The following is a 143,122-nucleotide window of genomic DNA, read 5'->3' on the forward strand; positions in this document are numbered from 1 at the left end:
TCCATTTGTATTTACTGGCAACTAAGTCTCAGTAGGCTCGGTGGAATTTACTGCCTTGTAAGTGTGCAAAGGACAGCAAGCTTAATTATTTTTTAAGTCAACTGGTCAGGTTAATTGGCAGCAAGTAAAAGTGGGCAGTGGAAGAATGTACCTCCTGGGGAAAGCAGAGGCCTGTTACAAGCAGTACCCAAGAACGTTCCAGATGGCTTCCTATTTGCACAAAGACAGGGATTTATTTATTTATTTATTTTGAAAAATGTCATCCAGGAGGGCTTTCAAGTTAAGTGTGCTCACAGGATAATTTCCTTTTCCTTTCTGGATTCATGAGCTGGGATTGGGAGGTGGGCATTTCTGTAAACCACCAGGCAGTGATCCCACTAAAGGGGCTGGTGATGGGGAAAGGTAAGATCCACAGACAGGCTCAAGGGAGCTTCCTTTAAGATAAATGTAAAATCGCATTGCAAGATAGCATCGGATTCAAAGATGTTTAGCTATGAACCAGGATATATCTGTATACCTCTTATAAGATATAGGTAGCCGCAAGGAAATGTGATGTGGTCTGAAACACTGGGATGGGGGGGAGCCACCCCATCACCCCCACTCTAAAACAACACCCCTGAAAGGAGGCAGCTGCCATGCTAAATTATGAGGGACACAGGCATACATTGAATTACCAGTCCACTTATAGACAGGGGAGGAGACTGGGGGAACCCCTCTTCATTGGGAGAGGAAAGAACCTGATCATATAACTATGTCTGTCTATATAGCCAACTTTTGGGGAGACTTAAAGGTATTGGTGGGGAAGCCTTATATACTATACATTCACTTATCCACTGTAGAACTGTCACTTTCCTCCAAGAGTTTCCCCCGGTTGACTTCTGCCAAAATGAGAGATCCAATCACTATCCCATTACAGCCTCTCGGCATTCAGAGTTGGTGGCAAGCAGTACACCTACCTCATCTCTCCAGCGGAGTGTGCTGCGAGGGCCGGATCCAGTGAGCCCCAAAGGCACAGCAAATTCCTGTCCTTTCTGCTGTCACTCCTACCGGTCCGTTAATCTAGAGCCCCTTGCTAGGTCTTCAGCTCTGGGGTCCCTGCACTCCCCAACACGTTCCCATCCATTCTGGAAGAAGCAAAAAAAGCCAACCAAAAAACCCCCTTTCTTTTCCCCCAGTTTGTGCATTCAGAGCTGGTGGGGGAGATGGAGAGAGCCAGGCGGCAGCCTTCCAATCCTGTTCTGGGAGAAGAAGGTCACCCGTTAATCTGTCTCAATGACACGCAGAATTACCTCAAGATGATTTAATCAGAGAGGCCTGGGCAAGGAGGAGAGATGCTGGCTGGGAGACTCCAGGCCCCACAGGGTTAATCTCTTGGAGACTGAGGCACATGGTGGGTCCATGTTGCCCCCTGCCCCCCTCCCCATATCCACATCTGCCGGCATCTGCTCTAAACTTCCAAGCTCTTCCATGTGTTGTGTGGGGCAGACTGAAATGCTAACCGTCAACTAGAATGAGAAAATGATGATAATTTAAAGGAGAGATTAAGACACAATTCCTGACCTAAGTGGGGAAAGGTGTCTGGATTTCTGCTCCTCCCGAGAACCAGGACAGAACCTGTCTACCACAACGGCCCGAGTTTCGCTTTCCGCACCTAGAAAAAGGCCTGAATGACACCTACCAAGAGGAGAGATTAAGAGTCTATATTTACGCCTGCTTATGAAGGAGCTAGGAGATGTGCTCATGGAGAAGGCAAGTGGACAAGAAAGGAGAGGGCCGGCTGAGAGAAGACATTCAGTGGTGGCCCTCGCAACGAGTTGGGTGCTGAATGCCTGAGGAATGGTGCTAGGAGACACTGAGTCCCCACCTAGTTTGGGCATGGGGCAGATTTGGAAATGGGAAAAAGCGTCATGGGCTCCACAGAATAGCTACTTCACAGGACACAAAATGAGCGATGCTCAGAACCAGCCCATCCAAAAGACAGGTGAAACATCTGCACCTCTCTTCCCTCCTCCAAGAAACCAAACCAAACCAAACCAAACCACAGGCCAGAAAGCAAGCAACAGCTCCCCACCCCAAATAGGCAAAACACCCTCTCAAAATCCCAACATTCCTCAAACAAAAGGAAAAGCAGGCAACTCGCCCTCAAACAAACCAGAGCAGGGAAAGCACCCCCCAAATAGAGGCTAAAGCATTCTGGGGAAGAGGAAGTAAGAGGTCAGGAGAAATGAACTAAGTTTTCCAGTCAGATCAGCATCCCCTCCACCCTGGGTAAAAGAATTAATTTCCAAAACATCAGCTATAAAAATTAAAATTTGGGACGGGTGCCAGGATCTTGACTGGTGATAATGTATCATGATATATTGATATATCACAGTGTTTTGCTGGTGATATATCACAATGTTGAAATCCAGATACCACCCAGCCCTATTACTCAGTCACCCAAAAGTCTTGGGCCATAACTGCCTAGATTGGGTCTGCCATAGCCAGGATTCGTCCGTCAAAAATGGCGTCTGGGCATAATTATCGAGTATTGGTTATAAATGTCCAGGAAAACCCAGGTGTATGGCAGACCATATGGGAAGGTGTTTTTTTAAGCGAATTTCCCAAAAATTACCGGTAGCTAAAAGAACTTCATTTTTGTGTGGAGATTTTGCACAAAAAGCTCAACAACTTTGCCACAAAACAAAAGTTCAACTTCTGTGTCCGGATTTACACTTTTTGTAATATGGCAACCCTAGATATTTTGCAAGAGTAAAGTAATGGGGGGGGGGGGAGGCAGTCAACTCTATCAGCATCTCATAGAAGGGGAATAAATACCCTGGAAGTGGGGTGGGGCACCTTCCTTTTTGGTCAATATGATTGGTCAATAGGATGTCAGAACAACAAGGAGCTGTGCATCACAAAATCAGTGGATTTCCTGTAGGAATTACCTTTTTATAAATATTTTTTATGTTTTTCAATTTTATACATGTCAATAATTTTACAATCGTTTTAACATTCCGAAACTCAACTTCCTTCCCCCTCTTTCTGCAGTTCCTTAAATTTATTTTTTTATATTTTCTGCATATTCCAAATTAACTTAACCATTTATTCATCTACTTTAAATGTATACTCTTATAAAACTGCAGGTTATTACAATAATCCTGCCAATGTTCTTATCTGTTTACAGTTTGTTTGTAAATATTCAATAAACCATTTCCATTCTTTTATAAAAAGTTCTTATTTTTCCAGTAAGTTTCGCCCTTACTATTCCTACAGGAATTATCACCCTCAGAATAAAACTTGCCTGGTAGACTGAAAACAATCCCATTCCTCATGAAAAGTCTTTGAGAGGGTGCCATTTGCCCAGTGTAAACTCTGTGGCTAGAGAAAGGGACTCCCTTTCACTGCACCGGGACAGAAAAATTCTCAACCCAGCTCTGAGGCCGTGATGGTACTAAGTGAATCGTAAATCGCTTTGTGGTTTATGAAATATTCTAAGTCCAGAGACAGGGAGAGGATAAAAGCCAGGAAAATCTGCAGACTACATTTAAACCTGTCTCCAGCCACACAGGGAGGAGGGCGGGTTAAAAATAGCAATGGTTAACCTGTTGGTTATAAATAACTACTTAGCCAGTGTTGTAAACGGCTCGAGGATTATTAATACATATGGAAGGTTTTAATCACTTAGTTGCTTACTGCCAGAGTTTAGGTAAACGATGTCTAGAGGCATCTACTTCAACTGCAATTTGCATTTGTGGTTTCAGGGATAAATGCAGTCTCCCTCTTTTCCTAATCTGCATGCACGGCACATGTATTGATGCAAGGAGAGGGTCATGGAGGTCCTCAAACCAGGACCCACCATGCTGACAATAAATAGATCAATGGTACTTAAAAAAAATTCGCTTTTGTGTATCCGATTCAGTATGTTTCTGGGTGCAATTCAAAGTATTGGCATTCATCCCTCTGAGGTCTTGCATTATGTCACTCTCCTCTTCTGAAATTATTCTATATTTATTTATACCCTGTCTTTCCCCCAACAGGGAGTCCAAGTGGCTTAAAGATAAAAATAAGAACAGACAAAACATTTTTTAAAAAAATCAATAATTTAATACAATGATGGCAGTGGACAAAGATGTAACTTTTGAATAGATGTTTTTGGTAACAAAAAAAGGGGGGGGAATGAAACACACAGAAACAATTAAAACATTGCAATAAAAACAGGATGGCACCAAGCCCTTTCATTAAAAGCAGTCAGTTCCACAAAGCCTGTTGGGACAAGAAAGTCTTCACCTGCCATCAGAAGGACGACAAGGAGGGAGTCAATCAAACTTCTCTAGGGTGCGAGTTCCAGAGTCTGGGAGCAGACTTTGCTAGTTTCATTCTCAAGAGACAATGGAGTGCATCTCTGGGTGTGAAGTTAAACCGCTACGTTAGCAGCACCCAGGTGACCTCCCTGTGGTGCAAGCCTAGGCAGTGTGTATGGAGGTCCTACCCAGATGAAAAGGCACACACACCCTGGCCTCCAAAATAATAATAATAATAATAATAATAATAATAATAATAATAATAATTTATTTATACTCTACCCATCCGCTTGGGTTTCCCCAGCCACTCTGGGTGGCTTCCAACAAAATATTAAAATACAATAGTGCGTCAAACATTAAAAGCTTCCCTAGTCTGGTAGTTGTTTTTCTCTTTGACATTTTGTTGGGAGGGCATTCCACAGGGCGGGTGCCACTACTGAGAAGGCCCTCTGTCTGGCTCCCTGTAACCTCACTTCTCACAGGGTGGGAACAGCCAGAAGGCCCTCGGAGCTGAACCTCAGTGTCCAGGCTGAACGATGGGGGTGGAGACGCTCCTTCAGGTATACTGGACAGAGGCCGTTTAGGCCTTTAAAGGTCAGCACCAACTGTGCTTGAAAATGTACTGGGAGCCAATGTGGGTCTTTCAGGACCAGTGTTATATGGTCCTGGCGGCCGCTCCCAGTCACCAGTCTAGCTGCTGCATTCTGGATTAGTTGTAGTTTCTGGGTCACCTTCAAAGGTAGCCCCACATAGAGAGTGTTACATTAGTCCAAGCGGGAGATAACCAGAGCATGCACCACTCTGGCTAGACAGTACACGGGCAGGTAGGGTCTCAGCCTGCGTACCAGATGGAGCTGGTAGACAGCTGCCCTGGACACAGAATTGACCTGCGCCTCCATGAACAGCTGTGAGTCCAAAATGATCTGCTAAGTGCCTACCCTGTTATTCTTTTGGTGTTTGGCATACTTTGCAATGGCTGTTTTAAGCAAAATGAATTTTATCTTGTTTCAAAACTAGAACAGTATGTCCCCTTTGAAGATGCATCTTGGCATAAAATTGATGAAGCAGTGTTCTTTTAAGTTAGCCTTCCACACCTACTGGTCTCCAGGTGTTCGGACTACCATTCCAGTCAGCCCCAGTCAGCACAGCACAACCACAGGGAATCCTATCTGGATGTTTTACCGGTAAAACAGACTTTGCAGTCTATTGCATCTTTAGGTCTCAATTCAGTAAAATTTTTGTTCCTGTGAATTTCTTAAGAACCACTTCTAAATTCATGAGAGTGTGTATATGTTGCAATGGGAGAGGAGCTCTGCGGTAGATTTCACTGGAATTGCTAGCTGATCACTCCAGCTGTATACTTTGCTTAAAATAACTAACACCTCTGCAGCAACCCCAACACGAGTGTTTCTGTCTTGTAACTAGGGGGAAACAAGAAAGCTTGTGGGGAAAGGCAAGGCCTGTCACCTGAAATAATACGTAATAATTTATTTATTTGCCACCCATGTGACTGGGTTCCCCCAGCCACTCTGGGCAGCTTCCAAAAAATTAAAACATCATAATAAAAAATGGCAATAGTTTGATTAGTGAAAAGCAGATTTATAGAAAGACCTCTACCTCAGAGTCAGTAGGTAACCTCATCCTAGAATCATAGAATTGTAGAGTTGGAAAGGAACCGAGAGGCTAATCAAATCCACCCCCCCCTTGCTTAACAAAGAAGGATGTTCCTACATCATCATCATCATAATTTATTATTTATACCCCGCCCATCTGGCTGGGTTTCCCCAGCCACTCTGGGCGGCTTCCAACTGAATATTAAAAACAGTACAGCATCAAACATTAAAAACTTCCCTAAACAGGGCCGCCTTCAGTTGTCTTCTAAAAGTAAAATAGTTGCTTATTGCCTTGACATCTGCTGGGAGGGCGTTCCACAGGGCGGGTGCCACTATCGAGAAGGCCCTCTGTCTGGTTCCCTGTAACCTCACTTCTCACAATGAGGGAACCGCCAGAAGGCCCTTGGTGCTGGATCTCAGTGTCCAGGCTGAATGATGGGGGTGGAGACGCTCCTTCGGGTATACTGGGCTGAGACCGTTTAGGGCTTTAAAGGTCAGTACCAACACTTTGAATTGTGCTCGGAAACGTACTGGGAGCCAGTGTAGATCTCTCAGGACCGGTGTTATGTGGTCCCGGCGGCCACTCCCAGTCACTAGTCTAGCTGCCGCATTCTGGATTAATTGCAGTTTCCGGGTCATCTTCAAAGGTAGCCCCACGTAGAGCGCATTGCAGTAGTCCAAGTGGGAGGTAACCAGAGCATGCACCACTCTGGCAAGACAGTCTGCAGGCAGGTAGGGTCTCAGCCTGCGTACCAGATGGAGCTGGTAGACATCTGCTCTGGACACAGAATTAACTTTTGCCTCCATGGACAGCTGTGAGTCCAAAATGACTCCCAGGCTGCACACCTGGTCCTTCAGGGGCACAGGGACCCCATTCAGGACCAGGGAGTCCTCCACACCTGCCCGCCTCCTGTCCCCCAAAACAGTACTTCTGTCTTGTCAGGATTCAACCTCATGTTTAGATGTTCCCTATTCTTGTTACGTACATACACATCTTAGGGCTGAGTTCTGAAGATACAGCACACGTTTCAGTGCTAAGTCCAGGCCAAAGTGAAGTTTTTGGAAGATGTGGAAATTTATCAGCACGGACTGCTTGTACTTTCCTATATACGACTACAGGAGCGAGGGTAATTCTAGCTCAGGTCTGGAAACAAGAGTTAATTCCATCAGTAGAAGACTGGAGAAGGAAAATGGTGGAATATATGGAAATTGCAAAACTAACATCGAGAATAAGACAGCAAGGAAGCGAGGTATACATGAAAAAATGGGGAAAATTGATAGCATATATAAGATAGTTGAAACAAAATAACATATTAAATAAGAAATTACTCACAGAAGGAAACAAACCCACAACAACAAATTAGAAATCTTTATTGGACATACAAATAGAAAATACAAGTACAATGTATAGTAAATTTTTTAAAAAACCACACACATATATATATTTATATATATACAAAAAGAGGATTAAACAAGAAAATATAAGTACAAAAAGAAAGAGGATGAAGGTTTAAAAACGATATGAAGAATGTTGAAAATAGACTGAAACCATAAGGAATGTTATACCGCGCAACCAAACGCATGAATATAAAAACAGCAGAAGAAAGTAGTGTGGAAGTCGATCATCGGAAATTTTTGTAACTTTAGGTTTGAACTTTAAGAGTTGTTGTTATTATTACTATACTAAGTTGAATTTTTATTGAGAATTATAGAGAATTTGTAAAGATAATGAATGTAATGAGCCCAAATGTTTGATAACGGAATATGTGGTATGCGAAAACTAATAAAAATTAATTTAAAAAATAATAATAAAGTAGGCAGACGAGTAAGAAGAGACAGGTCAAATCCACACGATAAATCTCAATGCTAGACAAATCCACACGTGGAAAAACAGATGGGGAAATCATGTAGGGTGGCTGAATGCACCAAGGACATTTGGAGGCTGGAATGTGCTTGCTTAGGGTAGCCTTCCCCAGCCTTGGAGGGCTCTGTCTATATTAAGGAAAAGCTCCCATCAACCCCAGCAAGCACCTCATGCAGTCCAAGACATGTAAAGGACCTGGCTGTGGAAGGCTGGTTTAGGAGATGAGTTGACCGATTATTGGATTGCGGTTTTGTCAGCATTTGGCTAATAGCATGCAGAAGAACTGATATTGCAACCCAGGAAGCAAAATTATTCTATATTTAGTTCCCTCCTCATTAAAAAAAAGTTAGCAGTTTATAAACTTAAAAAGAGTTCACTGTGTGCGTACACAGTCCCACACAGAAGCAGGGAAGGTTGCACTTGATTGCTCCCACCTTGAACGGACTGTTTCCAACATCCTTTCCATTTATTAACTAGTGCACAGGCCCCAAGAAGCTACTTGAAAAGACAGGTGGCATTATGTGCATTATACCGATTGCAAAAGTTCTCCAGCAAGCGACCTCCGTAAGCTGCTCCTTGAGCAAACTGGGCCTGTCACCTCTGACCCCTGAATGGACTCTTGGATCCTTAAGTATAATCACAATCTATACACAGCTGTTTTCTCTGAGCTTTGTGTATTTACTCAGTATCTGGAGAATGGCCAGGTTTTGGGGGGAAATCTGAGAAATCATGAATACTCCACCCTCTGCAATGGGGAAAAGAGGCTCAAGTACTACTCAAGAGAACCTTTCAAAGCGCATTTTAAAGAAACATTTCCTCAGCCCAAGGGCTTGTTGGTAGATGTTGGTCTTCTACCGTTGCCAGCTATGGTTTGGAACTTCTCACGGGACAGAGAGACACTGGTTTGTTTCCTTCTTCCTCCCCCATTATCCAGATCAACTCATCTCCCATCCATGTTTCCCCTTTCCTTCTACAGTCACCTCCCTCCTTTCCTAGCCAGAGCTTCTGGATATTGAAGCATTTGGTGTAACAGAGACCATCAGTTCCAGCTAACTTGAAGAGGCGAGCAAAATATGAGTTAAGTCCCCCCCCCCCCCCGGGCTAATTGGTGAAAAGATAAACATGCTCGGCCCATAATATGGTAATTCTGCAGAGGCGGTACTGCACAAAGTGTTTCTGAACCCAGAAGGGTGTGTGGAAATGAACACCTGCATAGTGGGATTTCATGCTACAGGAAGCTAGACAAACTGCAAAGCTTACAGTTATCTTTGTGCCACGTTTCGGTGAATCTGTTTGAAGAAGTTGCTCCATCAGCCTCATCTGTGCTTCTTCGCATGCTGAAAAGGAACTTGGTCGATTGCATCGATTCAATTAACGTTGACATTTCTGCCTTGCACATGAATTAAGTTGAATTAGGATTTGTTTTTTGTTTTGTTTTTCAGATAAAGGCAAAACCAACCAGATGTGAAAAGCTTGGCCACACCTTGGAATGAGTGGTATTCTCTTCAGCTCCTCCTCCACTGTTCTTTTAAAAAAACTAGCACCAATTCAGATGGGCTCCATTGAAACCTAGAGCATATTGATGACACCGTAGCTCTATCGGAACTTCTGCTGCAAGAATCAAGCTCATCTGGAATAGAGAACATTCAAAGGCAGTTTTGTATGCCAGTCGGGAGTCCAGTCCAAATATGGCTTGGCACTGCAGTACTATAGGCCAATTGGGGGGATTAATTATCTCGCTCTTCGGCTGGGCCTCCTCTTGTGTTACAACTTTCATACCTTTTTGGAAGAACCTCAACTTGGAATTGAACGAATTGGAGACCTGGAACACAGGACTTTGGCATGCCTGCGTCATTCAAGATGAAAACATAATGGAGTGCAAAAGCTATGGCTCTCTCTTAACCCTCCCTTTGGAGTTCAGAATCTCTAGGATTGTAATGGTTCTCTCAAATGGACTGGGATTCCTTGCCCTCTCTATTTCTATTTTGGGGTTGAACTGTCTGAAGATAAGGGAACAAAACCTTGGACTGAAAAAACGCCTCGGAATCGCCGGAGGAATTCTCTTCTGCATTTCTGGAATGGCAACCCTCGTGCCAGTCTCCTGGGTTGCCTACAACATAGTGCGAGAATTCTGGGATGAAACTGTGCCAGAGATTGTCCCAAGGTGGGAATTTGGTGAAGCATTATTCTTGGGCTGGTTTGCTGGGTTTTTCCTCATACTAGGTGGGTTTCTTCTGATCTGCTCAGCTTGTTTCCTACAAACCCAAACAAAGTCCAAGCAGTTTGCTGTCCACCGTAAGCCAGAGGTGCGAAAGGACCCCAGGTTACAAAGTCATCATCAGTACTTGCCACCTAAAAATGCAGACCTTGTAATCTGAGCTGCCTACTAAAGTCTCTTTAAAGGTTTCATGAGAACAATTTGAGATGGCCAGAATGGCTTATAACTGACTGGCTGGAAACTGGGTTATTGTCTAGGATCCTTCCAAGCATTCTTTATGGAGCACTTTTTGCCTGAAAAATATGCTTGGGAAAGCAAACATTCTGTACTTACATGTGTCATACCATGTTGTGCGGCATTTTCAGTGGCAACAGGGATACCCATCTCAATGACTGCAATGTGGGAACTTAAACATGAATGCATAGAAATAAATTGTTTTCCTTCAAAATTTACTAGAGTATTATTAATATATTAAGATGGGGACAGGGGGAATGGATACAGGATTAGAATCCCCGTTCTTTCCTGTCCAAGACTAATTTTTCCTCCAAACAATCAGGAAAGTGGCCGTTTAATGACCTACCCCTTCACTGGAAAGAATTTTTGTCAAGGAGACTGGCTGTAGTTATGATATCCAATGTCAATAGCAAGCTATCAAGTTTTATTCAACAGGCATTGTCAGACCTTTTAAGGAGTACTTAATTGCAGTGTAAAAAAAAAATATTGAACCGTTTGTTTGCTTTTCACATGCATCAGAAATCTCTGTCTTTTGAGACAATACAGTAATAGGGTTTCAGGGGAAATGGCTAAATGGACACTTCTCAAACAGAAGCATGAAGCATAGGGAAAAATACCTTACGAATTACAGTCTCATTATTGGTGGTGTCTGGTCTGCTTAGAAGCCCACCCCAGCTCAATGGGTCTTACTCCATTGCAAGTAGGCAAAGGCTTGCAACCTAGGATCCATATGGTAGGTGTTGAATGAAGATGATCTCTTTACTGTTCAACCTACCTGTGCACTGAAGCAGGTAGCAGGTGAGATGAGTACATTGAGCACAGCAGTTGTTTTGACAGAAGCTCCTTTAATTGCCCTGCTCTCTTTTGAGTCTGGAAACCTTAAAGAGAAACCAGCAGACCCTTTGCTTGGAAATTAAACAAAGGGTCTGCTGGTTTCTCTTTAAGGTTTCCAGACTCAAAAGAGAGCGGGGCAATTAAAGGCACAGAAGTCCTGTCCTCTGTTGAGTCTGGCAACCCTACTGGCAACACCCAAATCTAAAATGTCAAAAGTAAAGGCAAGCAACGTTTTCCCCAGGAGCCTTACACCTATGTAATAATAGGGGCCCAGCCTATGTGCACAGCAGTCCACCCCAAACTAACCAGTCAGTGTTTTAGATTAACCAAGGATCAGCATCACAGGCTAAATAATGAGGCACAACACCACTGGAAGTGGTGGAGCAATTAATCTTAGCACCAAGGCAAGTAGGATGCAGACTAAGTCATGTTAAATGGCTATTCCAGTGGTGATCTTTGCAAAAATTCTCCAACAGCAAACACTCCCAGTGTTCAAACACAGTTGAGAAAAGGAGAAAGATAAAGTCTAGACCATGGGTAGGCAAACTAAGGCCCGGGGCCCGGATCCGGCCCAATCACCTAAATCTGGCCTGCAGACGGTCTGGGAATCTGTGTGCTTTTACATGAGTAGAATGTGTCCTTTAATTTAAAATGCATCTCAGGGTAATTTGTGGGGCATAGGAATTCATTCTCCCTCCCCCCACCCCAAAATATAGTCCAGCTCCCCACAAGGTCTGAGGGACAGTGGACCGGGCCCCTGCTGAAAAAGTTTGCTGACCCCTGGTCTAGACACTCAAAAGAAACAAAGCAATCCACTAGAAATTTAAATAGGGTAAAATTCTTTATTGCACATTTAATTAAAACAGAAAAAGGCTTATCAAATATGTATTTCCATTTACATCCCGATTGCCAATGTATTCCAGTAAAACAAAGATTGCTTTAAAATATTGGCAGTAGACTTTGCCAGTTAAGCTGTATCTTTTTAGAAAGGTTTATTATTCCTGACTTCAGAGCCCTTGTCACTGCCAATACTAGCCTGGTAATGAAAATTCAGTGATTGGTAATAAAAGAGATATGCTTTGGGAGGTCAGAGAAAGCAGTTTCCTTATGGGTTTTGTTTTGCATCTCTATTCTTGTCCTGGAATGACTTCTGCAATTCTGTAGCAACTGTAAAATATTGCCACCATCACCATTTCTCCTGATGGCATCAACTGTGTTTTGAGTTGCCAACACACACAAATGCAGTGTGCATGAATGCCTGTATTTTGTACAACCCAGGCTACCAGGTTCTTCTGTTACCGCCACATCAGGAGATACCTGATGGGAAGGGCCTCAATTGATAGGCTCCCATTTTACACGAAAAAGGTGAATGTGAATTATTGCTCTTAAAATTACCTACGACTGTCTGGCTTATTCCCTGAATCAGTCCTGCTTTGATGTCGCTGAGGTCCAGTTTAAACAGGCTCCAGGTTACATGCTCCCCATTGTGCTTTAAATGCACCCCCTTGTGTTGGCTCAGTCATATGTAGTGACAGCACAACAGCTATCAGCACTGATAACATACTGCTGGCATTAGGACACATGAATAGCCCAACATATGTGGCAAGTGCATTCAAAATATAACAGAGTGTGCATGGAATGCTCACAATGAGCATATCAAACCACTGCATACTCCATAAGAATTGAGCACAACAGAAGTATATATGTACAATATGCTGTGTTTAAAATTTCCGTTTAAAAAAATAAAAGTCTTCCTACCGTGTTCTTGTAGGAAGCCAAGGCAAACGCAGTTATAGGCAACGTAAAACAGTGAAACCTCAAGATATGTTCTGACTTAGTGCCTGCCCATGTCATGTCCCATTTAGCCCTTTTCTAAGCACAGTTTTGGTTAGGTCTGAATGTGGATTGTCTCAACGTAGCATCTCTCTTCCTTGCTCCATTCCAAAAGGTGGTCGGCAGCTGGATGCCACACGCTGGTGGGCACGTGGTCTCCAGAGCTTAATACAGTACAGTCGGCAGTTTTTATTTGACAGTGACAGTCGAGGCCCCGTGAATGGATTCCATGACAGCTGCAAATCGGCTGCAGAGATCGTAGGGAGAATTGGGGCGGATCTTGGGCGGTTCTTTCAGAACGATGCCCTCGGAGGAACCATCTAGCAGGCGGGGTAGGAATTCACTCAGTTTTAGTTGCAGGTCCTCTGTAAGACAAGAAGAGCCTAATAACAACAACCACCCAATAGCAACAAATCTATGCTTTGACATCTTGAAGAAACTAAGATTGTGAAATGTAAGAAGATGCAGAAAAACTCTGGAATGCAGAACCACTGCATCTGTACGTAAATCTGGAAGTTCCCTCAATCATATCCCCCTTCTCCCACTCCTTCAAAGCAACATAATGGCACTTACAAGTTAAAATAGGGCTCTTATTGCCAACTTCACCAAGCACTTCCCATAAACACTGGTGAAGACAGTGTTGCAGACATCACGGATGTCTACAAACCCAACTTGCAAACACTTACAACAGCACCTCATTCTCAGTGCACAGTAAGAGATACCTTTTAAGTTGTACCCAATTCACAACCACCTGCATTTTACAAGGTGGTACTGGTGAGATAAGCCACTTGTCTAAAAGGAAGTATTTCTCACCGCAAGCAACTACCTGCAAGTCTGAATTACCTCTTCATTGCAGATGTGAAAAAGCTTTTGCACAAGTTCATGAAAGCAGAACACATGAAAACTCAACTGCAGAAACCAGAGCTATTGTCTATTTTGAAACAGTATTTTAGGACCAATACTTCTTCCTGACACCCCCTGCTGGCTGAAGCGAACAAAGTTTAACCAATTTATTAAAATCTAGCAAAGAAAAATGCACAATAGATTAACTTCCAGGCCATGTGTGCTTATTTTAATTCACAATATGTTTAACAACAACAACAACAACAACAACAACAACAACAACAACAATATCCTCTCACATAGTTGCCTCTTCCTACTCCATTCTGCCCCCTGCCCCCGGAATCTCTGGGGTAAAGACTGTCATGCCACGTGAACATTTAAAAATAAGTTTTCTGATCAGTGTGTACCTCTGATCACAGGATGTGCCAGGTACAGATGCAACATGTACAAGAAATTTCTGGCAACAACAAAACATTTTCTATCATTCCTCACGCCAGGAGAATGCTGCTGGGTGTACACAGCAAGCTGCTATAACTGGAATGCCCCATACAAGTATGACTGTTGAGAGGCAGGTGTTACTTCTACTTGCGAACAAGAGGGGAAATGAAAGAATCAAATCCCATATTTTGAACACAAAGATCTAGTAATTCAAGAAGGCAGTCTCTCAAGTAAACTTTAGATGCTGTAGCCCACCAGATGCTGTTGAACTCCAACTCCCATCAACCTCAGCCAGCATGGCCAATGGCCAGATGATAGGAGCTGTAGTCCACCCGACATCTGGAGGGACACGTTTGCCACCTTGGCTTTAGGGCTAAGCAAAATGCAAATGTTGTGGCTTATCTTAATTGTGCTAGGGCATTTTTCTGACAGTCTTTAGAAAAACAGTCAAAAGGTACACAAAGACTAGCAATACTAGGCGAGAGATAGGATGATAGCGGTACAGAGTAAGAGGTCCAGGACCCCCTTCTTACCATTCATGTCCTTTCCCAGGTAAGCACACCAACGATTTCTCATGATCTCAACAGCATCCAGGTCATCCTTTGAGGTATCATTGTTGATGATGAGGTGCATGCAGGGTATGATCAGCTCGTTCAAGATGTTCACACCTTCATCCACACTCAACTCATTGCTACTTTCAAAGAGAGCTGCTGCAGCATCGTTCAACTTCTGTGGCAAAGCAATATGAGAAACACATTTATGGGTCTTTGGCAACAGCTCAGCCTGGTGTGTGTCACTTTCCGCAATGCTTCCTGTGGCAAGTTTTAGAGTGCAGCTGAACATTTAGGGGTTTTTATTTGCTTATTTTTACATTGACATGGCAAAAAAGAGCCCAAACATCTGCCAGATATTCCCCTCCCTGCAAAGTGCCCCAACCTGAGAGAGGTTTTCACTAATCCATTCAGGAACCAAGAGATAGAGCACACTATAAAGGTAAAGGACCCCATGGCTGTTAAGTCCAGTCAAAGGCAACTATGGGGTTGCGGTGCTCATTTCACTTTCAGGCCGAGGGAGCCAGCATTTGTCCACAGTCAGCGTTCCGGGTCATGTGACCAGCAGGACTAAACTGCTTCTGGTGCAACAGAACACCGTGATGGAAACCAGAATGCACAGAAACGCTGTTTACCTTCCCGCCACAGCGGTACCTATTTAGCTAATTGCACTGGTGTGCTTTCAAACTGCTAGGTTGGCAGGAGCTGGGACAGAGCAACGGGAGCTCACCCTGTTGCAGGAATTCGAACTGTTGACCATTTCATCGGCAAGCCCAAGAGGCTCAGTGGTTTAGACTACAGTGCCACCCGCGTCCCTTAGCATACTATAAAGTGAATACGTGAAGGGGTGGAGAAAGCAGCACCCATATAAGAGGTGGGAGGGGAGAAGGGGTTAATACCAACCAAGAGACATTTCCTTCTGTACAGAGCAATTAAAGATGCATTGGCGCCTCTGTTGGCTCCCTTCCTCCGCAAGGTCAGATTGCTCTGATAGGCATACACCAGATAGGTCAGAGCTTCATAGTACCTTATAAGAACAGGAAAGAGGGTGAGAGTTGCAATCTTCGGAATTAAAACAGGTTGTGGAAGCAAACATTTACTGCAAAATACAGCAGCCATTCATAGTTCTTATACTTGCTTGGGACACATGGCTATACTCAGTGTTTGTTTTTTCTGGGGGGTACCCTGGGGTAACGCATACCCGTAAACATTTTGTGAATCTAATGGAAGAAACTAATTTTTAAATTTTTTTTTAGTTTCTTCTCTAGCATGGTGAATTGTCAGTTCTGTTGAATAACATGGTGAACCGCCAGTTCCGCTACTACCCCCCGATGGCAGCCTCAATTCCTGTCACTGTGTTTCTTGAGTCTCAGAAGGAAGCGAGCGTTTTAATGCGTGAAGTAGGAGTTGGAATCTAGCAGAGGAATCGGGAAGATATTAGTGCGTACAACCTCATGCCAATGTGGAAGTTACTGTGAGCTGTGTAATATGAGGTAATGCATGTTCTTTGTACTTTTGTCCATTTACTGTATTTATTTTCTCCTGATCTGAACTATAAAATGGTGATTTTCTTAAGTCAAAGTGAGAGTACCCCTAAAAATGATGGGCTACACCCATCTGCTAACTACTTCCCTGTGTTCAGAAAATAAGCCCTGCTGGAATACAAATAACTGGGAAGGGATGCTTTGCTTAAATGAGCTAGGAACATTTCCCCAGTGTAGCCCATGCACCACTCTGTAGGAGGACAGCTGCCTAGTAAGAGCTGGCCCACAAACTAGCACATTTACCAAAATTCACAGGAACACAACTGTACCCTGTTCAGAAGTTCCTGCTCTCCCCTCAGTGCATGAGGAATTACCACAAGCATTCTAGCACCACCCTTCTTCACCATCCTTATGTATAAACTATGGACACTCATGTATCCATTAGAAGAAGGCTTGTCCGAGTTTGCAGACAAAATGAAACCTTTTGAGCCAAAGTGTTTATGAAAAGATACAGATGCAGAAGTGGCAACATCATGTATTTTAATATTTTGCTGGAAGCCGCCCGGGGATGGGCGGGGTATAAATAATAAATTATGATTATGATTATGATTATAAACAGTGGAAAAGTAGTACTTCCCCACTCAAGTCATCCCTAATTTCTACTTGCTATGATGCACCACCACAGACTTCAACCTTCTGTAATGGGTCTAAGAATACATCTACCAATCCTCAGCTACCCTCCAAATCTTCACCACAACCTTTGTGTGTGGAAGCAATTTACACAAACTTACTGTTTATTCTGATACAGTTCCAAGCCTGTTAAGAGGTAAATAGATACTTTGCGAAACAAACTGTAGTCTTCGTGCCATTTCTGTGCCAGAAAAAGAAAATGGTCACAATCCATTACTGGTTCAGTAAGTCCCACTTTATTCACACCTGGCTTTTCTCACATTGCTCCTTTTCTCTTGTTGCTTTTGGGTATTTTTCCTTCTATAAGATGCTCCCATGTATAAGACTCCCCCCTATTTTTTGGGACTCAACTTCAAGAAAACGAGGGGAGATGGCTCAAAGTTGTTGAGCTTCTCCCCCCCCCCCATGCAGCTGTGGGTAGGAAATACTCCCTAGATTGTTTCCCGCGTGCAGCGGCATCAGGGGAAGTTGTGCTCCTGCCAACCGGCAGGCGGGCGGGTGCGCCACTTCTCCCCCCCCCCATGCCACTATCTGTGTGTAGGACGACCCGTTTTTGCACATGATTTTTGAGTCAAAAAACCTTGTCTAATACACGAAAAAAATACGGTAATCACCATCATCATTTTATTTGTATGCCGCCTTTCCACAGTTAAAACAACGCTCAAGGCGGCTTACAATATGAAAAGATTTACAGTTACAAACATAGCAAAATAATCATGAAAGTAAATAAAACACATCAAGACTACATAACCAAACTGAACAATTTCCGTATAAAAATACTTCCCCCAAAATACCCCAGTCCTTGCTGGGCAGCAGCAGCAGCAGTGCTTATGAAGCCTGTCAGGCCCTGCCCTAGGCCAGGTGGAGAGAGGCAGGAATCATAGCCCACTTACTAATTACAAGATGCCTATTATGCACTTCACCCTCATTTTGGGTATATGCAGTAAGGCTGTGCGCTGGATTCAGATGAATCCTGAAGTGAATGTGAAGCAGGATCTCTACAAGACAGCAAAGGGAGCGCTTGAAACACTCTGTAGTGTCTCAGCAAGCCAGACGTTTAAAAAATGCTGTAGACACGTTTCTACTAAAAATGGATGAACAGAATGCTGCTAAATTTACCATAATATCTAAATGGGATTTTTTTTTTGGGGGGGGGAGGATAGGGCACTCTTATTTCTGCTACTGTTTATGTGTGGAATGAAACAGATTTTATCCAGGATACGGGACAGGGCTAGAGGAAATATAGACATCTCAGGCAGAGCAAGTAACCCTCAAAACACAACTCTGAAGAAACTAAGTGATCACCATTTATCTGAAGGAAACCGATTATACGTTTTTGGTCACAAGAGTAGCGTTTGCTCACCTAACAATTAGGCTGCAGCTTTGACACAAATATATAAACCAGACCTAAAACTTTAGGGCTAAGGCTCCTTACCTTATACTCTTCCATGTCCACCTCATCAGGACCAATCTCTTTCAACTTAGCTCGAGCTACCTTCATAATGCTAATTGATCTGTTCACAGAAAGGAGGAGAAAGCTTAGTGAAGTGACACCCAAAAGTCAAGAGAATGTCAACTGACACATCTCTTAGATTTAGCTTGTTTTGATATTACATCTATATATTTCAGAGGTGCAAGCAGCGCTGACTTGCTGAGAGCTGCCTTCTTGGCCCACTGAGGGGGAAATGCAAGTTAGAAACGGAGAACTAAAACAGAACAATAAAAATCTCTTTAACCATCTAATACTGATCAGTACTACCAAAGTCACTGAACACCATTCCTACCAAACAAAGCCCCCATATAGCACTTTCAAAGCAATTCTGTGTCCTTCCTTTATTCATTACAGCTTACATGTTCTGAACAAACCTTTCATCATAGCTGAGGTTTTTGTCTGCAAACTGCTCCAGAAGAGTCCGTTCCACCACTTGCTTTGGCGCATTGTTCTGCAGGAAGTAAACTAGGACGTGCTGAAGCCGGGGGTCATTTTGTGGTGTTGGAGTCTCTGTTGACAGCGAGTACAGCCTGGAGTATTCTTCATGGAATGCCTAATAAAGCCAAGAATTGGAACAATATCAGTCTGACAATTATGAATCCACAATGCAAGCAATTCCTAGACTTTGAGGGACATTCTTATCAATAAGCTGCTCGTGACCAACTTAAGCTGGATGTGCTGAAATTAAAGTCCTATGAAACCAAGCAACTGCAAGGTCTTCCTTGCTCTGCAGATGACCGTCATGAGGCCTTGCTCCAACCATGTCAAAGTATCTGCTTGGAACTAGTATGCAAAAGCTAGTGACATATGATCTAGTGCAGCAATACCGAGGATTTTATTTAGCGCACAACTCCAACAACAACAGGAACAAACTGATCTCTATAATTGTTGTGATCTTTTCTGTGAACCGCCCTGAGACCTCCAGGTATAAGACGGTATATAAACTCAATAAACATTAATAAATAATAATAATAATAATAATAATAATAATAATAATATAATGCAAGTTTTGCTTCTGACGGCAGTTGGCACTTTGGGCTGTTTCCGGAAGGCTGCAGGGCTACTAAGAAAATTACCAGCGCGTTGGCCTTCACCAATCATTCAGAGGATTTCCTGAAAGATGGGCAATTTCCACCTATCCACTTTGAGACAGCAAGATTTCTTGAGATGTCCAGAACCTGAGCTAGAAACATGAGTCTACATTTGGAGACTTCTACAGCTGAGAAACAGGCTCAATGAATACCAGACAAAAGATTTCTTAACAATATACATACATGCATCGTTTTATTTATATGCTGCCTTTTCAAGGTTAAAGCCACTCAAGGTGGCTTACAACATGTAAACCCCCCCCCCCCGCATAATTACAAATGTAACAAAAGTAGTCATAAACAATAAATAAAACATCAAAAAGTACAACCAAATTAAACAATTTGCACATAAATCATAAGATCTAAAATAAATACACAAAAATAGTATCAATAAAAGCAGTAATCCCTGCCCCACCCTAACCCCTAACAATACCCCTAAGCAGGGGAAAAAGCAGAATAGGATAAATGGTTATCTCTAGGTTCTAAGTTTTCTAATGACAGGGAGAAGCCCTCCTTATGTAGAGGAAGGATGAATGAATGAAAATCAGGATGCCACCCTCTCCAGGACTAGAAAGAAGCTTCACAAGCCAGTCCATTGCTTCCCTTGGTCATGAGAAGTCCACACCTTGCAATAGATATATCCAATATATATATCCAATAGCAGTAGCGGAGGGAACTGCACTTTGGGGTGCAGCCAATAAACTTCTACTCAGAGTGAAAAGTTTATGCTTTAAGAGCATCAGCAATCTTGTTATCTCAGTGGAGGATAGATATTAAAAAGACTCCTGGGAGGAGACATTTCAAAAATCAGTGAAGACCTGCTTCCTCAAAGTGGATGGGGGAGCAAATAACTTCACAGGATATCAACCTCTCGTGACAGAACAAATCTCTGCAATCAAGACATCGCAGGGCAGAAAAATGAAGTAGGGAACAGCCACGTGGCATCCATAGCCAATGTTTCATTGCATTTCTCCACTGCCAAAAGGCACATGTGTACAATAGTACCTTAACTAGCCCTGCTTCAGACCCATCCCGATCAAAGGTTTGACGGGCTTTAGCAATAGCCAGGATCACACCTTGCATGGCAGGACTGAGCATCATCTGACAGAAAGAAGAAAAAAGAAAGACAGAGAGAGGAAAAATGAAAAATGCTACACGATGAAAGAGTTGGAACAGGTAGAGCTAAGACATGCAGAGTCCAGAGTCAGGGTTCTACCTTCTTCCATACCTGGGGCCTTCCAAATGTTTAAATTCTGAACTGCAACTCCCATCAGCCCCAACCAGTATGGTCATGGAAGCAACCAGTTGAAGACTGCCCTTCATGATTATTAAGTTACTTTGATTTGTTCACACATTTGTAGACACACCTCAACTTTGTGCCCTTCCACTGACTATGACTTAAGCGTCCACATATGCATTGAGAGGGTCTAATGAAAGATGAGCAGGAATTAAGGGCAATTAAGGGGATGCAGGGGGACGTGGGTGGCGCTGTGGGTTAAACCACAGAGCCTAGGGCTTGCCTATCAGAAGGTTGGCGGTTCGAATCCCCGCAACGGGGTGAGCTCCCGTTGCTAGGTCCCAGCTCCTGCCAACCTAGCAGTTCGAAAGCATGTCAAAGTGCAAGTAGATAAATAGGAACCGCTATGGTGGGAAGGTAAACGGCGTTTCCGTGTGCTGTTCTGGTTCGCCAGAATTGGTTTTGTCATGCTGGCCACATGACCTGGAAGCTGTACGCCGGCTCCCTCGGCCAATAACGCGAGATGAGCGCCACAACCCCAGAGTCGGTCACGACTGGAAATAATAGTCAGGGGTCCCTTTACCTTTACAGGGATGCAGATACATCACCCAAGTCCTGACCCATCCCCATTTCCTGCATGGGATGACAGTGGCATCATGTGCAGGTCCACCTACTCCATAGCAGGTTGCTAGCAACTGGCTTACTTAACCTACCAGTCCTCACTCACATGCTGAAAACCCCCAGCCCTCAAACATACTGTCCATTCAATCGAGAGACAAACATTATGGTGCTGTCAGGATTGCTTCCGTGCATAGGAGCAGTCAAAATTTAGGACTAGGACTGCTGCCACATTTTCAGAATGTTATGTGGCTTCACCATCTGCAGCCTTGGATGGCAAAAAGACCTCAGCAGAGGTAAAAACAGCTTTAGTATTTTTATTTTTAAGTGAGCAACCTTGGGGAGTACTCTCGTGTCAAAGACACCAAACACTGGTGGGAAAGCCTGCAATTCTAAGCACCATCGTTTGGAAGGTTTGAGAGACAGCTCTGGAATGTTTACTTCCAAGCACAACTCGTCTGAAATGGGGAAGATGCAGCCTGCGAGGGCAGTGCTTGGCATCTTCCCTAGTTCGCAGTGCCTCTGAATGAAAGATGCTCATCCCCAACATTTTTGCTTGCTACAAAAAAGACACACAGACACATAGCTGTGTACCTCTTCATTATATCCATCTGCATCTGATCTAACTAGAATCTTTCCCACACTGGGGATATCCACTTCAGTGATCTGTGAGCTAGGTGGGGCAGAAAACTCCATCCCCTTAGCATCCTGTGGCTCTTCTGCCTGAATGGTGGGGTTTGCTGCTTCTTCTGGGAGGTGCTGCACTGGTTCTGCCTCCTTTGACTGTTGCCACACAGAGATAAGAAAACAGAAAGAAATCAGAAAGAGAAATGAAAGGCAGACCAGAAAAGCAAAAAAAGGTTCAAGCGAGAGGAGGCAGGGAGCAGAGGCATGGACAAGGGTGGCTACAAAGGTCCGGAAGCCCAACCATTGCTATTTTCACCTTGTTAAGAGCTGCCAATCCACCAGCCTTCTCATATGCATCAGCTGCCTTGGCAATGGCTTGAGCCGTCTGTTCCTTGGCAATCATGGCATGTTCGGAGGAGTGGGAATGTGCCACCCGTTCAGAGCTGGAGGAAGAAGATAGTTCTGAGGAGAGAAAAATAAGCGTAGTCTACTATTTACTCTCTACGTCCAGCAAGACATTTAGAAAAACACGAGAACTAGACAAAATGTTAGAACCTGGGTCGTGCCTGGCCCTGAGCTACAGCTAGTGTGGGAGGGCAAAGATTTATATTCTACCTATTGAGCAATGCTTCCAATGAATGGGACAAAAACAGCAGCCTGGGTCTTATAAGTAATGCCATCCAACGCCTCTTGACCCAGTGTGGTGTAGTGGTTAAGAGCGGTGGACTCGTAATCTAGGGAACCGGGTTCGCGTCTCCGCTCCTCCACATGCAGCTGCTGGGTAACCTTGGGCTAGTCACACTGCTCTGAAGTCTCTCAGCCCCACTCACCTCACAGAGTGTTTGTTGTGGGGGAGGAAGGGAAAGGAGAATGTTAGCCGCTTTGAGACTCCTCAGGGTAGTGATAAAGCGGGATATCAAATCCAAACTCCTCTTCATCATCATCATCATCATCATCATCATCATCATCATCAATTACAAGATCTTCAGGTGATCATGAAGATGGATAAGAAGCACTTAAGAGATTGTCTCTTCAGGTCCGATGCAGAAAGGGATTTAACCACGATTGCCTCTAACAAAAGTTCACCATGGTTCCCACTTATCAAAACGGAGCACATCCGAGCTAGTTATTTGACAAAGCTCCCACTTGCCGTACTAAGAATTGCTTCTACAGAATTACGATTCCAATCGATGCCCTCGGCGGTGGTGGATGGTCGGTATGGCAAAGTACAGTACAAGGAGATTCTTTGTCTGTGTGGGCAACCTTGCATAGAGGACTTGTACCACTATTTATTGCAATGCCCACTATATATAGAACCAAGAGACCAATTTATAAAACCCCTGCTCACGAATGGAACACACTCAAACAGGGTGGAAAGGGTGAAATGGCTGCTGAGTGATACTGATGACTTTGTACAGTGGTACCTCTGGTTAAGAACTTAATTCGTTCCGGAGGTCTGTTCTTAACCTGAAACTGTTCTTAACCTGAAGCACCACTTTAGCTAATGGGGCCTCCTGCTGCCGCCGTGCCGCCAGAGCAAGATTTCTGTTCTCATCCTGAAGCAAAGTTCTTAACCCGAGGTACTATTTCTGGGTTAGCAGAGTCTGTAACCTGAAGCGTTTGTAGCCCGAGGTACCACTGTAACTTCTAAAGTAGCACTATATGCGTTGGCAGCTAAGAAGATCAGGAGAAAAGAACTAGATAAAATAGAGGTCAATTGCAAAGGTGTTTCGGACATTTAAGCTGGCACATTCTACCTGAGAACCCCTTGCTATTCTATCGTATGCAACAAATAATTTTTAGGAGAAGTGATCGTGGTTCATTGTATCTGAAGTGCCTGATGTTTTTATGGTTTTTTATGGTTATTGCTGCTTTTCTCTTTGTTCCCTTTGTGAATGATGCCATGGCCTTTGGCCAGTGCAATAAAGTTTATGATGATGATGATGATGATGATGATGATGATGATGATGATGAAGTAATGCATTAATAAATCTGGAAGAATGAAAAGATAACAAGGCTGGTGCCAAGGATCATCCACAGTGAGGGAATTCTACTGATAGCAAGCAATCTGCATTACCTCTAAATGGCAGGGGCTTTGGAAGAACCTCTGAAGATCATCTCAATATCAAGATCAAGTCAATATGGGAGGTAAAGTCCACACAGGGCTTGATCAAGTCAATATGGGAGGTAAAGTCCACACAGGGCTTCTTATAGAAATTTAAGCACCAGGAATGCCTCGTCACTCTCAACAATCCAGTAAGCCAGAGGGCTGATCAACCAGCATTAGGAGAGGCACAAAAAGAGACTGTCTGCTTTTCTCACCTTGTCCCAAGTCAGAAGAAGAGAGGTCCTGAGACTCTGCTGGTGATGACTGATCCATCTGCGCCATCTTGCTCGACTGCTCCTCCCACTCTGCCACCTCTTGTTCAAGCCTCCAGTTGTCCTCTTGGATGTAGTGCTGGAGCTCCAGAGGCAGAGATTCCACTTCTCTCTGGGTCTGCCCATTAACATAATCTAATCAAAGGGAAAATATCCAGAAGGTGCTGGTGCTTGTCTGCCCCTTGCATCCTACCTCTGAATACTTGTCGGGCTCACTATTAAACCAAAACACTTTGTGAAAGAATAGCCTACAGTGAAACCTTTGCTTATAAATACTATGGGTCACCCATACTTATCTGAGCACCTTGGATAGAAGTTGCACAGTTATAGAAACGGATTTGGGTTTACACACCACCCTATGGGGGGGGGGCGCTACAAATCCACGGGATGCGGGTGGCACTGCGGTTCAAATCCCTGGGATGGAGTGAGCTCCAGTTGCTGTCCCAGTCCCTGCCAACCTAACAGTTTGAAAGCATGCCAGTGTAAGTAGATAAATAGGTACAGCTGCGGCAGGAAGGTAAACAGTGTTTCTGTGCGCTCTGGTTTCCGTCATGGTGTTCCGTTGTGCCGGAAGCAGTTTAATCATGCTGGCCACATGACCCAGAAAGCTGCCTGTGGACAAACGCCGGCTCCCTCAGCCTGAAAGCGAGATGAGCGCCACAACCCCATAGCCGCCTTTGACAAAGGGACCCAAGGAAAGCCCCAACTCCTCCCAAACCATTAGCTCCTAATTTATTACTCCTCTGCTCTCTCAACCCATTGATGCCTGGAGGATTCCTTCAGCTTCTTATCAACCCTTATGCTTATCCTGGCCCACGACTACATTTAAATTGGGGAAGGGTTTGAATGGAACTTTATTAAGATGACCTCTGTGCTGCCTTTTGATCCAGAACAATCCTGAATGGGAGATACAAATAAACTGAAGCTGCTTCTATCCCAAACACGCACCACTGGTATGGGGTTTAGAGCCAGTGTAATTAAAGAGTGTCAGAAGTAGGACCTGAGAGACCAGGATTCATAAACCAGCTGGACCATGAAGCTCAACTGGGTGATCTCGGGCCAGTCACTAGCCCTCCCGGCCTAACCTCTCTCACAAGGTTGTTGTGAGGTTAAAAATGGAAGGATGAGCACTATATAGGACACCCAGAGCTCCTTAGAGCAAAGATGGGGAATGCATGTAGGAAGTAGGGAAAATAAAATACCTCAATTCAATCCAACTGGCACCCAATGATGGTTTGCAACTGCCAGCATTCAGGGCAAAGACGGCAAGAGGTGGTGAGAGATCAGCTGGACTGCTTAGGTGTGCTTCACACCACTTCCCAAACCCCAATGGACTAGATGTCTTTTTAGTGTTCCAGAGAAAAGGAGGAAGAGTCAGGCAATGATGCCATGAGAGATGGCAATGGTCAACTGCTTGCCTGCATACTCTTTACTTGTTCATCTCTTTACCCTACACAAGCTAATTTTCTAGACTGCTCCGGAAGACAGGTATCTGAATAGAGCATATCATCAACCTGAAGGAAGCATGTACTGGGCTAAGCCAACATCTCTGTCCCCATATGGATGTTGGCTGTTACTTTGGCCCAGTCAGGATCACTCAGCACTCACTCCTGCTCTGCAGAAGGAGGTCAAGACATCCTCTCTCTTGTGATTTCAAACAGCATTAAATGCAGGCTAGGCATCTTACACTCCAGTACTGTACCCTTTTTACTGTACCATTTCTATACACAACTAAATGCGTCTAGAAAAACAGTTGCTTAGAAGAGATCACTTAGCCCAAACCCCAAGTCCCTACAGAGCTTCCCATGCAATCAAGAATCAACCATGAGCCACAAGCAGGGACTGGGTGCATTGCAGAAAAGTGCTTACAGAACCAGTAGCTCAAGGTCACTCAGACAAGTAAGCATTTCAAAGTCCTTACCAGCAGCAGCAAAGTGTGGCAGCTTTTTATTTATGTACATCAGGCAGTAGGCACTGGCGTTCCTCAGACCTCCAAAAGAGTCCCTCTCCAGTTCTTCCCAAGATGACTCTGTCACAGAGATGTCATTGTACTTGAGCCAGCTCTTTCGGGGCTGGTTGTAGATGTAGGCCCAGTAATGGCCAGCGTTGGCCTGGCCTTCATGGACCAAGACAGCATGCAAGTGGTAAGGGACCTGCAAAATATGCACACACATACACAACAGGCTTATTTTTAGCAGGTGAAGTAACATGACCTCAGGCCAGATTCAGCCAGGCACATTCCCAGCTGTTATGCCTGTTAAGAACTATCCATTCATACAATCCTAGCTTCACACAGAGAGGGACAGATTCTTTTCTTCCCGGAGCAATATGGCTTTAGTTGGCAGAAAGCAGTGCTTCAGAGTCATTGTGACAAGCGTGAACTTTAGGGTCAAAGCCCGACTACCCAGAAAACACTTGGCAGATTGACAAAGAGGAGTACAAGCCACTTATTGGGAGAAGACAAGTTTATACAACGTAACTCCACTAATATGATGGCAGAATCTTGAAACCCAAGCCTTTTAAGACGAGGAGCCAAGAGGCAGACACTGTATAATCCAGGACACACCCAGCATTTGATTCATTACGTGCTGGAGGAAAAGGGCAGAAACACCTCTAAGCATGAAAGAAGCAGCTCTGTCTTTCAGTAAGGTATCTGAATGGTCCTAGTAATGTATTTTGAAGGGGGAAAGGAGAGAAAACTGAACCAACTCTGCCAGTTATTAATATTTATAACAGCATCTACAGCTCACTGAAACAGATACAGGAAATAGTGTAAGGTAGAAAAATGGAAAGTGTCTATGTCCGAGAACAAGTTTTAATGAATCCCATTAGCAATCCCATTCCACAGCAAGGTAATTTCATTATTTGCAGGATATCATATAGAATCCAAACGCCTGCTTGAAAAGGCTGGGCTTTAGTAAACTAGTTTTACGTGGACAGATCAGAGAATTACTTTAGGTTCAACAACAGCAGTTATACCCCCACAATCTCCCAATAAGATGATATTGCTTTCAAGAAAATTGTAAATGAACTCAATTAACAGCATACACTGCTTGCATGTACCAGTGCTAGCACAATGACAGAAAAACAATCTCAACGAAAAGTCAAAATATCCTACCTGATGAAGCAAAGGATCTGAGTACATCTGGTCAATAGATTGGGAAAGCAGTGCAATAGAAGCATTCAGGTCTGTTAATCAAAACAATTCAATACTCATGTTTGATCTTGCGTTAACTGTTAAGCATTTCTAGGACACAGACAACAAAAGTATCTACCCATATCCGCAACAACGCACAACGCACATTCAAATCCATGCACTGCTGCATGACAGGCAGTTTCTTGCTGCCTTGAAGGAGGCAGCATTCTTTGAAAGTTCTCCCTGGACCTGGATGATTTTCATAACTCTAAGCCCAAATGCCTCGTTCCTTAGGGAAGTGATTAACAGGGAGGGGCCTCTCAACTCCAGACATTCTTGGAACTGATTATCTAGAAGATTAGACCTTTTTCAAAAGAAAAATGGAGAAGTACAACTCTGTTGATTCTCCTCAATCTCTCAGTGGAGACTCAGCTCAGAGTCTGCATCCTACAATATGCCAACACTTACTAATCTTTTCAACTTCCAATGAAGCAAGCAAGCTAAATAACTGAATTTAGGATAAGCATGTTTCCATGAAATTTGATACTTTTTATTTTGCATTGGTATGGTGCAGAGAATGAACAGCCCTGAACAAACCTAATGAAAGTCAGTGACTCTAGCTCCAATTGTTTGTTGTTGTTGTTGTTGTTATACTAATTATTATTAATAATAATTTCTGTCCACCTTTCACCATAAGCTCCCCAAGACCATTTAAAATACAGTTTAAAAGCTTACAATTTAAAAAACAAAAAACAAACGCAATATAGTGGTAACTTGGTTCTCAAACTCAATCCGTTCTGGAAGTCCATTCGATTTCCAAAACATTCGAAAACCAAGGCATGGCTTCTGATTGGCTGATTAGCCCCGGAAACAATGCTGACAGCCAAAACGGGCATCCGGCTTCCGAAAAGCGTTCGCAAACCGGAACACTTCCAGGTTTGCGGCGTTCGGGAGCCAATTTGTTTGTCAACTAAGCCGTTCTGGAACCAAGGTACCACTGTAATAGGGTGGGCACTCTCCGGGCACAGACCTTTTATGTCCTGCTCAACTTCTTCTCTCCATCGTTGCAGGCAGGCCACAACAAGACTTATTTCATCCTTTGTGATCTCATGAGGGACATGACCTTCTGGTACCTTCACAGGAAGCCTGGGAAACTGGATGGGTTCGTTGGCTGGTTCCTGGCGAGATGTGGCTAGGGCAGAGGCTACGACCTTGGCACTTTCAGCTTGTGTTACTGTCACCCTATTAAGAGAAGGACAGACAGATAATCGATGCTACAGTTCCCAGCAAATAGAAACCAACACTTCTCTGAAGTGTACTCAGCAGCCACCTAATGAGCTATAGTATGATGCTTTTTTGGCCAAAGACCCCCCCAAAACAGCATACATCAAGTCACAATAATTTGAATTGCTGACATCTTATTTTTCTCGTTTTAAATCAACCCCAATGGAAAACCAACCTCTGACAGAATGGCATTACGCAGCTTTCAACCAAGTCCTTCATTGGAAAGATGGGAAGCAAGGAAATGGAAAGAATATATAAATGGATCCCAAGATTTCTGGAGTCAAGGTGAGGCTGCAGATGATATCTTAGGAAAATCATTTCTTTACCTGCTTTGCATTGGAGGAGTCTCTGAAATTTGGCATTCAGCTACTGGTGTCAAGTCTTGAGTGCAGGGGGGAGCCCCGGGCAGCCTAGAACCTGCAAATTCAAGAACATACTGCAGCATGTCTGGTAAAGGGAAGCGGCTGGCACCAGAACCGTATCTTGTGTACCTAAAGAGAATAAATCAAAGAGAATTATGGCATGTTATTTATACCTTACTTTATAAAAACACCAATTAAGTTTATTGAATCCCTGTATAGCTTAAATTATTCTAATGGGACCAAAGCTACAATATTTAAGAAGCATTAGCGACCAATTGTGCTTTCCCTTTAAATATCTGGTATATGCCCAAGTGTTAATCACAAGCTCATTTTGAGGACTACTGTAAATCTAATTTAAATTTTAACTACCAAGAAAAACCACATGATAAACTACCACTGAGAGTTGGATTCTGTAACGTCAGGCATAATAACCCAAGAAGGAAGAGGCGCCCATTTGTAGGCCTTTCTAAAAGTCCATCAACACGCATGGAGACCACTTGCTATTCTGACCTTAAATGTAAGATGGGCCCCAAAACAAGCAGTGTCAGTTAGCGTGCTATTTGGCTATATTACCCAACAGTAATATACAGTAAAAGTTATGGTTCATGGTGGAATGCCCAGGACCAGTTAAGGAACTTATTCTGTCTCAACTACAAGCCACTGTTACTCAGCCTGAGAACCTTAATAGCCAAGCATTCAATCCATGTCTTTGTGTGTGTGTCCAATGCTGGATAAAAGCTTGCCCCCCTCAGGAAATTTGCTTTGGAATCACCCAGCAGCTACAATAAATGTGGCTAGACAGAAGCAAGATATAGTCATGTGACCCTTTGCAGGCTGGAGAATAGGGAGACGTCATAGAGGGAAAGCTTTTCCTTGCCAATCTGAGAGATCATTGAAATGACTGGAGAGATGTGGAGGCTCCCGCCAAGATTGCTCTCACAGATCCCAAACTGAGTGAAAAACAACAACACCAGTCCAATGGGTTCATATTAATTCCATGTGGGGAAAGGTGCTATTGACACTGCTGCTCTAATCATGGACTGACCACCATACATAACAGTCTGAATATGTTAACATGAAGTTTTGTAGTTCGAAAAACTGACCACCTACCTTTCCAATTTCTGTTGTAGAACCGTTATCTGATCCTTCAGTTTCTTGATCTCTTCTCTTTTGGCTTGAACAAGCTTTTTGTTACCATACAGGAACCTAAAGGACAAACACTTCTTTGTGTGGTCTCTTTTAGTAGCATCAATCCTCCCATTCAAAAGTACACATGAATCATTACGAAGACTGATGCAGTCATGCCAATATTACTCTTGCAGGCCTTGAGGGTAAAGCCTGATGCTCTGAGCTTTTGCATACCAGTTAACATCTCACCTGTCCATATAAATTATCTGTGGAAATTCTAGCTTGTTGTGTATCTTCTCTGGCTGCCCAAGCGACTGATTGAACTCAAAACGGGAAAGTTCAAAAGTCAACACGGGAGGAAGTTTTGTAAACCAGCGCTGGAACACAGAAAAAAGGTTTTAAGACAGGAGGAGGATACTAGACCTTCTTAAAAAAAAAAATCTAAGCAGCTTCAAGCAGGACTTAATTACAGAAAATATGTAAGATACCAGAGATCTCACCATACCTATCCACCACATGCCATACCCAGGGGGGAGGGGCGATCAATGTATGTTATTTTGTACATTTAGTTATAGGCTATTTCTGAATACTGATTTTAAAGCCAAGCTGAGCCCACCTTAAGTCGCTGGGTGTGTACAAAGGCTTAAGGTTACAGAGCAACACAAACAAGCCTTACAATCACAACTAAAAACTGCCGAGTCAGAAACTGTTTCAAATAGACACTGAGCAGAAGAGTTTTCCAACTGCTGATATTAAAATCCATGATGGAAATATCCTGCCAATGGTTCCATCTTCTAAGCTTTTAATAGACTTCTGGCATCTAGAGCTAGACAAAGCTTGCACGATAAAAATATCGTTGAAATTTCAGCCTTCACAACATAGGAAAATGGCCAAGTAAACAGCTATTTTCATGGAGGAGGGTCAAGATATTAACTGATATGCATGAAATTTCATATGTAGCTATATAATCCCTAGTGTTTTAAGATAAGACCTTTGGAGCAGGCATTTTCAATTGTTCCTTGATAATTTGTCGCTCCCCCCTCCATGACGGCACCTGGGGTGACCCTCCCCCTGCCCCCGCTTTCCTACACCCCTGCCCAGAAGGTGGAGGAGGAGGAGGAGGAGGGAGAAGGGAAACCCAGCTACTCTGCACCAATCGGATTTGTGGTGTTCCTAGCCGTTCTTGCTGTAATCCTCGCTGGCGCACATATTATGAAATGCCAAGTTCCTGGAAATCCTTCAGCGGTGAGAGAGCTGGCAGGCAACACCACGGGGAGAAGTCCTGATTGGCAACACAAGAAGTGCCTGTATCCCGTGCTGCGGTGGAGCAAGAGGGATGAGGGGGTGCCCCCGTCACCCAGGGGGATATATGCCAACCTTCAGCAGACTAGATGAATGAGGTTTCTCAGTGAGAAACCCACCAAAACCTAAGCAGAGGGAGAGAGGTGGTTTTCCTTAGCCTTGAATGCTGTCGTAACATAAGAAGCTGCCTTATACAGAGGTCAGACCATTGGTTGAGTCCACACTGCCAGAGGGTACGACCAGTCCTACATGGATATGCCAGGCATTGAACCTGGGGCCTTCTGTGTGCACAGCAGATGTCCTACCACTGATCAGTGGCTCTTCTCCTAAAACCCACCATGTTTCTCTTTTGAAAATCCATTTCTTATGACCAGGGTTTCCCAAACTTGGGTCTCTAGCTGTTTTTGGACTCCCATGATCCCAATCTAGCAGGACCAGTGGTCAAGGATGATGGGAATGGTAGTCCAAACCTATCTGGAGAGACCCAAGTTTGGGAAACCCTGATGGTGACAAACCAAAATGTCACAAAATGGCAAGCAAATTTCTGCTTAATCAGGCTGGACATTGAGCAGAGCAGGAGGGGAGCAGGGATATAGGGTTTTTTGTTTTTTTGTTAAGCTGAATTGGTATCGAAGTCATAATCCAAGGATGGGAACCTGTTAGACTCTCCCATCATCATCCCTGACCACTGTGGCCATGTTGGCTGGGAATGGTGGCAGTTGAGGTTGGGCAACACCTGGAGGGCTCCATTTGTGCAATAATATCTACACTGATAAATTAGCTTTCAAAACCAAACCATTTTTATTGTACAGTCTTAGAAGGACCATGCCTATGGAGGTTGTTATGAGGCATGCCTGCACTTCAGATTGATGATGTCCATTCTCGCAGGCAGATTCCTCCCCCCCTCCTTCTCACAAGGAGTCAGAAGAATCAGTGTAGTGATAGTACCAGGCTGGGACCTGGGAGGCCAAGGTTCAGCAGTGAAGCTCACTGGGTGACCTTAAGCTGAGAGGCAGTGACTGGCCCTACTTACCTCACAGGTTCTGGGGATTAAATGAGGAGATGGGGGAACCATGGGGTATAAGTAAAGATTGCCACCCTATCTTCTGTTTCCTTTCTGCCTCCATGAAGTTGCATCTTTTGAAGGAATGCAATGGCGGTAGTTATAGTATTATATTCTACACAGCACTTTGGAAGATCCAGAGACTATCTTTTGGCAGATGGCACCCCTATTGCATCAGTGCTCTTACAACCATAGCATAGGTGCCCAATTGAGGCCACAAACAAGTGGCTTATTTAGGGCTACTTGGCAAATGCATGCAGTGGCTAGATCTAAACAGAGGACAGTCTGGTTCAGAATCTCAAGAGCGAGTCTTGGGAGGTCCAGCAAATGACCTCAGTTAGGCCACTGTTCGTTCACTCTTGGTCCAAAACAGCCCTCCCCAATTGAGTGCCCACCAGATATTTTGGCCTATAACTCCCATCAGCCCCAGCCAGCATGGCAATGGTGGTCAGGGATGATGGGCGCTGAAGTCCAAAACATCTGGAGGGCATGAGGTTGCAGAAGGCTGGTCTAAATGACTGGCCTGCATCACACACAATATGTGACTATCCGAAGGGACCGGAAGCTGGATGAGAACACAGGTCCATCTAGCCCAGCCTCCTACATCCTACCATAGGCCTCTAGGAACCCAGCAAAGGAGAGTTTGAAGGCAACAGGTCTCTGCTGCTCTCTCACTTCCTCTGATATTCACTGTGAGAATGAGCAACAATTCATGAACCAAAATTCATCAAAGTCTGCACTTCGATGAATTTTGCAATGCAGTTCTCTAGCCAAGCTTTGTGTATGAAAATGCATATAGGGTTTGCATAAAAATATTCATATTAGTGAAAATGATGTAAAAATGCATTATACAGTACTGGGAACACTGTGTTGCAGAAATGTGTATATTAGGCAAAATTGCATACCAAAACGGTTGAGTGTTATCCAACTAAAGTGTCAATGATAAAGCAAAGATTTCTACTTGTGCAGTGGGATTTCCCCCTCACCTCTCTTCCCTCTGCACCCTCCCCAAATCTGCTCCAGAGCGTTGGGGAGACCTTTAGAGCAGATTTAGGGGGGTGCATGGTGGGGAACAGTAGGAGAGAAAGTTCCTTTGGGAAAGTGGAAATCCTTGCGCCAACAGAATGAGTTGCTCAGCACAACTTTTGAGACAACCATACACTGGGAGAACTTTGCACTAAAATGTTGGTGAATTTCCAGGTGTTCACAAGGCAATCAGGTGCTGCAAGAAACAACCAACTCTATCAGCCCAGCCAGGGCTGGAGGGGACTCGGCTGGGAAAGGCTGGCCTAGGAAAATTCAGGCAAAAAGCAGAAGGCGTTCCTTCCCACTCCTGACAGCATTTCAGCATTTGCCCTCTCTCTTTGACCTGACAAAATGCAAGCCGTTTGTTATATCGCACACACCCAACTAGCCCATTTTTCTGGGACAATGACAATCCCTGTTCCTGACAAAACCCTGCCCCTATTTTTTTTGCCATTTCGAAAGCTGCTCTATTCTGTTAGCGGGCACAAAGATGCACATACTAATCATTTGGGTTGCAAATATCTCCTGCATCTGTTGTTTTAATACGTCAGATGGGAGGTATCTGAATGCCAGCGGTGGGGTGGTGAGAGTGTCAGGCCAGGGTCACAAAAACACTAGCTGGAATCCCCACTCGGACCTTCTCTTAGCTTTACCTTTCTGAGAGTTCTGCCATGAAGATAAAATGGGAGGGGGGGCACGAAACATCTTGGAGGTAAAGAGGAGTATATACCTAGTGAGCAAACAATTTGTGCACCAATCACACACACGTGTGGATGCAAAAATCCCCACAACCACTTCCCCCTTCACTGCCTGCACCTGGGTAGCAAATACTGGCTGGTTTTTTTGCGTAGCACCTACTCTCCGGCAAATAAATACGAGAATTCTCTAGCAAAACCTTTTAGGCGTATTTAGTTGGAAACAGCAGCGCAGTTCTGGGCACGTTTACTCAGAAGCAAGTCCCACTGTATTCAGTGATGCTTAGTTTAAGGCAAGTGGATAATGAATCACAGCCTTAAGTTCAATGGGGTTTACTCCCTACAAGTGTGTGTGTGTGGGGGGGGGAATCCAACCCAAATATCCTACCAAAACACTCTCACAGAGCATTTCCATTTGTATTTACTGGCAACTAAGTCTCAGTAGGCTCGGTGGAATTTACTGCCTTGTAAGTGTGCAAAGGACAGCAAGCTTAATTATTTTTTAAGTCAACTGGTCAGGTTAATTGGCAGCAAGTAAAAGTGGGCAGTGGAAGAATGTACCTCCTGGGGAAAGCAGAGGCCTGTTACAAGCAGTACCCAAGAACGTTCCAGATGGCTTCCTATTTGCACAAAGACAGGGATTTATTTATTTATTTATTTTGAAAAATGTCATCCAGGAGGGCTTTCAAGTTAAGTGTGCTCACAGGATAATTTCCTTTTCCTTTCTGGATTCATGAGCTGGGATTGGGAGGTGGGCATTTCTGTAAACCACCAGGCAGTGATCCCACTAAAGGGGCTGGTGATGGGGAAAGGTAAGATCCACAGACAGGCTCAAGGGAGCTTCCTTTAAGATAAATGTAAAATCGCATTGCAAGATAGCATCGGATTCAAAGATGTTTAGCTATGAACCAGGATATATCTGTATACCTCTTATAAGATATAGGTAGCCGCAAGGAAATGTGATGTGGTCTGAAACACTGGGATGGGGGGGAGCCACCCCATCACCCCCACTCTAAAACAACACCCCTGAAAGGAGGCAGCTGCCATGCTAAATTATGAGGGACACAGGCATACATTGAATTACCAGTCCACTTATAGACAGGGGAGGAGACTGGGGGAACCCCTCTTCATTGGGAGAGGAAAGAACCTGATCATATAACTATGTCTGTCTATATAGCCAACTTTTGGGGAGACTTAAAGGTATTGGTGGGGAAGCCTTATATACTATACATTCACTTATCCACTGTAGAACTGTCACTTTCCTCCAAGAGTTTCCCCCGGTTGACTTCTGCCAAAATGAGAGATCCAATCACTATCCCATTACAGCCTCTCGGCATTCAGAGTTGGTGGCAAGCAGTACACCTACCTCATCTCTCCAGCGGAGTGTGCTGCGAGGGCCGGATCCAGTGAGCCCCAAAGGCACAGCAAATTCCTGTCCTTTCTGCTGTCACTCCTACCGGTCCGTTAATCTAGAGCCCCTTGCTAGGTCTTCAGCTCTGGGGTCCCTGCACTCCCCAACACGTTCCCATCCATTCTGGAAGAAGCAAAAAAAGCCAACCAAAAAACCCCCTTTCTTTTCCCCCAGTTTGTGCATTCAGAGCTGGTGGGGGAGATGGAGAGAGCCAGGCGGCAGCCTTCCAATCCTGTTCTGGGAGAAGAAGGTCACCCGTTAATCTGTCTCAATGACACGCAGAATTACCTCAAGATGATTTAATCAGAGAGGCCTGGGCAAGGAGGAGAGATGCTGGCTGGGAGACTCCAGGCCCCACAGGGTTAATCTCTTGGAGACTGAGGCACATGGTGGGTCCATGTTGCCCCCTGCCCCCCTCCCCATATCCACATCTGCCGGCATCTGCTCTAAACTTCCAAGCTCTTCCATGTGTTGTGTGGGGCAGACTGAAATGCTAACCGTCAACTAGAATGAGAAAATGATGATAATTTAAAGGAGAGATTAAGACACAATTCCTGACCTAAGTGGGGAAAGGTGTCTGGATTTCTGCTCCTCCCGAGAACCAGGACAGAACCTGTCTACCACAACGGCCCGAGTTTCGCTTTCCGCACCTAGAAAAAGGCCTGAATGACACCTACCAAGAGGAGAGATTAAGAGTCTATATTTACGCCTGCTTATGAAGGAGCTAGGAGATGTGCTCATGGAGAAGGCAAGTGGACAAGAAAGGAGAGGGCCGGCTGAGAGAAGACATTCAGTGGTGGCCCTCGCAACGAGTTGGGTGCTAAATGCCTGAGGAATGGTGCTAGGAGACACTGAGTCCCCACCTAGTTTGGGCATGGGGCAGATTTGGAAATGGGAAAAAGCGTCATGGGCTCCACAGAATAGCTACTTCACAGGACACAAAATGAGCGATGCTCAGAACCAGCCCATCCAAAAGACAGGTGAAACATCTGCACCTCTCTTCCCTCCTCCAAGAAACCAAACCAAACCAAACCAAACCACAGGCCAGAAAGCAAGCAACAGCTCCCCACCCCAAATAGGCAAAACACCCTCTCAAAATCCCAACATTCCTCAAACAAAAGGAAAAGCAGGCAACTCGCCCTCAAACAAACCAGAGCAGGGAAAGCACCCCCCAAATAGAGGCTAAAGCATTCTGGGGAAGAGGAAGTAAGAGGTCAGGAGAAATGAACTAAGTTTTCCAGTCAGATCAGCATCCCCTCCACCCTGGGTAAAAGAATTAATTTCCAAAACATCAGCTATAAAAATTAAAATTTGGGACGGGTGCCAGGATCTTGACTGGTGATAATGTATCATGATATATTGATATATCACAGTGTTTTGCTGGTGATATATCACAATGTTGAAATCCAGATACCACCCAGCCCTATTACTCAGTCACCCAAAAGTCTTGGGCCATAACTGCCTAGATTGGGTCTGCCATAGCCAGGATTCGTCCGTCAAAAATGGCGTCTGGGCATAATTATCGAGTATTGGTTATAAATGTCCAGGAAAACCCAGGTGTATGGCAGACCATATGGGAAGGTGTTTTTTTAAGCGAATTTCCCAAAAATTACCGGTAGCTAAAAGAACTTCATTTTTGTGTGGAGATTTTGCACAAAAAGCTCAACAACTTTGCCACAAAACAAAAGTTCAACTTCTGTGTCCGGATTTACACTTTTTGTAATATGGCAACCCTAGATATTTTGCAAGAGTAAAGTAATGGGGGGGGGAGGCAGTCAACTCTATCAGCATCTCATAGAAGGGGAATAAATACCCTGGAAGTGGGGTGGGGCACCTTCCTTTTTGGTCAATATGATTGGTCAATAGGATGTCAGAACAACAAGGAGCTGTGCATCACAAAATCAGTGGATTTCCTGTAGGAATTACCTTTTTATAAATATTTTTTATGTTTTTCAATTTTATACATGTCAATAATTTTACAATCGTTTTAACATTCCGAAACTCAACTTCCTTCCCCCTCTTTCTGCAGTTCCTTAAATTTATTTTTTTATATTTTCTGCATATTCCAAATTAACTTAACCATTTATTCATCTACTTTAAATGTATACTCTTATAAAACTGCAGGTTATTACAATAATCCTGCCAATGTTCTTATCTGTTTACAGTTTGTTTGTAAATATTCAATAAACCATTTCCATTCTTTTATAAAAAGTTCTTATTTTTCCAGTAAGTTTCGCCCTTACTATTCCTACAGGAATTATCACCCTCAGAATAAAACTTGCCTGGTAGACTGAAAACAATCCCATTCCTCATGAAAAGTCTTTGAGAGGGTGCCATTTGCCCAGTGTAAACTCTGTGGCTAGAGAAAGGGACTCCCTTTCACTGCACCGGGACAGAAAAATTCTCAACCCAGCTCTGAGGCCGTGATGGTACTAAGTGAATCGTAAATCGCTTTGTGGTTTATGAAATATTCTAAGTCCAGAGACAGGGAGAGGATAAAAGCCAGGAAAATCTGCAGACTACATTTAAACCTGTCTCCAGCCACACAGGGAGGAGGGCGGGTTAAAAATAGCAATGGTTAACCTGTTGGTTATAAATAACTACTTAGCCAGTGTTGTAAACGGCTCGAGGATTATTAATACATATGGAAGGTTTTAATCACTTAGTTGCTTACTGCCAGAGTTTAGGTAAACGATGTCTAGAGGCATCTACTTCAACTGCAATTTGCATTTGTGGTTTCAGGGATAAATGCAGTCTCCCTCTTTTCCTAATCTGCATGCACGGCACATGTATTGATGCAAGGAGAGGGTCATGGAGGTCCTCAAACCAGGACCCACCATGCTGACAATAAATAGATCAATGGTACTTAAAAAAAATTCGCTTTTGTGTATCCGATTCAGTATGTTTCTGGGTGCAATTCAAAGTATTGGCATTCATCCCTCTGAGGTCTTGCATTATGTCACTCTCCTCTTCTGAAATTATTCTATATTTATTTATACCCTGTCTTTCCCCCAACAGGGAGTCCAAGTGGCTTAAAGATAAAAATAAGAACAGACAAAACATTTTTTAAAAAAATCAATCCTATATAATAATTTGCAAGTTGTCCCTGCGTCCAAGCTGTCCCGTGTGTCCCTGGGTCACTGCGCATGTGCCCCAGCGACACAGGGATTGGACAGCAGAGACTACACGCGCGCACTCTCTCCCCCCCCCTGCCTCCTCCAACCGCCGCTCCTGGCCAGAACGTCAGGGAAGCGAGGGTGGAGGCCGGCGGAGACCTCCTCCTCACAACCCTCCCTGGCCCGTGAGAGGAGCGGCAGGAGGCCACGAAGCAGCGGCGACGAAGTAGGGGTTTGTGTCCCGCGTCCTTCCTGTCGGCGACAACAAGGACAGGTCCCAGGGTTCGGAGAAGCGCTGCGCAAGCGCTTCTCCAAACCCCAAGATGTCTCCTTGCTGTCGGCGGCTGCGGGAGAGGAACGGAGGAGAAGAAAGCAGCGCTTTCTCCTTCTTCATTCCTGTCCTCCTGCCGCCGACAGTAAGGACAGGTCCCAGGGTTCGGAGAAGCGCTGCACAAGCGCTTCTCCGAACCCCAGGATGTCTCCTTGCTGTCGGCGGCTGGGAGAGAGGAACGGAGGAGGAGAAAGCAGCGCTTTCTCCTCCTCCGTTCCTGTCCCCCTGCCGCCGACAGCAAGGACAGGTCCCAGGGTTCGGAAAAGCGCTGCACAAGCGCTTCTCCAAACCCCAGGATGTCTCCTTGCTGTCGGCGGCTGCGGGAGAGGAACGGAGGAGAAGAAAGCAGCGCTTTCTCCTTCTTCATTCCTGTCCTCCTGCCGCCGACAGTAAGGACAGGTCCCAGGGTTCGGAGAAGCGCTGCACAAGCGCTTCTCCGAACCCCAGGATGTCTCCTTGCTGTCGGCGGCTGGGAGAGAGGAACGGAGGAGGAGAAAGCAGCGCTTTCTCCTCCTCCGTTCCTGTCCCCCTGCCGCCGACAGCAAGGACAGGTCCCAGGGTTCGGAGAAGCGCTGCACAAGCGCTTCTCCGAACCCCAGGATGTCTCCTTGCTGTCGGCGGCTGGGAGAGAGGAACGGAGGAGGAGAAAGCAGCGCTTTCTCCTCCTCCGTTCCTGTCCCCCTGCCGCCGACAGTAAGGACAGGTCCCAGGGTTCGGAGAAGCGCTGCACAAGCGCTTCTCCGAACCCCAGGATGTCTCCTTGCTGTCGGCGGCTGGGAGAGAGGAACGGAGGAGGAGAAAGCAGCGCTTTCTCCTCCTCCGTTCCTGTCCCCCTGCCGCCGACAGCAAGGACAGGTCCCAGGGTTCGGAGAAGCGCTGCACAAGCGCTTCTCCAAACCCCAGGATGTCTCCTTGCTGTCGGCGGCTGGGAGAGAGGAACGGAGGAGGAGAAAGCAGCGCTTTCTCCTCCTCCGTTCCTGTCCCCCTGCCGCCGACAGTAAGGACAGGTCCCAGGGTTCGGAGAAGCGCTGCACAAGCGCTTCTCCGAACCCCAGGATGTCTCCTTGCTGTTGGCGGCTGGGAGAGAGGAACGGAGGAGGAGAAAGCAGCGCTTTCTCCTCCTCCGTTCCTGTCCCCCTGCCGCCGACAGTAAGGACAGGTCCCAGGGTTCGGAGAAGCGCTGCGCAAGCGCTTCTCCAAACCCCAGGATGTCTCCTTGCTGTCGGCGGCTGGGAGAGAGGAACGGAGGAGGAGAAAGCAGCGCTTTCTCCTCCTCCGTTCCTGTCCCCCTGCCGCCGACAGCAAGGACAGGTCCCAGGGTTCGGAGAAGCGCTGCACAAGCGCTTCTCCAAACCCCAGGATGTCTCCTTGCTGTCGGCGGCTGGGAGAGAGGAACGGAGGAGGAGAAAGCAGCGCTTTCTCCTCCTCCGTTCCTGTCCCCCTGCCGCCGACAGTAAGGACAGGTCCCAGGGTTCGGAGAAGCGCTGCACAAGCGCTTCTCCGAACCCCAGGATGTCTCCTTGCTGTCGGCGGCTGGGAGAGAGGAACGGAGGAGGAGAAAGCAGCGCTTTCTCCTCCTCCGTTCCTGTCCCCCTGCCGCCGACAGTAAGGACAGGTCCCAGGGTTCGGAGAAGCGCTGCGCAAGCGCTTCTCCAAACCCCAGGATGTCTCCTTGCTGTCGGCGGCTGGGAGAGAGGAACGGAGGAGGAGAAAGCAGCGCTTTCTCCTCCTCCGTTCCTGTCCCCCTGCCGCCGACAGCAAGGACAGGTCCCAGGGTTCGGAGAAGCGCTGCACAAGCGCTTCTCCAAACCCCAGGATGTCTCCTTGCTGTCGGCGGCTGGGAGAGAGGAACGGAGGAGGAGAAAGCAGCGCTTTCTCCTCCTCCGTTCCTGTCCCCCTGCCGCCGACAGCAAGGACAGGTCCCAGGGTTCGGAGAAGCGCTGCACAAGCGCTTCTCCAAACCCCAGGATGTCTCCTTGCTGTCGGCGGCTGGGAGAGAGGAACGGAGGAGGAGAAAGCAGCGCTTTCTCCTCCTCCGTTCCTGTCCCCCTGCCGCCGACAGTAAGGACAGGTCCCAGGGTTCGGAGAAGCGCTGCGCAAGCGCTTCTCCAAACCCCAGGATGTTCTAGCGCCCGTTATTGAACGGGCTGAAATACACTAGTAATTTAATACAATGATGGCAGTGGACAAAGATGTAACTTTTGAATAGATGTTTTTGGTAACAAAAAAAGGGGGGGGAATGAAACACACAGAAACAATTAAAACATTGCAATAAAAACAGGATGGCACCAAGCCCTTTCATTAAAAGCAGTCAGTTCCACAAAGCCTGTTGGGACAAGAAAGTCTTCACCTGCCATCAGAAGGACGACAAGGAGGGAGTCAATCAAACTTCTCTAGGGTGCGAGTTCCAGAGTCTGGGAGCAGACTTTGCTAGTTTCATTCTCAAGAGACAATGGAGTGCATCTCTGGGTGTGAAGTTAAACCGCTACGTTAGCAGCACCCAGGTGACCTCCCTGTGGTGCAAGCCTAGGCAGTGTGTATGGAGGTCCTACCCAGATGAAAAGGCACACACACCCTGGCCTCCAAAATAATAATAATAATAATAATAATAATAATAATAATAATAATAATAATAATTTATTTATACTCTACCCATCCGCTTGGGTTTCCCCAGCCACTCTGGGTGGCTTCCAACAAAATATTAAAATACAATAGTGCGTCAAACATTAAAAGCTTCCCTAGTCTGGTAGTTGTTTTTCTCTTTGACATTTTGTTGGGAGGGCATTCCACAGGGCGGGTGCCACTACTGAGAAGGCCCTCTGTCTGGCTCCCTGTAACCTCACTTCTCACAGGGTGGGAACAGCCAGAAGGCCCTCGGAGCTGAACCTCAGTGTCCAGGCTGAACGATGGGGGTGGAGACGCTCCTTCAGGTATACTGGACAGAGGCCGTTTAGGCCTTTAAAGGTCAGCACCAACTGTGCTTGAAAATGTACTGGGAGCCAATGTGGGTCTTTCAGGACCAGTGTTATATGGTCCTGGCGGCCGCTCCCAGTCACCAGTCTAGCTGCTGCATTCTGGATTAGTTGTAGTTTCTGGGTCACCTTCAAAGGTAGCCCCACATAGAGAGTGTTACATTAGTCCAAGCGGGAGATAACCAGAGCATGCACCACTCTGGCTAGACAGTACACGGGCAGGTAGGGTCTCAGCCTGCGTACCAGATGGAGCTGGTAGACAGCTGCCCTGGACACAGAATTGACCTGCGCCTCCATGAACAGCTGTGAGTCCAAAATGATCTGCTAAGTGCCTACCCTGTTATTCTTTTGGTGTTTGGCATACTTTGCAATGGCTGTTTTAAGCAAAATGAATTTTATCTTGTTTCAAAACTAGAACAGTATGTCCCCTTTGAAGATGCATCTTGGCATAAAATTGATGAAGCAGTGTTCTTTTAAGTTAGCCTTCCACACCTACTGGTCTCCAGGTGTTCGGACTACCATTCCAGTCAGCCCCAGTCAGCACAGCACAACCACAGGGAATCCTATCTGGATGTTTTACCGGTAAAACAGACTTTGCAGTCTATTGCATCTTTAGGTCTCAATTCAGTAAAATTTTTGTTCCTGTGAATTTCTTAAGAACCACTTCTAAATTCATGAGAGTGTGTATATGTTGCAATGGGAGAGGAGCTCTGCGGTAGATTTCACTGGAATTGCTAGCTGATCACTCCAGCTGTATACTTTGCTTAAAATAACTAACACCTCTGCAGCAACCCCAACACGAGTGTTTCTGTCTTGTAACTAGGGGGAAACAAGAAAGCTTGTGGGGAAAGGCAAGGCCTGTCACCTGAAATAATACGTAATAATTTATTTATTTGCCACCCATGTGACTGGGTTCCCCCAGCCACTCTGGGCAGCTTCCAAAAAATTAAAACATCATAATAAAAAATGGCAATAGTTTGATTAGTGAAAAGCAGATTTATAGAAAGACCTCTACCTCAGAGTCAGTAGGTAACCTCATCCTAGAATCATAGAATTGTAGAGTTGGAAAGGAACCGAGAGGCTAATCAAATCCACCCCCCCCCTTGCTTAACAAAGAAGGATGTTCCTACATCATCATCATCATAATTTATTATTTATACCCCGCCCATCTGGCTGGGTTTCCCCAGCCACTCTGGGCGGCTTCCAACTGAATATTAAAAACAGTACAGCATCAAACATTAAAAACTTCCCTAAACAGGGCCGCCTTCAGTTGTCTTCTAAAAGTAAAATAGTTGCTTATTGCCTTGACATCTGCTGGGAGGGCGTTCCACAGGGCGGGTGCCACTATCGAGAAGGCCCTCTGTCTGGTTCCCTGTAACCTCACTTCTCACAATGAGGGAACCGCCAGAAGGCCCTTGGTGCTGGATCTCAGTGTCCAGGCTGAATGATGGGGGTGGAGACGCTCCTTCGGGTATACTGGGCTGAGACCGTTTAGGGCTTTAAAGGTCAGTACCAACACTTTGAATTGTGCTCGGAAACGTACTGGGAGCCAGTGTAGATCTCTCAGGACCGGTGTTATGTGGTCCCGGCGGCCACTCCCAGTCACTAGTCTAGCTGCCGCATTCTGGATTAATTGCAGTTTCCGGGTCATCTTCAAAGGTAGCCCCACGTAGAGCGCATTGCAGTAGTCCAAGTGGGAGGTAACCAGAGCATGCACCACTCTGGCAAGACAGTCTGCAGGCAGGTAGGGTCTCAGCCTGCGTACCAGATGGAGCTGGTAGACATCTGCTCTGGACACAGAATTAACTTTTGCCTCCATGGACAGCTGTGAGTCCAAAATGACTCCCAGGCTGCACACCTGGTCCTTCAGGGGCACAGGGACCCCATTCAGGACCAGGGAGTCCTCCACACCTGCCCGCCTCCTGTCCCCCAAAACAGTACTTCTGTCTTGTCAGGATTCAACCTCATGTTTAGATGTTCCCTATTCTTGTTACGTACATACACATCTTAGGGCTGAGTTCTGAAGATACAGCACACGTTTCAGTGCTAAGTCCAGGCCAAAGTGAAGTTTTTGGAAGATGTGGAAATTTATCAGCACGGACTGCTTGTACTTTCCTATATACGACTACAGGAGCGAGGGTAATTCTAGCTCAGGTCTGGAAACAAGAGTTAATTCCATCAGTAGAAGACTGGAGAAGGAAAATGGTGGAATATATGGAAATTGCAAAACTAACATCGAGAATAAGACAGCAAGGAAGCGAGGTATACATGAAAAAATGGGGAAAATTGATAGCATATATAAGATAGTTGAAACAAAATAACATATTAAATAAGAAATTACTCACAGAAGGAAACAAACCCACAACAACAAATTAGAAATCTTTATTGGACATACAAATAGAAAATACAAGTACAATGTATAGTAAATTTTTTAAAAAACCACACACATATATATATTTATATATATACAAAAAGAGGATTAAACAAGAAAATATAAGTACAAAAAGAAAGAGGATGAAGGTTTAAAAACGATATGAAGAATGTTGAAAATAGACTGAAACCATAAGGAATGTTATACCGCGCAACCAAACGCATGAATATAAAAACAGCAGAAGAAAGTAGTGTGGAAGTCGATCATCGGAAATTTTTGTAACTTTAGGTTTGAACTTTAAGAGTTGTTGTTATTATTACTATACTAAGTTGAATTTTTATTGAGAATTATAGAGAATTTGTAAAGATAATGAATGTAATGAGCCCAAATGTTTGATAACGGAATATGTGGTATGCGAAAACTAATAAAAATTAATTTAAAAAATAATAATAAAGTAGGCAGACGAGTAAGAAGAGACAGGTCAAATCCACACGATAAATCTCAATGCTAGACAAATCCACACGTGGAAAAACAGATGGGGAAATCATGTAGGGTGGCTGAATGCACCAAGGACATTTGGAGGCTGGAATGTGCTTGCTTAGGGTAGCCTTCCCCAGCCTTGGAGGGCTCTGTCTATATTAAGGAAAAGCTCCCATCAACCCCAGCAAGCACCTCATGCAGTCCAAGACATGTAAAGGACCTGGCTGTGGAAGGCTGGTTTAGGAGATGAGTTGACCGATTATTGGATTGCGGTTTTGTCAGCATTTGGCTAATAGCATGCAGAAGAACTGATATTGCAACCCAGGAAGCAAAATTATTCTATATTTAGTTCCCTCCTCATTAAAAAAAAGTTAGCAGTTTATAAACTTAAAAAGAGTTCACTGTGTGCGTACACAGTCCCACACAGAAGCAGGGAAGGTTGCACTTGATTGCTCCCACCTTGAACGGACTGTTTCCAACATCCTTTCCATTTATTAACTAGTGCACAGGCCCCAAGAAGCTACTTGAAAAGACAGGTGGCATTATGTGCATTATACCGATTGCAAAAGTTCTCCAGCAAGCGACCTCCGTAAGCTGCTCCTTGAGCAAACTGGGCCTGTCACCTCTGACCCCTGAATGGACTCTTGGATCCTTAAGTATAATCACAATCTATACACAGCTGTTTTCTCTGAGCTTTGTGTATTTACTCAGTATCTGGAGAATGGCCAGGTTTTGGGGGGAAATCTGAGAAATCATGAATACTCCACCCTCTGCAATGGGGAAAAGAGGCTCAAGTACTACTCAAGAGAACCTTTCAAAGCGCATTTTAAAGAAACATTTCCTCAGCCCAAGGGCTTGTTGGTAGATGTTGGTCTTCTACCGTTGCCAGCTATGGTTTGGAACTTCTCACGGGACAGAGAGACACTGGTTTGTTTCCTTCTTCCTCCCCCATTATCCAGATCAACTCATCTCCCATCCATGTTTCCCCTTTCCTTCTACAGTCACCTCCCTCCTTTCCTAGCCAGAGCTTCTGGATATTGAAGCATTTGGTGTAACAGAGACCATCAGTTCCAGCTAACTTGAAGAGGCGAGCAAAATATGAGTTAAGTCCCCCCCCCCCCCCGGGCTAATTGGTGAAAAGATAAACATGCTCGGCCCATAATATGGTAATTCTGCAGAGGCGGTACTGCACAAAGTGTTTCTGAACCCAGAAGGGTGTGTGGAAATGAACACCTGCATAGTGGGATTTCATGCTACAGGAAGCTAGACAAACTGCAAAGCTTACAGTTATCTTTGTGCCACGTTTCGGTGAATCTGTTTGAAGAAGTTGCTCCATCAGCCTCATCTGTGCTTCTTCGCATGCTGAAAAGGAACTTGGTCGATTGCATCGATTCAATTAACGTTGACATTTCTGCCTTGCACATGAATTAAGTTGAATTAGGATTTGTTTTTTGTTTTGTTTTTCAGATAAAGGCAAAACCAACCAGATGTGAAAAGCTTGGCCACACCTTGGAATGAGTGGTATTCTCTTCAGCTCCTCCTCCACTGTTCTTTTAAAAAAACTAGCACCAATTCAGATGGGCTCCATTGAAACCTAGAGCATATTGATGACACCGTAGCTCTATCGGAACTTCTGCTGCAAGAATCAAGCTCATCTGGAATAGAGAACATTCAAAGGCAGTTTTGTATGCCAGTCGGGAGTCCAGTCCAAATATGGCTTGGCACTGCAGTACTATAGGCCAATTGGGGGGATTAATTATCTCGCTCTTCGGCTGGGCCTCCTCTTGTGTTACAACTTTCATACCTTTTTGGAAGAACCTCAACTTGGAATTGAACGAATTGGAGACCTGGAACACAGGACTTTGGCATGCCTGCGTCATTCAAGATGAAAACATAATGGAGTGCAAAAGCTATGGCTCTCTCTTAACCCTCCCTTTGGAGTTCAGAATCTCTAGGATTGTAATGGTTCTCTCAAATGGACTGGGATTCCTTGCCCTCTCTATTTCTATTTTGGGGTTGAACTGTCTGAAGATAAGGGAACAAAACCTTGGACTGAAAAAACGCCTCGGAATCGCCGGAGGAATTCTCTTCTGCATTTCTGGAATGGCAACCCTCGTGCCAGTCTCCTGGGTTGCCTACAACATAGTGCGAGAATTCTGGGATGAAACTGTGCCAGAGATTGTCCCAAGGTGGGAATTTGGTGAAGCATTATTCTTGGGCTGGTTTGCTGGGTTTTTCCTCATACTAGGTGGGTTTCTTCTGATCTGCTCAGCTTGTTTCCTACAAACCCAAACAAAGTCCAAGCAGTTTGCTGTCCACCGTAAGCCAGAGGTGCGAAAGGACCCCAGGTTACAAAGTCATCATCAGTACTTGCCACCTAAAAATGCAGACCTTGTAATCTGAGCTGCCTACTAAAGTCTCTTTAAAGGTTTCATGAGAACAATTTGAGATGGCCAGAATGGCTTATAACTGACTGGCTGGAAACTGGGTTATTGTCTAGGATCCTTCCAAGCATTCTTTATGGAGCACTTTTTGCCTGAAAAATATGCTTGGGAAAGCAAACATTCTGTACTTACATGTGTCATACCATGTTGTGCGGCATTTTCAGTGGCAACAGGGATACCCATCTCAATGACTGCAATGTGGGAACTTAAACATGAATGCATAGAAATAAATTGTTTTCCTTCAAAATTTACTAGAGTATTATTAATATATTAAGATGGGGACAGGGGGAATGGATACAGGATTAGAATCCCCGTTCTTTCCTGTCCAAGACTAATTTTTCCTCCAAACAATCAGGAAAGTGGCCGTTTAATGACCTACCCCTTCACTGGAAAGAATTTTTGTCAAGGAGACTGGCTGTAGTTATGATATCCAATGTCAATAGCAAGCTATCAAGTTTTATTCAACAGGCATTGTCAGACCTTTTAAGGAGTACTTAATTGCAGTGTAAAAAAAAAATATTGAACCGTTTGTTTGCTTTTCACATGCATCAGAAATCTCTGTCTTTTGAGACAATACAGTAATAGGGTTTCAGGGGAAATGGCTAAATGGACACTTCTCAAACAGAAGCATGAAGCATAGGGAAAAATACCTTACGAATTACAGTCTCATTATTGGTGGTGTCTGGTCTGCTTAGAAGCCCACCCCAGCTCAATGGGTCTTACTCCATTGCAAGTAGGCAAAGGCTTGCAACCTAGGATCCATATGGTAGGTGTTGAATGAAGATGATCTCTTTACTGTTCAACCTACCTGTGCACTGAAGCAGGTAGCAGGTGAGATGAGTACATTGAGCACAGCAGTTGTTTTGACAGAAGCTCCTTTAATTGCCCTGCTCTCTTTTGAGTCTGGAAACCTTAAAGAGAAACCAGCAGACCCTTTGCTTGGAAATTAAACAAAGGGTCTGCTGGTTTCTCTTTAAGGTTTCCAGACTCAAAAGAGAGCGGGGCAATTAAAGGCACAGAAGTCCTGTCCTCTGTTGAGTCTGGCAACCCTACTGGCAACACCCAAATCTAAAATGTCAAAAGTAAAGGCAAGCAACGTTTTCCCCAGGAGCCTTACACCTATGTAATAATAGGGGCCCAGCCTATGTGCACAGCAGTCCACCCCAAACTAACCAGTCAGTGTTTTAGATTAACCAAGGATCAGCATCACAGGCTAAATAATGAGGCACAACACCACTGGAAGTGGTGGAGCAATTAATCTTAGCACCAAGGCAAGTAGGATGCAGACTAAGTCATGTTAAATGGCTATTCCAGTGGTGATCTTTGCAAAAATTCTCCAACAGCAAACACTCCCAGTGTTCAAACACAGTTGAGAAAAGGAGAAAGATAAAGTCTAGACCATGGGTAGGCAAACTAAGGCCCGGGGCCCGGATCCGGCCCAATCACCTAAATCTGGCCTGCAGACGGTCTGGGAATCTGTGTGCTTTTACATGAGTAGAATGTGTCCTTTAATTTAAAATGCATCTCAGGGTAATTTGTGGGGCATAGGAATTCATTCTCCCTCCCCCCACCCCAAAATATAGTCCAGCTCCCCACAAGGTCTGAGGGACAGTGGACCGGGCCCCTGCTGAAAAAGTTTGCTGACCCCTGGTCTAGACACTCAAAAGAAACAAAGCAATCCACTAGAAATTTAAATAGGGTAAAATTCTTTATTGCACATTTAATTAAAACAGAAAAAGGCTTATCAAATATGTATTTCCATTTACATCCCGATTGCCAATGTATTCCAGTAAAACAAAGATTGCTTTAAAATATTGGCAGTAGACTTTGCCAGTTAAGCTGTATCTTTTTAGAAAGGTTTATTATTCCTGACTTCAGAGCCCTTGTCACTGCCAATACTAGCCTGGTAATGAAAATTCAGTGATTGGTAATAAAAGAGATATGCTTTGGGAGGTCAGAGAAAGCAGTTTCCTTATGGGTTTTGTTTTGCATCTCTATTCTTGTCCTGGAATGACTTCTGCAATTCTGTAGCAACTGTAAAATATTGCCACCATCACCATTTCTCCTGATGGCATCAACTGTGTTTTGAGTTGCCAACACACACAAATGCAGTGTGCATGAATGCCTGTATTTTGTACAACCCAGGCTACCAGGTTCTTCTGTTACCGCCACATCAGGAGATACCTGATGGGAAGGGCCTCAATTGATAGGCTCCCATTTTACACGAAAAAGGTGAATGTGAATTATTGCTCTTAAAATTACCTACGACTGTCTGGCTTATTCCCTGAATCAGTCCTGCTTTGATGTCGCTGAGGTCCAGTTTAAACAGGCTCCAGGTTACATGCTCCCCATTGTGCTTTAAATGCACCCCCTTGTGTTGGCTCAGTCATATGTAGTGACAGCACAACAGCTATCAGCACTGATAACATACTGCTGGCATTAGGACACATGAATAGCCCAACATATGTGGCAAGTGCATTCAAAATATAACAGAGTGTGCATGGAATGCTCACAATGAGCATATCAAACCACTGCATACTCCATAAGAATTGAGCACAACAGAAGTATATATGTACAATATGCTGTGTTTAAAATTTCCGTTTAAAAAAATAAAAGTCTTCCTACCGTGTTCTTGTAGGAAGCCAAGGCAAACGCAGTTATAGGCAACGTAAAACAGTGAAACCTCAAGATATGTTCTGACTTAGTGCCTGCCCATGTCATGTCCCATTTAGCCCTTTTCTAAGCACAGTTTTGGTTAGGTCTGAATGTGGATTGTCTCAACGTAGCATCTCTCTTCCTTGCTCCATTCCAAAAGGTGGTCGGCAGCTGGATGCCACACGCTGGTGGGCACGTGGTCTCCAGAGCTTAATACAGTACAGTCGGCAGTTTTTATTTGACAGTGACAGTCGAGGCCCCGTGAATGGATTCCATGACAGCTGCAAATCGGCTGCAGAGATCGTAGGGAGAATTGGGGCGGATCTTGGGCGGTTCTTTCAGAACGATGCCCTCGGAGGAACCATCTAGCAGGCGGGGTAGGAATTCACTCAGTTTTAGTTGCAGGTCCTCTGTAAGACAAGAAGAGCCTAATAACAACAACCACCCAATAGCAACAAATCTATGCTTTGACATCTTGAAGAAACTAAGATTGTGAAATGTAAGAAGATGCAGAAAAACTCTGGAATGCAGAACCACTGCATCTGTACGTAAATCTGGAAGTTCCCTCAATCATATCCCCCTTCTCCCACTCCTTCAAAGCAACATAATGGCACTTACAAGTTAAAATAGGGCTCTTATTGCCAACTTCACCAAGCACTTCCCATAAACACTGGTGAAGACAGTGTTGCAGACATCACGGATGTCTACAAACCCAACTTGCAAACACTTACAACAGCACCTCATTCTCAGTGCACAGTAAGAGATACCTTTTAAGTTGTACCCAATTCACAACCACCTGCATTTTACAAGGTGGTACTGGTGAGATAAGCCACTTGTCTAAAAGGAAGTATTTCTCACCGCAAGCAACTACCTGCAAGTCTGAATTACCTCTTCATTGCAGATGTGAAAAAGCTTTTGCACAAGTTCATGAAAGCAGAACACATGAAAACTCAACTGCAGAAACCAGAGCTATTGTCTATTTTGAAACAGTATTTTAGGACCAATACTTCTTCCTGACACCCCCTGCTGGCTGAAGCGAACAAAGTTTAACCAATTTATTAAAATCTAGCAAAGAAAAATGCACAATAGATTAACTTCCAGGCCATGTGTGCTTATTTTAATTCACAATATGTTTAACAACAACAACAACAACAACAACAACAACAACAACAATATCCTCTCACATAGTTGCCTCTTCCTACTCCATTCTGCCCCCTGCCCCCGGAATCTCTGGGGTAAAGACTGTCATGCCACGTGAACATTTAAAAATAAGTTTTCTGATCAGTGTGTACCTCTGATCACAGGATGTGCCAGGTACAGATGCAACATGTACAAGAAATTTCTGGCAACAACAAAACATTTTCTATCATTCCTCACGCCAGGAGAATGCTGCTGGGTGTACACAGCAAGCTGCTATAACTGGAATGCCCCATACAAGTATGACTGTTGAGAGGCAGGTGTTACTTCTACTTGCGAACAAGAGGGGAAATGAAAGAATCAAATCCCATATTTTGAACACAAAGATCTAGTAATTCAAGAAGGCAGTCTCTCAAGTAAACTTTAGATGCTGTAGCCCACCAGATGCTGTTGAACTCCAACTCCCATCAACCTCAGCCAGCATGGCCAATGGCCAGATGATAGGAGCTGTAGTCCACCCGACATCTGGAGGGACACGTTTGCCACCTTGGCTTTAGGGCTAAGCAAAATGCAAATGTTGTGGCTTATCTTAATTGTGCTAGGGCATTTTTCTGACAGTCTTTAGAAAAACAGTCAAAAGGTACACAAAGACTAGCAATACTAGGCGAGAGATAGGATGATAGCGGTACAGAGTAAGAGGTCCAGGACCCCCTTCTTACCATTCATGTCCTTTCCCAGGTAAGCACACCAACGATTTCTCATGATCTCAACAGCATCCAGGTCATCCTTTGAGGTATCATTGTTGATGATGAGGTGCATGCAGGGTATGATCAGCTCGTTCAAGATGTTCACACCTTCATCCACACTCAACTCATTGCTACTTTCAAAGAGAGCTGCTGCAGCATCGTTCAACTTCTGTGGCAAAGCAATATGAGAAACACATTTATGGGTCTTTGGCAACAGCTCAGCCTGGTGTGTGTCACTTTCCGCAATGCTTCCTGTGGCAAGTTTTAGAGTGCAGCTGAACATTTAGGGGTTTTTATTTGCTTATTTTTACATTGACATGGCAAAAAAGAGCCCAAACATCTGCCAGATATTCCCCTCCCTGCAAAGTGCCCCAACCTGAGAGAGGTTTTCACTAATCCATTCAGGAACCAAGAGATAGAGCACACTATAAAGGTAAAGGACCCCATGGCTGTTAAGTCCAGTCAAAGGCAACTATGGGGTTGCGGTGCTCATTTCACTTTCAGGCCGAGGGAGCCAGCATTTGTCCACAGTCAGCGTTCCGGGTCATGTGACCAGCAGGACTAAACTGCTTCTGGTGCAACAGAACACCGTGATGGAAACCAGAATGCACAGAAACGCTGTTTACCTTCCCGCCACAGCGGTACCTATTTAGCTAATTGCACTGGTGTGCTTTCAAACTGCTAGGTTGGCAGGAGCTGGGACAGAGCAACGGGAGCTCACCCTGTTGCAGGAATTCGAACTGTTGACCATTTCATCGGCAAGCCCAAGAGGCTCAGTGGTTTAGACTACAGTGCCACCCGCGTCCCTTAGCATACTATAAAGTGAATACGTGAAGGGGTGGAGAAAGCAGCACCCATATAAGAGGTGGGAGGGGAGAAGGGGTTAATACCAACCAAGAGACATTTCCTTCTGTACAGAGCAATTAAAGATGCATTGGCGCCTCTGTTGGCTCCCTTCCTCCGCAAGGTCAGATTGCTCTGATAGGCATACACCAGATAGGTCAGAGCTTCATAGTACCTTATAAGAACAGGAAAGAGGGTGAGAGTTGCAATCTTCGGAATTAAAACAGGTTGTGGAAGCAAACATTTACTGCAAAATACAGCAGCCATTCATAGTTCTTATACTTGCTTGGGACACATGGCTATACTCAGTGTTTGTTTTTTCTGGGGGGTACCCTGGGGTAACGCATACCCGTAAACATTTTGTGAATCTAATGGAAGAAACTAATTTTTAAATTTTTTTTTAGTTTCTTCTCTAGCATGGTGAATTGTCAGTTCTGTTGAATAACATGGTGAACCGCCAGTTCCGCTACTACCCCCCGATGGCAGCCTCAATTCCTGTCACCGTGTTTCTTGAGTCTCAGAAGGAAGCGAGCGTTTTAATGCGTGAAGTAGGAGTTGGAATCTAGCAGAGGAATCGGGAAGATATTAGTGCGTACAACCTCATGCCAATGTGGAAGTTACTGTGAGCTGTGTAATATGAGGTAATGCATGTTCTTTGTACTTTTGTCCATTTACTGTATTTATTTTCTCCTGATCTGAACTATAAAATGGTGATTTTCTTAAGTCAAAGTGAGAGTACCCCTAAAAATGATGGGCTACACCCATCTGCTAACTACTTCCCTGTGTTCAGAAAATAAGCCCTGCTGGAATACAAATAACTGGGAAGGGATGCTTTGCTTAAATGAGCTAGGAACATTTCCCCAGTGTAGCCCATGCACCACTCTGTAGGAGGACAGCTGCCTAGTAAGAGCTGGCCCACAAACTAGCACATTTACCAAAATTCACAGGAACACAACTGTACCCTGTTCAGAAGTTCCTGCTCTCCCCTCAGTGCATGAGGAATTACCACAAGCATTCTAGCACCACCCTTCTTCACCATCCTTATGTATAAACTATGGACACTCATGTATCCATTAGAAGAAGGCTTGTCCGAGTTTGCAGACAAAATGAAACCTTTTGAGCCAAAGTGTTTATGAAAAGATACAGATGCAGAAGTGGCAACATCATGTATTTTAATATTTTGCTGGAAGCCGCCCGGGGATGGGCGGGGTATAAATAATAAATTATGATTATGATTATGATTATAAACAGTGGAAAAGTAGTACTTCCCCACTCAAGTCATCCCTAATTTCTACTTGCTATGATGCACCACCACAGACTTCAACCTTCTGTAATGGGTCTAAGAATACATCTACCAATCCTCAGCTACCCTCCAAATCTTCACCACAACCTTTGTGTGTGGAAGCAATTTACACAAACTTACTGTTTATTCTGATACAGTTCCAAGCCTGTTAAGAGGTAAATAGATACTTTGCGAAACAAACTGTAGTCTTCGTGCCATTTCTGTGCCAGAAAAAGAAAATGGTCACAATCCATTACTGGTTCAGTAAGTCCCACTTTATTCACACCTGGCTTTTCTCACATTGCTCCTTTTCTCTTGTTGCTTTTGGGTATTTTTCCTTCTATAAGATGCTCCCATGTATAAGACTCCCCCCTATTTTTTGGGACTCAACTTCAAGAAAACGAGGGGAGATGGCTCAAAGTTGTTGAGCTTCTCCCCCCCCCCCCATGCAGCTGTGGGTAGGAAATACTCCCTAGATTGTTTCCCGCGTGCAGCGGCATCAGGGGAAGTTGTGCTCCTGCCAACCGGCAGGCGGGCGGGTGCGCCACTTCTCCCCCCCCCCATGCCACTATCTGTGTGTAGGACGACCCGTTTTTGCACATGATTTTTGAGTCAAAAAACCTTGTCTAATACACGAAAAAAATACGGTAATCACCATCATCATTTTATTTGTATGCCGCCTTTCCACAGTTAAAACAACGCTCAAGGCGGCTTACAATATGAAAAGATTTACAGTTACAAACATAGCAAAATAATCATGAAAGTAAATAAAACACATCAAGACTACATAACCAAACTGAACAATTTCCGTATAAAAATACTTCCCCCAAAATACCCCAGTCCTTGCTGGGCAGCAGCAGCAGCAGTGCTTATGAAGCCTGTCAGGCCCTGCCCTAGGCCAGGTGGAGAGAGGCAGGAATCATAGCCCACTTACTAATTACAAGATGCCTATTATGCACTTCACCCTCATTTTGGGTATATGCAGTAAGGCTGTGCGCTGGATTCAGATGAATCCTGAAGTGAATGTGAAGCAGGATCTCTACAAGACAGCAAAGGGAGCGCTTGAAACACTCTGTAGTGTCTCAGCAAGCCAGACGTTTAAAAAATGCTGTAGACACGTTTCTACTAAAAATGGATGAACAGAATGCTGCTAAATTTACCATAATATCTAAATGGGATTTTTTTTGGGGGGGGGGGAGGATAGGGCACTCTTATTTCTGCTACTGTTTATGTGTGGAATGAAACAGATTTTATCCAGGATACGGGACAGGGCTAGAGGAAATATAGACATCTCAGGCAGAGCAAGTAACCCTCAAAACACAACTCTGAAGAAACTAAGTGATCACCATTTATCTGAAGGAAACCGATTATACGTTTTTGGTCACAAGAGTAGCGTTTGCTCACCTAACAATTAGGCTGCAGCTTTGACACAAATATATAAACCAGACCTAAAACTTTAGGGCTAAGGCTCCTTACCTTATACTCTTCCATGTCCACCTCATCAGGACCAATCTCTTTCAACTTAGCTCGAGCTACCTTCATAATGCTAATTGATCTGTTCACAGAAAGGAGGAGAAAGCTTAGTGAAGTGACACCCAAAAGTCAAGAGAATGTCAACTGACACATCTCTTAGATTTAGCTTGTTTTGATATTACATCTATATATTTCAGAGGTGCAAGCAGCGCTGACTTGCTGAGAGCTGCCTTCTTGGCCCACTGAGGGGGAAATGCAAGTTAGAAACGGAGAACTAAAACAGAACAATAAAAATCTCTTTAACCATCTAATACTGATCAGTACTACCAAAGTCACTGAACACCATTCCTACCAAACAAAGCCCCCATATAGCACTTTCAAAGCAATTCTGTGTCCTTCCTTTATTCATTACAGCTTACATGTTCTGAACAAACCTTTCATCATAGCTGAGGTTTTTGTCTGCAAACTGCTCCAGAAGAGTCCGTTCCACCACTTGCTTTGGCGCATTGTTCTGCAGGAAGTAAACTAGGACGTGCTGAAGCCGGGGGTCATTTTGTGGTGTTGGAGTCTCTGTTGACAGCGAGTACAGCCTGGAGTATTCTTCATGGAATGCCTAATAAAGCCAAGAATTGGAACAATATCAGTCTGACAATTATGAATCCACAATGCAAGCAATTCCTAGACTTTGAGGGACATTCTTATCAATAAGCTGCTCGTGACCAACTTAAGCTGGATGTGCTGAAATTAAAGTCCTATGAAACCAAGCAACTGCAAGGTCTTCCTTGCTCTGCAGATGACCGTCATGAGGCCTTGCTCCAACCATGTCAAAGTATCTGCTTGGAACTAGTATGCAAAAGCTAGTGACATATGATCTAGTGCAGCAATACCGAGGATTTTATTTAGCGCACAACTCCAACAACAACAGGAACAAACTGATCTCTATAATTGTTGTGATCTTTTCTGTGAACCGCCCTGAGACCTCCAGGTATAAGACGGTATATAAACTCAATAAACATTAATATAATAATAATAATAATAATAATAATAATAATAATATAATGCAAGTTTTGCTTCTGACGGCAGTTGGCACTTTGGGCTGTTTCCGGAAGGCTGCAGGGCTACTAAGAAAATTACCAGCGCGTTGGCCTTCACCAATCATTCAGAGGATTTCCTGAAAGATGGGCAATTTCCACCTATCCACTTTGAGACAGCAAGATTTCTTGAGATGTCCAGAACCTGAGCTAGAAACATGAGTCTACATTTGGAGACTTCTACAGCTGAGAAACAGGCTCAATGAATACCAGACAAAAGATTTCTTAACAATATACATACATGCATCGTTTTATTTATATGCTGCCTTTTCAAGGTTAAAGCCACTCAAGGTGGCTTACAACATGTAAACCCCCCCCCCCCCGCATAATTACAAATGTAACAAAAGTAGTCATAAACAATAAATAAAACATCAAAAAGTACAACCAAATTAAACAATTTGCACATAAATCATAAGATCTAAAATAAATACACAAAAATAGTATCAATAAAAGCAGTAATCCCTGCCCCACCCTAACCCCTAACAATACCCCTAAGCAGGGGAAAAAGCAGAATAGGATAAATGGTTATCTCTAGGTTCTAAGTTTTCTAATGACAGGGAGAAGCCCTCCTTATGTAGAGGAAGGATGAATGAATGAAAATCAGGATGCCACCCTCTCCAGGACTAGAAAGAAGCTTCACAAGCCAGTCCATTGCTTCCCTTGGTCATGAGAAGTCCACACCTTGCAATAGATATATCCAATATATATATCCAATAGCAGTAGCGGAGGGAACTGCACTTTGGGGTGCAGCCAATAAACTTCTACTCAGAGTGAAAAGTTTATGCTTTAAGAGCATCAGCAATCTTGTTATCTCAGTGGAGGATAGATATTAAAAAGACTCCTGGGAGGAGACATTTCAAAAATCAGTGAAGACCTGCTTCCTCAAAGTGGATGGGGGAGCAAATAACTTCACAGGATATCAACCTCTCGTGACAGAACAAATCTCTGCAATCAAGACATCGCAGGGCAGAAAAATGAAGTAGGGAACAGCCACGTGGCATCCATAGCCAATGTTTCATTGCATTTCTCCACTGCCAAAAGGCACATGTGTACAATAGTACCTTAACTAGCCCTGCTTCAGACCCATCCCGATCAAAGGTTTGACGGGCTTTAGCAATAGCCAGGATCACACCTTGCATGGCAGGACTGAGCATCATCTGACAGAAAGAAGAAAAAAGAAAGACAGAGAGAGGAAAAATGAAAAATGCTACACGATGAAAGAGTTGGAACAGGTAGAGCTAAGACATGCAGAGTCCAGAGTCAGGGTTCTACCTTCTTCCATACCTGGGGCCTTCCAAATGTTTAAATTCTGAACTGCAACTCCCATCAGCCCCAACCAGTATGGTCATGGAAGCAACCAGTTGAAGACTGCCCTTCATGATTATTAAGTTACTTTGATTTGTTCACACATTTGTAGACACACCTCAACTTTGTGCCCTTCCACTGACTATGACTTAAGCGTCCACATATGCATTGAGAGGGTCTAATGAAAGATGAGCAGGAATTAAGGGCAATTAAGGGGATGCAGGGGGACGTGGGTGGCGCTGTGGGTTAAACCACAGAGCCTAGGGCTTGCCTATCAGAAGGTTGGCGGTTCGAATCCCCGCAACGGGGTGAGCTCCCGTTGCTAGGTCCCAGCTCCTGCCAACCTAGCAGTTCGAAAGCATGTCAAAGTGCAAGTAGATAAATAGGAACCGCTATGGTGGGAAGGTAAACGGCGTTTCCGTGTGCTGTTCTGGTTCGCCAGAATTGGTTTTGTCATGCTGGCCACATGACCTGGAAGCTGTACGCCGGCTCCCTCGGCCAATAACGCGAGATGAGCGCCACAACCCCAGAGTCGGTCACGACTGGAAATAATAGTCAGGGGTCCCTTTACCTTTACAGGGATGCAGATACATCACCCAAGTCCTGACCCATCCCCATTTCCTGCATGGGATGACAGTGGCATCATGTGCAGGTCCACCTACTCCATAGCAGGTTGCTAGCAACTGGCTTACTTAACCTACCAGTCCTCACTCACATGCTGAAAACCCCCAGCCCTCAAACATACTGTCCATTCAATCGAGAGACAAACATTATGGTGCTGTCAGGATTGCTTCCGTGCATAGGAGCAGTCAAAATTTAGGACTAGGACTGCTGCCACATTTTCAGAATGTTATGTGGCTTCACCATCTGCAGCCTTGGATGGCAAAAAGACCTCAGCAGAGGTAAAAACAGCTTTAGTATTTTTATTTTTAAGTGAGCAACCTTGGGGAGTACTCTCGTGTCAAAGACACCAAACACTGGTGGGAAAGCCTGCAATTCTAAGCACCATCGTTTGGAAGGTTTGAGAGACAGCTCTGGAATGTTTACTTCCAAGCACAACTCGTCTGAAATGGGGAAGATGCAGCCTGCGAGGGCAGTGCTTGGCATCTTCCCTAGTTCGCAGTGCCTCTGAATGAAAGATGCTCATCCCCAACATTTTTGCTTGCTACAAAAAAGACACACAGACACATAGCTGTGTACCTCTTCATTATATCCATCTGCATCTGATCTAACTAGAATCTTTCCCACACTGGGGATATCCACTTCAGTGATCTGTGAGCTAGGTGGGGCAGAAAACTCCATCCCCTTAGCATCCTGTGGCTCTTCTGCCTGAATGGTGGGGTTTGCTGCTTCTTCTGGGAGGTGCTGCACTGGTTCTGCCTCCTTTGACTGTTGCCACACAGAGATAAGAAAACAGAAAGAAATCAGAAAGAGAAATGAAAGGCAGACCAGAAAAGCAAAAAAAGGTTCAAGCGAGAGGAGGCAGGGAGCAGAGGCATGGACAAGGGTGGCTACAAAGGTCCGGAAGCCCAACCATTGCTATTTTCACCTTGTTAAGAGCTGCCAATCCACCAGCCTTCTCATATGCATCAGCTGCCTTGGCAATGGCTTGAGCCGTCTGTTCCTTGGCAATCATGGCATGTTCGGAGGAGTGGGAATGTGCCACCCGTTCAGAGCTGGAGGAAGAAGATAGTTCTGAGGAGAGAAAAATAAGCGTAGTCTACTATTTACTCTCTACGTCCAGCAAGACATTTAGAAAAACACGAGAACTAGACAAAATGTTAGAACCTGGGTCGTGCCTGGCCCTGAGCTACAGCTAGTGTGGGAGGGCAAAGATTTATATTCTACCTATTGAGCAATGCTTCCAATGAATGGGACAAAAACAGCAGCCTGGGTCTTATAAGTAATGCCATCCAACGCCTCTTGACCCAGTGTGGTGTAGTGGTTAAGAGCGGTGGACTCGTAATCTAGGGAACCGGGTTCGCGTCTCCGCTCCTCCACATGCAGCTGCTGGGTAACCTTGGGCTAGTCACACTGCTCTGAAGTCTCTCAGCCCCACTCACCTCACAGAGTGTTTGTTGTGGGGGAGGAAGGGAAAGGAGAATGTTAGCCGCTTTGAGACTCCTCAGGGTAGTGATAAAGCGGGATATCAAATCCAAACTCCTCTTCATCATCATCATCATCATCATCATCATCATCATCATCAATTACAAGATCTTCAGGTGATCATGAAGATGGATAAGAAGCACTTAAGAGATTGTCTCTTCAGGTCCGATGCAGAAAGGGATTTAACCACGATTGCCTCTAACAAAAGTTCACCATGGTTCCCACTTATCAAAACGGAGCACATCCGAGCTAGTTATTTGACAAAGCTCCCACTTGCCGTACTAAGAATTGCTTCTACAGAATTACGATTCCAATCGATGCCCTCGGCGGTGGTGGATGGTCGGTATGGCAAAGTACAGTACAAGGAGATTCTTTGTCTGTGTGGGCAACCTTGCATAGAGGACTTGTACCACTATTTATTGCAATGCCCACTATATATAGAACCAAGAGACCAATTTATAAAACCCCTGCTCACGAATGGAACACACTCAAACAGGGTGGAAAGGGTGAAATGGCTGCTGAGTGATACTGATGACTTTGTACAGTGGTACCTCTGGTTAAGAACTTAATTCGTTCCGGAGGTCTGTTCTTAACCTGAAACTGTTCTTAACCTGAAGCACCACTTTAGCTAATGGGGCCTCCTGCTGCCGCCGTGCCGCCAGAGCAAGATTTCTGTTCTCATCCTGAAGCAAAGTTCTTAACCCGAGGTACTATTTCTGGGTTAGCAGAGTCTGTAACCTGAAGCGTTTGTAGCCCGAGGTACCACTGTAACTTCTAAAGTAGCACTATATGCGTTGGCAGCTAAGAAGATCAGGAGAAAAGAACTAGATAAAATAGAGGTCAATTGCAAAGGTGTTTCGGACATTTAAGCTGGCACATTCTACCTGAGAACCCCTTGCTATTCTATCGTATGCAACAAATAATTTTTAGGAGAAGTGATCGTGGTTCATTGTATCTGAAGTGCCTGATGTTTTTATGGTTTTTTATGGTTATTGCTGCTTTTCTCTTTGTTCCCTTTGTGAATGATGCCATGGCCTTTGGCCAGTGCAATAAAGTGATGATGATGATGATGATGATGATGATGATGATGATGATGAAGTAATGCATTAATAAATCTGGAAGAATGAAAAGATAACAAGGCTGGTGCCAAGGATCATCCACAGTGAGGGAATTCTACTGATAGCAAGCAATCTGCATTACCTCTAAATGGCAGGGGCTTTGGAAGAACCTCTGAAGATCATCTCAATATCAAGATCAAGTCAATATGGGAGGTAAAGTCCACACAGGGCTTGATCAAGTCAATATGGGAGGTAAAGTCCACACAGGGCTTCTTATAGAAATTTAAGCACCAGGAATGCCTCGTCACTCTCAACAATCCAGTAAGCCAGAGGGCTGATCAACCAGCATTAGGAGAGGCACAAAAAGAGACTGTCTGCTTTTCTCACCTTGTCCCAAGTCAGAAGAAGAGAGGTCCTGAGACTCTGCTGGTGATGACTGATCCATCTGCGCCATCTTGCTCGACTGCTCCTCCCACTCTGCCACCTCTTGTTCAAGCCTCCAGTTGTCCTCTTGGATGTAGTGCTGGAGCTCCAGAGGCAGAGATTCCACTTCTCTCTGGGTCTGCCCATTAACATAATCTAATCAAAGGGAAAATATCCAGAAGGTGCTGGTGCTTGTCTGCCCCTTGCATCCTACCTCTGAATACTTGTCGGGCTCACTATTAAACCAAAACACTTTGTGAAAGAATAGCCTACAGTGAAACCTTTGCTTATAAATACTATGGGTCACCCATACTTATCTGAGCACCTTGGATAGAAGTTGCACAGTTATAGAAACGGATTTGGGTTTACACACCACCCTATGGGGGGGGGGCGCTACAAATCCACGGGATGCGGGTGGCACTGCGGTTCAAATCCCTGGGATGGAGTGAGCTCCAGTTGCTGTCCCAGTCCCTGCCAACCTAACAGTTTGAAAGCATGCCAGTGTAAGTAGATAAATAGGTACAGCTGCGGCAGGAAGGTAAACAGTGTTTCTGTGCGCTCTGGTTTCCGTCATGGTGTTCCGTTGTGCCGGAAGCAGTTTAATCATGCTGGCCACATGACCCAGAAAGCTGCCTGTGGACAAACGCCGGCTCCCTCAGCCTGAAAGCGAGATGAGCGCCACAACCCCATAGCCGCCTTTGACAAAGGGACCCAAGGAAAGCCCCAACTCCTCCCAAACCATTAGCTCCTAATTTATTACTCCTCTGCTCTCTCAACCCATTGATGCCTGGAGGATTCCTTCAGCTTCTTATCAACCCTTATGCTTATCCTGGCCCACGACTACATTTAAATTGGGGAAGGGTTTGAATGGAACTTTATTAAGATGACCTCTGTGCTGCCTTTTGATCCAGAACAATCCTGAATGGGAGATACAAATAAACTGAAGCTGCTTCTATCCCAAACACGCACCACTGGTATGGGGTTTAGAGCCAGTGTAATTAAAGAGTGTCAGAAGTAGGACCTGAGAGACCAGGATTCATAAACCAGCTGGACCATGAAGCTCAACTGGGTGATCTCGGGCCAGTCACTAGCCCTCCCGGCCTAACCTCTCTCACAAGGTTGTTGTGAGGTTAAAAATGGAAGGATGAGCACTATATAGGACACCCAGAGCTCCTTAGAGCAAAGATGGGGAATGCATGTAGGAAGTAGGGAAAATAAAATACCTCAATTCAATCCAACTGGCACCCAATGATGGTTTGCAACTGCCAGCATTCAGGGCAAAGACGGCAAGAGGTGGTGAGAGATCAGCTGGACTGCTTAGGTGTGCTTCACACCACTTCCCAAACCCCAATGGACTAGATGTCTTTTTAGTGTTCCAGAGAAAAGGAGGAAGAGTCAGGCAATGATGCCATGAGAGATGGCAATGGTCAACTGCTTGCCTGCATACTCTTTACTTGTTCATCTCTTTACCCTACACAAGCTAATTTTCTAGACTGCTCCGGAAGACAGGTATCTGAATAGAGCATATCATCAACCTGAAGGAAGCATGTACTGGGCTAAGCCAACATCTCTGTCCCCATATGGATGTTGGCTGTTACTTTGGCCCAGTCAGGATCACTCAGCACTCACTCCTGCTCTGCAGAAGGAGGTCAAGACATCCTCTCTCTTGTGATTTCAAACAGCATTAAATGCAGGCTAGGCATCTTACACTCCAGTACTGTACCCTTTTTACTGTACCATTTCTATACACAACTAAATGCGTCTAGAAAAACAGTTGCTTAGAAGAGATCACTTAGCCCAAACCCCAAGTCCCTACAGAGCTTCCCATGCAATCAAGAATCAACCATGAGCCACAAGCAGGGACTGGGTGCATTGCAGAAAAGTGCTTACAGAACCAGTAGCTCAAGGTCACTCAGACAAGTAAGCATTTCAAAGTCCTTACCAGCAGCAGCAAAGTGTGGCAGCTTTTTATTTATGTACATCAGGCAGTAGGCACTGGCGTTCCTCAGACCTCCAAAAGAGTCCCTCTCCAGTTCTTCCCAAGATGACTCTGTCACAGAGATGTCATTGTACTTGAGCCAGCTCTTTCGGGGCTGGTTGTAGATGTAGGCCCAGTAATGGCCAGCGTTGGCCTGGCCTTCATGGACCAAGACAGCATGCAAGTGGTAAGGGACCTGCAAAATATGCACACACATACACAACAGGCTTATTTTTAGCAGGTGAAGTAACATGACCTCAGGCCAGATTCAGCCAGGCACATTCCCAGCTGTTATGCCTGTTAAGAACTATCCATTCATACAATCCTAGCTTCACACAGAGAGGGACAGATTCTTTTCTTCCCGGAGCAATATGGCTTTAGTTGGCAGAAAGCAGTGCTTCAGAGTCATTGTGACAAGCGTGAACTTTAGGGTCAAAGCCCGACTACCCAGAAAACACTTGGCAGATTGACAAAGAGGAGTACAAGCCACTTATTGGGAGAAGACAAGTTTATACAACGTAACTCCACTAATATGATGGCAGAATCTTGAAACCCAAGCCTTTTAAGACGAGGAGCCAAGAGGCAGACACTGTATAATCCAGGACACACCCAGCATTTGATTCATTACGTGCTGGAGGAAAAGGGCAGAAACACCTCTAAGCATGAAAGAAGCAGCTCTGTCTTTCAGTAAGGTATCTGAATGGTCCTAGTAATGTATTTTGAAGGGGGAAAGGAGAGAAAACTGAACCAACTCTGCCAGTTATTAATATTTATAACAGCATCTACAGCTCACTGAAACAGATACAGGAAATAGTGTAAGGTAGAAAAATGGAAAGTGTCTATGTCCGAGAACAAGTTTTAATGAATCCCATTAGCAATCCCATTCCACAGCAAGGTAATTTCATTATTTGCAGGATATCATATAGAATCCAAACGCCTGCTTGAAAAGGCTGGGCTTTAGTAAACTAGTTTTACGTGGACAGATCAGAGAATTACTTTAGGTTCAACAACAGCAGTTATACCCCCACAATCTCCCAATAAGATGATATTGCTTTCAAGAAAATTGTAAATGAACTCAATTAACAGCATACACTGCTTGCATGTACCAGTGCTAGCACAATGACAGAAAAACAATCTCAACGAAAAGTCAAAATATCCTACCTGATGAAGCAAAGGATCTGAGTACATCTGGTCAATAGATTGGGAAAGCAGTGCAATAGAAGCATTCAGGTCTGTTAATCAAAACAATTCAATACTCATGTTTGATCTTGCGTTAACTGTTAAGCATTTCTAGGACACAGACAACAAAAGTATCTACCCATATCCGCAACAACGCACAACGCACATTCAAATCCATGCACTGCTGCATGACAGGCAGTTTCTTGCTGCCTTGAAGGAGGCAGCATTCTTTGAAAGTTCTCCCTGGACCTGGATGATTTTCATAACTCTAAGCCCAAATGCCTCGTTCCTTAGGGAAGTGATTAACAGGGAGGGGCCTCTCAACTCCAGACATTCTTGGAACTGATTATCTAGAAGATTAGACCTTTTTCAAAAGAAAAATGGAGAAGTACAACTCTGTTGATTCTCCTCAATCTCTCAGTGGAGACTCAGCTCAGAGTCTGCATCCTACAATATGCCAACACTTACTAATCTTTTCAACTTCCAATGAAGCAAGCAAGCTAAATAACTGAATTTAGGATAAGCATGTTTCCATGAAATTTGATACTTTTTATTTTGCATTGGTATGGTGCAGAGAATGAACAGCCCTGAACAAACCTAATGAAAGTCAGTGACTCTAGCTCCAATTGTTTGTTGTTGTTGTTGTTGTTATACTAATTATTATTAATAATAATTTCTGTCCACCTTTCACCATAAGCTCCCCAAGACCATTTAAAATACAGTTTAAAAGCTTACAATTTAAAAAACAAAAAACAAACGCAATATAGTGGTAACTTGGTTCTCAAACTCAATCCGTTCTGGAAGTCCATTCGATTTCCAAAACATTCGAAAACCAAGGCATGGCTTCTGATTGGCTGATTAGCCCCGGAAACAATGCTGACAGCCAAAACGGGCATCCGGCTTCCGAAAAGCGTTCGCAAACCGGAACACTTCCAGGTTTGCGGCGTTCGGGAGCCAATTTGTTTGTCAACTAAGCCGTTCTGGAACCAAGGTACCACTGTAATAGGGTGGGCACTCTCCGGGCACAGACCTTTTATGTCCTGCTCAACTTCTTCTCTCCATCGTTGCAGGCAGGCCACAACAAGACTTATTTCATCCTTTGTGATCTCATGAGGGACATGACCTTCTGGTACCTTCACAGGAAGCCTGGGAAACTGGATGGGTTCGTTGGCTGGTTCCTGGCGAGATGTGGCTAGGGCAGAGGCTACGACCTTGGCACTTTCAGCTTGTGTTACTGTCACCCTATTAAGAGAAGGACAGACAGATAATCGATGCTACAGTTCCCAGCAAATAGAAACCAACACTTCTCTGAAGTGTACTCAGCAGCCACCTAATGAGCTATAGTATGATGCTTTTTTGGCCAAAGACCCCCCCAAAACAGCATACATCAAGTCACAATAATTTGAATTGCTGACATCTTATTTTTCTCGTTTTAAATCAACCCCAATGGAAAACCAACCTCTGACAGAATGGCATTACGCAGCTTTCAACCAAGTCCTTCATTGGAAAGATGGGAAGCAAGGAAATGGAAAGAATATATAAATGGATCCCAAGATTTCTGGAGTCAAGGTGAGGCTGCAGATGATATCTTAGGAAAATCATTTCTTTACCTGCTTTGCATTGGAGGAGTCTCTGAAATTTGGCATTCAGCTACTGGTGTCAAGTCTTGAGTGCAGGGGGGAGCCCCGGGCAGCCTAGAACCTGCAAATTCAAGAACATACTGCAGCATGTCTGGTAAAGGGAAGCGGCTGGCACCAGAACCGTATCTTGTGTACCTAAAGAGAATAAATCAAAGAGAATTATGGCATGTTATTTATACCTTACTTTATAAAAACACCAATTAAGTTTATTGAATCCCTGTATAGCTTAAATTATTCTAATGGGACCAAAGCTACAATATTTAAGAAGCATTAGCGACCAATTGTGCTTTCCCTTTAAATATCTGGTATATGCCCAAGTGTTAATCACAAGCTCATTTTGAGGACTACTGTAAATCTAATTTAAATTTTAACTACCAAGAAAAACCACATGATAAACTACCACTGAGAGTTGGATTCTGTAACGTCAGGCATAATAACCCAAGAAGGAAGAGGCGCCCATTTGTAGGCCTTTCTAAAAGTCCATCAACACGCATGGAGACCACTTGCTATTCTGACCTTAAATGTAAGATGGGCCCCAAAACAAGCAGTGTCAGTTAGCGTGCTATTTGGCTATATTACCCAACAGTAATATACAGTAAAAGTTATGGTTCATGGTGGAATGCCCAGGACCAGTTAAGGAACTTATTCTGTCTCAACTACAAGCCACTGTTACTCAGCCTGAGAACCTTAATAGCCAAGCATTCAATCCATGTCTTTGTGTGTGTGTCCAATGCTGGATAAAAGCTTGCCCCCCTCAGGAAATTTGCTTTGGAATCACCCAGCAGCTACAATAAATGTGGCTAGACAGAAGCAAGATATAGTCATGTGACCCTTTGCAGGCTGGAGAATAGGGAGACGTCATAGAGGGAAAGCTTTTCCTTGCCAATCTGAGAGATCATTGAAATGACTGGAGAGATGTGGAGGCTCCCGCCAAGATTGCTCTCACAGATCCCAAACTGAGTGAAAAACAACAACACCAGTCCAATGGGTTCATATTAATTCCATGTGGGGAAAGGTGCTATTGACACTGCTGCTCTAATCATGGACTGACCACCATACATAACAGTCTGAATATGTTAACATGAAGTTTTGTAGTTCGAAAAACTGACCACCTACCTTTCCAATTTCTGTTGTAGAACCGTTATCTGATCCTTCAGTTTCTTGATCTCTTCTCTTTTGGCTTGAACAAGCTTTTTGTTACCATACAGGAACCTAAAGGACAAACACTTCTTTGTGTGGTCTCTTTTAGTAGCATCAATCCTCCCATTCAAAAGTACACATGAATCATTACGAAGACTGATGCAGTCATGCCAATATTACTCTTGCAGGCCTTGAGGGTAAAGCCTGATGCTCTGAGCTTTTGCATACCAGTTAACATCTCACCTGTCCATATAAATTATCTGTGGAAATTCTAGCTTGTTGTGTATCTTCTCTGGCTGCCCAAGCGACTGATTGAACTCAAAACGGGAAAGTTCAAAAGTCAACACGGGAGGAAGTTTTGTAAACCAGCGCTGGAACACAGAAAAAAGGTTTTAAGACAGGAGGAGGATACTAGACCTTCTTAAAAAAAAAAATCTAAGCAGCTTCAAGCAGGACTTAATTACAGAAAATATGTAAGATACCAGAGATCTCACCATACCTATCCACCACATGCCATACCCAGGGGGGAGGGGCGATCAATGTATGTTATTTTGTACATTTAGTTATAGGCTATTTCTGAATACTGATTTTAAAGCCAAGCTGAGCCCACCTTAAGTCGCTGGGTGTGTACAAAGGCTTAAGGTTACAGAGCAACACAAACAAGCCTTACAATCACAACTAAAAACTGCCGAGTCAGAAACTGTTTCAAATAGACACTGAGCAGAAGAGTTTTCCAACTGCTGATATTAAAATCCATGATGGAAATATCCTGCCAATGGTTCCATCTTCTAAGCTTTTAATAGACTTCTGGCATCTAGAGCTAGACAAAGCTTGCACGATAAAAATAAAATAAAATCACACCCTCTGTTTAGAGCTATTCGTAATTAGTTGGCCTGATGCACTTTTTAAAAGTTATCCTAGTTTTTTTTACCTTAGCAGTTGAAAGTAACATAGGGACGATTTTTTAAAAAAATCCATAGGTTTCTTTAAAAGCAATCCTTATTCTTTGTCCTACAAAAGCTGATAATTTAACTATAGACGAGAAAGCAGAACTAACGCCTATCAACTGAACGGAGTGGGAACATTCCTGACTATTCCCAACACATCAGCCTCCTAATGCCTTCTTTGCATATGCAAACAGAAAGGCTCTGATTTAAGATGCAGTTCTAAGATGGCTGGAGATATAAAAAAAAAGATTTAAAGGGTTAAGTAAAAATTGCCTCTGGCTAAGATTTTTGCTTTTAAGTTTCCTGGGATCCTAAACTATGGAGCTTAAATCACTCAAGATGATTTGCCTTACAATGATTTAATTTAAAAAACCTGACATTATTTTCAACATAGAGCCGATCAGCTCTATCAAGGAACACCGCATGCTGCAGAAGAAAGTACCAATATTGCACAGATGGACCTTAAACAGCAGCAGATTCTCCTCTCTTTCAAGCTGCCTGCCAGAATGCAAAACTTTATTTTTCATTCTTTGCCATGTGTTCATAAACAATTCTTATAAAGAGAGATGCTTTAGGTAGTTTAAAGTAGTTCTGAATGGCTTTCAAATATGTCTAAGCAGCATATGATTGGGTCATGATTTAAATCAAAAAGCAGAAAGAGAAAGATAGGTGGAGGCAGAATATTTTTTAATTTTTTTAGAATGAAAATGAAAAGTGTAGTGTGCACGAAGAGGGAAAAGATGAATTACAAAAAAAAAGCATACCATAAAGTTAAGAACTGTACTTTTACCCTCCGAAAATATGGAGGCAGTGGTTCCTCCCTACTCGGGTACGGGTAGGCTTCAATAGAAAGAGAAACACTTTATCACACTTACACATAATAAGCAGACCCTTTTACTGCAAGGTAAATGCTGGACAGGTTATGTGGGAAGTCGGCAGGTATACAACCTAGGCATGCTAGCTTTGATGAATATGTCAGCCACAGAATACTGTACACTTAGGGTAACTATTCCCACGTAAAATGTGAGCTTCACAATACTTTCTACAATTTCTCATTTGGGATCATGTTCGTCTTTGCTCTGTTGCAAGTAAAATTGATGAATCATGTAGAACTAACCTCTTGCCCATACTTCACTGACTGATTAGATGACGACGGTTCAGTCTCCCCCTCTACCATGGCGCCTTCCAAACATCCATGCAAGTTCTTATAACCATTTACCTGCAGGGGGTACTGGCCAAACGTCTCTATTTTGGAAAAGGTCTTGCCTGAACATGAAGGGAGAAAAGTCAAAAGCCAGCTTTTCATAAAACCAAGCACACACCAGAATATCCCTTTACAGATATACCTAGATATTGCAAAGAGGTTTTTATTCAAGCTAAGCAAAACAAGGGTTTTGTTTTGTTTTCAACTGACTGGTTAATATAAACATATTACAGTTTTTAAATAAGCCTTTAGCACACTGTAATGGCTCTATAGATTTTGTTGGGAGCTACCCAGAGTGGCTGGGGCAACCCAGTAAGATGAGTGGTATATAAATAATAAAATTATTATTATTATTCCTTCCCAGTTTTTCCTGATTTCGGACCAAGATTAATAACAAATGGGAATATTGCAAGTATTCATTACAGTCTCAATGCATGTGGATAACATATGAGGATATTAGTTTTGTATTTTTTGGTAAGATTAGTGATAGTTCTCTCGTGAACATATAAACTTCCTAGTGATTCAGTTCACCGAACCTTCCAAGGCAGAGAGACTCACACATTTCTGCATACGAGTGAACAGTACGCATGACTGCTTGCTTCAGAATTTAAGATGTGGAAATCCACAAGAACAAAATACTGCCATGAATCCACCATCAATTCCTTGGAGTGCTCCTGCTCAAGGCTCTAGCCCTTGGAAAGGATCTTCATAACCATGGTAATTGAGCACTTTCATTAATTTCAATAGTAAGCTAATGTGGATATTTAAATGTCCCACTACTGATATAAGAGGGAGCTGCAAATGCTTAATTTTGCATGGACTGGGGCCAGAAAACATACCTAACTGCAACAGTGCTCAGATACAGTGTCCAGCTAAGGACACAAATCAATGTAAAGAGGATTAAATTAACACCCTTCTACCTTACCTTCATGAATACCTTCAGTAAGGAAAGTCCCATAAAAAAGCTGAACCATTGGGTTCTCAGATTTGTCCTGTGAGTTACCACTGCAGAAATCAATCAATCAATCAATCAATCAAATAAAGACATGACAAATTCATTGGACTCAGGAATACAAAGTGCTTTTAAAAAACACACAACTAAGACCAAGACTTTTATCAACAATCCTCAGGTGCCTGAAAATGGAATAAAATGACAGGTGGCCTGTATAAAAGGACAGGGGATACGAACTTGAAATATGCAGTTATCAGTTTGTTAGTAAACTATGGTTTAGGCCTAGGTCCCACTCAGACAGGAAACCTTTGCCAGGGCTGCAGATGAGGGAATCATGTGATGGAATGCTCCTCTATATAACAGATTCCATGCTCCACCCAAAACTAGTGTGTTACCAAGGCAGGCAGGCTAGTCTTCTACAGGCAGGGAATTCGTCCCCCTCCTCCATGAGAAAGCATTTCATCCTGTGAGCTTTCTCCTGTAGTCTAAAGTGACAGTCCAGAATATTCAGAGCCTCAAACACTGTTTCAGATACTCATATTCTGCCATACTGACTCTAGCTATTATGAAAATGATGCTTTCCAAGTTTTAACAGACAGTTTAGCTACAAAAGCCAACTTTGTCAACCTCCTAGAGTCGTAGTTGAACAGGGAGCTATTAACATGGGTAACTTACATGATTTGGAAGCTGCCCCATTTGCTTAGAAAGTTTATCATGTATTGAAATATGAACTAGAGCTTCTTGCTTAATTCAAGATCTCTTCCCCATCACCTAAACAAGCTGTGGCACATGGAAGGAAATCTCACAATGTTAAATGCTACCCTATTCTCAATGGAAAGAAGGAAAGAGGATTCAATGATGTGTCATATACCAAACTTATTGTTCAATTAAAGTTTCTCCAGACTCACTTAACATTCACAGCCAGCTGAAAAGCATCCTCCAACCAATCCAGAAGTTTGTGGGTGAACTCGCTCACATCTTGCTAGAAGAAAGACAAGACACTTAATGCCAAACATGCCAGTTACCAGTCAGTTTAGTCTGTTGTTTTCAGCAACTACTGTTTTTACATTGTGTTTGCAACAGAACCCACTGTTCCTGTTCTTGTGAGCTGTGCTGAGAATATTCATGTTGAAATGTAACACAGAGACTGACTGAATACATGCATAAATAAAGAGAGGCATTTCAAGGTACATATGCGCAGGAAGAGCCATCAGACTAATCCAAAATGTGGCAGCTAGACTGGTGAATGGGAGTGGCTGACGAGACCATATAACACAGGTCCTGAAAGACCTACATCGGCTCCCAGTAGGTTTCCGAGCGCAATTCAAAGGGTTGGTGCTGACCTTTAAAGCCCTAAACAGCCTCGGGCCAGTATACCTGAAGGTGCGTCTCTATCCCCATTGTTCAGCCCGGACATTGAGATCCAGCTCTGAGGGCCTTCTGGCAGTTCTCTCCCTGCAAGAAGTGAGGTTACAGGGAACTAGGCAGAGGGCCTTCTCGGTGGTGGTGCCCACCCTGTGGAACGCCTTCCCATCAGAAGGAAGGAAATAAACAACTATCTGACTTTTAGAAGACATCTGAAGGCAGCCCTGTTTAGGGAAGTTTTCAATGTTTGATGTTTTATCATGTTTTTAATATTCTGTCGGGAGCTGCCCAGAGTGGCTGGGAAACCAAGCCAGATGGGCAGGTTATACAAGCAAATAGGTCTGGGATGATTCCCAGAATCCTCATAATAGCTGGGAAAGGGGGAAGATGTGGGACCCCTCTAAATCCGAACTGCTTGTCTCTGACTGTGGCTCTCTCGGACTAGCAGCACTGTCAAGAGACTTACTACGCTTTGCAGCCCCCTCTGGGCTTGCTTTGGGTGAAGTGGGTGACCTACCACGTTTGCTGTACTTCCCAGGCTTGACCTGGGGTGAAGTCGGTGCGCTTCTGACTACTTGCTTCACTTCCCTAGGAGCTACACCACTTGGACCAGCTGCCTGACCTGGGTCTGGTCCTGCAGCACCTGGAACTCCAGCATCAGCCACCTGAGTTTCCTCTTCCTGGTCAAAACCTGAAGACCAGTCAAGAAGAACTTCGGGGTTAGCATGAATGCGTCTCCAACCCTCCTGTTCACAGAACGTAGCACTCCTCATAATAGCTGGGAAAGGGGGAAGACAAAGAGAAGCTTCCTGCCCCAAACCACTTTAAGCATGTCTTCATGGTGGGGCCCAGAGACTAGAAAACATCCCATCTAAGATGTAGGGAGAGAGAACGTTGAGATGCTCCTGCTACCCTGTTTCTCATATTTTAAGACATACCCATAAAATAAGCCATAGCAGGATTTTAAGCATTCAAGGAATATAAGCCATACCCCGAAAATAAGACATAGTGATAGGCGCAGCAGCAATGCCAGCCGTGGCAGGAGGAGGAGGAAAAAAATAAGACATCCCTTGAAAATAAGCCATAGTGGTTTTTTTTGAGGAAAAAATAAATATAAGACATGTCTTATAATATGAGAAACACGGTATGTTTTAAAGTCACACACCCACTTTATAGATCACAATCAAACCCATCCTAATTACCTGCTGCTCCTCAGGTGAACTGAATGCACATCTGAGACGGTCCAGGGCAGCAGAAGGGTCTACAAATTTACAGGGTGTTCCCAGCATTAAAGCAAAGAGATACTGAAGTTCCTGCATGAATGCGATGTTCCTCTTTTTCTGAATGAAAAAGCACAATGAATTGCAGAAATGACAACCTGAGCAATCCATTGTAACAGGAGCTAGTATGTTACCAACAGAAATAGCACAGAGGTCAAGATTGCTGATGGCAAAGGCAAGGTATAAACAGAGAAAAGACAAGTACTGGGAAGCTGCCCATTTAGTACTCAGGGCAATATTCAAGGAGGCCGAGAAGTTTGGAAACACTGAAAGTAAGCAGTTAGAGTGTGTCTAATGCATTACAATGCAAAAATGTTAAAGATTATTCATACACAGTCCCTTACTCTGCCTGAAATAATAAACTAGATATTGAAGAAAACATGATACCAGCTGTGGCAAAACAAACCAGCCTCAAACTCTGAATAAGTCTGAAGCCAGTTTCAAACCAAGTACATGTTTTAGATTCATAAAGTTATCAAAATCTAGCCAGGTCCATTCTAATTTTAGACAACACAACTACAAGAAAATGAGCAACCTGCCCTTGTTCAGATAGCACTTACGCTTTGGCTTTGACAATTTTCCAGTACGCTCTGTGGAAGGGAGTAGCTAAGAACCAACCGGCGGAATTCTGGCAGCTGGAAGAGAGACTGACAAAAACCCTTAAATTAAACCACTGCCTCATCTGATCAAAGCAAGACTGTAATTGGATCTCAGTTCAGAACACAACACTCTTTGTAGGCCAGCGTTCATGATAAGTTCAAAGGCTATGCGTTTCCTACACATTTTTTGATGTCACAGAAGCATGTGTACACCGTGTAGAGACAAACTGCTGCTCTGAAGTGGACCTTAATCATGGTAACAGAAAGATGTTGGCATGTGCTCAGCATTCCCACTAAAGCCAGTGAAACATACAAAGCACTCCCAATCCAACTGACTTTTAGAAGACATCTGAAGGCAGCCCTCTTTAGGGAGGTTTTTAATGTTCGATGTTTTATGGTGCTTATTTAATTCTGTTGGGATCAGCCCAGAGTGGCTGGGGAAACGCAGCCAGGTGGGTGGGGTATAAATAATAAATATATTTATTATTATTATTATTATTATTATTATTATTATTATTATTATTGGACCCCATGGCAAATAGGCATTAGAGAGAGCTTGACACCATCTTCTCTCATGAGAAGGCCAGGGTCTCTCTCTCACACCCACCCACACCCCAACTCTTATATAAAAAAGTGCTGCCAAACTACCACGGATCCGTTAGAATGAGGGTGCAGTACCGTCTGCACCCCACCCCACCCCCATTATAAGACAACTCTCTGGCAGAATCCTGATCTCTGGCTTTTCTTGATGTGCCATATACGTGGCACCTAGAATTCAAACACCAACTGGTAAATTGCAAGTGGAAGTCGTAATAATGCTTACCTGTTTTGCACACATCACACCAAGACATAAGTATTAAAGAGAATGCTGAATGCAATGGAATAATATGTCTGACCACAACCAACCTTAAATTAACACCAAGTATCAGATGCCCTAGCACAGGGATGGAACTTCTATCAGCCCCAGCAAGCATGGCCAATGGTCAAGGATGGTTTATTTAAAAGTACTTCAAAGCAACTTAAAAAACAACAACCCTAAGCAGTGTATAAATAATATAAAGCATAAAAGCAGCATCCAATTTTATGGATCAGGGAAAGAATGTACAAGGGTTCTTGGGCCTTTAACTCCACCATTTGACCAGCAGGAAATGGCTGGCTCCCTACAGGAAACATGAGGTAGTCTTGGGGCAGGGGAATGGAGCAATAATGACTGTACTCACTCTAATTGTATGCTATGCTATACTATACCATCACCACCCCCTCCAGGGCAGTCAAGTTGTGTTATGCAATGCCCCCATGGCAGCCAGTTTGTGACTAGTGCCTACAACACTCAATCACAATTTGAAATGTACCCAATGGCCCAAGTAATCTCAGAGTCCAGCAACATCTAGAGGGCCACAAGTTCTCCATTTTGCCCTGGCAGATGGCACTCAAGAACTAGAGGCACCATCTTACCTGTATTACCGCACTGAACCAGCAAGTATTTCCAATGTTTTTCATCCCTACTGGCCAGTCGCCTGCTCTCCTCCACTCACTCTGGGCAGCAGTCTCTCCCCAGACATCACACCGTTTCCGTTTGGACCGATTGTTGCTTTCAGCCACACTTGGTTCATAAACTCTGTCAGGGAACAACAAATCAACAAGTCAACGACAAAAATTACATTGTATTAGGGTTGTGTTCACACAAAACTTCCCATGTTTCTGGTTGGAAACTGCAAAACTGAAGAGTAGCTATATTTAACCCACCCCCAATTAACAGCATAGGCTGTTTTGGTCAGCTGTAGATTTGTTGTGGCAGGGCACACCTTTGTGGACTGACTTTTGATCATATTCTGTAGGGGTCAGATTACATTATCTGGGATAACATTGGAATGGGGTAGGTGGAGGACCAGACCATGTGGGAGATATACAAGAGGAGAACATCTTGCTGACCCGAACAGAACATGGGTAAACAGTGGCAATAAAGACCATTCTTCCACAGTGTGAATAAAATATAGTCCAAGATGCTTCACAGATACTTAGGGAGTGAATATAGCAATGACACGGGTATCTGCTGCCCTTTCCTGTGCTGACTGGTGTATTGTTTTACTGTTTGGTTGTTTGCTGCCCATGGATCCTTAGAAGAAAGGGCAGGATAGGAATTTGATAACAACATGCATGAAGAAAAGAAAAAGGCAGAGCACAGCATACACATTCACTGTTGCATTTGGATCTTTTTCTACAACTTGAACACTTGGAAAATCAAGGGCTCCAGAAGAAACAGCTTCCTGCAGATTAGCTTCATCATCTTCTGTTGCTTCAACTGGACCTGGAAACCAAAGTGGCTATCACTATTTAAGTAGAGTGAAGGTGCCCCCCACAAAGCCAGTCCAAGACACAGTATTTTACTGGTTTTCAAATAGGGAAGCAACAGTTTAAAAGCAAAACACTGCATAGGCATTTTCAAACTTCCCCATCTGATGCTTTCCAAAAGCACTGACAAAGACAAACTCCAAACACCACCCAAACACAGAGGCTTTTTAGGGAAGTTTTTAATCTGTGATATTTCAATGTATTTTGGTATTTGTTGGAAGCTGCCCAGAGTGGCGGGGGAAGCCCAGTGGCGGGGTATAAATAAAATAATAATAATAATAATAATAATAATAATAATAATAATAATAATATGGACAATTAAACTTGGACCATCATGTTAAGACAGCCACTTGCACAATGGTTTTCAAACTCACTCCAATGATGAGGACACACATCCCACAGGTGGTCAAAACGGTTTAATCCAGATTTTGACTGGAGGACTGTTTGCAACTCAAGTTTCTTGAGTTCTAGATGAGGGCCTGGCTTGCAGCCAGCCACATGTAAACTCATTTCCCATCTAACAGAATTAATGTGCTCTCATCCATGTAAGCATGTAATTACAAAAACACTGTTCCTATTGCTATCTCATCACAATGTTTCCATTTCAATCTATTGCCCCTTCAGCCCATCATCATAACAATGAAAATGGAATGATCAAGCCTCTTCATCTAATCCAACTGTTAATGGGTCCATTAATGGGTCCCCTAATGGGTCCATACTTGTCTTAAATAGTCCCAGCAAAGAGTCTCCTTATTAATGGGACTGAGCCTATGGCTCAAGTTTTCACAACCTATATAGAGCATTCCCCAAAAATGCATCCAACGGTGGAAAGAATATTTCAGGCAAAGGCAAGAAGTCACCTACTGGTTGCCTCATTTTTGCCCACTGCACTTCCTTCACAGTCAGATGGTTCTGCAGCAATGGCTTCTTGCCCTGACTCTTTAGCGTGGTGTTCTGTGAGGAAACTAACAGCTTGAATTAAGTTTCCATCAGCAGCCTAAGGACAAAGGACAAAGCATTTGTGCAACACGAGAAGAAAATATGTACAGGACGAAGCATTTCAGGTCAACAATTGCTTATGCAGGACACTCACTGGAAAAATTAAGATTTAAAGTGCAGCACAATTCCCACCCTGCCCTGTCCTTCACTATTCTAAAGAGATGTGGGGTCCAGCTTTAAAGAAGGGCAATAAAAATGAAAATTCAAACAGGAACCACATTTTGTACATGCTCCTAAAAGGGTCCTATTATATCCTGAGCTAGGAAAGGCTCAGGCAATGGTGGTGATCCTCTCTGGAAGTGCAATACAAGTGCAAGATAATGCCCACTAAAAAGCTACAGTGGTCCCTCGACTTACAAACTTAATCCGTTCCGAATTCGTAGGTCAAAAAGTTCGCAAGTCGAAAAGTGGTTTCCTATAGGGAAAAAAATATTCGGAAAAATCCGTAAGTCGAGGAAACCACATTTAAAACTGCCAACAGTTTCTGTTAGGATGTAGAAAAAATTGTAAGCCTGCGACCATTTGTCCCGTTCGTAAGTCAAAAACTACGGATGCGAGTAATTCGTAAGTCAAGGGACCACTGTATCTCTGCACATCCTTCTTATTCTAAGTTGAAGCAAATGTGACATGTTTAAGATGGTGCTTTTTAAGGTCAGGAGTGGCAGCATGGACAGCTGTCTTTATACTGTTGTTTTTCCTGGCTTGAAGCAATCCCTTTGGGGAAACATGGCTGCCTCTGCTGGCTCTACAGGGTCAACACAAAGAGTGCCAAGAACACAGCTAGAACACAGGCAGCAGAGATTAAGGGGAGGGTGATTAGGACGCAACAGTGAAGGAGGAGGCAGAGGAAAGGTGCTTGGTGAGCATTCTGACATTCATGGTGCAACAACCAGTGCCACCAAAATGGCAGAAGAATACTTACCTTCAGGGCTGTGTGGAGGAACGAAGGATCCTGAATGCCTGTGATCTCTCTGAGCTGGTTGATGAGCACATTGCCATTCTACAGTCACATGGGACAAAGAAAGTACATGTCAACAAGGGAATAACAATAGAATACTTACAGAGAGGCAATATCAACATTGTAGTAGACCAGCCTTCTCCAATCCAGTGCCCTCTGGATGTTGCCGAACTACAGCTCCCATCAGCCTTCACCACTGCCATACAGGCTGGGCTGATGGAAGTTGGAGTCTATCAACATCTGGAGAGTGCGTACCAGGCTGGGTACATCAGCACAGTTCACACATGAGCTAGAGCGAATGATTCAATAACCATGCATTTGCCTAAGCTTGCACTGTGAAGAAAGAAATTACAATCCCTAGCTCAAGATTTACATCCCAAACCAGTGACCATGGGTTATTTTTGCTCCTAAAAACCATGAACTGTAGCCAGGGTTTGATATTGGCTTATCAACTGCAGTTTGAGAAAAACACATCAAGCCCTACGCTGGACATGCAGCTAAGCCAGAAAGTATGGTTTGTTTCTTCTGCATACAAGGAAGGAGGGCTGACCAATGGCTCTGTGCGTGAAGCACAAAAAAAGGAAAGTTCAGTGGTTGCCTCCACAGGTCAATGTACCTTTCTGGACCTTTCTAGATGCAGACATTTGATCACCTAGACATACCATTCAGCATTCTGTCCAACTCAAAAGCTTACATATTCTCTAAATACCACTAGGCATCAATACTTTTAAATGCAACATGTTCCATTTCATGCCTCAGTGAAAGCTACCGGTAGCTCCTTATTAGAAAGGAGCATGTGCCCTTTAAAGGAGGAATTATAGCCAGGTCAAAGCAATACCAGTTTAAATATCCTTTTACCAGGGTGAGGGACCAGCAGTCTACATATTTATTCCACCAAAAAGCAGCAGCATATGCTATCAGATGTAAGCAGTCCAGGAATTTGCAGGGGTTTGATGAGGAGCTATTTTAAGCCGGCTGCACATGCCATTTAGGTTTGTCATTTCTCACTTACAACAAAGTGCCAAAGATATACAGCACACTAGACCCTCTCCAAACTGCCCTGTAACCAGTTGGCTGGTGGAGTTAGCATGATCTAGCTTTTCTCTCTTAAAATGCAGAGACATCACCTTGCTGACAACGGTCCGTATAGTTAAAGCTTTGGTTTCCCAGTCGTGATGTATGGAAGTGAGAGCTGATGGCCGAATAATTGATGCTTTCGAATTATGGTGCTGGAGGAGACTCTGTCTTGAGAGTCCCATGGACTGCAAGAAGGTCAAACCTATTCATTCTGAAGGAAATCAGCCCTGAGTGCTCACTGGAAGGACAGATCCTGAAGCTGAGGCTCCAATACTTTGGCCACCTCATGAGAAGAGAAGACTCCCTGGAAAAGACCTTGATGTTGGGAAAGATTGAGGGCACAAGGAGAAGGGGGCAACAGAGGACGAGATGGTTGGACAGTGTTCTCGAAGCCACCAACATGAGTCTGACCAAACTGTGGCAGTGGAAGACAGGAGTGCCTGGTGTGTCCTGATCCATGGGGTCACGAAGAGGCGGACACGACTAAACAACTAAACAACAACAACAACACAGCTTTTCTCCACTCTAGAGGTTCTATGAAGTAGGCTAGCTGATTAAGGAGTAGTTGCATAGCAACATCTAGGATCAAATTACTCCAAATTTTACCTCAAATTTAATATTTCACGCTGATACATTTCCATTCAGGTAATGGGGGGGAGGGTCAGGAAACAGGTCTCATTAATTCCCAAGGTCTAAAAAGGTATCCAGTCCTTTTTATCAAAATATGAAAAAGGCATGCAAATTCACCTATCAACAAACCAAGCTAGGCCCAAATAACGGAGATCAAATAGCTGATTTTCAGAAAAGTTTGGCTAGCATTCAGAAAGGATAGCTATCCAAGCAACATTTTTAAACAGCAAGGAAAACAGGTAAAGACAAACTGACAGGTAAGGAACCCCCTTACTCAGATACTGGCAATTATGAATCTCACATCCAGAGTCCCAGAAGAAAAATAAAATACAGTTTAGGAATCATTACATTATACATAATTATCCCACTCTCACTATGTTCACGCAACCCCTCTCCCTCCAAAAGAGTATACTCCAGATGCAAAGACATCATTCAAGTTCCAACCTATTTAGATCAATTTATGTCCCTAAGGCACCCTGTTAAATTATTTGTCAGGAACTGGTTTCTTTTTAAAAAACAAATTGAAATATTTATAGGCTGCCTTTAAGGGCTGAAATCCTCACCACGACATTTCCCCCCCAAAATCAAATAGAACACTAAAATCAGCACTAAAGAAGCATCTAGCTCAATAAAATACTAATCACAGGAATATCATTCACTGAGCATCACACACAACTGGTCAACATCCAATGGCACACAGCAAGTCATTTTTGTAATACTGGGAACATCATCATTCTGTGAAGATGCTACAAGCCTGCCAAAAACCTGTCTTCTCCTCAGAAAATAATTTGACATCATCATGACCGATCATTAAAATTAGTATTAGACTATGATTAATACTCACCATAACAAGCAACAGTGAAAGGAATTTCATTACCCAGAGGTTTAGTAAGTTTTATTTTAAGTTCAGTGACAAAGTTGACCTACCACTGGTTGGTCAAACCACATAATTGGTAGTTGTTAATAGTTATTAGTGAAAACCACGTGCTTCTGTTTAGTACAGTGAAAGCCAGACACAAATATGACTTCATTAATATTTTAAAAATCTGTAATATTTTTCTTTCTTTCTTTCTTTCTTTCTTTAAGGAAACTTAGATCCATTGAGGTGACTAGGAAACATCTTAAGTTCAAATAAATAAATAAAAATATTTATAGTTATCAGATTCACAAGCTTCATTTGGTACCACAAAATGGGCTGCCAGGCCAAAAACAAATCCTATTCATCATCTTTATGTTTTATCTATTTATTTTATTCATTTGATTGATATCATGCCTGTCTCCTGAAGCAGCCCAGGGCACCAGACACAACAATGATAAAACATTAAAAAGCAATCTAAAAACAGTTCCTTCCAACGATCTTGGGATGGCGAAGAACAGTGTATTTCAGACATCTGAATAAATATTCATTCCCGAATAAACAGGAATGTTTTAAAATTTCTCCTGAAAGCCAAAGATAAGAGAGAAGTGTCTCATTAGGGGTGACATTCCAAAAATGGTGAACTGACACTGAAAAGACCCTGTCAAAGGTCAACAACCAGGCAGCCCTGAGTGGCACCACCACCAATAAGGTCTCACCTGCCAATTTTAGGGTCGGACATGGTGGATAGGCTTCATAGGCAAGGACTAATACTTTGAATTTGGCCTGGTAGGTCATTGCCAATCATTGTAGCACATTCAGGACCGGTGACCCCATAGTCCAATTGGGCTGCCCCACTTAGCAGCGTAGCAGCCACTTTTTCCACTAAGCGTACAGACATCTTATCTTGACGTAAATGAAACAAAGACACTCTTTTAACAGGAGCAAAAAACGTCATATGCGCCACAAATTTAAGGGATGGTTGTATTACCAGGGCATCACCACCACAAGCAGCAATCCAGCCACAGAGTTTGCTACCTATGTACAGATAAAGTCACAGCTACCTTTTCAAACAGCTTCACTAGCAGCAGCACAGTTCAGTGTGCAAAGTGGATCTTGCTTAGCTGAATTTTTGCCACTGAAATCCACAAGGCAGAACCAACAGATCTGCAATATTCCTACATATCAGAGTGAGCGCATGTCTACTGCTTGCTCAGCTGAACTTTCCAATAATAACCAAGCAAATTCTTTGTCTTTACTATTTTCATTGGGCCAAAGGTCCTCAGAGAGATCTAGAGCAATGTAAGACCACCACCTTAAAATCATACATCTAGAATCCATTTAAAGCAGCCATAAATTTTAATTATCCCCCTACCCACAGTGATGCAGGAATGCTGAAAGGGGATTCTGAGGAGCAGCAAGGGAGGAGGAGGTCCACATCTATAAATGTCAAAGGTGCCTGAGAAACGCAAAACCCAGCTGGCAAAAGAAAAGTGTGTACAAAACTAGCAGATACACCATGAAGACATACATCTCTGAGGGGTGTGAAAGAAAAAAACAGCAAGCAAGTATTAAGATACTTTAAGTAGTTTAGAGAAGAGCAGGGCTTTCCCCCCTCCCCACTGGAAAGCACCAGAACTCAGTTCAAACACCTCTCAGGTGAGTGCCACTGCCATTATAAGAGAACAAGGGTGAGTTCCAGCATTTCTTTTTCTAGAAAAATAGCACTGGAGAAGAGCTGTTACTTTTAAAAAGTGTCAGCAAGGAAGGCAAAAAAACCCACCTCATCTCACAATAAACTGATTCCTAGCACCTGAAATTCCTTCCTCCCTCTTTGTTTGTCTGCTAATGATACGACCCCACTTTCAGAGTTTCCCGTTTAGGGAAACAGAAGACGCACAAAGAAAAAAGTCGTGTAAACCCAGGAAGGCCCTCCTCTTCTTCTGCCACTTACAGCTTCATCCATCAAGTATCATTCTAGGGCACTCTATTTAGGGCGCTCAAAGCACACTTTTACATGCAATATTGAACCAGCAGACTTTTTTGTGTTTACAGGAAAAAGTTATATAGATAGGTTACCAGCGATGGGTATAACAGCAATAAATAATAATCGCAATAATAATGTACTAATGAATATTGCTAATATTAACGGCTATGTCTGATTATATACAGACTAAGACCCGGGGTGGTTGGTTTTTGTTTTTTTTGGCGGGGGGGGGGGTAGGATAGAAGGGAGAAGGCAAAGAAGTGAAAAGGAAAGGAGGCGCGAGTTTTTTTCCTCTCTCCAGTATACCCTCGCGGGTGGCAGACCAAGGTAGGCGAACCAACTCGGATCTCTCCCTCTCTCACGAACCGCCCCCCCCCCCGACAGGTTCCCAATCCCTCACCCGTCCTTGGCTCTCGACAGCAGCCGCGCCCCCCTCCTGGGCCTGCTGCAGCTCGGCCGTCATCGCGCCCGCCGCCGCCTCCTCCTCAGCCACCACAGAGGCGACCCGAGCTCTCCACGCTCCACGCTCCCCGCAACCGCCGCCCACGGCAAGCCCCGCCCACGCCGCCAACCTATCAGCGCGCGGCAGAGGGCGGCGCACACCACCCCTTACCCAAACGAAAAACAAATCCGGCCGGGTCTCATATTTCTGAAGAGAGGTGCTCGCGCGAGGGGGCGTGTCGGGTTCGAGCCTCCACCGGCCGCGCCCCCCCCCTCGGAGCGAGGCGCGCATGCCCACGAGAGAGCTTTTTGCCTAGCGCCTCCTCCCGTTCCTTTTGGCTGAGCGGGAGCCGAACGCCGCGCGGGTCGCTCCGCCTCCCTATCGATTCTCTCCCCACGACGAGTCGCCTCCGCTCGAGGCGGCCGGTAATAGTCCGCACCCCACCCCCGCTAAACGTGAGGCGGAAGTTTTAAATTTCGCTCTCAGAAACAGTATATTTCCTTTAGTTCTTCTAATGCATTGCATTCAATAAATATTTATGCACATCAGAATGGGTTTCTGTCAGGGTGGATGGATTTGATTTGATTCAAATCGATTTAAATCACGATTTAAATCACCAGTCAGTAAGACTTGATTTAAATAAAAAAAATTTTTTACAGAAAGACTCATTCTTGCTGGTATAATCTTAATATTTACAACCAGATGAAGGTTTCATATTCAGGGTGGTTTTTCCTGTTATATAAAAAAATGACTGATTTGGTTATACTATTAGAAATATATAAATAATTATGAAATTATTGTTTATATTTGGACAACTTTTCTGCTGTACTTTATTGGAAGGAGAAAAACAATCATTTCCTTAATAACAATTAAAACATTTTAACTAAAACCATAACATTATAGCATATGTATCCATGTTTGTTAACTGATGTGGTTAATTTTTTTATATATACTGTATATAAAAAAAACTGAGTTTCAGCACACATAAAAAACTTAAAACAAATCCTTGAATAGCCCTTGGACTATAATGTAACTGAAATAGAAAACTATCTTTAGATAGATCCCCCCCAAGCATTTTATTTTAAAAATATTATTTAAATAAAAGAATGATTTAAAATTAAAAAATCTGATTTTTTTTTTAAAAAATTAAATCATTGATTTTTATCCATCCTGGTTTCTGTTGACATTTTTTTCAAATGCCACATGGACACCTTCCAGTTGCCTCACACTCAACAGCTCTTTTTTATTCGCCCAAGAGCAGAATTGAATTCCAACAAAGTGCTACTCAGAGCAAACCCAACGAAATGAATGGGCCTAAGTTAAATCATGTCCATCGATCTCAGTAACCCGCGTAGCCCAGCGGCCGCCATCCACACCGAAGGAAACAAGCGTGAGCGGTGAATTCCGGGTCCCGCAGTGTGCCGCTTGTTCCCCAACCGGCTGACCGGTCCACTGCTGCCTCCGCCTGCGCTCTCTTGCTGTGCTCCCAGCGGCCCGAGGAGCAGGAGGCGGTTGCCATGCCGCTGCCTGTGCCCTGGGAGTGGTGGTGGTGGGGCGGCGGGCACCAGATGTGGAGGAGGCCCCTCGGGAGCCACTCCTGCCACCGCCGCTCCTGCAGGCGACAGCAGCTCGGCGGGCAGCGGCTGAGGGGATTCCCGCAGGCTGAAGGGGAGGAGGTGGGGGCGGAGCCATAGGACTCAGACATCAGCTGTCTGGCGGGCGCAGCAGTGCCCCTGGTGGCCAGGCGCCCTGGAGCATTGCGTCGCCCAGCCCAGGCCTAGAGACGGCCCTGCGTGGTCCGACATTCTACCCATTACACAACATAGTGGCTCTTGTTCTTTGCATGCGGAAAGTCTCATGTTTAAACCATAGCATCCCCAGGCAGGGCTAGAAGAGACCCCATCTACAAGCCCTGACTCTCTCTCATACTTCCTAATTGTAATTATATTATTTTATAATAATAGATTGACTGTTATTGAAACATCCCAAAACATATACTTTGATAAAAAATTGTATGCTTGTAAGCACCATGGTTAGTGTGATCGGGGTTGCAAGAGAAGGGCCAACCACCATTTTGGGAAAATGTCTCCTACAAATTTAAGGAAGCCCCACTGTCTCCAAACCCATTTTTGTGGCCCAATTTTAAAATGCTGGTTTTAACCATAGATGGCGTGGAATCAGGATATCTTAAGACACGACCTTCTTCCACATATACTGACCTGAATCTTGAGATCCACTTCAGGGGTCCTGCTCTGGGTTCCCCTATCAAGTGAAGTGATTCAATAACAAAATAATGAATCCTCCGATTAAAATCACACAACAAATGACACCTAAAATGCTGTGTTACCATCCCATCATTTATCAGACAGCAAATCAGATACACCAGAAAAATCCAATTTGGCCCCCAGATGGCACTCTGACTATACAAAATGTGCATGGCAGCAGTAGCTTTGCAAAAACATTAAGGATAACAAATTAATTCTGAACAGGACGGGAGTATATTTTGTATATTAAAACATGTGGCAGGTCCACTAAATGGTTTCTACGCACTTACCCTTTCCATATGCCTGGGGGCAGCTTTGTACTAGCTCCCAATTTGCTTCCAAAGTGCTGGATTAGACCTTTAAAACTGCCTTGTCTCTCTATCCATGCATTGCCTCGTTCAACAGAGGGCTTTTTCCAGCTGTCACCGCCTCTTAATGCAAGGTGGGTACTTATTGGCGACCTCCACATTATAAAATTCTCTCCCCAGATAGCGTCACCATGTGCCAACTCTTACCCTTCAGATTCCAGTGGAGTCCTCCTGGTTTTCTCATTGTTCCGAGTGGGCAACTGCAAGGTCTCTTCTCCCTTCTTAGGGACTGCTACCTTTAAACTGAACTTGGGTGAAGCAACCCTTCAAGCAGAGCACTGCCCCAGACCTTCCATTGGCTTTTATCCGCTGGTTTAATGTGCTGTCTTATTATTTACTGCTTTTCTTTTCTATCTTTCTCTATAATTCTATTTATTATTGTATCTTATTATTATATGCCACGTTGAGGCTGTTTTGTGGTGAAAGGGGTGGTGATGGTGGTAGAAATTCCATTTTTTAAAAACCCCAATTGACCAACACACCCTAGTTATGAACTTAATTCGTCATTTGTCTAAGCCAGCTTTAACAGTAGAGCATGTCCTTCTCCAGTGCCTGTGTTACAGAGACATTTGTATTAGCGAGATTTCCCCACTAGCCGGAGCATTCCCATGGCCTGTGGGCCAGACATGCACAGAAGCGATTTCCAGCGCCACACTACCCATGTCCGGGGCGCTGGAAATCGCTTCTGCGCATGCCTGCAGTGCCGGAAATTGCTTCTGCGGCTGCGCAGATGCTGGAAATCGCACCTGCGCAAAAGCGATTTCCAGCGCCTGCACAGGCGCAGACGCAACTTCCAGCATCTACGCAGGCGCCATTTACCGCGCCGCAGGTGACTGGGCGGCTCGTGGGCTGGATAAACAGCCTCCGTGGGCCGGATCCGTCCCATGGGCCGGAGGTTGCTGATGCCTGATCTGGAAGGTCCCATGCTGGGAGAGGCTGATTTAATTCTATAGGGGGATACATGGGAACACCTCTCCCTAGGACCATTTTACCTAATTAATAGCACAATCCTAGGCACATCTTTGCAGGTGTAAGTCCCACTGTAGTGTTCAAAGGGACTTACTCCAGCATAAGTATGCTTGGCATAGGGTTGCAGTTTAAATCGGCAAACAAGCTCCTTCTAATTAGAGCTGGCCAAGGCAAACTTTTTCAGCAGGGGGCCAGTCCACTGTCCCTCAGACCTTGTGGGGGCGGCGGACTATATTTTGAAAATAAAAATAAAAAAGGAACGAATTCCTATGCCCCACAAATAACCCAGAGATGCATTTTAAATAAAAGGGACATTCTACTCATGTAAAAACACGCTGATTCCAGGACCGTCCGTGGGCCGGATTGAGAAGGCGATTGGGCCGGATCCGGCCCCCGGGCCTTAGTTTGCCTACTCATGGTCAAGATGGAACCTGTGGCCCCATTATACTTACAGAATCCAACAGGGTTGACAGTTGGACCTTATTTCACTACTGGCCAGGAGGACACTGTCCTCCTCCTCCATCCCACGTAAGGGCAGCAGGCTCATTTTTGGGGATGCATGACTCATAGCTTTGTTCTCTGAAAGAAAGGTATAGCCGGGGACTCAGGAGGAACAAATAGGGAGCTACTGATATTCCCCACCCAAGCATCTGCCACAGATGCTACCCACGCCACAAGCAGAAGGCACCAGCATACTCAGGAGGACCCCAAGCTTTATATAATAATAATAATAATAATAATAATAATAATAATAATAATAATAATAATAATTTCTTATTTATACCCCGCCAATCGGGCTGGGTTTCCCCAGCCACTCTGGGCAGCTTCCAACAGAATACTAAAAAATAATAATGAGAAAACATCAAACATTAAAAACTTCCCCAAACAGGGCTGCCTTCAGATATCTTCTAAAAGTCAGATAGTTGTTTATTTCCTTGTCTTCTGATGGGAGGACATTCCACTGGGCGGGCACCACTACCGAGAAGGCCCTCTGCCTGGTTCCCTATAACCTCACTTCTCACAGTGAGGGAACTGCCAGAAGGCCCTTGGAGCTGGACCTCAGTGTCTGGGCTGAACAATGGGGGTGGAGACGCTCCTTCAGGTATACTGGGTCAAGGCTGTTTAGGGCTTTAAAGATCAGCACCAACACTTTGAATTGTGCTCGGAAACATACTGGGAGCCAATGTAGGTCTTTCAGGACCGGTGTTATATGCACCTGTACAACAAAGTTTCAGGAGGGAAACCTCTAAGAGGTCACAACCCCCCCCCCCCAAAAAGAAAACCCCTAATGAGAAATGTGTTTACTTAGTGCCCGTGCAATGGTGACTTAGGTGGGGGGAGCAAAAAAAGAAAGGGTCGACTATCTTGAAAAAAAGGAGGAAGAGATACACACAGAGATTTAAAAGTTAGAGAGAATTCTCTCCTTTTCTGGTTAGGTAATTCTTTGGTTCAGCCTGCCTGAGAAGCTATTTTTGAACATTCCCAGGAACACAAGTGAATACTGCCTGTAGAAATCAATAGAGAAACCTGAGATTTTAATGTAGCCAGGAGTGAACACTGGTGCACAAACACACCCACCCAAAACAGCCTAATGAGGTCTGAGCATGCTCAGTGGGCACAGAATGCTGACTTGTTTGTGGGAAGAGGATGGAAAGCTGTGGTGGTGGAATGGGATGTAACCACTGGCATGTTGAACAGAAGCCAATGCATTCTGTATGGTGACATTTTGCTGTAGCTTTCCCCGAATGAAGTGCAGAGTGCCTGAGGACTGGGACATTTGCAGGGAAACCAAAATGCTTGTTCACAAAGCTATTGTACTACCAACCTTACTGTATGCTTGTGAAATGTGGACCATTTATAAACTCCGTCAATGGTGTCTCTGAAAATTTTTAAACATCACTTAGGAAGACAGACGATCTAATGGAAAAAGCAAAAATCACCTGTGTTGAAGCAATTATCCTTCAACATCAACTTTGTTGGACTGGTCATGTTGTTTGAATGACTATCATCTTCCAAAGCAACTACTGTACTGTATTCTGAACTTAAAATTGGGAAAAAATAATGCTGGTGCTCAACAAAAGAGGTTTAAAGATTCTCTCAAGGCAAATAATAATAATAATAAAGTAGTATAAACACCAACAACTGGGAATCACTGGCCTGAGAGTGCTCCAGTTGGAGAACAGCCTTTACCAAAAGTGCCACGGGCTTTGAAGACGCTTGAACTCAGGACGAAAGGGAGAAAAGTGTTAAGAGGAAGGCACGCTTGGCAAACCCTCATCATGATAAACTCCCCCCAAGAAACCAATGTCCCCACTGTGGAAGGACATGGGGATCCAGAATTGGCCTCCACAGTCACTTACAGACTCACTGTTAAAGCTGTGTTCATGGAAGACAATCTCACTTGGCTACGATCACCAAAGAAGAAGAAGATGAAGAAGATGAAGAAGATGAAGAAGATGAAGAAGAAGAAGAAGAAGAAGAAGAAGAAGAAGAAGAAGAAGAAGAAGAAGAAGAAGAAGATCCCAAGTGTCTTTGAGTGTTGCTCCTTATGTAGCCAAATGGACACACACACACACACACACACACAGACACACACACGAGCTATCAGGAGGCTTAGGAGAATTTCAAGGTTTCCAAAGGTAGAGCAGAAACTTTAGTTGGGGGTGGGGTGGGGTTTGCAACCATCTGTGTGCTTACAATGGGTCAATGTGAGCAGAGCATGCTTGGAGGGCATGGGATGCTAACAGGCTGTTCTTTCTTTTTGGGGGGTGGGGGAGAATGGAAAACCAAGGGGAAGAGGAAATTAAACTGTTTGGAATCTAGAAAGGGAACACTATGAGCATTTGCATCTTGTTGCAAGACCCACTTGTTGTGATATGTCTGTTGTGCACAGCACAAAGCACTTTGCTGTGGGCCAAATGATGAAGTTGTTCTCTGGGAGGGGGTGTTTCCTCATCCATCTCTTCTTCCCCTCGTCCACATCCCATCTCTCCCTGTCCAGATGTGGCATTTGGATGAAGGGGTGGGTGGGAAAATACACTTCTCCCCCCCAAAATGTGTACATCTGTCATAATTCCCATCATTTTCAGCTCCGCTGCCAAGGGAGTGAACAAAGGGAGCTGGCGATTAACTTCAAAGAACTTTGTTGGAGAGGAATAAAGATATTTAGGGCCTATTTTGTGAACTAATTGCATTTGCATATTTATGGGATTTACTGATATAGCAGTAATTAAAAACTATTTAGTAGTCTTAAAGGACACATAACTCAGTTGCTGTTTGCATAATAAACACGTCCCTTATTACGTTTATTATGTTTGCATAATAAACCTTTCACCATCTCGATAATTCAGATGGCCATTCCGGAGGGGCCAGGGCTAGATTGTTGCTTTCCTACTGAGCAGCATGAAGGGTGCAGCAGAGGGAGAGAGAGGGAGAAGGCACACAGAAGATCCTAGAATGGAATGGAAAGAGATTGTCCCAGGCACCCAACTCCTCTCTTGCCAGCTTCAACCTCTAGGATATTGATGAGGGATGGAGGACCATAGCTCAGGAGCAGAGAAAGTGCCTTGAGTGCTAAAGGTTCCAGGTTCATTCCCTGATATCTCCAGGTAGCAATGGGAAAGTCTGAAACTCCATTGAGTGTATTTTTTTAATGACCTTTATTGGTTTTACAGATTTTCCAAATACATAATACAGTACATACCTTATTTCTTTTAACCTTAATACTTTAACTCTTAAACGAATTTGTCCTTCCCTCCCTCCTTCTTCTGGTTTCTCTGCATTTTCTTTATATTTACGCATTTGTCATGTTTACATGCTATGTGTACTTAATACTACCCTGTTTCTCATATTTTAAGACATACCCATAAAATAAGCCATAGCAGGATTTTTAAGCATTCAAGGAATATAAGCCATACCCCGAAAATAAGACATAGTGATAGGCGCAGCAGCAATGCCGGACGCGGCAGGAGGAGGAGGAGGAAAAAAATAAGACATCCCTTGAAAATAAGCCATAGTGTGTTTTTTTGAGGAAAAAATAAATATAAGACATGTCTTATAATATGAGAAACACGGTATGGAATAATATTCAAAATTTCATCAATGTACATCCTTCAATTGTTGTAATATGTTTGTTTGATATTCTTAAATCCAAAATGAATGATTTTTAATAAACATTATGAAGTCTATTTCAGTCCCGTGAGTGTCTTTATTTGTGTATAGTTCTTTTCTATGTATGTTGTAAATTTCATCCAGTCTCTTTGGAATGCTTCGTCAACTTGTTCTCTGATTTTTCTAGTCAATTTTGCTATTTCTGCGTACTCCATGAGTTTCCACTGCCATTCTTCAACTGTGGGTATTTCATGTTGCTTCCATTTCTGTGCGAGTAATATTCTCGCCTCAGAGAGACCAGTTAAGCTTCCCTTGGCCTGTTTTTTGGAGGCAAAAGTGGCCCCAGTTGCAGCAGGAAGCTGAGGTGGCCCAAATTTATGAGATAATCTGAATCTGTCCCCTGCCTTTTAAACTCATCTTGGCTGCTGAACATGTTTGCAAGCTTGGCTAGTAACTTCAAGACAATATGAATGGTTTTCCTGGTGCCCCAGAAAACTATTGCTTCCATTTTCTTTTCATTGAATCTTGCTGCCTCCTTCCCTGGGATGAAGCAGAAGGCAGAATGTGAAAGGTTTATACAGTATATATATGGGGTGCTGTGAGGACAACCCAAATCATGTTTGCATGAAGGTAAGGCTACAAATGACTACTAGTCACAACACTGAAGGCAATATACCTTTGAAAACCATAGCTGCCAAGTCTCCCGGTTTCCCCGGGAAATCCCCGTTTTTCCAGCTGTTCCTAGCTGAAAAAATGGATTTTTTTGTTTTCCCCCGGTTTATTCTGGCACGGTGGCCATTTTGGAACTGGGCGGAGCATGCTCAGAAGCGACTTTTGATGCTGCTCTGCCCAGTTCCAAAATGGCTGCAGTGCGACTTCTGGCGTGGCGGCCATTTTGGAACTGGGCAAAGCAGCATCAAAAGTCACTTCTGAGCATGCTCCGCCCAGTTCCAAAATGGCGGCAGTGCTACTTCCGGTGTGCTATTTCCGGCCGGGTCCCTTATTTCTCTGACAGCAACTTGGCAGGTATGTTGGAAACCCATTGCATGGAATCGCAAGTGGGGAAAGTGCTGCTGTTAACACCAACATCCTGCTTGCAGGCTTCCCATAAGAGGCACCTTGTTGGCCACTGAGGGAAAAGGATGCTGGACTAGATGGGCCAATGGCCTGATGCAGCAGATCCTGATCTTCTTTGTATGTACAGCACAAACCAACCCAAGGGCTACGTAGAATCAGGCTGATTGATCAAATGGATACGGTTCAGAGAATCTGTACTGCTTCTTCCATTGCCAGGGTTGGATCTTTAGGCTGTGGCTGACGGAAGTTACAGTCCAAAACTGCTTGAGGGCACCACATTGGGGAAAGGTGGCTTAGTTTGATCTACTGCCCATTACTCATTTGGGAGTTTCTGGCTGCATGATCTCAACATCTGTTTTGACCCTTCAGAACTGTGATTTATGAAACAGCCAGCTACTTCTGCTCTTGGTAAGACAGCCATGTTGCAGTTTGCAAGCTAGATTATTATTTATTTCTTCCACTGCTGTCCTACCCTTCCTCCCGTAGGAGCCTGAGGAACCCAGATAGGGGAGCTGTTAGGCTAGTAGGGAAACCTACTAGATTCAAGGGGTTTGGCACAACAGCAGGTGCAGCCAATGAATTGTCATAGAATCATAGAGTTGAAAGAGACCACAAGGGCCATCCAGTCCAACCCCCTGCCAAGCAGGAAACACCATCAAAGCATTCCTGACAGAAGGCTGTCAAGCCTCCGCTTAAAGACCTCCAAAGAAGGAGACTCCACCACACTCCACCAGTTAAGAACCTGCAGAACTAGGGAGGATAAGTGTTGCACCAGCAAGAAAGGAACCAATGCTTCCTCTATTAGGTCTCTTCCAAGCAAGGCCCTGATCCTGGAAGTATATAAAGCAGTGGTTCCCAAACTTTTTTTGGCCTAAGCATCTCTAAAATTCTGATACCCCCTCCCCCGTGACATATAATTCTTATTATTCAAAAAGTGAACTCCTATTCACGTGGAGGAAGCCTAAAAGGCCATTCACTGTTAATAACTCATTCTTGAATTGCCCCCCTTAAAAACCAAATCGCCCCCCCCCATGGGGCATGTGCCCCACATTGGGAACCACAGATATAAAGTCAAAGCTTCACTTTCAGAAGCAGAGTCTTATGAACAGAGACTTTGGGCAATTCTCCACATTCTAATGTCCAGGGCCAGATTAAGACATTTAGGGGCTGAAACCCGGGAAAAAATTATAGTGCCCCCCTCATTACAGAATGCAAAATAAAAGCAAAAGTAAACTGTGAAATAAAAGTTTCAAATAAAAACAACAACAAAGATTTATTGCAACACATGAGAGAATCTGATCTCCCCACAATAATTTCATCTACGTTGTGTGGCAATATGCCCTCCTTCCCCTGAATAAAGACTCATGACACATGGATTAAACTAAAGCAAAGTGAACAAGGGGTTTGGAGGCAACGGATGGGGCAAACCAAGAGAGGATGCAACGCTGAACGAAGGAGAATTGTTCGCTCCGGCGAACAGGGGAAGAAAGAGGGAGCTTCTTCCCGCCTGCAGAGCCCTTTAAAAGTCGTGGCCCCGCCCCGACCGACCTCATTGGCTGGTCGGGGGGGGTGACGCAGGCGGGAACCTACCATTGCGTAGGGGCTGAGCTTGCAGCCCCTACGCGATGGTACAGTCGGGCAGCCCACAACCCCACCTCCGACGCAGGTGCGGAAGTGGCTTTAGTAGGACACATACAGGTGTGTGGGAATAAGTATTAGAAACAGAATAGAAAAATCGGGGAAGAGTGTGTAGCGGAGTGTAAGGAAGCTGAACAAAGTTCTTACCATTTTTAAAATCTTTTTTTTTGGTCCCCCTGCTTTGCTGGTGCCCTAAGCATGTACTTAGTCTGCCTATTGGGCAATCCAGCACTGCTAATTGTGGAGTTGGTCTGGGTTCATTGCTGTCTTTTCCCTTGGGGTCCAGGAGGTCATGGCAGGGGCGGAGGAAGGGGGTCACCACTGATGGGGGTGACAAATTGCCAAGCAGCTCTCACCGCAGGGCCTGCAGCACGCCCGAGCTACGCGTCACTCCTGGGAGTGATGCGGTGGCTCGGGCACCAGCAGGCTCCGTGCTGCCCCAAACGGCCCACCCGCCTCTTCCCCCTCAGCTGTAGGGCGGCTGAGTGGGAGGAGGTAAGGAGACTCCTCGGAGGCCCTGCGGAGTATCCTGCCCAGGCTGGCCCCGCCTCCCATGACTGGCCCTGCCTCCCATGACTGGCCCCGCCCCCACGCATGTGGCCCCGCCCCTGGGCTCAGGGCACGCACGCCGCCCCAGGCCCCCAATCGGCTTGCTCTGCCGCTGGGTGATGGTGCAGAGTCCTGAGGCACAGGGGTACCCCACGCACGTGGCAAAGGGTATCTGTCCAAGCCCTTCACTTTGGCAGGATCAGAGGCTATGTACATGTTAGCGGCTAGAAATGCAGCAAGGTCTTCCCCCCACCCCACCCCGCTGGTTGTATTACAAATTGCTTTTTACATCGCAAGTGTTTGTGTGTGCCTTCGCCCTATTTGCATTCTCTGATTTATCTCTCTGTGATGAACTCCAGCTCACTAGAACTGTCATCCATGCGTACGCAACGGCTGCCTGAAAAACCTCACACACAAACATCTCGGCTTAACCGTGGCTTCTGCTTCCTAATCAGATAGAAACTCGTTTGAGTGTCAGGTGGAAATTCCCAGGTGTCAAAAAAGGCTATTTATGTATGCCACTAAGGTGGCCCATGTTTCGTTAGCCCCAAAATGGAAAATGAGTGAGGTCCCAACCAAAGAAGAATGGGAACTTAAACTGGTGGAATATGCGCAGCTTGCGGATCTAACGTATAGAATAGGAGAATAAGAAGAACATTCTTTGAAAGAAGATTGGAAAAATGTCCACTGAATATATGGGGAGAAATTGTGTATGCTTGAAAATTTTGTCAGCATGAAGATAAAATCAACAGAGGAAAAAAGTTTTGATAATGAAATAATAATGAAATTCTAAAGTAATAATGAAATTCTGAATGGTTTAGTTTCTATAAAATATGCAAGGATTTATGCTATGTAAAATGAACCATGGAAAGAGAAGAAGAGAAGTCATTGATATTTTAAGGTTGTATAAATGAATATTCTAAATTGTAAAACAGAAAATTTAATAAATATTATATATATATATATATATATAGAGAGAGAGAGAGAGAGAGAGAGAGAGAGAGAGAGAGAGAGAGAGAGAGAGAGAAACTGGTTTGAGGGAAAGCACATCAAACAGGGCAAGCACATCAAACAGGGCAAGGCCAGAGGCTAAAGTGGGCACAGCAATGGGCGTGACTTCCACCTTTGCAGAGGAGCCTAAATTCCGGCCATGCAAAAGCCCAACGTTTCTCTATTGTGCTTCTCTCAATCTTCATCCTGGGAAGCAATTCAGGGGCACATTCCTGCCAGGCTAAAGAACTGAAGGAGGACATTGAGCAGGACCAGTGGAGAATGCAGTCCAGGGAGAGGAGGCATAGCTTTGAGAGAGTCCTGAGGACTGGATAGAAGGGCCTGGAGGCTGCATGCTGTTCCTGGCCCTGCGTTTCCCCAGACCTGGCAGAGAGGCTCAGCCAGGCCTCCAAGACACCTCTTTGCCCTGGTCTTTGACACTTGAGACGTGTGCTTTCTGGATCCACCCAAATTCATGTGACTGTCATTTGTTTTAACTGTTTTTGATATTGTATTTTAAATTGTTGTGACCTCAAGTACAAATGCCTGCTGGAAATGTAAAGGAAAAGAAGGTACCTTTTACCATAGGTGGTGGTCGTGTAAGGTAATAAAAGCTTTCTGGGAAATGATATATAATGAATTGAAAGAAATGTTTAAAATAACGAAGAAGAAGAAGAAGAAGAAGAAGAAGAAGAAGAAGAAGAAGAAGAAGAAGAAGAAGAAGAAGAAGAAGAGGAAGAAGAAGAAGAAGAAGAGGAAGAAGAAGAAGCTTTTTTATTAGGAATTGTAGGTGCCAACATCCCAGAGGAGTAGAACAGACTTTTTATGTATGTGACAACAGCCACACGGATTCTACTAGTCCAGAGATGGAAAGAAGAAAGATGAATGGCAAAGCAAGCTGTTGGGCTGTGCTGAAATGGCAAAACTGACTGGAAAGCTCAGGAACCAAGAAGACAAGAACTTCAAGAAAGAATGGGAAAATTTATAATTTATTTAGGCGAGCACGGTAAGTAGATGAAAACTTTAGCAGGATTCTAATAACATTTGTAATGTAACAAACGCTACAAATATGGGCAGATACAAAATATAAATTGTGAAATAGTATGCAGTTGTAAATGTTGACAACAGGACACATGGAGGGGATGGTGAGAAGTCTTGAGGTTCAGAGAAATCTCTGTATATGGATATGTACCTGGTATTGTTTTAACTTTACACTTGTAAAATCAAATAAAAACTATTTCAAGAAATAATATTAAATTGTTGCAACCTGTCCTGGGACTTACTAGTGGAGGGTGGGCAATAAAATTAATAAAAATGGCCATCCCCATTTGTAAGAATCTAAGTGAAATGAGTGGATAAGAAGGAAAAGTTGGTCCATCGAAGTGGAAAGGGTGTGTGTGTTAAAGAGTCTTTTGCTCCTATATTGGTACACATGGGAAGAGAGACAATAGATGGTGCCCCTTTGATTTGATCCCCATGTCACTGGCTCCCTCTAAAACATTGCCCTTGTGTTTGCCAACCAAGCTTCAGTTGCCAGGCCAGTAGTGGACAGGTCCCCTGGAATAGTCTTGCTTGAAAAGGGGGCTCTCCTTTCTCTTCTGAGATGAGGCTGCCAAGCTCTCCCATCCATCACAGCACAGCATATGTCTTTTAATTAAAGGGAGTTGAGACGAGAAGATGACATGCAGTCTGGATCTCCCAACACCAGCCTCCCTCCTCCTTGGCTTACAGTGTTAGTGATTGTTCTTCATTAGACAACAGAAAGCTTCCATTACCCGAGGTAATTCAAGACAGTGCGGTTAATTGCTGTCAATGCCCGAGATGCCAGTGCATAAGTCTGATGCAGAGGACCTATTTGGGATGCTGTTATTATTATTACTGCAAAGACCGTCGCATAAGACAGATTCCCAGGTAAAAGCATTCTGCGAAATCCAGCTAGGAGTAGGATTTCTTACCCCCCCACAACCTCAAATCTTCGTCTCCAGACCAATTGCCACCAGCCACTTAGCACCAGCACGTCAGCGGAATTAAAATGCTGTCTGTGATCACTTTCCCAAGCAGAAGAGGTGGCGAGTGTTAGATCTTGTGGGAGCGCAGAGAGGCTTCCAGAGCTTGAAATTCTGGTGGTGCTGGGCATTTCATTGATGTGCAATGAAGAAACGGACAAGAAGAGAGAAGGTGCACTTCCTGCTTAAGAACTGTCTCCTCCTTTGATGAGACGCTGGAGAACCAGTCCTTTCCTGGGAAAAATCAGATTCTGTGAGTTACCAGGCGGTAGCTATGATAATGATGCTGATGAAGGTATTCCTGCTCCTCGTTTTTGTTGCAGGTAAGATTTCAGGTATGTTATTATTACATTGCCATCTGTATACATGGCATCTTTCAGGGCAACCGAAGCAGGTCCTTGCCCTGAGGAGGATACAGTTTTGACTCCAGTACTTTGGGAGAGAGTGGAAGGGAGGGAAAGATTTGATCGCTGGGTCAATTCATACACTCACACTCCTTGTTCAGCAACTTAGCACTCTCAGCTGAACGCCTGAGCAGTCAAGTATGCGAGTTATTCATTTAACACGCTTCCTAGCCACCTTTTCACAGTTCAGGGTGGTTTATGTCAACTAATGCAAGAGGTTAAAATACACACAAAACAACCAGTGATCTAGAAAACGAACCAGCAGGCTAGCCAGAAGTCCACCCTGAAAGGTAATAAGGAGATGGAATTCTCCTTGAAGTTATAGCCACATGCAGCAAAATCAGGTGGCAATAATGCTTGACCTGGAATGTAGCACTTTGCATGTTTTAGTGCTGTTTGCGGGGTGGGGGTAGGGGGAGGTGTAGAAGCAAGCAGAAAAGTTGGTTGCCGGTGAGAGCCCTTCTTTCAAACATGCTGGATTTTACATGTATCCGAACTGCACTTGGTCCATAATACAGCAGGGATTGGGTGTTTTTTATCACATGACTCCTGTGCTTTGTCAGCTGCACTGGCTCCCAGTCCATTTGCAGACCCATTTCAAGCTGCTGTTTCTCACCTTTAAAGCCTTCATGGCATTGGGGCCAGGGTGCCTGAAAAATTGTCTTCTCCCGTAGAGACCTCCACCTGAAATTCAAGATCCACTTCCCAGGACCTACTCTGAGTGTCCTGTCAAGAGGGGTGCAACAGGTGGCTACCAAGGTAGGGTGGCCACGTCTTTTCGCTGTACAGAAGACAGTTCTCTATTTGATGGGCTGCCCAGTTTAAAGATTTCTACGAAGACAGAGCAAGAGCAAGGGGCCATTAGAAGTTGCCAATCAACAAATTTCACCACCGGGACAGCAAACTGAGCATAAACACAAGCTACCTGCCCCTAGTCTTCCCCATTGAGGGGAGATATACTGTATTTCTATTAAAGTTAGAGTAATTGTCTCCAAATGCATATCTATAACTTAGTCTATGTAAATTTTTAACATGCAAACCAGTGTCCCCTTTTAGTCCTCTTTTTAAAGTGATGTGCATTGTTCTTTTCTTGGTGATGGAGCAGTCACCCAAAGGAGAAGACGTTTTCGATGGTCGTAAAACCCACCTGCCCTTACTCCTTGAGGCTTGCTTTGAGCCTACATTTTGGCCTGAGTGAGTGCCTCTTGAATACTTTTTGGTGTTGTTCTCTCTGGACTTTTAAAATTGTGATTTTAATATCTCACTTGTAATCCCCTCTTTACCGTCATGTTACCATTACTTCTGCTGCAGAAATGTTTTTTTACTCTTCTCTGCTGATCAAATATTTATGCTGCCATTTGCTGGGTTTTGTATTTAAAATCTTGATAGTTCCATCTTGCATTTCATGGCTTTTTGCTTGTGAGCCGTTCAGGGAATGATGAGCAGCCATACAAATGCTACAAGCAAGCAAACACACCAATACAGGCAGGGCGATTGTTTTCATTATGGGGGCATCCAAAACTGCCAGCCTCCCCCTGCAATCTGAAGTGGCACAGCCTAGGGGAAAGTTTGCCCCCATGATTTTTGTGCATGCACAAAAGCAGGACATACTTGCAGGAGGTGGAATGAGTGCAGAGATGCTGTATTTCAACCCCTTTAGGGAAGGAAATTTTCTGTGTGCAAGACAATTATAGTCAGGACATTCTCTGTGTGTGAACCCATGATTTTGCACAAAGCAGAGGCAACTGGGAGTCATGGATGCAGAATACAGTTACCCAGGAAAGCCTGGCTACAGTAGTTAATACGTCAGTTACTTCTTGACTAGATTACTACAGTGCACTCTATGTGGGGCTTTCCTTGTGCTTGATCCAGAAGCCGCCACAGTTAGTGCAGAGTGCTTCTGCATGACTGCTGATGGGAGTGAGGCCTTGTCGGCATATTACACCTGTGCTCAGAGACCTGCACTGGTTGTCTATTTGGTACTGGGCCAAGTTCAAGGTGTTGCCAGGGCTCTTTTTCAGCTAGAACTCACTGGAACTTAGTTCTGGCACCTCTCAGGTGGGCGCCATTGCCATTAGAAGAGAACAAGGGAGGCTTTCCTAGTGAATTCTAGCACTTCTTTTTTTTACCAAAATAGCACTGGGTGTTAGTATATAAAGCCCTTAACAACTTGGGAACAGTTTACCTACAAGATTCACCATCAAATCTTTATTACGGTCATAGACCAGCATAAGTAGGGTGGGGGTAAAGGTAAAGGTAAAGGGACCCCTGACCGCTAGGTCCAGTCGCGGACAACTCTGGAGTTGTGGCACTCATCTCACTTTACTGGCCGAGGGAGCCGGTGTACAGCTTCCGGGTCATGTGGCCAGCATGACTAAGCCGCTTCTGGCAAACCAGAGCAGCGCACGGAAACGCTGTTTACCTTCCCGCTGGAGGGTAGGTATTTATCTACTTGCACTTTGACGTGCTTTCGAACTGCTAGTTAGCAGGAGCTGGGACCGAGCAACGGGAGCTCACCGCATCACGGGGATTCGAACTGTCAACCTTCTGATTAGCAAGCCCTAGGCTCTGTGGTTTAACCCACAGCGCCACCCGCATCCCTAAGTAGGGTAGGGTACAATCATTTAAAAAATATTAAAACAGAAGGTATATATAAAAGACTATAAGAATCTAAAAGAAGCTAAAAGAATATAAAGGAAGAGTTAGGAGCACTAAACAGAAGTGGAAGAGCCTTATATACTAAAAGGTTAGTATTTAAGAGGCTATGACTATCAATTTACAAAGCACTCTGATATGAGTGTTCATTAAATCTAGTTTGTGGCGCAGGCACCTACAAGATGGCCTTACCCCATATACTCCCTTTTGACTGCTTCGATTGGTAGAACTGGTACATTTACAGGTGTCACGTAACACCCATTCTGCATTTGTAAGAACTCAATCTTTTAGTGGGGCAGCACCTACTCTTTGGAACTCCCTGCCTAATGATATCAGGCAGGCATCTTTGCTGCACACTCTTTAACACCTGATGAAACTTTTTTGTTTCGACAAGCCTGCCCAGATCTTTAGAAAGCTGATGCAAGCTTTAATCTGTTTTTAGTTTATTGTTATTTTAACTTTTCAAAAGTCTTAAATTATTGTTGCTAATTCTTCATGCTTATAATTTTGTCGTTTTATTCTCTCTGTAAACCACTTTGAGGTTCCCCCCCCCCCCAGTCAAGTGTATAAATCTTATGAAATAAACAAATTCTCAAGGATGAGAAGCCAAGTGGACATTTCTGGTTCTTGACGAGGAGCAAGTATTTCTCCCTCTCTGGGTTGCTCCAATGATGCCAAAGTCTTGTGTAAGCGGCTCCCTTCCCTTGATTGCATCACACTTCCAGTGGTCTCTCTCTATCGCAACCCAGAGCCTCACTGAAGCTGCACACATCTCCCAAGCTGCGGCCAAACTGGTGAGGAATGTTTCTGACCATAGGTGCCAACTCCGAGATTGAAAAATCCAGGACCGGCAGCGGCGCGGCACCGGAACTCAAGCTGCGGCATTTTGGAACTGGGCAGAGCGGCACCGGAAGTCACTTCTACGCATGCTCTGCCCATTTCCAAAATGGCTGCTGTGCCAGAAATCGCTTCTGTGCATGTCCAGAGACTCCAGACATGCGCAGAAGGAGCCTCCCCAGGCCGGTAAGAATCCGGGGGATTTACAGGGTTTTTAAAAAAATCCGGGCTGCCAGCAGGAAATGGCTGGAAAAACGGGGGTTTCCCAGGGAATACGGGAGACATGGCAGCTATGGTTTCTGACACTCCCAGATGATAGAGGATTAAAGCACGTGAATGTTTGCTACAGGGGACCAATACCCAAAAGATACTTTGCAGCTTTGAAATGTGGCCAGTTCAGCCTTACTTCCCTGCGTGCTCCTACACAGGTGAGGTGTTATTATTATCAACAATGTCTATTTGTTTAGCTCCGTTGACAGTTGAGTTTTAGGAGCCTCATTTGCAACGCTTCCAGGCTGCCGAAGGAAATATGCAGCTGCTAATGATGAGAGTTGTCTCTGTCCCTGACATTAGCTCAAGCATGTTGTTTGTTTCCACAGTTCTTGCTGGAAAGCAGCCCAGAAGCATCACGTTCCTTGGTGGTAGCCACAATGGGGACAGGTGGGCACAAAGCTTGAAACGATATTGCGCCATAGCCGACAATTGATCATTATTAGGCTTATTTTTAGCACCATCATTAACTCCATCAAGCATTGCTGTCCCCATGGAAACGTCTGGTTTTGACTTCTGAATCAGTGTAGCAGGTTAAAGTCTCTAACTTGGTTCCATTTTGGACACAGGCCAGCAGGCGTTGATTCTTCAGCAGGACTTCCATGCATTGCACTGTTTTGGGGATTGCATCAAGTTTAAAAATCTGCAACTGACACAAACCCGTATTTATGAATGGGGCAGCACTTACCCCAAAGCAGGGAGTTGTAGCCTTCCAGATGTTGGTAGGCTCCATCTCCCATCTGCCCCAGCCAGCCTGGGCAGTGGGCAGGAGTGATAGGAGCTGTAGTTCAACAAGATATGGAGGGCCAAAGATTCCCCATCTCTGCCCCAAAGCAGGACTTCCCAAACTGGCCTGTGAACCCTTGGTGGTCCGTGAGCTTCTGTTGGGTGGTCTCTGTCTGCAAAAACACAATTAAAAAGCACACATCAATTAGCACGGTGCTCTCCTTTTGCTACAGTGGGCAAAAAACCTTTTAAGTTCTCCAAGATCCTCAGGAATTTTCTGCTGGTCCATGATGGGAAGAGTTTGGGAGCAACTGTCCCAAAAGATCAGGTTCACAATGTGGTGTGCTCCTCAACCCAGCTTTGTCATAGAGGCCCAGGTGACATCAGTGTGGTAGAGTGCCTTTTACCAGATGAGACTGGTGTGTCAGTGTCAGGGACTGGGCAGAGGAGGAATGGTGGAGACTGCCTCCCCAGCTTGACCCTTCCAGGGAGGAGGAAGAGGAAGACCGTTTACAGAATTACAACAGGGGTTTGAGGGAGGTCACAGCTCAGAAGCAGATGAGGGAAAAAGTTGGGAAATCATGGTAGAGGAGAAGGAGAAGGAAGAGGGAGCACCAATGGGGTGACAGCTGATGGACTCAGTGTCTTTAGAAAGCATTCCAGACCCCCCCCTCTCCCAGCACCTGGCGAGCCTTGAAAGTAGGAGAGCAGAGAGCTCAAAGACAAAGGGCACGTAGCAGCACCCGTAGAAGTGACGAATGAGGAAGTGGGAGAGACGGGGGCAGGGGTGGAGATTCACTCGGGACAATGCCATTATCCAAGAGGCTGGGTTCTATAGCCTCTCTCTGTAAATACTGAATAAAAAGTGGGCGGTATGAAACATTTCCTTGTCTTTGTACATTCCTGGGCAACCGGCCATGGGAGTCACTGGCAGCAGCCTGATACTCAGCTGCTACAGCCATTCCTGGGCAGAGACATCTGACAACTTCCAAGTTAAGCTACTGCAATTTGTAGTGTGTGCATATTTGGGACTCACTCTTCTTATTGAGAGTAAGCCGGTGCCTTCACTGTACTCTTTTCGGTGCCCCTTGAAAACATTTCTGTTTTGACAAGCCTACACAGATGCTTAGAAAGTTGGGGTAATTTTAATCTGTTTTAGTATTTTAAGCTTTGGGTACTTTAAAGTAAGGTTATACTTTTTTTACTGTTTTATCTTTTGTGAACCACCTTGAGGTTTCTTATAATCAAGTTTTTTTTTGAATTTTATGAAATCAATCAATAGAAGCGATATAAAATGGCGAAGGTGAAAGCCACAGGTGCTTATATTTACAGGTTGGTGGTAAGAAGCACAGCCACTAATGAAGCACGTTCATAATTCTGAAAACACGATGTGCATAATAAAATATTTTGGCACTTTGAGCACCTGCTCTCTTAACAGCTGACACATTTATTTATTGATCCATGCATTTATATCATACCTCTTTCTCTAACGAACACAGGCCCAAGGTCAGCCAGTGAGCTTCATGGCTGAGTGGGGATTTGAACCCTGGTTTCCCTCGTCCTAGTCTGTACTCTAACCATATCCCCCAACCAAGTCTTTAACAAGAACATAAACCATATTCCTAACGTATATTCCCTGAGTTTAGAAACTAAGTTTATTCTTCAGGTGCTTTTGATTCCAGTTTCCCCTTTAAAACATTCCTTTTATCATTCTGATTCCAGTTAAGGAAGGAAATATGCTTTTGCCTCCTGGCTGAGATGAGATCAGGGCTTGCTATTCCGCAAGCTCTGCTGAGTTTAAGACACCTGCAGCCCTGTCCGTAACATTCTGGTTGCTGTGACATTGATCAAAGATAGGGATCGCTTCCCAGCCCAGCTCCTGACATAGCATCCTTCATAAAAAACGGACATAAGCAGCCTCACAGTGCTGAGAGAGGACATCTCATTTACAGTTTCCTGCTGGAACTCTGGTCCCTTCAGCAGCTCATCAAAACAGCTATCAGAGGCCCGGCGAGTGGGAGAAAGCGCACATCTCGGACCCTGCAGATTAGATTTTGCTCACACACGTTGCCAATTTGCTTCAGCCCAATGAGTTGGTGAGGCTGAGCTCCCCAAGGGCCAGCCGGAACAGTGAGCAGGGGGCGGGGGAGAGAATCTTTTTGCATTTCTGAGGGGCCACTCAGGAATGTGTCACTTGCAATTCTGGGTCGCCGTATCTCCCTCCCCCCCCCCCGCCGCCCAAATGCTCCCGCATCCCTGGCTCTTTTTCTCTCCTGGGTGGGTGGGTTGGAGGGTGTGTGTGTGTGTGTGTGTGTGTGTGTGTGTGTGTGTGTGTGTGAGAGAGAGAGAGAGAGAGAGAGAGAGAGAGAGAGAGAAACTAAATTATCTGAGTACAGGATCAGGCACAATCTCATCAGCTCCCAAACCATGTGGCTTTCGGGGTTCACTAATTCCTATTCCACATTCACTTCTGTGAATCTAGATTCTTGAATGAGATCTGCAGAACACTGAATGAAAAAAGAAGCCCATTAACTGGAAACACATAGTCTATTATCTTAAAAATTAATGTGACTTCAGAGCTTGGTGAAAGGCAGTAGGCTGGCTGTCATGTGACATGAGCTGTCAGAGGAGAAAGGCAGAAGCAGCGCAAAGGCCAAACCAACACCGCTTTCTTTCCTAACCACAGGCAACCTCTGCACCTGGCAACTGATGCCAAACTTATCCAACTACCAGATTGAGCTTTACTCCTTCTGCTTCCCTTGGTAGGGACAGAAGCCTTAAGAATCTTACAGCCTGATTCAACGTATATTTGTGCAGAAGCAAGTTCCATTGTGTTCACTGGGTATTTATAACATCCAAATCACTAAGTACACACAGCATCACAGCCTTGGATACAGATATGGTGGTGGTGAGGATGAATGATTCTTCAACATCAACTTCATTTGGACTGGTCATGTTGTGCAGTTGCCTGATTACAATCTTCCAAAGCAACTACTCTATTCCGAAGTTAAAAATGGAAAGTGTAATGCTGGTCAACAAAAGAGGTTTAAAGACTCTCTCAAGGCAAATCTAAAAAAATGTAGTATAAACACCAACAATTGGGAAACATTGGCCTGTAAGTGCTCCAGTTGGAGAACAGGCTTTACCAAAGGTGTCATGGGTTTTGAAGATGCTCGAACTCAGGATGAATGGGAGAAACGTGCTAAGTGGAAGGCACGTTTGGCAAACACTCACCATGATCAACTCCCACCTGGAAACCTATGTCCCCACTGTGGAAGGATGTGTGGATCCAGAATTGGCCCCCACAGTCACTTACAGACTCACTGTTAAAACCACGTTGATGGAAGACAATCTTACTTGGCTATGTTTGATTGCCCAAGAAGAAGAAGAAGAAGAAGACGGCGACACATTTCAGTCAATGGGTTGGAGAAAGTGGTTTAGGGAGAAGTGGGTTAGGCCAAGAAGCAGTGATGGACCCAAGGTCACCCAGTGAGCTTCAGGGTTGAGCGGGGATTTGAACCCCATCTCCCCAGTCATAGTCCAAAACTCTAACCATTGTACCACACTGGCTGAGACTAGAAAGAGGATGGGACCCTGTGGGGGTTGTTAAGTATAGTAATTTAATTCACTGAAATTGTAAATGCATGTATGCATTACTATGTGTTTAAATTTGATGGTTGGTAACTGAATTCTAGAGACATCTCTAGTAGTTCTTGTGTGATTAGCTAACGTTAGCCACATGGGAGGTATGGCTAACTAGTGAAGGATAGACTCATAGCTGCCAAGTTTTCCCTTTTCTCGCGAGGAAGCCTATTCAGCATAAGGGGAAATCCCTTTAAAAAAGGGATAACTTGGCAGCTATGGATAGACTCCATTTTATGTGAAGCGAGCTGGCTGTGTTTTACAAGCCACTGTGAACACTGCTAAGTTGAATAGTGTGTTCGAGTGTTTCTTCTCTGCTTGTAAGAAAGAGAGCAAAAATGCAGGAGGTGGAAATCTCTCATAGGACCTGCAAGGCATGGCTTCATTGGGATACAGATGGCTGAGTGCTGAGCTCTGGAAACAGGAAAATACAGTTGTTTGGAAGTTAGAAGAAGAGACTGTAAGCCCATGCTTGGATAAGCATGTGACTGTAAATATTGTTTTAATTCGTCTATAAGTATAAGCTTCTGCAAGTAAAGTTTTTGAATGTTAAAGTCTGGACATTGGTTTAATTGCTAAAGAAGGGCACCAGTCATACCATATATATCTTCTTCTTCTTCTTCTTCTTCTTCTTCTTCTTCTTCTTCTTCTTCTTCTTCTTCTTCTTCTTCTTCTTCTTCTTCTTCTTCTTCTTTGGCAATCCCTCGTAGCTGAGTAAGATTGTCTTCCATAAACATGGTCTTAACAGTGAGTCTGTAAGTCACTGTGAAGGCCAACTCTGGATCCACACGCCTTTCCACAGTGGGGACATAGAGTGGGCAGGAGTTGATCATGGTGAGGGTTTTCCAAGTGGGCCTTTCTCTTAGCATGTTTTTCCCTTTTGTCCTGAGTTCGAGTGTCTTCAAAGCCCACAACACCTTTGGTAAAGGCTTTTCTTCAATTGGAGCACTCGCAGGCCCGTGTTTCCCAGTTGTCGGTGTTTATACTACTTTTTTTTTTAGATTTGCCTTTTTGTTGGCTGCATTTTTGCTACCCTTACTTCAACAGGGGTGGTAGTCCACATGCCAGTTGGCCCACTCCAGGCTTTAAGTTAATACCTCTCTGTTAGGCTCTTTGTCCCATCCTGAAGGGTCCAAGTGTTTCAGGAAGAACAGCGCTTCCCAAGAAAGTGTTGTCAGCTTTCTGTCATGTTCCCATCACATCTAATAACCTGATTCTCTTTGCTTGCCAGGTACTTTGGCTGCAGCCACTCAGCGACCCAGGAACTCCACACTACACCGCTTGACCCGGCGGCTTCTGAAGAAGTACAACAAGGGAGTGAGGCCTGTCAGAAATTGGAGCAAGCCCACCATTGTCTATCTTGACCTCTTTGTGCATGCAGTACTGGACGTGGTAAAGAGAGCTTCTAGCTCATTTAAAGCTGTTGACCTGCAGAGTAGAATAGCAATGAAGTCTCTGCAAGGGATCACCTTTAAACAGGGGCTAGAGCCCATGTGTGATGTGCTTCTGTAGTCATTGAGGTCTAAACGTGGGTTGGCTGCATTAAATTGAACCCTGTAATTATTGCCTGTCTGAAACAGCAATTTTGGAAGATCTGCAGAAGAATATTGCAGCACTTCCAGAGACCAGGGATTTGATTCAGCCAACATTTTAAAGGCAAACCTACCCTGATAGGAACTTTGCAAGACAACACACAAACTAAAACAGAACCATCTTTCAGAATTCAAACTTTGCAGTGCTGGCCTCCAGCTAAGTAATGTGTGCAAAAATGCATGTACAGTTGACTCGCAGCTTGTGTGCATTTAACTTGCCCGAGTGCAGCTTTAGGCACTTGGTGGCTGGCCAGCATGCAATCATGCAAATGAAACACATGCGAGTTTGAGGGCTTGAAAGCTCTTTCTGTGCCAGGTTTTCCCAGTGTGGAAAGAGCTTTTAAGTTCTCAGACTTGCTTACTGAGTTCTGGGAAAGTCCGGCATCATCTTGCGGGGCCTTTGCAAGATCTTACAGGGCCATCCGAGATCTCACGAGATTTCATGGCCTCCAGAGGCCATGCAAAATCTTCCCAGAGCCTGGTAAGCAAGGCAGAGACCTTTCCACACCAGGTTTTCCTGCCACAGAAAGAGCTTTTAAGCTCCCCTCCTTTCTGAAAGCTAGATATACTGTTCTCTGTGCACATACCTGGGCAAATGATTTGGAGTGCTCCAATATCTCCTTCTGGAGTGACTCAAGTTGTGTTTTCCGTGAGGTTTCATACTACATAATATGACTTGCACACCATTCTCTAGAAACTGAAGCACCCTGCTTTTTCAGTGTTCCTAAATACTTATAACTGGAGCATATGGTTGCTAAAAAGCTCCCCTTTTGTGCTGATTGAGTTGCTGGAGGCTGGGACTCTGTTGCAGCAATAGTAAGGGGTCTTCAATCCCTGACCACTATGTAAGAGGGAAGGGCTGGAGCCCAGTAGTAGAGAATCTGCCTAGCATGCTGAAGGTCCTGAACTCAGTCCCTAGCACCTCCAGCTGGAACCGGAGGAGCCTCCTGCCTGAAACTCTGGAGAATCACTGCCTGTCAGAATTGACAATACAGTCGTACCTTGGATCCCAAACGCCTTGGTACTCATACGTTTTGGATCCCAAACGCCGCAAACGTGGAAGCGAGTGTTCTGGTTTGTGAACATTCTTTGGAACCTGAATGTCCGATGGAGCTTCCTGCAGCCAATCGGAAGCCACGCTTTGGTCAGGGGCATACGAAGTGGGATGCGGAGGGGGCAGGCTGCCCTGGGTGCCACTCTGGGGGGTGACAAGATGGTCCCTGCCTCCTCCCAGCTGTAGAGCGGCCGAGGGCATGCACAGTCAATATGGGCGCCGCTCACGTGGCATCCGTATGGGCTGCCACTCTCACGCGCTGTCCATACAGGGGTCTGTACGGGCTGCCGTGCATGCACACTCTGTATGGGATGCCGCACATGTGCAGTCCTTACAGGATGCCGCACATGCCAAGTTCATACGGGATTGGCGCACATACGCAGTCCATACGGTCACCCTGCGTGCGCCAAGGCGGTTCCCCCCCCCGCCCTTTGGCATCCTGCCCCGGGTGCCGGAGAGGGTTCCTCCGCCCCTGGCTTTGGTTTTCGAACATTTTGGAAGACTTTGCTTTTGTCTGGCTCCATATCAGGCAGGTTCCCATGCCCATAGGATGGAAAGCACAGTGGCTCCACAGGGCCCAGAGCTTGCAAGGGAGTGACTTTGCTCATTTTGTTTTGTACGATCAACTTACACTGAAGGCGACCGTATTTGTACCCCCCGGTGATCAGAGGAGAGATTTGGCTGTGTAATCACCGTTGTCAGACGCTGCCGTTGGCTCTGAAAGAGAGCTCGACGCCTCCCAGGCCTTGGCAGGTGTGCACGCTAATAGAGGAGCCATTCGGCAGGCACTGCAGCACGCAAAGTGCTCCCGCCCCATCTTCCCTGTCGCCTGCGACTCCTTTTGTTGATCTTTTGCCTCCTGTTCCATGCACATAAAAGGCGGGGAGCAGTCTGAGACTCTCCAGTTATTAGGAGGGCCTTGGGGAAATCTGATTAGACCGATAATCTAGTCAATGGAGAAAGAGCTCCAATTTGTTTAGATTGAGTTTCGTCAGTGCCGAATTCCACGCACCTCCGTCTTCCACTCCACTGACTTAGAGCCTCCCAGACAGACGCCGAGGCAGCTGTTCCAACAGGATGCCGAACTGGGGGAAAGATAAATAAGAATGCGGAGGAATTATCTGCATGTTTGCTAACCACCAATTTAAGACTAAAGTAGGCTTCCTATGTTAGGGAGACTAATGAATTCCAATTCTCCCAAATATCCTTTGCTTTTAACAAGCAAGATGGAAGGGGATCCGTACATGTACACCCAAAGCGAGAGAGGAAGGAATAGTTTCAAATGGCACAACGCGAGAAGCAATTATATTGGCCAGCTGGCATGGAGGAAAACTCTGAAGGGGAGTCAAGTTTTACTTTTAGACTCCCACCCCCACAACTCCCTCAACTCTGGCACTAGGGATGGAGGGAACGTCAACAGCCAATGGGCTGCCCAAAGCAAAGAGTGCTGATACAGCAGTGATAAGCAGGGAAGGTGCTGGAAGCAGAGATGGGGATAATAAGGGGATTCGAAACCAGGGAGAGACAAAGTTCTAGAGGGAATGGAGTAAATTTATTGACTTTATGGAGAAGAACTGTAGAAGTTTAAAGATGCTTGCGGGACTGAAATAAATCCTACAAAGTGAACTTATCTATATTTATAAAAAAGGAACTGCAAGACAGGAGTGAGAAATAAAGCCGAATGATGGGAGGGAGGGAAGTCTCAGCTCGGCGGAGCGAAAGATTGAGATGGGGAAATTTAAGATAAATTGTAATTAGGCTTTTTCTGTTTTTTTGTTTATTTGGAAAATTTAATATAAAATTATCTTTTTTTAAAAAAAGAATTAGCTGTTCATACAATGTGGGGTTATGCATAAGAAGACTTAAAACAGGGGTGGGGAATCTCAGGCCTGCTAGCCAAATCCAGCCCTCCAGCCCTCTCTGTCTGGCCATCAGGATCTCTCCCCAAACTGCACCTCCTTTCCCTAGAGCAGGCATGTCAAACCTGCGGCCCTCCAGATGTTTTGGCCTACAACTCCCATGATCCCTAGCTAGCAGGACCAGTGGTTGGGGAAGATGGGAATTGTAGTCCAAAACATCTGGAGGGCCGCAGGTTTGACATGCCTGCCCTAGAGCAACACCTCTTACCAGCCCCATTCACGCCCTCCTTGAGTGCTTCTGCCAGTCTGAAATGTGTCCTTGAATTAGCATCCTGCCGCTTGCGAGGCTATAGGTGTGTGTGTGTGTGTGGGGAATGTGGCAGTGTTCCTTGGAAAGTGGGACTACCATTTTTAAACTTTTCAAAATATTTTCTGAGCTGGGGTCCCCCCCACTTTCCTCTCGGCCTGAGCATGCATGGGGTATGGTGGCCGTTTCACCAGCACAATGGCAAAATATCTCTCTCACCCCCCTTGCAATTATTTCTCTGTTATTCTCTTTGCTAGGAAGGGATGCTTCCAAACTGTGAACGTTCCAGAGAGGAAGGCAATCAACGCTGGCCAGTTTTCAAGCCCTGCTTTTGTAGAGAATATGCATTATTCTTAGCAACCTGATTAATGTCAGAGTAACTAATTAGGGCGGTAGGGAGGGAGAGATGGGTGATTCGTTTATAGTGTCAACAGCCTGCAGCGGTGTGCCATTTTGTCAATGGTAATTTACTGTAAGGAGCAGCAGACAGAGGGGGGTACCTGAGAGTCGAGGGTCAACAAAACAGCATCAGCCAGGTGTAAGAGAAGACAGTGATGGAGATGGGCCTCCAGAGAGTTGTCCATTTGGAAAAATTGATTGGTTCCCCTTTTTCTTTCTTAGCTGGATTCCAGGTGCAGCTCTTGCAAATCTGGAGATGGGGCAAGGCAGCGATGAAATAAGGCAGAATAATTCTAGCCAGCACAAGAAACAGGCAAAGCTGTTTCCTCATTGCTTAAACCGGCATACAAGCCTAACCCAGAACAACGTTCAGGAACATCTGTGGACCTGCAGATGCAACTTCTATAATCCCTAACCATACTAGTTGCTGGGGATGCTGGGAGTTAGAGTCTAACAACGTCCAGAGGGTCTCGGGTTCTCTATTCCTCCTGTAGGAAAGTCATAAAGTAACATATGACCTGCTCTGAATCTCAGGCTGGTCTCCCTGCAGTTCCCACCTTTGACCAGAGACAGACAGAGGCAAAAAAGTTGCACGGCTTGGGTCCCATGTCCAACACCAGCTGGGCTCTTGAACCATGTCCCCAGAACACCTAGGTGGATCTAGTTCCATGCAAGTCATGATGTTTGAATTCACAACGGGAGAGACAGGGATGGAGATGATTTGAAGCCACATGAAAACATCCTGTTTAACAATAGGTGAAACCTGTTTAACTCTCTAGGCAAATGTGTAACAATGATAATTTCCTGATTCCACTGTCTTCCATCATAATGATTGTTGTTGTCTGCATGATTTGCACAATTGACATCTTTTTCCTTTCCAGGATGCTCAGAATCAAAAACTGAGAACAAGCATTTGGTATCGGCAGGTAAGACGATACTGACTGGGGCTGATGGTGTGTGTCCCCCCAAATCTGGAGGGCCACAGCTTCCATATCCTTGCTGTACGAGGTGGTGCACCAACTGTTAATTGTTAGTAAGCCAGGCCTCCCTAATAACCCAACTAGCCCTCTCCCCCCCCACTTTTAAATTCAACCCCTACCCATTTCCCCCACTTCTTTAACCAAAAACTAAACAGATTCCTCTCAGCTTCCATCATGATACATTTGACTTTAGTACAGTTTGGGGTGTGGTTGGCGCTGTGGGTTAACCTACAGAGCCTAGGGCTTGCCAAACAGAAGGTTGGCAGTTCGAATTCCTGTGACGGGGTGAGCTCCCGTTGCTCGGTCCCAGCTCCTGCCAACCTAGCAGTTCGAAAGCACATCAAAGTGCAAGTAGATAAATAGGTACCACTACAGTGGGAAGGTAAACGGCATTTCTGTGTGCAGCTCAGGTTCGCCAGAAGTGGCTTTGTTATACTGGCCACATGACCTGGAAGCTGTACACCAGCTCCCTCGGCCAATAACGTGAGATGAGTGCCACAACCCCAGAGTCGGTCATGACTGGAGCTAATGGTCAGGGATCCCTTTACCTTTACCTTACAGTCAGGGGAGTCTTAAGCGTATATGGCACCCTGGTGCCGCGGTGCAAAGATCCTCCAGCGCCCCCCGCCCCGTTTTCCAGCGCGGCTGCTGCAGGCACAGCTGCGCGACGCTTCCCTGGCGGCCCGGCGACCTAGCGCATTGCGCCACCCAGCCTTGCCTTAGAGCCGGTCCTGCTTACAGTTTAAAAATAGCTGGATATGTTCCCCTTCTCTCTTTTGCAGATCTGGAAGGATGAGTATCTCACTTGGAATTCCAGTCGTTATGATGGGATCCAAGAAATCTCTTTGGCCATTCACCGCATCTGGGCTCCTGATATTATTGTTGGTGAATCGTAAGTGTGGACCTTGTTGGTTTGAGATGATGGTGACTCAGGGACCCATAAACTTCTCTTAAGTAGGTTTCACCTCGGGTTGCAGTTGTTAAGCTGAAGATGTTTTGATATGGTTGCTTTTCAGTGGCGTTTTATTATGCAGTATTATAGTAATAAATATGGTTTATTGGTTTTAGCTGCCTTGGAGGCCTTCTGCAGATACATGGGAAAGAGAAAGAGAAAGGAGGGAGGGAGGGAGGGAGGGAGGACCAAAAGGATCAAGGGAATGGAACAACTCAGAAGGGACATTTGACAACTCCTCAGAGGGGAGTTGTTCCATTCCCTACTTCCCAAGCTCTGAGGCTACAAATGTCACTCATGCCTGAACAAAAGATGCAATATTTAGCAATGGAACTAATATTCCTCTGTTCTCTCTCTCTCTTCCTGGTATAGTGTGGATGCCAGCAAATCCCCAGATCTCCCATTCGTTTACTTGAATGCCAGTGGTGTGATCAAGAATTACAAACCCATGCAGGTGGTGTCCGCATGCATCCTGGAAATGTACACTTTCCCATTTGACACACAGAACTGCACCCTGACTTTCAGCAGTGCTTTGCACACAGGTGAGTCAGGACTTCTGAACCCAGGGACTGGATGTTATGGGGGGGGGAAATGTGTAGCTCAGTGGTAGAACAGCTGTCTTTCATGCAGAAGGTCCCAGGTTCAATCCCCAGCATCTCCAGGTAGGACTGGGAGAGCCACTTATTCAACCTTGGGCCCCCAGATGTTGCCAGACTACAACTCCCATCATCCCCAGTTAGCTTAGCCCATGGCCAGGGCTGATGGGTATTATAGTCTACTGACATCTGGGGACTCAAGGTTGAAGAACACTGGTGTGGGCAATACCATGCTGGATGAACCAATGGTCTGAGGCAACTTCCTCTGTTTCAATCATTGCTTTTACAACACCACCACCCAGTGCTGGCCAAAGGGAGGAACTACAGGGAGTCTGGTCAGACCAGATGAGATGCCTCTCAACTGACCATAGAGAATCCAAGCCCCCAAACAGGTTTTTTGGGCAGGATTGATTGCTTTTCTAACAACTGGGAGACTAGACTCTTGTGTTGGATACAGGCTGCCTTTATTTTGCTTCATGTTTGCCTTACTTTGCAGGACAAGAGTTTGCTCTGAGTGGGAAGGGGCAAGGAGATATACCTTGGAATGATAGGTAGCCACAGTCTGGCTTCTCTCCATCATGAGAACTAATTTCTTGACTCTGTTTGCTCCCTCTGAGTTCTCCACATTACAGGAAAAGAATCCTAGGAAGTTAAGTTTGCAGAGGGGGCTAGGAATTGTAATTCTGTGAGTGGTGAACTACAGTTCCTAGGAATCTTTGGGGGATGCAATGTGCTTTAAATGTGCAGTGAGGCTGTAAGATAACATTTTGTTCACCACTGGACTTGATCTTAAATGTGCATGGCTAATAGTTATGTAATTTTCTTCCACTGCATCCTTTTTAGTTCAGGATGTGGATCTTGCTTTTTGGAGGAGATATGAGGAGATCAAGAGTGACCAGAAGTTGTTTCTAAATGATGGAGAATGGGAGTTGGTGTCTGTGCTCCCTGAGCGGCGTATCCTGCAAACTCAGACTGGGAGCATTGCTCAGATTCAGTTTCATGTGAGTACCTGGAACATCATTTCCTATTGTGCAAAGGTGGTGTCTCCCCTTCGCATTAACACCCCGGCACAGTCAGCTGGATATTTACAGTCTTTATTACATATGTACAAGAAACAGCTACAGTTCAGGATTATGCGTCCGAACCTGTTGAGTCAGATTCGGGGAATCATGTGAGACATCTTTGACCCTTACATTTCATTTCCCTCCTTGTCTGTGCTGATTTGAAAGCCCCCTCCCTTCCAGAGTCTGAGCTCCCTTCCCAGACCTCTGGGCGGTTGAAGGGCTCTGCAACATCCCTGAGCCCTTCCTCCTCCTGGCTAATCTCTGCCCACTCTTCCACTTCCTCTGCCTCTGGGCTGTTGAAGGGCTCCACAGCAGCCCCGAGACCCTGCTCCACTGCTTCTGTCACTTTCTCTCCTCTGAATTCTCCCTGACATATTGTGACCTGGTCACTCTATCCTCTCCTCTTCCTTTCTCTTTCATTAATGGCATCTTTTAATGCCCCCATGTCCTCTTGTTCTTGTTCTCGCCTCTTGTTCACAAAGGCTTCCTGGCTAAACCTGGTCCTACAGCTTTACTGTTGCCTGGTTTTTGTATTGTAGTTTAGATGGTTGCTGTTCATTCATTTGTAGTTGTGTTTTTTAAACAGCACTTTTGCATTTGATTAAAATAATAATAATCCTCACATTGTGAAGCTGCTCTGAGTGCCCTGTGGGTAACAGGGTGGAATAAAAATACATATTTTTTTTAACTTTGAAATCAGCAATGATGTGATAATTGTTAGGCACCCAAGATTTCCATTCGGCGTGTAATGTGATTCAGTGGTAGGAGTAAGAGAAATTTGGTTTGCCCCTAGTAAGGATCTTCCTGGTTCTTCTTTCTTCACACTTCTTCTTCTGTTTCCAATTCTTCCATCCTCTTCACTCTTCCTGTTTGCTTCTTCAGATGACTGTGCTGCAGAGGCCTTATTGACTGTGCTGCAGAGGCCTTATTTCACCTGGGTCAAACTCCCAGTTTGGTACCCCGCTATGCACATTTACACACACACACACACACACACAGGCTGAGAGCCTCAATGGAGGCTTCACCCAGGGCAAAAAACCAGCTAGCCCCCATAGCTACAGCACTGCCTTCAAGTGTCACATGTCTGCAGTGGCCATGGCACAAACAAACCACACACAATTACCATACATGGACATTCACCACAAATTCAGCACACACACTCAGCATTTCAACCCTCCCCACTCCAGCACAGGAAATGCTACCTTCACACAGAATCTACAAACTTACCATTATCTGGTGTTTCTTTGTTGAATAAATGAGAAGGGAAAGATGCCAGCTTCAGCTGCAAAGCTGTGTCTGACTGTCGGCCCCCGTTTGCCTCATGAAGGCAGCTAGGCAAGACTGAGTGCTGGTGGGGTCCTCTGTCGGCAAGACAGTTGGCACCTAACCTTGGATAATATTCCATCTCCAGCCTGCAGCTGCTGAACGGGCACTGAATGAGATTGATTCCCTTCATTAGCGCCAATGGGCTGCAAATACCTTTTGTGTACTTATTATTATTACCTGGCGTTAATGGATAATGAAATGGTGGCATAATATTGCTAGCACCTGAAGGGTGTCTAATGGCAAGCACGACTAAATCGAAAGCGCTCTCCTCTTTTTGCTTCCTTCCTTGTGCTGGGGAATTTAAAGGCAATGAGCTCCATCGCCTGTTAGACAGGATGGGAAGGGAAGGATTTGGTTGCTGAGAGAATCATAGGTTGCAGTTCAGGACCATGGACACCTCCACAAAACCTTGTCCAGAAAAGAGATGAAGATTCTGAAGGAACATGCTGCTGTCTTTGGCTGATACTAGTTCCCAGTGAGGATGTTTCATGCAGGGTGGCCCAAATCTTATTGAGGGGTGCACACCCCACAGTCCTCATTTGAAATCGTCATGTGGGGTCACCTCAAATTTCTGAGCATTGGACAGACACAATAGTTTTGACTGGAGAAAACGATTGTGCCTCTCAAAGGGACCAGGCTCCCACTCGTGGAGGAATATAGTACAGGGCTGAGCAAAGCATATTTGCGGGTTTGACAGTACATAAGCTTTCAATTGACACAAATTTTTCTAATTTTGTGGTTTTTCAAATTCTCAGTGAAAAAAGGAACTGGTAGCTAGTGACCAACGTCACCATTGCTCTCTCCTCCCTCCCATGTTTCCTAGGACAGCCAGTGTGGTTAAAGTGTCAGGCCAGGGTGCTAGCCCCCACTCAGTCATGAAGCTCAGTCTCTCAGTCTAGCCTACCTCACAGGGTTGTTTTGAGGATAAGATGAAGCGGGATAACTATGTACACCACTTTGAGATCCAGTTCAAGATAAGAAGGGATAAAAAATGTAACAACAGCTGCAGCATCAACAACAGCAGAATTGTGAACAGAACTCTCTAGAATTTCTCCATCACAAACTGTGCCCAAACTCTACGCCAAAGGATAAATGGACATAAATCTGACATCAGGAATCACAAGACAGAGAAACCAGTAGGAGAACACTTCAGTCTCCCAGGACATTCTATACAAGATCTCAAAGTAGCTGTCTTATTACAAAAGAATTTCAGAAATAGACTGGAAAGAGAAGTTGCAACTTATTACCAAGCTTAAAACCATGGAGAGACCAGGTCTGAGTAAAGACATTGGATTCTTATCTCATTATACACGATAAAGCTATCTTTAGCCATCTCACCACTTGCTTTTTCCTTTAAGACCTATTGCAGTCATTAACAGTCGTCAACAGCTATCAGTCAGTCAACCACCCACTCCCACCACAGGGAGGGAGTAATACCCCTCCCCACCCTCTCACTATATATAAGCATCTGGTGACTTCTGTTTCAGTGTACCTGAAGAAGTGTGCATGCACACGAAAGCTCATACCAATGACAAACTTAGTTGGTCTCTAAGGTGCTGCTGGAAGGATTTTTTTATATATATTTTGTTTCGAGTACGTCAGACCAACACGGCTACCTACCTGTAACTGTGGCAAATCTGTGTAAGCAACTGAATTTAGTACAGAACGGCACAGATTGGAAACATTTATAACAAGCTGCCTTTTCTGTTCTGGATGCCGCATCTGACTTGTACTGTCTGCACTGAAAGCAAGTGGAACAGCTATTATACAGAAGCACCAAGTTCAGAGGTCCCTGGATATCGGTCTCTAGGGAGCAATAGCAGGAGCGGGCTTTCCAGAAGCATGCGAACTTGATGGGCCTCTTATGCCCTTAAGGAAACTGGTGTCACCATTGTGGCCCAGTGGGTCAGCTGAGGCAGAACAGTAGAGAAAGATAGATCACTGCCCCAGAGGCAGTATAAATTCCTTATCTCTGAAGTTTCATTAATTGCCAGCCCTCTTTCTCCATCTGATTCCTCCAGATTGTTATCACCCGACGTCCCCTGCTCTACGTGGTCAGCTTGCTGATTCCCAGCATCTTTCTGCTCGTTGTGGACCTGGGTAGTTTCTACCTGCCCCCGAATTCTGGAACAAGGATAACATTCAAAACCAGCGTGCTGGTTGGTTACACTCTCTTCAAAGTCAACATGTCAGATGAGCTGCCAAGCACTGGGATCGGCACATCTCTGATCAGTGAGTGGAAACAGGGTAGCACGAATATGAGTATAACTTAACAATAATAGCACAAGGGTTCATTTTGTTTCACACGTGTAATGGGGTAATTCTTAAAAGGTATAGTATTATGCCCATATTGCAGGTGAAGGCACTGAGGCAGTGAGGTTGCGGTTTACTTAAAAAAACAACAACCCAGCAGGGGCAATATTCTAACTGGAGCACCAGGAGGTATAGAGCTCATTCTTCCAGTCACTGCACTATTACCAGTATGTCAGGGGGACTCCCTACAGGGACCCTCCCCCAGTCATCCTGACCAGCACTTCGCCCAGTGACAGTGCAAGCAGCGGGTCAGGAGGAGGGAATGAGGAATGGAGCGGAATGGAGAGGGGGCTCCAAGACGTATCAGAGCCTCTGCACCAATCCAGCTGGCCAGAGGAGGAAGGACAGCACAGCAAGGTGTCGGAGCCTCTGCAACGCTCCAGCCAAAGGACGGGAGAAGGAACGCAGCCCCTTCCGGCGCCCACGTTGGGTCATGCACCCAGACGTAGGGCAAGGGGGCGGCGTTTTGGGGTTCCCAGACTATTATGCTGGTGCAAAAACAGACAAGCGCCATTGCCGGGTTCTGAATCAGACTAGGTAGTCATGTTTTCTGTTCATCCCTGCACTGTAAATAGTATGCACAATAAAGCTCTTAAAGACAGAGCAGACTGGAGCGTCTTTACTCGAGAGTAGCCGCAACAATCCCCTGACACAGGACAATAGGAGCGGGTTGTGATTGCACCAAAATAAGTCATAGCAGAAAACCAATCTTCTGCTGCAGGCAAAACACATGGGTGCCAAATGAGCTTCTCTGCAGCAGTAGCCTTCGCTAAAGTGGGTCTCAAAACACGGGCAAGCCCCTCTTGGGAAATATCCCACAATGCTTCAGGTGTGCCTGTCCTGTTTCTGTATGAGCCTATAGAGGGCATACAGGAGGAAGCAAGGAGTGCAAAGCAGGCATCAAAGTTCTCACTGAGGTTGTAAACCAATGGTGATGGAGCAGTGCCAAGGAAGGCAGGTGGCCGGGCAGCAGGTTCTCTAGGTGAGTTGCTGGGGAGCCAAGCCTGAAGCAGCTGCTAGATAAGAGCAGCAGGGGTCCATGTGGCTCCCTGGATCAGCTAACCTGGCTGGGCTTCCGTTATCAAGTTGGTGCTATTGAGCAGCAAGGAGCTGGCCAGCTGGTTTTGCTAGCTGCCCTGTAGCACAGAGAACAAAACACCTCAGCCAGTTTACTGAGTTCACTGACTCCCCCCATACCTGATAGGTTTGGAGCAATGCAAGAGTCTCTGGGTAGGTGCCTATGACTTGTGGTCATCATCCTCATTGGAGAAGTCATTTTATATGGGCTCTGTGTGCTGGATCATAGCAATGCCAATGGTTCACAAGTGTCTCCTCCTCCTCCTCCTCCTACCTCTGTCTCAGGTGCCTTCTTCACCATCTGCATGGCTCTGCTGGTCCTCAGCCTATCTAAATCCATCTTCCTCATCAAATTCCTCCACTTGGGTGATGACTGCACACGGGATAAGCCCTTTGCTTCTTACTGCTGCAGGAACGCTGTTGGCGCTGCGGGTGAAAACACCAAGGCAGCTAGGAGCACAGGAGAAAAAGCTGGCACTGCTGCAGGTACAGAAGGCCAAGAAGTAACGGGACACAGAAAACAAGTTTATAAAACTATAAGGAAGTGGATAGAAATGAGGTCTTCCCACCCACACCTCACAAAACTAGAACTGGAGTGGAGGGTGTGTGTGTCGGCCCATAAAACTAACTGTTGATGGATTACAGGCATACAAAAGCCCTTCTTCACACAATACATCATTAATTTGTGGAACTCACTGCCACAAGATGGAGCAATAGCATTTGGCTTAAATGTCTTTAGAAGAGGATGAAGCAACTTCAAGAAAGAGAATAGGTTTACCAATAGCAATTAGCCATGGTGCCTATATTGAAACTTTAGAGGAAGTCTACATCTTGAACACTATGGAGGAACAATGATGAAGGATGGCTGAGCCTTCACTCTCCCCTACTTGTAGGATTTTAGGAGGCATCTGTGGGGAACCAGCTTGAATCTAGAGAAGACTTCCCCAGTCTGGCATCCTCCAGATATTTTGGACAGTGGATCCCATGAGACCCAGGCAGCACAGACTGATGGGATATCTGGAGGATGCCAGACTGGGAAAGGCTGAACTAGATGGGCCCATTGGTCTGACCTCACAGGGCGCTGCTTATGTTCTTAAGGACTGTCCAAGCACAAACCTCATAGATTTGTAGGCAAAACTCATAGATTTGTAGGCAAAATGTAGTCTTAGAAGGCACTCCAAGGGTCATCCAGTCCAACCCCCGGCAATGCATGAGGTCAACAAGGAACTATGCCTGCCCAGGACTGAGTTGTAAGAATGAGTTGTAAGAATGGGTTGGGTTAGGAATGAAAGTGAAGCAAGCCCTCATTCATCTCTTCTTCCAACATGATGAAGTGCTTCTGTCTTTCTGCAGGGATACCCTTGGCTTGGGAAGGCTCATCTGTAAAAGACCATGCCACTGGGACAGCCACACCCCCAATGGAGAAGATCCGAAGAGAACTCCTCCCCATCAGCTCCCACTTTCGTGCCCTAGGCATTGCTGCCAAAGTGGACAGCGATTGGCTCTCTCTTGCAAACAAGCTTGACAAACTCCTGTTCCGGGCCTATCTTTTAGTGCTGGCTGTGTATGCAGTCACAATGGGTTCTCTCTGGGGGATGTGGAGCTCCCAGTAGGGGCAGCTGGCAAGGCAGTCCAACATGATACTGAAGAATGGCCATGTGGGTATCTTAAATGACATTCCCAGTCGAATCATTATGCCCACTTACAGCATTGAATAGCACAATTTAAAATGTGGGGCATCACCTACCTTTGGCACTCAAGCGCTAGTTAAATTAATTTAACATGCATGCATATATATACATTTATTAAATATGCAGATAGCACCCATAATCATAGGAGAAATAATCATAGGGATCACAGCAGATGTGAAGTGGGAATTTGAAGCTTTTCCTCCTATCTCTGAGAAGCTACTGTCCTCAGGACTGCAGGAAACACTCAAAGCCCCTCTCAATTCCTGCTGCAGTCCAGGCAAATATCAGTCCCTCCTTTTCAGAAGATGTTATGTGTGTTATTGCCCCACAAAATACGGTAACCTGCACTCAGGTTGCACTCAAGTCCTGCTTCAGGGCTCCTGGTTATCTGTTTGGCCACTGCGAAAACAGAACACTGGACTAAGTGGGCCTTTGACCTAATCCAACTTCCAGATTCTTGTTATGTTCTTATATGAATGGCCAAAACTTGTTTAAGGTCATATCTAGTTGCTCCTTCTGTCTCATCTCTCCTTCCAGCTCCCCACTTTTTTGTTACCGGGCCAAGGGTTATATTATACACAGTGGGCAGTACTGGGCAGATGTGGCGATGAGTTGCCCTCCAGATGTTGTTGGACTTATCAGCCCCAGTCAGCTGAGCCAATGAGATATGGGAGTTGGAGTCCATCACATCTGGAGGACACCTTCCTGGTGCTATGAGTAACAATCCCTCTTTTCTTATATTGCCTTCAACTCTCTGGGAAGCTAGTATCATCACAGAGGTCTTTCTAGCAGGGCTTCAGGGACCCCAGGAGAAAACATGATGGGGTGGATAAAGTGGGCACCATGTCTTTGACTCCACTGCCGTCATGCTTTATAGAATGCCTCTCCTCTCCCGTTCAACCTCTGTCTCTCCACAAAGCCATGATTGCAGTATCATTCCCAAACCCAATCCAATCAGTGCATCAAATGGGCCATCATCAACCTCATCTCCAGGGCTTATTTTGCTCATAAGATCCATGCAAATGCATTTGGGATGATGGAAGTGCATCTCCTAGGCTTTTTTCAGCACCCGCAGTTAAGATGCGGTGAGGAACATCAAGAAAAATGAGGTGACCCTTTGAGTGGCACTTCATTAGGATTTCCTGGCAGGGGGAGTTTGCAGAAATCAGTAATGTATGGAAATGAACTGTAATATGCTTATAGCAATAAACATACTAGTTTCGAAACCAACGAGACTTCAGCTAGCCATGAGTCACCAGCTCCACTGATTTCTGTAGGGCAGCCTTCCTTAACCCTTCAGATGGTTTGGACCTCTGTGGAATCACAACTATTCAGTTTTCCATATTTTACTTGGAACATGATATACGAAATGATGGAGGGATGGAGGTATCGTGAAAGAAGGAAAAATATGGATATCAGAAGTTTAGGTGAAGTGGCATCAAAGGAGGGATAAGGAAGGGAGCATTGTTGGGATGCAACAGCAGTACCCCTTCAGCACTCAAAGTCTGCCCATTTTTCAGATTTTAGCCATGATGAGGAATAGGGTGGGGGTGGGGATCAGTGTTCAAAGGTGAACCCGGCTGTCAGCCCAAAATGAAGGCTTAGCAACCATTGCTCTACGAGGTATCAGATTCCACAGTTTTCAGCTTGCATCGATTGCTGGATGCTGGCGATTCCCAGAGGCTTAGCACAAGGGACACAGAGCCCATCATTGTTATCAAGTAGGCCCTGAGAGGGGTTTCCAAGGCATATCTGTGTCCTCTTCCTTGCCTCCTCTTCCAAAGCTGGAGTAGGTGGAAAAGGGAGGGTTGGAAGAGAAGAGGGGGGGGGTTATTTGGTGGAAGGTGGTTTGAAAACTGCCTCACGCTCTCATCGTTTCATTAGCGGTGGTAGGAGCATTTCATGGGCAATTAGTGCTAAGCACTAATGGAGGCAGCAGCAGCAGCAGGTAGAAGAAGTCTCTCTGGACTGGCCGTTTTGCAAAGTGAATTTAGCTGAGTGGGAGGTGCTGCATTGACAGGCTTGGACTTCATAGACTGGAGGAAGGGAGAGAAACTTTACCATGGCCTTTCCCAACCTGGTCCCCTGCTGTTCACCATGCTGTCAGGCACGGAATATCCAGAGTGACAAATAAACTCTTTATTGTCTAAAGTTCACTTACAAGTTAGGGGAAGGTGTGTCCTGCAGTCCTGCATCTCTCAGGTACTCCCAGGTGTGCACCTGAGGAAGCAGTTGCCACAACAGAGAGGCACTGCCCCTGACCTTGGCTTAACATATCTTCTCTATCCAAGCTGTGTGCAAGCAAGCAAAGACTCCATTTGCTCCTCCCACTTCAATCCTCCTCTGCTCCTGGGAGGCAGCAAAGCAGGAGAGATGGAGAAAGGAGGTGGTGGTGGTGTGGAAGTCCTTGACTACACACCTGCCTGACCTATCTCTCCCTTCTCCCTTCTCCTGCCCCTGTTCTTCACTCTAGGGATGTGGGTGGCACTGTGGTCTAAACCACTGAGCCTCTTGGGCTTGCCAATCAGAAGGTTGGCGGTTCAAATCCCCGTGACAGGGTGAGCTCCTGTTGCTCAGTCCCAGCTCCTGCCAACCTAGCAGTTGGAAAGCACACCAGTGCAAGTAGATAAATAGGTACCGCTGCAGTGGGAAGGTAAACGGCGTTTCCATGAGCTCTGGTTTCTGTCATGGTGTTCTGTTGCGTCAGAAGCGATGTAGTTATGCTGGCCACATGACCTGGAAAGCTGTCTGTGGACAAATGCCAGCTCCCTCGGCCTGAAGAGAGATGAGTGCCGCAACCCCATAGTCACCTTTGACTAGACTTAACCAACCAGGGGTCCTTTACCTTTACCTCTTCACTCTCCAATCCTGCAGCTTCTTCTGTCTCTGCCTCTTGTCTCCTGGATGTTACAGGTTCTCCCAAGAGACTCCTTCTACGTCAGTCTCCAACCCTGCTTCTCCTGGTGACTACTCCTTAGTATCCAGCAGATGCCTGGCACCAGCAGATCTTTCAGACAACAGCCCCAGCCAGCAGCTGTAATCCAAAGCAGCAGGAGAACGTCAGGTTGGCTTAGAATTTAGTTCCTCTCTACCCAATAGCTGCTGGCAGATTCACCCCACCAACACGGGTGACCCCCCCCCCCAGATCCTACATCTTCAGGAGGTGAGCTGCGGGGGCCACACCAAACCCTTCTGATTATTCCAGAAGTCCTCTGCCTCCTAACGCTCACCTTTCAACCTCATTCTGCTCACCCCCGATGTCTTTTTCTGCTGCTTCTGGTGGCTGGTGGTGGCTCAGTAGTGGCTATTCTAGTTCTGGATTTGAGTTGCATCCATGGCTACTAGACATGGGGCCTATGCCCTGCCTCCACGGTTGGAGACAAGAATGCTTCTGAATACCAGTTGCTGGGAACCACAGGAGGGAGATGGCTCTTGTACTCAGCTTCTGCTTAAGGGCTTCTCACAAGCACCTGGTCGGCCACGGTGAGAATCCGAAGCTGGTCTAGATAGGCCATAGGCCTAATCCAGAAAGATCTTATGTTCCTGTTACAGGTAGGTAGCCGTGTTGGTCTGGATCGAAGTAAAATAAAAAAAATTCCTTCAGTAGCACCTTAAAGACCAACTAAGTTTTTATTTTGGTATGAGCTTTCGTGTGCATGCACACTTCTTCAGATACAGTGAAATGGAAGTTTCCAGGCACTTATGTAGAGAAGGGGTGGGGAGGGGTGGGGATGGGGAGGGGGGATCACTCAGAAGGGTGGTGGAAATGGGTGATTGACTGACTGATAGCTGTTGATGACCGCAAACGACTGCAAGTGGTTTTGCATGAAAAAGCAAGGGTTGAGATGGCTGAAGATCGCTTATCATGTATAATGAGATAAGAATCCGATATCTCTGTTCAAACCAGGTCCCTCCATGGTTTTGAGCTTGGTGATAAGTTGCAATTCAGCAACTTCTCTTTCCAGTCTATTTCTGAAATTCTTTTGTAGTAAGACAGCTACTTTGAGATCTTGTATAGAATGTCCTGGGAGATTGAAGTGTTCTCCTACTGGTTTTTCTGTCTTCTGGTTCCTGATGTCAGATTTATGTCCATTTATCCTTTGGCGTAGGGTTTGGCCTGTTTGTCCAATATAGAGAGCTGAAGGGCACTGTTGGCATTTGATGGCATACACAATGTTAGAGGATGAGCAATTAAATAGTCCTGAGATGGTATGTTGGATGTTGTTGGGGCCAGTAATGGTGTTGTCTGGGTGTATGTGGCAGCAAAGTTGGCATCTGGGTTTATTGCAGGCTCTGGTACCAGTGTCCATGTTAAGTCTGGTGGTTGTATTATTGTGGGTGAGGAGTTGTTTAAGATTGGGTGGCTGTCTGTAGGCAATGAAAGGTCTTCCTCCCAGAGCTTGAGAAAGGGAGCTGTCATTGTCCAGGAGAGGCTGTAGATCTCTGATGATGCGTTGTACTGTTTTAGCTTGGGAGCTGTATGTGATGACTAGTGGTGTTCTGTTATTTTCTTTTTTGGGTCTGTCTTGCAGCAGGTTCTCTCTAGGTATCTGTCTGGCTCTGTTGATCTGTTGTTTAACTTCATCAGGTGGATATTTTAGTTCTAAAAAGGTTTGCTGTAGATCTCTTAGGTGAGATTCTCTGTCTGTAGAGTTGGAACAGATGCGGTTGTAACGTAAGGCCTGGCTGTATACGATGGATTGTTTGGTATGTTTGGGATGGTAGCTAGAAGCATCTGGACACATGGACAACAGACCCTGGAAACCTTCCACCAGACATTCAATGACTTTCACCCCACCATCAACCTAACAATGAACCAATCTATGCAAGAAATACATTTTTTGGACACTACTATAAAAATACAGGATGGACATATAGACACCACCTTATACAGAAAACCAACTGACCGACAAACATATCTACATGCTTCTAGCTACCATCCCAAACATACCAAACAATCCATCGTATACAGCCAGGCCTTACGTTACAACCGCATCTGTTCCAACTCTACAGACAGAGAATCTCACCTAAGAGATCTACAGCAAACCTTTTTAGAACTAAAACCAGGGACCTGGTTTGAACAGAGATATCGGATTCTTATCTCATTATACATGATAAGCAATCTTCAGCCATCTCAACCCTTGCTTTTTCATGCAAAACCATTTGCAGTCGTTTGCGGTCATCAACAGCTATCAGTCAGTCAATCACCCATTTCCACCACCCTTCTGAGTGATCCCCCCTCCCCATCCCCACCCCTCCCCACCCCTTCTCTACATAAGTGCTTGGAAACTTCCATTTCACTGTATCTGAAGAAGTGTGCATGCACACGAAAGCTCATACCAAAATAAAAACTTAGTTGGTCTTTAAGGTGCTACTGAAGGAATTTTTTTTATTTTACTTATGTTCCTGTGTCTGTAACTGATGGGAATTGACACTTTGGAGGGCACCAGGTTGGTGAAGGCTGCTCTACAGCGTTTTAAAATAAAAGTAAAGCATGAATTAAATGCCCCTAATGCTGGCTCTGCTGCAGTCGATAATTAAACAATGAAATACAGTAGAATCCCTTACTCCAATCCCATGGCCATTCGAATTCCCGCTTTGCCCCCCGGGCATGTGATTTATTAGCCTTGTTCACTTTTATTATTAAGGATGTGAATGCAACTTGGGAAAGTTTTCTTATCGCTATAATAAATTCTGATTTCCAAAGAGCCGTGAAAATAAATTTGGAAGCCATTACGCACTTCTTTTCTCAGCCAGGCTCCCTCGTAAAAGCCTGAGAAAGTGGGAGAAATGGCAGGCGGAAGAAATGGAAATGACAAAAAGCAGGGGTCAGCTCAATCTCGATCGTGCAGAAAGGCGCTTGAGGGGGCAATCCAGAATCCTGGATCTTCCCAGCAACTGCTAATAGCAAAGGTCATGAAACAGAGGAGTTCCATCCTTGCAAGAGTTTCAGCAGGAAAAAAAACCATGTCAAAAGATCACACCATTAGGAGAGAAAAAGAATTATATCAAACTTTGTAAGTTCTGGTCATGTTACAATAGTCATATGATGTAGGGAGAGAGAGAGAGCACTCCTTTAGTCACACTGGGCTTCTGATGCAATGAACCCTCCTCTCCTATAGGGGGTGCACACTCTCCCCATTGTCTCTCTCCCATAAAAGTTAAAGCCCCCCCCCAGGGTAGCCTCTTCCAGGCCTGGGGAAAATGCTTTTAAAATTAAGACAACTTTTGTGAGTCATCATTATCTGGGGAGAGGGGATGGCGGATTTTGCCTCCAGTTATGGCATTGATTTAAGATATTCCTTTGACTGAACCCACAATAGTGAAGCAGAACCTCCACATCCAGAAGCACTATACCTGTGAATTGCCAATTAAAGTGGATCAAAAGGCAGGGGAGGGCTGTTAACTTTCATGTATAGCTCAGTTGGTTGGAATATGGTGTTGATAATGCCAAGGTTGCAGGTTTGTCCCTGTATGGGCCCAGTCTTATTCAACATAAACGACTTGGATGATGGGCTTGAGGGCATCCTGATCAAATTTGCAGATGACACCAAATTGGGAGGGGTGGCTAATACCCCAGAGGACAGGATCACACTTCAAAATGACCTTAACAGATTAAAGAACTGGGCCAAAGCAAACAAGATGAATTTTAACAGGGAGAAATGTAAAATACTACACTTGGGCAAAATAAAATAAAATGAAAGGCACAAATACAGGATGGGTGACACCTGGCTTGAGAGCAGTACATGTGAAAAGGATCTAGGAGTCTTGGTAGACCACAAACTTGACATGAGTCAACAGTGTGATGTAGCAGCTAAAAAGCCAATGCAATTCTGGGCTGCATCAATAGGAGTATAGCATCTAGATCAAGGGAAGTAATAGTACCACTGTATTCTGCTCTGGTCAGACCTCACCTGGAGTACTGTGTCCAGTTCTGGGCACCACGGTTCAAGAAGGATACTGACAAGCTGGAACATGTCCAGAGGAGGGCAACCAAAATGGTCAAAGGCCTGGAAACGATGCCTTATGAGGAACAGCTTAGGGAGCTGGGCATGTTTAGCCTGGAGAAGAGAAGGTTAAGGGGTGATATGATAGCCATGTTCAAATATATTAAAGGATGCCATATAGAGGAGGGAGAAAGGTTGTTTTCTGCTGCTCCAGAGAAGTGGACACGGAGCAATGGATTCAAACTACAAGAAAGAAGATTCCACCTAAACATTAGGAAGAACTTCCTGACAGTAAGAGCTGTTTGACAGTGGAATTTGCTGCCAAGGAGTGTGGTGGAGTCTCCTTCTTTGGAGGTCTTTAAGCAGAGGCTTGACAGCCACCTGTCAGGAATGCTTTGATGGTGTTTCCTGCTTGGCAGGGGGTTGGACTGGATGGCCCTTGTGGTCTCTTCCAACTCTATGATTCTATGATTCTATTCTATGGGACAGCTGCATAGTCCTGCATTGCAGGGGGTTGGACTAGATGAACCTCAGGGTCCCTTCCAACTCTACGATTCTATGATTCTATGTCTGCTGTGAGAAGCTGGTCTCTGACTGTAAAAATAAATTATTATTATTATTATGTCTGCTGTGGTGTCTGTATGAACATCCGGCTGTCTACTGTCATACCAGGACATTAGACTAGATGGAATTTCGATCTAACCTAGCATGACTCTTGTTATGTTCACCCATTAGAGTCAGAGGAAGTTGTACACTTTCAAGAGTGTACACAAGGACTTTAATTCAATAAATGACATCAACAGCATCACTGTTCCCCATGTTCCTTCTCCCTTTCAGCTTCCATTTTTGAGCACATTCTCTAGTTTTCGTGACTTGTTCAAAAATTTTGCAAATGAAATTCTGGCTTCTGTTTCTTGGCTCCCAAGCTCTAAGTGGAAGGACAAGAGCTGGGAAATGATAAACAGAAGCTATGACTCTGCTCACTGACACCATGCCAGTGCAGGATAAATTCAATTCAGTTCTTGTTCAAAGACAAACCTACCAATTTTTTTTTGCACTTTTCAAAACTGTGCACAAACCGAAACACAGCCCCCTTTCAAAATTTTCAGTTTTCCAGCCAAGTAATACAGTATGTTCAGAGATGTATGTACTGGGATAAAGTGTGCATAAAAATGCATATATTGCTGGAAACAAATGACAAAAATGCATTGTGTTATGGAAAATTGTTTGCAAAAATATGTGTGTTAGTCAAAACCATACACATACGTAGCTATTAGGAGAAATTTGCTGATGAACTTTCATGAGGATTTAAAAACAAACAAAGAAACTGATGTGGAAATACAGATACCTGAAGTTAAGATTGCAAAAATGAGAAGTTGGGAGGAACTGAAGTCGACGTATCATAGACGGAAGCTTCCCTTCACTGGGTCATAGAATTGTAGAGTTGGAAGGGACCCCAAGAGTCATCTAGTCCAACCCTCTGTAATACAGGAAATCCCTGGGGGTCCATAACTTTGTGTCACGTGGCCATAGCACTGAGCTCTGGAACATAAACTAGTCTCTGGGTAAAGTTCCTGCCATCACTAGCTCCTTCCATCCCTTTGGGCCGTTTACACCTTCCTGGCACAGGTGCCTTTGACATCCCATAGAACAAAACTGTGACCACCTTGAGGCGGCCACCACTTTGCTCCTCATCTCCCAGCCCACCTCTATTTATGGTGAGTTATTTACCTAAAGAGACATTTATGGCTTCATAATTAGCAAGACAACGCATGGCCCCGGGAAGCTGGCAACGGCCTGCCTCTTAGCAAGGGAGCAAAAAACCCATCAGTGTCTGAAATGACCCATGACAGCGATTAGATTAGCGCCGTGTGTAGCAGAACACCCCACCCCCCCAGCTCAGCGTCCTGCTGGCAAAAGCCTTCCAGGTTTTATGCGGATCAGATTGGGGGAGAAGGGGAGAACGCACACTTAAATTTGCGCTTCGTTGGGCAGCGCTGTGAAAGTGAATTACAGCCACACCATCCCCAGGGGTCTGGGGATAAGAGAGAGGGGAGAAATCCCTCTCCCAGTGCTTGCGGGGAAGCTTTCTGCCTCTCCGGGCCAGTTGATACAGCACCACGTTAATAGCCCACTGAGAGTTGCTCTCTGCCTCCCCGAATGTGATGCATTAAAGAGGAGGCCGCAGAGGGAAAGAGGCAGGGGAGAATTAAGATGCAGAGGAGCAGGGAAAAGTACTGTCAATTGCTCGGTTTCCCTGGAGTTTTTGTCCATGCTCTCACTGGAAGTGGCTACAGGCTCAAGGGACTGCCCTGGATGATGTCTGCTTTGCAATGGCTGCAAAGTTCTCCCTTTTTAAAAGGGGAATTCCTTTATGCTGAATAGGCTTCCTCGCGAGAAAATGGAAAACCTGGCAGCTATGGACACCAGAGACTGCTGTGGGCTCATCTCTAAATCCATAGCATCAGAGGCTATCTCTCTTGCATCCCATCTCCTTTGGCCTTTGGGCCAACCAAGCCCATTGACCATTTGAGGACTTCCTAAGCGGCAGTGGAATCATCGCAGCCTGTGGAAATGTAAGCCCAAGGCAGTATAAGTTCCCACAAAATTGAAGACTGAACGGCCCTACATATCCTCTTGTGCCTGATATCCTTCAAAAACCCATTAGCCTTTATGGGAAGCTTGTCTCAATCAAAGAAAGGAATAGCTGGCCATTCTGCCATTGACAAACCTCCGTTTCACCTCAGACATGTTGGCGAGGCAGTGTGGAGTGCAGCCACAGGGAATCTGTCCTCACAACCCTTGCAGATGACACCAGGATCAGGGTTGCTTCTGCTCTGCTGAATGTGGGCAACTCAGGGGGACCCAAAGAATAACAATTTCCCTCTTCTCCTACTATTTCTGGGAGAAACAAAGAATGATAGAATTGTGGAGCTGGAGTCCAATGCTAGTCCATTGCAACCCTGTGCAATGCAGGAATATGCAGCAGTCCCATATGGGGATCGAACCTGCAACCTAGGTGTTATCAGCACTATGCTCTAACCAACCGATTCCTCCAAAGCAGGGATGACTAACCGCAGCACTGGTGTTTGTGTGTGATTTGGATACAGCCCCCAAGCAATTTTTCTTGGCTCTCCAAGACCCCCTCCAAAATGCAAAAAACAAACAAGCAGAGAGTATCGACATAGAACCTTAAACCAAGGAAGATGTTATCTCAAGATGTTGAGTGGTTATTCAATGTACATGAGAGAAACTGCAAACAGATATTTCTGCAGGTGCAGGATATTTTTTAGTTCGACCCCTGAGGAGGGCCTTTAATTAATAATTGGCCGAAACACATTGGGCTGTTTTGAAAACAGAATCCTCTCCCCTGTCCCCACACCTTGGGTGAAATATCATTTGCTTTTGCACTCTAAGCCCACCCCCACTCTCAATGTAAGCAGTGGTGGTGGTGGGGGGGAGAGCCCTGGGGTGTGTGGAGAAGTTGCAATCTCCCACTCAGCACAGAGCCCTGATGGAGACGCAACCCCCCCCCCCCACTCTGGCAGTTGTCAGGTTGATCATTTGATGAGCAGGAAAGGGTGATAGCCTGTGTGCCTGCCCTAAGGTGTGTTTGTGTGCCCTGTGTGGGGTGGACACACTCGGCCACACCCAAGGCTGGATTAAGAACTTGAAATGGCCTAAACACTGAACAGATTACGGTACTGCCCTCATATGCCATTCAAAATAGAAAATGACACAATTACTCACACGTACACTGAAATTAAATAACTTATTCCTAGATTTTCTGATTGCAAAATTCTGGAGAGTTAGTTGAAGCTGACTCAACAAAGCATTGCTTTGATCTGCCCCCGTTACCATTTGCTGATCACCATGGGACTTTTGGGGTTTGGATCTGGGATGGGTTTTTGGAAGATGCCTGTGCATGAATTTGTTTTATGTGTGGAGATCCATGCATGCTGACAAATGACAAAAGTCTTTGCAGTAAGGCTCTAATCTGATGGCATGACCATCACGATGACCGGTAGATTCTTATCTGCTGCAGCCGTCATTCGCCATCACAGCCATAACATACTGTTTGTTATCTTCCGCCTGTTTTGCCATTGAGGACTTTTTGGATCATTCTTTGTCTAGCTCCTGCCCTTTGACCTTACTGCCTTGGGTGACCCTGCTGGGAGTACGAGACTCCTGACAGCTTCGCTCACAAGGCTCATAGGAATGTGCAAGCCCTCTCACCAGCGAGTGAACTTAATGGAAAGCATAATGCTGGTGGTCAACAAAAGAGGTTTAAAGACTCTCTCAAGGCAAATCTTTAAAAATGTAGTATAAACACTGACAATTGGGAAACACTGGCCTGCAAGTGCTCCAGTTGGAGAACAGCCTTTACCAAAGGTGTCACTGCCTTTGAAGACGCTCAAACTCAGGCCGAAAGGGGAAAACGTGATAAGAGGAAGGTACGCTTGGCAAACCATCACGGTGATCAACGCCTGCCCAGAAACCTATGTCCGCACTGTGGAAGGACATGTGCGTCCGGAACTGGCCTCCACAGTCACAGATTCACTGTTAAAACCGTGTTCATGGAAGATAATCTTACCCGGCTATAAGGGATCACCAAAGAAGAAGAAGCTTTGATCTGCGTTAGAAGGACACATCAACAAAATCTCACTGCATGTGCTTTGAGTGCTTATTGGGAAATCTGGCACTGGCCACACTCACCCCTGGCATGTGGCCCCTGGAAGGCTTTTGGGAGGGTGAACACAGCCCTTGGGCCCCAAAAGATCAGCTTCCCCTGCTCTAAAACTTTGTTTGGCCATGAGGTAAGGAGGGCAGCCACAAAGAAACCGTGAGAAGAAAGCGATGGTGTCAGCAAAATCTGACAAGTGCTTTTGTTAATTTTCATCTGCATTTCTCTCTCCCTCTAATTAGAATTAGAATTTCAACCAGGACAAAAAAAAACCAGGAGGGTCATTTCTAAAATGATATGCAAAGCAAGTTGCATATTTTTTTGCCTGCCTCTCTTGAGGGAAAGCCAAGTGGGGGCGGGTTTCCAAACCAAGTTCTTAAGCATGCTGGAAGAAGGAAAATATGTACCGGTATGTACAGAAATGCTTGTGTCTCTATGCATTTTTAAGTAATCAAGTTGAACCACTTCCTCCTGAGTTGCTCAGAAAAATGTCACCGCATCTCGGGACAATGAATTCAACAGTCCCCCTCCCCAGAAAAAAACACCACAGCAAAGCAAAACCCCAAGGGTGGTTAAGGATAAAAAAGGTCCCCCCAGTTCTAAAAAAAAAATGCTGGAGTCAGTATTTCTGTGCAGCTCAAAGACTTTCCTATACTGTTTTAAACTTTAGTTGGCCAAAATACAAAAATAAAATAAAAAGTTTTTTCACTTGTTCTTTATTCTTTTGTCCTGTGGGAAACAATGCAGAGCAGGATAAAATGTATAATAGTAATTATTATTATTATTATTATTATTATTATTATTATTATTATTATTATTTTATACAGCAACTATGATCCTGTTCTACCCTGCATCAGAATAAGATGTTAGAGCTCTGAGCTGATAGATAGGAGCTGATGGTTTTGGGCTGCCAGTGTGTGTGTGTGTGTGTGTGTGTGTGTGTGAGAGAGAGAGAGAGAGAGAGAGAGAGAGAGAGAGAGAGAGAGAGAGAGAGAGAGAGAGAGAGAGTTTTAAGTCCTCCCTTGTATAAAGAAACCCCCTGGAAGTTGTGGGGCGGTGGTTGGGGTCTAGCATAGCAGGGAATAGCCTGAGCTACTATTGCCTCCTTGATGTGCTGAGTTTCTGTTTGTTGAGAATGTGGAGGAGCCACCAGATTGCGATGAACAGATAATCTCAAGGAACATCTCCTTCCGAAGGAGTCTCAAGATCTGCCAGTGAGGACACACACTTCAAATTTTGCCTTATATGGAGACCAAACTGAGGATCGCAACACCCGGTCCAAGTTAGTAACCTAGCAGCCCCGTTGTTGCTTCTACCTGCTCTTCAAAAGCTGCTCCAGGGAAAGTGCATTGCAGTAGTCTAGCCTGGAAGTTGCCAAGCGAGGGCTGCTTATCTCTATCGAGGTAGGGTCAAAGTTGGCATGCAGGGCTCAGCTGATCAAAGGCAGCCCATGCCACAGAAGCAACTCCAGGCACTGAACCTATTCCTTCAGGGGGAGTGCAACCTCACCAAGTGCAGGGTGAGCAGCGCTTCCTCAGAAAGGTCACCCACCTGCCTTGTCCAAACTGAGCTTCAGTTCATTGGCCCTCCTGGTAGGGCCATGGCAGTGGGATAGCCCGGCACGAACCCTACATTTCAACTGCTTCACCTGGATGTGATGAAGCAGAGAAATAAAGTTAGGTACTGTCAGGGGGTCTCTTTACAGAGAGCCCCCACCTATCATTTTCACCAGCTCATCACCCAGCGTCAGCACTAGTAGCGAGTCAGAGGAGAGGAATGAGGAAGTGAGCGGAGTGGAGAGAGGGCTGTCATATGCTACTACAGAGCCCTTGCACCACTCTGAGGGAGAGCTAGGGGAGGAGGAGCTGAGAGAGCCTTCGGACACAGGGCGCCCGTTTCCCCCGACGCCTGAATTGAGGCATGCTAGCACCCGTAGGGCAAGGGGGCGGCGTTTTGGGGTCCCCAGGCTATTATGCTGGGCAAAGACCAGGAAGAAGCCATTACGAGGTTCTGACACGGACTGAGCAGTCATATTTCCTGATACTCTTGCACTGTAAATAGCATGCACAATAAAACTCTGAAAGAAACGACGGATTGGAGCGTCTTTACTCATGAGTAGCCGCAACCTTCTCTGACAGGTACCATCCACATTCCAAACCTGGGACATTCTGCATGCCAAACATGTGCACTGCAACTGAGCTCTGACTGTCTTTGCTATGATCTTTCTCCTCCCTGCTATAATTGTGTGTAACTTTACCTAACTTTACCAAGTTAAGCCATTGGTCTATCTAATTCAGTATCGTCTCCACTGATTGGAAGCAAACCTCTAGAGGTTTCGGGCAGGGGACACTCCTAGTTCCACCTGGAGTTGCTGCCAGGGATTGAACCGGGGACCTTCTGCATGCAAAGCAGATGCTCTTCCTCTGAGCTGCAGTGCAGCCCCATTAAACTATGGGGAATGGGTGGCAAGTCATCCTCCAAAGATTCAAAATGGAGAGACCTCAGCCCAGGTAGGATGTTGCCGAGTGATTGGGTTGTTTGCTTCAAATGAGCAAAGTTTGCCACGACTCAAGGAGGGCTCCTTCCAGCCTCCCCGCCTCCACCAGGCTTGGCAGTCTCTAGGTACCAAGTTCCTTTGATTTCCCAGAAAACCAATTACTGAACAGCAGATTAGAGAGCTAATAAAATCCCATTATACCATTTTCAGAAAGTAAATCTGATCGGGATGCTGCCAATTTATCTTTGATGGCCCACAAAGAATGCATCCATTCTGGCGGGCATCCTGCTAACAGCTCGAGATGGATGGGGCAAAGGCGCGGACGCGAGGGTAATACGAAACGACAATCCATCCGGCTAATTAGATATCCAAAATAAGCAGGGCCGGAGGAAGGGAGAAGCTCCATTTAGGGATGGCACATAAACCCCATCAGCATTCACAATGTCTCCAACTTAGGCCACAAAGTACTAGCTCCACAGTGCCTCCTCTCCCCTCCATAACATTTAGTGCAGGAGTGGGGAGCCTCAGGTCTTGGGACCAAATGTGGGCCCCCAGTCCTCTCTCTGTGTCCCATGGAACTCTCCCCAAGCCCACAACACTCATTTCCAGCCCTGGTTGTTGTTGCTGTTGCTGTTTTTTACTGCCTCTCTAAGGTGTGTCCTTGAACACTGACCATGCCTCTCATTTATCTGGATGGAGGATGGAGAGGGGTGTGTGTAGAAGTGACCCCCTGTACATTAGTTGCTGCACCCACTTTTGCTTTTGGCGCCACCAGAATCTGGGGCCTGGTTCTTTGAAGGGCTGCCTCATTTTACAGGTACCTACCCCTGCATTTGGGACACAGGTGGCCCTGTGGGTTAAACCACAGAGCCTAGGGCTTGCCGATCAGAAGGTTGGCGGTTCGAATCCCCACGATGGGGTGAGCTCCTGTTGCTCGGTCCCAGCTCTTGCCAACCTAGCAGTTCGAAAGCACGTCAAAGTGCAAGTACAGTGATACCTCGGTTTAAGTACACAATTGGTTTCGGAAGTCTGTACTTAACCTGAAGCGTATTTAACCTGAAGTGAACTATCCCATTGAAAGTAATGGAAAGTGGATTAATCCGTTCCAGACGGGTCTGCGGAGTACTCAACCTGAAGTGTACTTAACTCGAAGTATGAGTGTAATTGGTTCTGGAAGTCCATACTTAACCTGAAGCGTACTTAACCTGAAGCGAACTTTCCCATTGAAAGTAATGGAAAGTGGATTAATTCATTCCAGACGGGTCCACGGAGTACTTAAACGGAAAGTACTCAAACCGAGGCGTACTTAAACTGAGGTATGACTGTAGATAAATAGGTACCACTGCAGCAGGAAGGTAAACGGTGTTTCCGTGTGCTGCTCTGGTTTGCCAGAAGCGGTTTTGTCATGCTGGCCACATGACCTGGAAGCTGTACGCCGGCTCCCTCGGCCAATAACGTGAGATGAGCGCCGCAACCCCAGAGTTGGTCACGACTGGACCTAATGGTCAGGGGTCCCTTTACCTTTACCTTTACCCCTGGACTGGAGTGGGGAAGACTACATGATCATTGCTTACCTTTAATATGGGTGATGCTGGAGTGGCAGGCCAGCTCAGGTGGCTTCTTGCTTGCTGCTCAATTGGATATCATCCAGACTGACCCCCCCCAAAAAAACCTATAACAGCTATTTAACAGCCTGCATGTTTCGCCCCACTCTTGAGGGACCGGGCCCCTCTGAGTCTCCCCACAGTGGTGCTGGGCCTTCCTGGGCAGCCTCCTTCTAATGTGCATGACATCACATGTGTGACGGTGCCAGTGCATCAGGGATGATGGCCTCACCCCCCATGAATGGCTCCAACCCTCTTTTTAAGCCAGACAAGTTGGTGGCCATCACTGCTTCCATAGTTTAATGATGCACTCCATGAAAACGTTGTTTCTTTTGTCTGTCCTGAATCTCCCAGTATGCAGCTCCATTGGATTCCAAATGGACAGAAGCTACTCAGGATGCCCTCTTCTATCAGACCCACCAAGTATAAAGGCTTCTGGTTTGATCCCAGAATGTCCCGTTTTTCTTAGGACGTCCTTATTTTCATCAGAGAAATATCTGAGGGTATAGTAGGATGTCCCTATTTTCATCGGAGAAGTGTTTAAGGGGATTACAGTTTTACCTTGGAAGTCAAACGGAATCTGTTCCGGAAGTCCGTTCTACTTCCAAAACATTCGGAAACCAAAGCACAGCTTCTGATTGGCTGCAGGAAGCTCCTGTAGCCAATCGGAAGCTCCTGAAGCCCCGTCAGACGTTCAGCTTCCAAAAATAGTTCATAAACCGGAACAGTCACTTCCGAGTTTGCGGCGTTTGGGAGCCAAACCGTTCGAGAACTAAGCTGTTCAAAAACCAAGGTACAACTGTATCTCCATTTGCACCAAGGAAATGCTGGTGGGTATGGAATAGGCTTTCCCTATTTTCATCTCAAGGACATGGGTGGCGCTGTGGTCCAAACCACATAGCCTAGGCTTGCTGATCAGAAGGTCTGCAGTTCAAATCACTGCGACGGGGTGAGCTCCCGTTGCTCGGTCCCAGCTCCTGCCCACCTAGCAGTTCGAAAGCATGTCAAAGTGCAAGTAGATAAATAGGTACCACTCTGGCAGGAAGGTAAATGGTGTTTCCGTGTGTCTGGTTCGCCAGAAGCGGCTTAGTCATGCTGGCCACATGACCCGGAAGCTGTACGCCGGCTCGCCAGTAAAGCGAGATGAGCGCCGCAACCCCAGAATCGTCCGCGACTGGACCTAATTGGTCAGGGGTCCCTTTACCCTTTACTTTATTTTCATCTCAGCAATGTTGGCGGCACTGAGGCTCTCTGGAAGTGGTGATGATCACTGTTCACTAGGAGGATCACTTTACAATGTGTTTATTGAAGAAGCTAGCTCTGTTTTCTGTAGCGTCTATGACCCTGGGTAAAAGCCCCTCTGACCACACAGCTTGTTCTGGCTGCCAAAGTACGGTGCCGCCAAACGAATGGTGGCTCTCCCAATCAGGGTGGAAGCCGCCAGCCTCACAGGGACCTATCCTCGTCTCAGCTAGCCACTCCTTGCTTCTGGCTCTCAAGATTCAATAAGAGCACACAGATCTGAGCTACCGTCTCCGCTTCCACGGGGAGGAAGCTTGCCATCTGCTAACAGAGTCAAGAAATCAAATTAGTGCTGGCTTTGCGCTCACTTTCTCCATGACACAAGTACTGGCAGTCAAGGGCTGAGTTCATCAGGACTCCACACTAATTTCTTATCTTCTCTAAGTGACTCCACGCTGCCACCTGATGCAATTTGCCCCTGCGCTGTAGCCGAGGGCTCCAATTTCTGCTTGTTTCACCATCAGTTCCATTAATAGGACATCTCTGTTTTGGGTGGCGCAAGGTGGGGGAGGTGGCACGGAGAGGCTTTGGAAAAATAAGATCTGGTTGTTGTTCTGTTGGGAGGAGAAGGGCATCAGAATGAACACCATGAGAGGGAAGAAAAAAGCTTCCCCAATTTGGTTTGCTCGTCTCCACCTGATTTCCAAATAACCAGTTCCTGTAGGCCACTGCCCTTGCAGGCGCTCTGAGTGGAAAGGATGCCTAAGCAATAGGCATATGCCATTAACCTGAGGTTTAGAAGAAGCCCAGGGCTACTTAAGGTGGTGGAAGGGAGTGGAAGGGAGAAGCCCACATTTTTGAATACTCTGCTATGTGGAAGATGAGAATCCAGGCAAGGAAAAATTAGCACAGCAAGGGCTGCCACCTCTCTCCGTGATGTGCTAGCTAGTTGCTCAACTTGCAGGGAGAGTTGTTTATTATTATTATTATTATTATTATTATTATTATTATTAAAAAAGTATGGGAGCATTAAGGAATGTGATCATGACAACATATCATCTATCATCTATCTATCATCTATCTATCTATCATCATCTAAATCTATCTATCTATCTATCTATCTATCTATCTATCATCTATCATCTATCACCATCTATCTGCATGCTGTTTTTCAGACCCCCATGGCCTTCTCCTCCTCTCTGTAACGGGGTAATAAGGATTTATTTTTTATTTTTTATAATAATAATAATAATAATAATAATAATAATAATAATTTATTATTTATACCCCGCCCATCTGGCTGGGTTTCCCCAGCCACTCTGGGCAGCTTCCAACAGAAAAATAAAATACAATAATGGATTAAACATTAAAAGCCTCCCTAAACAGGGCTGCCTTCAGATGTCTTCTAAAAGTCTGATAGTTGTTTTTCTCTTTGACATTTGATGGGAGGGCGTTCCACAGGGCGGGCGCCACTACCGAGAAGGCCCTCTGCCTAGTTCCCTGCAACTTGGCTTCTCGCAACGAGGGAACCGCCAGAAGGCCCTCGGTGCTGGACCTCAGTGTCCGGGCAAAATGATGGAGGTGGAGACGCTCCTTCTGGTATACTGGACCGAGGCCGTTTAGGGCTTTAAAGGTCAGCACCAACACTTTGAACTGTGCTCGGAAACGTACTGGGAGCCAATGTAGATCTTGCACTCAGAACCGAATCCAGTCTATCACACTAGGATTTTACTGCCTCATTCTGCTTTTCCTCTCCTCCTGCATTTTGCAGATGAAAACACAAATTGGGTGTTCCAAGAACCATTGATAAGTCCTTTCCTTTCCCGACCCTAGTAAACATAACAGAAGGCACAGAAGGGATCTAACAATTTTGCTCCTGGGGCAACCCCCCCCCCCCCCGCTATGCCACTGGCCTCCTTATTTGTCATGGTTTTATTGTGGTCTGCCAACAGTTTGCAAATAATATCAGTCAGGGTCCAGCCCGCTCTTACTCTCAAATGGTCTCCCAAATAATGAGCTTTGGAATCTCTATAGAAGCGACAGTGCAAAAGGCAATGCATGGCATCTTCCACCTCCCCAGTAACACAGACACAGGTCTGCTGCTACTACCACTACTAATAATAACACAGTATGGGCCAGATACCAATTTAAGCATGCGGCAGAATGAGGTGGGCGTGATGTAGCAGAATGTGCTGCATTCTGGTGGGTGGGCATTCCTGTTTTTGATGATACCTGCAAGTAAAAAAATAGCACACCTGAAGGAGATTGTAGCCCAGCCCTTTCTCACTGTGTTGATCTTCTGCTTGACAGGCATGTTTTTGACATAAGGGAGCATTCAAGAATGATGTACTCCAAACTGCAGTTTGCAATGCTGCAGTCCATTCCACCACCCGAGGACTCCATACCCTCCAACATTTTTTCTAATGAAAATAGGGACTTCTTCTTCTTCTTCTTCTTCTTCTTCTTCTTCTTCTTCTTCTTCTTCTTCTTCTTCTTCTTCTTCTTCTTCTTCTTCTTCTTCTTCTTCTTCTTCTTCTTCTTCTTCCACCCATCTGACTGGGTTGCACCAGCCACTCTGGGCAGCTTCCTACATAGATAAAAACATAATAACACTATACAGGGCTGCCTTCAGATGTCTTCTAAAGGTTGTATAGTTACTTATCTCCGTGGCTCAGAGGGTCGCATAACTCCCTACCCTCCAACATTTCTCCAATGAAAATAGGAACATCCTAACATTCTGGGATCAAATCAAAAACTGGGGACTTAGCTACCATTAGTAAAGAAAAAGTGTTTTATATGCATTATAACACTGTGACACCAGATGGCGCTGTGGAGTTCCATCTTTCACCAACGTGATTTCCTATTATAAAGTTTGCACCTGGGATGGCTTCTGTAAATCTGGGACTGTCCCTGGAAAATATTTCTGCTCCGGGTAGACATTGCCTCTTACTTCAAGGCCAGGATACTTCAGACTTCAGCTTTAGAGACCCAGAAAGTTTTGACGTTCACAGTGCAAGTCTCCTCCCATACCCGATTTCCTCCCCCATGGGTTGGGCCTCAGTCTTGTCCTCCATCACCTTCCCCAGTAAATTGTACGTGGCAGCCATTCTAGGTCTGTCTTAAGTGTCTCACGCACATTGTGAGTTTAATAACTTTTGTTCCACAGAGGGATGCCTTGTGGTTCTGCAGCTTGAATTCCCGCACCGTGTAACTTGAGGTCCGGTGTTTCAGTCCTGTCGGAGATTGTGCTAACGTTATCTGCTCCCAGCTGTATCCATATCGCAGCACTTGATACGTTAATGCAGAAATTATCGTCGAAACGTCCTCATCAATTTGTCAGGACAGCGCTCAAGTGAGTCTCAGGTTCTGCATGGTCTCTCAGGTTTTACCCTCACACAGACAGTGGTACCCTGCCCTCCCCGCAACTAAAGAGATGCGGCAGTGATGAGCATCAATCCCTGAGCATCTTTGCATGACATCAGCTTGGGTGGGTGGGTGAATATCTTGGAGTCCTCCCTGCCTGAAACTTGAGGCAGCAGAAGGAGGCTGATTGCAACATTAATTATGCATTTTTAAAAAATCCAACAGTTAGGGGGAAAACAAGAAAGGAGGGGAATAAAGTGCGCTCTGCCTCCTTAATTGCGTTTAATTTCTCTGCAGAGGCAAAGACAGAGTGGAAGAAAGGGGTGCGAGAGGGAACCATAAGATTTCCTCTGCTGTGTCAAGGCGATTGGAAGAAGCGTCAAGCAATAAAGTGCTTTCCATGCTCCCCAAGGCGTTCATGGCTCCCTCTGCTCTGGGGGTCTCTCTGCTCCTGCTGTTCTTTACTTCTGAGCTGCAATGCAAAGGTAAGGAAACTTGAGCAAAAGTTTGAAAGGCTGCTTGTTTTGTGCCTGTGAGCTGAAGGAGAGACTTTGCAGGGGGGGCAGGGGGTGCTGTCCGCGTTTGCGAGGTCGATTCAGAGAGGCTGCCGAACGTTTCGTATTAAAGACAGCGGTGCAACTCAAATCATCTGAACTCTGGGTCCCATGTTGCTGTACGTCTATGAAAGAACATTGATGACTAGCTTTTGTTCAGTAATACTGGATTGCTCCAGGGCAATCCTGAGTTTGGAATTGAGGGGAGGGGAGGAGAGGATAAGTTGAAACTAAAGAGAGAGAAAGAGAGAGAGAGAAAGGAAAGCCTTTTTGTAAAAGATAACTCTGGAATTTGCTGCCACAAGCTGCAAAGGCAGCTCCTCACTTGGGTGGCTTTAAAAGGGGATAAAACACATTCACACAGGAGGAAGTCTGCTAGTGGCTAATAGACATGAATGGAACCTCCAGGTTCAGAGGAAGTCTACCTCCAAATCCCATGTATAGTGGGGGGGGAGGAGGAGGAGGAGGAGGAGGAGGAGGAGGAGAAGAAGAAGAAGAAGAAGAAGAAGAAGAAGAAGAAGAAGAAGAAGAAGAAGAAGAAGAAGAAGAGGAGGAGGAGGAGGAGGAGGAGGAGGAGGAGGAGGAGGAGGAGGAGGAGAACAGTTGTTTTCATGCCCTTCATGTGAGCTACTCCACTGCTGGAAATAGAATGATTGGCTTAAAGCATCATTCTTTTCTACTTTGTGGTGCATTTATCTCATTTTAGAGCAGCCTCCCTAACCTGTGGCCCTCTAGATATGATTGGACCCAACGCCCTTCATCCCTAACCATTGGCCATACTGGGTGGGGCTGATGGGAGTTGGGAGTCCGGCAATATCAGGAGGGCAGCAGGTTGAGAAGGCTGGTGCAGACTCGAGACTTACTGGCCTTATGCCCCCACTGTTTAGATGACAATAATATGCACAACTTCAAAATATTGTAAACCAGCCCTGCTGTATTTGGGGCTCCTCCTGCTCAATTTGCTGATAGAGTCCTTGGGCATCTGCCCTAACATTCTGACTTGATGGTACCCCTGGTTATCTAGTGCCTTTATGTCCTCCACATTCTTTTAATAGAAGGTGCTGGATCTGGATGAAAGGGTGCTTTTCTTCATGGGATATTAAAAGCAATCTTTAACATTTGTGTGGATGAATCACAAGACTTTTTTTTTGCAAGTCAAGTGCAAAAAACTTTTTTTTTTTAAAAAAAAATATGATTTAGGCTGGCTACCTTAAAAACACACCCGGCGTTTTGCAAAGATAATTTTACCATTTTGCTGTGGCTTTTTATTCTAATCTCAAGTTTCTTATCATTTGAACTACCTGGGGGCAGAGGAGAGAGGAGAGATGGAAAAGTGCACATTTATTCACAGACCTGTGGAGA

At 45.0% G+C, this 143,122-nt stretch overlaps 6 protein-coding genes across 12 annotated transcripts in view; 4 read left to right on the plus strand and 2 right to left on the minus strand.

The window, feature by feature from the left end:
* Positions 1-9,409: 9,409 nt before the first annotated feature.
* Positions 9,410-10,379, plus strand: LOC118096861 (claudin-22). The gene has a single exon (XM_035139169.2). The coding sequence runs from the start codon at positions 9,452-9,454 to the stop codon at positions 10,139-10,141; it is 690 nt and encodes a 229-aa protein (XP_034995060.1). The 5' UTR covers positions 9,410-9,451; the 3' UTR covers positions 10,142-10,379.
* A 1,492-nt stretch (positions 10,380-11,871) lies between these two features.
* LOC132593233 (ubiquitin carboxyl-terminal hydrolase 28-like) lies at positions 11,872-31,084 on the minus strand. Of its 3 annotated transcripts, XM_060283036.1 has the most exons (16): positions 30,489-31,084; positions 30,222-30,317; positions 29,076-29,240; positions 28,496-28,707; positions 27,448-27,518; positions 26,251-26,482; positions 24,273-24,464; positions 22,267-22,412; positions 21,918-22,106; positions 20,474-20,569; positions 18,755-18,933; positions 18,324-18,402; positions 16,990-17,069; positions 15,618-15,741; positions 14,697-14,892; positions 11,872-13,247 (listed from the first exon to the last, which is right to left on the minus strand). In XM_060283036.1, the coding sequence occupies exons 1-16, from the start codon at positions 30,494-30,496 to the stop codon at positions 13,072-13,074; spliced, it is 2,241 nt and encodes a 746-aa protein (XP_060139019.1). In that variant the 5' UTR covers positions 30,497-31,084; the 3' UTR covers positions 11,872-13,071. The 3 variants fall into 3 exon arrangements, with proteins under 3 accessions (XP_060139019.1, XP_060139020.1, XP_060139021.1); XM_060283037.1 differs by lacking the exon at positions 21,918-22,106; XM_060283038.1 differs by lacking the exons at positions 20,474-20,569; positions 21,918-22,106.
* A 15,593-nt stretch (positions 31,085-46,677) lies between these two features.
* LOC132591202 (claudin-22-like) lies at positions 46,678-47,647 on the plus strand. The gene has a single exon (XM_060268547.1). It carries the CDS (start codon positions 46,720-46,722, stop codon positions 47,407-47,409), a length of 690 nt encoding a protein of 229 aa, XP_060124530.1. The 5' UTR covers positions 46,678-46,719; the 3' UTR covers positions 47,410-47,647.
* A 1,492-nt stretch (positions 47,648-49,139) lies between these two features.
* Positions 49,140-83,205, minus strand: LOC118096862 (ubiquitin carboxyl-terminal hydrolase 28). 5 transcript variants are annotated; one of them, XM_035139170.1, is made up of 26 exons: positions 83,113-83,205; positions 78,127-78,204; positions 77,070-77,202; positions 76,044-76,161; positions 75,309-75,471; positions 73,815-73,901; positions 73,177-73,314; positions 71,518-71,591; positions 70,583-70,662; positions 69,571-69,719; positions 67,750-67,877; positions 67,483-67,578; positions 66,337-66,501; positions 65,757-65,968; positions 64,709-64,779; positions 63,512-63,743; positions 61,534-61,725; positions 59,532-59,677; positions 59,183-59,371; positions 57,739-57,834; positions 56,021-56,199; positions 55,590-55,668; positions 54,255-54,334; positions 52,883-53,006; positions 51,962-52,157; positions 49,140-50,515 (listed from the first exon to the last, which is right to left on the minus strand). In XM_035139170.1, exons 1-26 carry the CDS (start codon positions 83,173-83,175, stop codon positions 50,340-50,342), a joined length of 3,444 nt encoding a protein of 1,147 aa, XP_034995061.1. In that variant the 5' UTR covers positions 83,176-83,205; the 3' UTR covers positions 49,140-50,339. The 5 variants fall into 5 exon arrangements, with proteins under 5 accessions (XP_034995061.1, XP_060124531.1, XP_060124532.1 ...); XM_060268548.1 differs by lacking the exon at positions 83,113-83,205 and adding an exon at positions 79,290-82,933; XM_060268549.1 differs by lacking the exons at positions 59,183-59,371; positions 83,113-83,205 and adding an exon at positions 79,290-83,075.
* Positions 83,206-84,480: 1,275 nt separating this feature from the next.
* Positions 84,481-120,791, plus strand: HTR3B (5-hydroxytryptamine receptor 3B). Its single transcript, XM_035140019.1, has 9 exons — positions 84,481-84,544; positions 106,891-107,051; positions 111,752-111,796; positions 112,633-112,742; positions 113,175-113,344; positions 114,242-114,399; positions 117,810-118,020; positions 119,464-119,664; positions 120,532-120,791. Exons 1-9 carry the CDS (start codon positions 84,481-84,483, stop codon positions 120,789-120,791), a joined length of 1,380 nt encoding a protein of 459 aa, XP_034995910.1.
* Positions 120,792-141,624: 20,833 nt separating this feature from the next.
* HTR3A (5-hydroxytryptamine receptor 3A) overlaps positions 141,625-143,122 on the plus strand; it is an 18,646-nt gene continuing 17,148 nt past the window's right edge. The window contains exon 1 of the mRNA XM_035139600.2: positions 141,625-141,691. Within this exon, the coding sequence (XP_034995491.2) occupies positions 141,625-141,691 (67 nt within the window). The remainder of the gene's footprint in view (positions 141,692-143,122) is intronic.

The sequence above is a fragment of the Zootoca vivipara genome, chromosome 15 (assembly GCF_963506605.1).
Source record: "Zootoca vivipara chromosome 15, rZooViv1.1, whole genome shotgun sequence".
Lineage (NCBI taxonomy): Eukaryota > Metazoa > Chordata > Lepidosauria > Squamata > Lacertidae > Zootoca > Zootoca vivipara.

Excerpts from the sequence above, each read along its gene's own strand:
- LOC132593233 (XM_060283036.1), bottom strand. Across the intron at positions 24,465-26,250 it reads GCCACACTTTGCTGCTGCTG|ATTATGTTAATGGGCAGACC; the intron begins GTAAGGACTTTG and ends CCCTTTGATTAG. Across the intron at positions 15,742-16,989 it reads GAACTGTATCAGAATAAACA|GTACTATGAAGCTCTGACCT; the intron begins GTAAGTTTGTGT and ends TGTTCTTATAAG.
- LOC132591202 (XM_060268547.1), top strand. The coding sequence starts at position 46,720 with ATGGCTTGGCACTGCAGTACTATAGGCCAATTGGGGGGATTAATTATC.
- HTR3B (XM_035140019.1), top strand. The coding sequence starts at position 84,481 with ATGTCCATCGATCTCAGTAACCCGCGTAGCCCAGCGGCCGCCATCCAC. Across the intron at positions 84,545-106,890 it reads CCACACCGAAGGAAACAAGC|GTACTTTGGCTGCAGCCACT; the intron begins GTGAGCGGTGAA and ends TTTGCTTGCCAG. Across the intron at positions 111,797-112,632 it reads CAAGCATTTGGTATCGGCAG|ATCTGGAAGGATGAGTATCT; the intron begins GTAAGACGATAC and ends TCTCTTTTGCAG.
- LOC118096862 (XM_060268548.1), bottom strand. The coding sequence starts at position 79,421 with ATGGGACTCTCAAGACAGAGTCTCCTCCAGCACCATAATTCGAAAGCA. Across the intron at positions 73,315-73,814 it reads AAAATTGTCAAAGCCAAAGC|AAAAAGAGGAACATCGCATT; the intron begins GTAAGTGCTATC and ends TTTTTCATTCAG. Across the intron at positions 53,007-54,254 it reads GAACTGTATCAGAATAAACA|GTACTATGAAGCTCTGACCT; the intron begins GTAAGTTTGTGT and ends TGTTCTTATAAG.
- LOC118096861 (XM_035139169.2), top strand. The coding sequence starts at position 9,452 with ATGGCTTGGCACTGCAGTACTATAGGCCAATTGGGGGGATTAATTATC.